The sequence below is a fragment of the Anser brachyrhynchus genome, assembly GCF_964034855.1.
Source record: "Anser brachyrhynchus genome assembly, chromosome: 4".
Taxonomy (NCBI): Eukaryota; Metazoa; Chordata; class Aves; order Anseriformes; family Anatidae; genus Anser; species Anser brachyrhynchus.
The window spans coordinates 32,194,842-32,339,020 of NC_137698.1; the positions used below are offsets into that span (position 1 = coordinate 32,194,842).

Sequence of the window (144,179 nt, forward strand, 5' to 3'; positions counted from 1 at the left end):
TATTCCACATCTGCTTATACATTCCTTTATTTGACTTTGAATGAAACCCATATTTACCATTCATGTGCTATAGGGAAGTACAGTCTCTCCACAGAGGAGTACAGATATGAGTTTTAGTGTAACTACCTTCAAAGAGCAATTAAGGAGATGATAGAATAGTACAATTGACTCTCAAATTTGATCCACTACATAAATGTTGCTTAATACTTCTCTGCAGAGTAGTTACTTTGATTTCTTCAGCAAAACATTTGTCAAATAAAAGTGAGTTTGTTTTTAATGGGTGTTAGCCCCTTACATTCTTCAGTGAACCTAAAGTTAATGTCCATATTATCAAGTAATGTGGGTCCAGAAGGAAGAAAGGGTGAAAGAGTTGTTGCTGGAAACCCAACTCTTATGCTAGAGAAATTTCAAGGGACTTTATTTTGATCTTATTACATTTTGGCCCTTTGGATTGAACTCTGATTGGTGGCTGAAGTGGGTTAGGTGCTCTTCTTGAGTATGCCTTCAGGTCCAGCCTCATAAGGGGAAGAAACCAAACCAAGACAAGTGGGAATAACCGGGAGCATATGCTCATTGACTGAAAATACTTGAATATGTACACCCATCTTGCAAGGGTGTTGTGGTTTAACCCGGCTGGCAGCTAAACACCACACAGCCGTTCGCTCACCCTCCCCTCTCCCTCTCTGGGATGGGGGAGAGAAACGGGAAAGTGAAGCCTGTGAGTTGAGATAAAGACAGTTTATTAAGACAGGAATATAATAATAACAATAATAATAATAGTGATAATGATAATAGTATTAATAATAATAATGTGTAAGAAACAAGTGATGCACAATGCAATTGCTCACCACCCGCTGACCGATGCCCAGCCTATCCCCGAGCAGCCGGCCCCCCACCCCGGCCAGCCACCCCTATATCTTGTTTAGCATGACGTCAGATGGTATGGAATACCCCTTTGGCCAGTTTGGGTCAGCTGTCCTGGGTCTGTCCCCTCCCAGCTCCTGCTGCACCCCCAGCCTGCTCGCTGGCAGGACAGAGCGAGAAGCCGAAAAGTCCTTGGCCTGGTGTAAACACTGCTCTGCAACAATTAAAACATCAGCATGTTATCAGCGCTCTTCTCATCCTAATCCAAAACATAGCACCCTACCAGCTACTATGAGGAAAAATTAACTCTGTCCTAACTGGAACCAGGACAAAGGGCAAGTAAAAGTACACCTGAATGAAGGAGGACTTGCTGAAAGCTGCTACTCATGTGGATCTCACTGCTGATCAAATCCATTAGGTACATACATGGACCAGATGTTTGCAAATCATTATAGAAATAGGAGATATTTTTTATAGACACTAATCTCCTTTTCTAGATACTCTTACATTATCAGGATAACAATATGCAGTTTCTAAATGCTTTACATCTTTCAGAAGCAAACAGAGGTTCTCCAAAAAATGCAGTACTACCAGAATTTCCCTGACTACAGTGACTTTAATTGTAGATTGAACCTTTAGCACCCATTGTGGCTTGTCTTTTTCTTGAGAAAACCCAGACATGAAAGAGGGTCAAGTAAAGGAAAGGAGTAGTAGCACAAACCCAATCTCACATCACCCACACCCTGTGCATCTCAAGGCATGCATGTGGGCCCTGCATCTGGTGCTTGATGGACCACCCAGGTTTACTCATAACTTCTGTGATTCTAATGAAAGTGCAAGGCATCTCTTTGCACATGCAGGAGCCAGACACCTTGTAAAATCTGCAACAAAATGCTTGATTATCAAGAATGTTTGATTGACCTATAAGTCTTGATTTTATTTTATTTTTTTAATGAACTTTGAAGGGCTGTGAACAAGAAGAGGGTAGGTAGGCCTCCATTCTGACATATGCGATAATTTTGGGCATTTCCTGCCCTCTGAATGCCTGAGGGTAGAAAAGGTTCTACCAGTTGTCGCTTCCTAAAATTTGTAACTTTATAAATAATATCTAATATATCTAACTCTAGCAAGCTAAAATTTAGAAGGAAAAGTAGAGTTTCATCTGTGAATAATCTACTACATTGACTGAGGAGTTCTTCTGGCACGTTGTGGGAAGGCTCTTTTATTTCTGCAGTATGGAGGGCCTGGTGAGGCCTTTCAAAGGGTAACAGCTAGGTGAGAGACCTGCAGTACCACCTCCAAGTAAACTGTCCTCACAGCCTTTGGGATGGAGGGGGTGGAATCTGGGACTCTCATTCCAGCCAGAAAGACTGCTGAAGGTGAGTGTACATAATTGCATCTTTCTCGGATAACTAGTGCCCCGCATGCTGTATAGGGGAACCAGAGGGCCTCATTTAGCTCCAGACACAAGGAGAAGAGCTAGGTGCCTAGGAGAGCTGCAAGCTAAAGCTAAAATAAACTTAGATATTTAAACATTAGGGTTAAATGCTCAACTTTTAAATAGTTTTTGGGAGTGGTAGTGGATTTCAGTATGTTCTGTGTTTTGTGAGCTGCCAGAAACCAGTCACAAGAGCAGACTGTTTGTAATTGGATCTTCTGTGTTTGTACACAATTAGTAAGTACATGGTGTGATGTTGTTTGTCTCTGGGATGCAAGAGAAGTTTGTTAGCATTTTTGTAAAGAGAGATGCAACAAAACTAATAAATGTTTACAGACAAACTTGCACCAGCTAAAATAAACTGCCTTAACATTACATGTTTCATTAAATAACTGCATCTGCTCTGTATACAAATTCCTAGTCAGGTATTTGTGGGAAACTGAAGGTTAACTGCAAAATTAATTCTCTTCACTTTTCCTTATAAACATGCTCTTGAGAAGTAAGAGCAAGCCATTATTGTGATCAGGTTGCCCTGTGAAAAAAATACTATTTCATCTAAGGAAAAATTGGGAGGTATTTTATCTTTGTAAACATATTCTGAAATGATCTCAAAAAAAAACAGTTCTTAGAGAACTTGAAAAATCGGTGGCTTTCAAAACAATGTGAATCATGCAGCAAATATTCATTTCCTTTAAAGTCCTAAGTTGTTCTGTTTCATTCAGTCTTTGTTCAGGCTATGGTCCTGGTCACCCTTAGAAGCCAGTTATGTTTGACTTGTTTTTTTATTAGTTGTGTTTTGTTGACACAGACATCAAACCTAATCTGATTTTGAGTTTAATTCCATGATGCCAATATTCTTCTTGCAAATAAACACCAAGTGGACAGGCATCAATAATTAAGCAAGTATGTGAACTATTTAGAAGTATGTCAATAGTGCTCGTTCAAAGTCTCTAAAAACCTAGGGGAGATCCGATTTATATGAACGCTGAGATGAAGAGTTATAAGAGCATCACCTAAGCTAATGAAGTTTGTTCCATGCAAATTATATAGTCATTGTATTTCAAATGTACAGCAACAAAGTCATATTGTTTCCGGTAGGGCCATAAGGCAGGGCCACAGCTACTTCACCATAGTCCCATATCCTGTTTCCAGTGGCATCTAGGTTATTCTTGGAATTGTTCACGTACTGTGTAAGTGCTTTGATGGTCCTGGTAGTAGTAACAGAAAATATATTACCAATAGAGTTTTAATCACTATTATAATGCTATTTTTCTGGCTAGATTCTTTAACAATGACAGCCCTAGCTTTGAAAGAGAAAAACATTTTAAAAATTGGGATACAGTTTGTGTATAAGAGCATACTGATAAAAATATGAACTAACAACAAATAAAAATTTCTTAGATCTAGCATGCCTATTAGTCTGATCTCTTACAATAATGTCCAAAGAAAATTTGGGAGTCAGTGCTAAAAATTAGATTGCAGGCAGACCATACAAAGGCAGTTCAAAGACAATTCCTTGTCTTTACTACTCCAAAGCTATTCCATTTTGTATTGTCAGTAGATCCATCTATGGAACAACCATAGAATCATACAGATGCTCACAGTGAAGAAAAAAAGTGGTAAAAACACAAGTTCAACTAAATATGTCAGCTCACCAAAACAAATATATTGTGATGCCTTTGTGTTCACGTAGAGTTCTTTTAGTCTTTCATAATTCAGAGCATTTGGAAACCCGTAAACAGACTTTTTTTTAACTCTATGCTTGTTTTCATGTCCATTATTCATGCAAAACAGTCTTGGGTTTCAAGGGTAATAGATATCTTCTGTGACAGTCTTAGACTTATTACTTTCCCTGTCACTACGACCCTCTCAGACTTCCCCCTCCTCACTGAACGAGATTTTTATGATTCATCAAAAGACAGCAGGTGGAACAGTATGCAACTTTCCTTCCCCCTTTAGTTTGCCCTCCCTTTTTTTTCTTTTTATTTTTTAATCTGAACTTTCCTACAGTTATACCAAACTTTCAGGACCTAGGAGTATTTTACTTTTTTCTCTGATACATACTTCATTTGTGTTTCAACCCCATATCGAAAGTGGCATTCTGTCATGGGGGAGCCATCTTTTTCTTCCGAGTTCTGTATGCCCTGCTTTCTGTGAAAAAGCATGCAGACTGGAAGGATGCCACAGTGCAGGTCAGCCTACTGCTTTTGCAGACAAATAATGGTAAAGGACCCCGGGATGCATGGTAGAGCTGACCTTCAGCCCAGTCTGGTCAATTGATTCGTCTCCTAATAGCAAGACGAAGCTTCCTAGTCTTGATGCATGTCATGCTATGCACCAACCACCCATCAGCGAAGCTGCAAAATTGCAAGGTTGTTTCTTTGTTAGGTCAGGCAAACTCCTATCTGGCTCCATTCCTTTACCTCCTCTGCTTCAAAATATACAGTCAATATATTTCATTTCTGTATGAAAGGCAGAGCAAAATGTCTGCATCCATTGCTGAAGCTAATAAACTATGGAAAGCAGCCACATAAATTTATACCTAACCAGTCTTGGGAGTTACACTACCTTTTGCTTGCCCTTTCAGTAAAGAAATCCCCCATAACATAGTTTCAATTTCCCACCCTTTTTGTACATCTCTAAACAGTTTCAGTGCAAGGGCCTAAAGCTGTTAAATTTCTTCTCATAATGTATTCCTTGTTCCCATTTCCTGCTTGTGCTTAGGAGTTTGACTCCAGCTAGAAGAGCAAGTGCCTTGTGCTGAAAACTCAGTTGCTTTATTCTGCTCAGAGGGATATCAGAGGGATATGCATAGCAGAAACCATGAAAAGTCTTGTTCCATTTCTTGCTCCAAAGGCTTAGTCCCTACTTTCACATTGCATGCAAGAGTACGATCACATAACAAAAAGCGTAGAAGGTTGCCTTAGATATAGCTGGGAAATTCTTCCCATTTACTTTTTAAAAGCAAACTGGTTTCATCATTTTAAAATGTTTCACTTGGTTTCAAGTTAAAAAGCAAAAAAAAAATTTAAAAGCTTTCTAACATAAAAAAGACTTTAACATCATTGTGTTGGAAGTGTCCGAGTACTTGGAGATTACCTTAATTATTATCCTTAATTATTATCTTGTTCATTTTATCAAAAATTCCCAAAGCACAGACGGAGTCTTAGCAGCATTACAGGATGTTTCTACTCATCTGCTTTTTAGAGGTTCCCTGTTTCTGTAGCCATTGCCTTAGGTGCTAACAGCTTCACCAGCTCTAGCTGCCAACAGCTCCAACATAAGTAGAATCCAGAGTTTGGAAATGTTCCCTGGAAAATGACAACAAGCTTTCATATTTTCTTAGTCCTGCATGGGAGCAAGATGTTACCTTGTCCTTGAGTAGGACCATGGTTCCTCAGCATTCAGGAGCTGCTGACTCACAGGGGCCAGAAGCTGCTCAGTCAGCCTGGCCCACAGTGCTTGAAGAACCTCATGGGGCATTTGGTTGTTTCTGTGGAAGGCAGCACCTCTCTCTGTGCTCCTGTGCTTGAGAGTGATCATTTTGCATTCAAAAATAGCACTGGCAGAATATTCAGTCTGAAAGGTGGTGTCTCCCTTTTAGATGTTTAAGATGTAGCAGGGGCTATATAACATGGGAAGAGAGAAGATGGCCAGAAACTTGTCTTGTTTTTTGCCCGTTATGAGCTTTCATAAACTCCCTTGGCTGCTCAAAAATTTCCAGGGTGATTTTTCTTGCCTTCAGTGAAAGCCTAGACTGATCTGAACCTGCAGGAGTGTGTAATTTCCAGTGAGATGCCCACAATACGCAAGGATAAAATCAGACTTTCAAAGGACAAGGGAATAGGTGCTTTTATTAAATGCACAAATGCCACCAACATCTTTGACATCTGACAGCACAGGTCAATCAGATCTAAGCCATATTGCCATTGACAGGATAAACCTAATATTTTTTATTTGTTGACAGCTTTTCTATTGCTAGAGCTCAAATATTTCTTCATTCTAAGGATATTTTTGGCCACAATACACTGTTTATAAATGCCTTTTCCTAGAATTTCTTCTCCAGTAGCCATGTGCTTTCAGAAATAAATTAAACTCAGTAGAATTGCAAAAAGCAAAAGAAACAGACCAAAGACACTTCAGTTCCTCAGTCTGCTGATTAGTTGTTCATGTTTATGCTTGATGATTATAAGCTACCTAGGCTACAAGGTCTGATTACTCTATTTCTGCTGCTGTACTGAAAACATTGGGCCAAACCTGGTACTATGCCAGTTTGTGTCAACAGAGAATTCACCCTAATATCCTTAAATGATTCTTTTAACAGTTTGACTTCTATTTAATCAACACAAAGAAAGAAAGCAGGACAGTTTAATAAATGCACAGAACACTAATATTATGAATAAAATAACTCAGCTTTCTATTAAAACTCATTTAATTGAGCTACAGCTGTTTACCAGATTTCTGCCAAAAAACATCAGGCAGACAACATCAGGATGCTTTACAGTAATAAAAGAATAGCAGCTTTAAGTAGTCAAGAAGTTTGATGCAGTGACTCCATGGGGATATTTACACAAATGAATTACAAGATTTTTTTCTATTTAAAAAATAATAATCAGAAACTGCAGACAATCTATTTCCTCCACTTGCAGATTCATTATTAAACCGAAGACCAATTTGGTCTCCATTTCTTAGCTATTACGTTGAACATTTAGGGCAGTGAGATAATTTTTTAAAGGAGTGGAAGGCAGCTGTGAACAATAAAAATCTATGCTCATATTTATAATGCAGCATCCTCCCATGGATGTGTCCTGAACTTGCATCTTAATGTAGTCAGGAATAAAGTGACATTGCTGACAGCTCTGCTTCAGAACCAGACTTCTACAGCAGGGTAATGTAGAAAAGTACCTGACCAGATTTCCATGTATATTGCAGGAGTGAGGAGAACACCATGCTTGGCTCTGTGTTCACAATCAGAAGTTGTAGAAATTATGGTGGATGTATGTCATTGAGAAGGTTTTGATAAGACAAAAAATATTAGCTCTGATAAGAGCTTATCCTCAAAAACCCATAACAAGCAATCAATAGGTCATCCTGACATTGTACACCCCAGTTAAGGATAATAAACTGTTTCATAATATTGCATGGAGGGTCTGCTTCTGCTCTTGACTATTTTATATCAACAGAGGTGACTTTTAATCTCTCTTCAGCCTATATGATGGAAGCCATAATTACTGCTGCAATGTCAGGGGTTATTCCCTAATCTCCATTCAAACAGGAATTTCTCCTAGTCTTTTCCTTTAGGATTTCTTTTTAGCCATCAGTTTCTAATTTTAATTTCTAACTGGTTGAGCAACCAAATGATTTAAAGGGTGTAAATATTTCTTCTTATTTTTCTGTGATATTTGAACATTTATCTGTTATCTAACTATAAAGTGTGATATTAGATTACTTTTGTCGAAACTGTCATTGGCTGTGCCATACATCTGCTTCTTGTAATTTGTGCTCTTTCTAAATTGTATATTGCAGGTTCAACAAAGAGTATGCTTTGTCTGGCAGAAGCATCCCATTAAAGTAGTAATAGTTATCTAGATTAAACTTGCACAGGAAGGTTCATTAAAAATAATTTAAAAAGCAACACTCAAAACCCAAGAAACACTGCCATAGAAACAATGTCACTGCCTAGCACATGTTAATATTAAAAGGGCTGACAAATTAGAGATTAATTTTTTCCCATTTTAAAATAATTTAAAAATATAGATTTAAAAAGTAATGGGCTCATTCTGTTCTTTTACACAAAACATAATGCATTCTCTTTTACTAGTAAACCTGTTAGAGATAAGAGCCTCTAGGTTTTCAAATAAAAATTAAATGACTCTCATGAGCTTTGATTCTCAGTTTTCCAGTTCTACTAATTGGAGTGTGACCAGAATTTAGCTCTTGCATTTCAATCGTGTTTATAACCCAATAATTTCTTTCATATATCCAAATTTCTAGTGTTAAGAACAGCTATTATTCCTTTTTTATTAGTTACCCTGGTACATGCTAGCAGAGACACCAACTGTGCAACCTTTACTTGCTGATTCAAAGCAATAGTAACTAGTGAGCTTTATGATCAGGGATTCATTTTTCTGACTAAACTCTGTCCTCATTACTACTTTTTCTATTTTCAGAAAACTTTTCACTCAGTTTGAACTGAGTAAACTCATTATACAGTGTGTCTGATGGGGAAAGACTGTCATGTGTCTACCCACAGTATGGATGTGTATAGAACGTTATTTTAGCAGATGAGGGAATTTTACCTTTCCTACATAAATACAAGGACAGAGGAGGGATATCACATTTCTCTGCTATTTCAGCTGTTTAAATGCAGACCGAAAAGAAAAAAAGGAAAAAAAAAAAAAAAAAGGTATACACCAATATAAGTAGTATAATTCTGTAGCACTGGTTGGTTAGCTGGAAGAAGGAGTAGGCAGAATGATTGATAGTTGACCTGATTTTTTCTTGTCATTTGGCAGCATGGAATTTGGGAGTGGAATAACTGTAAATTCTTACACCATAATTTTGAAGAGATTCTTCAGGTGTACTCCTATTAGCCACACTTGCCTGACTTGCACATGATCAGTATGTTGGAGAATCTCAGATGAAATTCACTCTTCCTTTTACTATGGAAAAATGTCCACAGGGAAAAATTTCCACAGGGAAAAATGTGGGATTATCTTCCAGCTGTGTAAAATTTTTATAAGTGGAAACATGAAAAGATCTTTAAACTTCTTGTACCTGTTGTTTTCTGAAGTCTTTACAGAATACCCTAATTCAAGAATTGAGGACTATTGGAGAAATGAGAGGAAGGTGGGATCCTACAGAGATGTCTTCATCAACTCTGTTTGGATTGTAGCCCCTCTGCGTCTGCAATAGTAGGAAAGCTAGTTTTTTATAAACTCTCATCCCTAGTGAATCCTTTTCTTCCAGCAATCTACTTGGTATTTCTGTGATGAGGTCAAGAGACTGTGAATAGCGTGGCACATAATCTTTAGATGCTTAGAGAAAAGCTTTCACTGTCATATCAGGCATAAGCAGTACTATCTCAAGGCTGTGCCAGTAATTAGCTGATGTCAGAAAATGGACAAAGGCTAAAGTAGAACTACTTTTTAAAAAGGCATGAAAACAGAAAATATTTTTTCCCAGACCACTTAAGGGTCTCTGCTCCAGTACTGTTCTGTTGTTTCTGCCTGCTGATACAGCCATTGATGAAATAGCTATATTTCTTCACCTATTCCTGAAAGAAAGGCTATTTCTCATATATGCAGGATTCAAGTTTAGCTACAGTGACTTGCAGAATTTAACTGAGATTCTGTGCTGTTTTGCTTTGGTTTACTCCTTTTAAAACAAAGAGAGAGAAAAACCTAGCAATTTATAGTTAGTTCAGTCAATGACAGAACAATATGCGAGCAAACCTTATAAGCACTTTCTCCCTTTGCTGCCCCTGTGTGATAGCTGTCTAGCTCAGCTGTAAGCAATTGTCCTCAATACACTGCCCCAACTGATGTGACAAACTTCACCTTTTGGTCATTCGCAGCAGTGACTTTTCACAGGATCTGTTTACTTATGTTGAGTATGGAACTGGTATATGGAACTAGGATTTCTGGGGCTGTTCCCTAGATGAGCACACCAAATGGGAGGCTCATGAAATTATCCGAACCTTCCCACCCAAACTACCACAATAGGGAAAATTACACCTCTGATAGGATGCTAAAGACTATACTTTTGGATGGTATTAATGTAGCATTGTAATAACTGTCTCATGAGAACTCAAACAGAATATTAAACAGACAGGAGAATAAGAAACATGTTCAAGAGAAAACCTTCCATTAGAGCAAATAAACTTGCCTATAACAGAGGCAAATATATTTATATTGCCAAGTGTCATATTTGGTCACATAATGAGAGTGGTCATTTTGGGAATCACTCAGTTTTTAACATATTTCTTTGATAACCTCCCTGTGAGAAAAAAGGCGTGTTTCTATCACATTATTGTGGAGAAGGAACTGGGGCATAAAGAAAATGTGACTTGTTCAATATCACACTTAGTGTCTGTCATTCAGGACACTTGAAGTCACTGTCTATGATATGATTCAGTACTGAGGTAAAAAGGAAGCTAGCAACATTATTACTTAAAATTTTCCATTGTTTTAAAATAAAATTTCTGTTGGTTTCTGGATTTTGTATTTTTTTAATGTGAGGCCACAGGGATTAGGAAGCTTCATAGACTTGCATTATTTTTTCTTGCTGAAAATATGCAACTGAATAAGAATTTGTTTCAATTAACTATTAAATATCTGAATCTTTTTTCTTAAAGTTATTGCTATCAAGATTATATGTCTCTGCCATTTGCATATGATGACAAAAGGGAGCTTTTTTCTTAGTTTTTCTGATGGTAATAAAGAAGAAAAAAGCAAATTCTGCTTGAGGTCTGTGTACTAATTTTCAAACCATAGGAAAGAAAAGCAGCAGTAGAAAGTGGTTTCAGGATTCCTTAAAAAACAATAGCCATGTGTATTCACAAACCTCTGCTCCAAATAAGGTATGACATATTTATTACTGTGTGATTTGTTCTTTTACAATGCTTCAGAACACTTAAAAGTTGCAGGACATATTGATGGATGTTTTACTCTGAGATGCTGTCTTGAAAAGTAGCAGCTGCAAAGATCACACTGGCTTTTTTCACTGAATGGGAGTGAAGGGACAGATGAACTATTTTGGTTAGACAGGATTTATTGATGTGCCAAAGGGCCACTTCAAATTCTGTGCTCTCATTTTTATTTGTGCTTTAAAATACAGACATATCTTCTGTGTGTTTCTAAAGCAGCAAGGAGAAGTTGGAAAAGCAAATCAGTTTTTGCTTATTTGAAAGCCAAGAAAAATCTGAGTTGTCAAAACTCTATGAAGAGTAGAAGCCAAATTCTGGCCTCTGGTTAGAGCACAGTACTCCTGCTCACATAAATGGATAGATCCAAACATATGGGTTATCTGGGTCTTGATGTAACTAACTGAAAAATCAGCATCTGCATGTGAATCTTCATCATTTTTATTTGAAACCAACAAAAACCAACAAATCTCTGACCACTGAAACAGTGTCTTATGTGAAATGCGGGTGCGTGCTTTCAGCTTTAGAGGACTAGAGTAAAGTGGAATGTAAAAATGTTTTAGATATTGCTTGTGCTCTCTGAGGTCTGTCTCCCTTTCATTTTAGTTTCTTCGTCCTTTGTTGTTCTCAGAACGTAGACCTGGTTTTGACATATTACTCTTCCTGACATATGCATGCAAATAAGTATAGCCATACTTTAACTCCCTTACCTTACTGGCAAATGGGCTTTGGAAGAAAAATGAGTATTAGTTTATATCAAATAGAGATTTTTGAAGCTCTGGAATATGGGGTATTTTTGTGCATCTGAAAGAGCCAGGAACTGCAAATTATTCATTTCCATGGGACTCCTACTTCAGTCAAGATGTGAAGGTTAATACATTATGAAACTTTTCTCTTACTTTTCCAAACCTTATCTAAAGACTAAAATGATCATCAGTAACTCATTTTGTGTGGGTAGTACAGGCAGTGAATTTTAAGTCAAATATAAACTCCTACATAAAATGTTATTAGGAAGATTAAATACAGAGTGACTTTCCAGGTACAAGCTAGATTAAGATGGAGAATGTAATGTTTCAGAACATGTATTTTGCTCTCATTTAAAGCAATGAGGCTACTCAAAGTCATAAAAATAGAAGTAACTTTATTTTCAGCTTCTCCAAAAAGATCATTTTCTCTCAAAACAAGCCCATCTTTTAACTGTATATAAGACTTTTGCACTTGTCTCATACTTGTCTTGCTCATCAGTTTCTCCTGAGGCTCCCTAATGACTTTACGACAGACTGTATTTTGAGTGAGGGCTGCTTGCTGCTCATTTCCCTGAAAGACTTGCCAACAATCATGGTTGATCCCACTGTATATACTGAATTGACGTGATTCTCATTCTCTTCTGCTACTCTTTGGTCTGCTTATGGGACAGTCATCCTGATGAATTTGTCTTGAAAGGAAAAGATAGCCAGGATTTTCTCACTGTTTTCCATGGACAGTTCTTTTTTGGCATGCATACAGAAATGACTGTGGCTTGCAGATGATACATGGTTTCATTATGCGTCCTGCAAAGGTAATACCGTTATAGCTGCTGAAAGTTTGAATATATACAGTCAACCAAAGTGATGCAAACTAGTTGATGATTAAGATATAAATAAGTATGTTATTTGTTAGTTTTATTGAATTTCTAATTGTCCCTCAAATATTTAATTTCAGATAGATAAGAATCTAATGATAGCATATATTTGCATGTTTTCTGAACAAATAAGGAAAACCATTAAGTGGAAGTTACACCTGAGTATTAAAAAAAGAAAAAAGCATTCCACAAACTTCTGCAGCAGGTGGAGAAGACAGGAAGGTTACATTCTGTTTTAAATTTGTCTCAATTATCTCTTAAGATAATTATGAAATATTATGGGGTTTGGCTTGCATATAGACTTTTGTCTGATTATTTAGTAGAAAATATTATAGCTTCATTGACTGCAGTCATTTCTAAAATAAAATTAGATACTTACTCTGATAATATTAGAGTTGTAAAGTCATTTTATCTAGGTAAAAATATGAGAGGGATGTGTTTATGCAGAATCGGACAAAATATCACCTATTTATATTATTGCATTAGTATAACGTTCATGTAATTTATGCAGATTTTAGAGGAACTATTTTTTTTACTTTTCCCAAAGCCTGATCCAGCTTAACTTCAATACAAGCATAAATCACAATTCACGGTGTCATTTTGTGGAACAAAAGTATTTAAAAATCCAGAATATATATATATTTACATGGCTATACAATCTGTTAACTAATTTCCATGATTGGAAATAAATAGACAAGCATGTGCAAAATTGCTTAGGGTAATTCAAGGACATTTTGAAGTAGAAATACAAATTCTTCTCTACCTTCTTACAATTAAATGTTCCTTGTAAGTTTGGGAATTTGAACCTCCCCAGAGAGGGTGCAGTAGACTAGCATGAGGTTAGGGCCCTTTCTGTAGTCCTATAATCTGCAACTGTTCATAGAAGCTCAGTACTTGTGCTTCAGGTGGAAGCCATTTGACTTTTCATTTCTAATGTCAGAAGTAGAATTCCAAGAAATGAGAGGAAAACTGCAGTGTCACTGAGAAGTTGGGTGGATTAATGGCTTTAGAATACTTTATTTTTCTTCAGAGTTAATTTTTGTTGGAGTGCATTCCTTGCTAATGCTGCATTATCATAAATGCGCTAGCCATTCTTTGTCCAGAAGTAGCTTTTCATTATGAACTTCTGTTATGATTATTTCCAATGTTCCATACTTTCTGTTCATGCTTTCTGTGGTCTATCCTGCTTTACTAGGATATTACCTACATGAATAATTACCCTATTTTACTGCTATTATCTTTGTCATGTTTGGGTGGAAAAACCCAAGGAGAGTGGAAGAAAAAGCCTGCTCCGCAGAAATGATAGCGCTATACTTGACTACAGTAGCATAATAAAGTGGTTCAGAGCAGCCTGCCAAAATCTCTCCGAAAATTCTGAATTCTGTTCTTAAGTCTACTTGGTCTGATCTGGCAGTAAATTTCAAAGAGACAAAAAACTTTTCTCCTTTCTCTTTCCAGAGATGTCCAGCCAACTGGAGACTCATTGTGCCCTCTGGGCTGCTCTCAGTTAGTCTAAACAATTTCTGTTAAGATTGCCTTGTTGGATTTTTTTTTGGTTGGTTGGTTTGTGTTTTTTTTTGTTTGAGATTCAAAAGTTTAACATGTTGGAGCTTCGAGTTTCATTTTGAATTTTAAAAATGGCATAAATTTGAGGTTGTCTGTAGCAGCTGCACAAAAGAAAACACAAATAGAAAAACTGCTTCACAAAATCATTATTTTTCAAGAAAGAGCTTTGATTCCTCCTCTACAGAGCATTTAAATTTTGCAGAAAACAGGATGATCGAAACATTTGCAGCATACCAAAAGCAATAAAACATCTGTAAATATCTTTTTCCTTAATATTGTAAGGGACCGAATGCTCATAAAAAGTACTTGCAAAGTATTGGGGTTAACTCTTCTTTTGTGGAGGGACAAAACCTGAACTGACAAAAAATGAGCAGGTAGAGCTTCAGTCCCGAGTTTATGCCAGATATGAACCTATTCTCTTGAGTGCATTCAACTGATTTTCATGTTGATTTCTTGGGTGGATACAATTACTTATGTTGATGAGCATTTGAACCTGGGAAACCTCATTTAGAAGCACAGATGGATGTTTATCATTGCTGTCTGCATCCACTGAATCAACTCTAATTGACAAGAGAAGCCTTATGCACCTTAACAAGGGTTTGTTGTTGCCAGGAAGAGTTCCCATTGCTTGATCCTAACAGGTTTAGGTGAAACTGTTGCTTGTGATAAAGATGCTGATTTTCACTGGAGCTGACATTGATCCCTCTTTGCTGGTAAATTCCCATGAACAAGAAGAATTGGGAGGTGCCTCCGAGCTAAGATTCTGTCACAGCTGTGGTGCTAGGAAGCAGCAATGAAACGGGGCATTGCTGCATGACCTGTGTGAATATGATGCTAACTTTGGACATTTTCCAGGATCTGTGGATTTGGGGATGCATATGCCGTATGTCTTGTTGAAACAGTGAACTGGATCAAAGCTTTGTACAGCTCCTTGGAGAACTTGGAAGAAACACAACAAAGAAATCTGCAAGGAATTTTCCCTTCCCTCTCTTCCTGTTTATGCTCTCTAGAAAAGAAGATTTGATCAAGCTATTTATTTTGGAGCCAAATATAGAACTGTATATTACCAAAATCATCAAAGAGGATTTCCTAAACAAATTTGGAAGTTTAATAGATCTTCATCTTAAAAAAAAAAAAAAAAAAAAGTTTGTGGATGACTAGCCTGAACCAAGGCATTTTTCAAAATTATAATCTTTTGAGATGTATCTAAGGGGCTTTACTCCTTGGCTTAGTGGGAGGATTTTGACAGAAAGCATGTAATTGTTTAGTGATTCTTGGTATGTCTTTTCTCCTTTTTTCAGATAGAACTATTTGTTTAGGTTTTCTCTCTCTTTTTCCTGAAGCCTGTGAACCATAAAGATGACAAACTCAATGGAAATTTGAAAGAGCATGAAACTTATATGAAAAGCTCAGAATGAGAAACATTGCCTGGAATAAATAGTAAGAGCATAGTAAAGCAAAACTGCTGGAAATTTCTGGAATACTCATCACCAGTGTATTGTTCTATCTATATACATTTAAAAAACATGTTTGTGTCCATATCAACTGTAAGTATATATGAAAAGTATATTTGATCTCATCATTTTCCCTCTTCTAAAAAAATATTTAGGGCTGTTTACCTGTAGTATTATTTTTACATCTTACCTAAGCTTCAGAAATGAAAGCAGTTAGTACTAAACGGAAGAAAAATAAATTAAAACTTCAAAGAAAATATAAAAATAAAAGGAAAAACATTGAATTAATAACTTTAAACTATACCTACATAACTATGACTGAGACATAGAACACCAAGATAATTTATAATGACCTTGCTTCTAATTCCAAAATAAAAAAATAGGTGTAGTTACTGCAAAATAATTTTAATGGAAATGAACATTGTCCAACAGTATTTTGTACAATATGACAGAATTGTGTTTGGCTGTAAGAACAATTTTTGCTTCAATCATTTGTTTGTGCGGATGTAACCCCATATAAGTGCTACTGTGCTATTTTCTCTAAATTGTCTTAGATTTAAAACCCAATTCTAGCACAATAATGACACATACAGAAACACTATAATCTATAAAATGCAATATCCTGCTTAAAAAGTGGAGATGGATTCCTTAGCTAATTCCCTTGAGCTGAAGCAATTTATTTATCAAAATATGCTCAGCAAATAAAAAGAATTGAAGAAGCCTGCAAGCACATTTCTTTAATCTCCTCAACACATATATCCTGGCTTGCAGTTAAGTGAAATTGTATGTAAACTGGAAGATTTAATCTCTGCATTTTCAGACAAGCAGTGGGATAGGAGAGAGATTCTGGAACAGAAGTTAACATTATTAAGCTTGCTTACAGAGGCCAAGATGTTCAGAGTAGTGGTTTCTGAAATCTTCCTGCCTCAGGGCCGCATGAAGGCAGAAAAAAAAAAGCTTCAATGCATGGCTGAGAAAATGAAGTAGGGGGGTCGGGTTTACTGGGAACTAGAAAAAATAAAAATAAAAAGAAAGAAAAAACTTCAGAAGCAAAGATATGCTGTACAAGAAGGGAATACAAACTTCATATAAACCAAAGTGGAAGCCAGCTGCTAATACTTAAGATCAAAAATGTTATGGGAAGCTTTTTTTAGAGAAAAAAATAAAGGGGAAGAAAAGCATCAAACATGAAAGAAACTACCGTTTGGGATGATGGACTCTCTTGGGATTAAATCAGAATTATTCTAGCTTTTAGTTATAGGGGTAGTCCAAAGCATGAAATTTTTGTAGGTATCATAGAGGCTATTTGAAGACAGAATATCGGAAGCTCTCATCAGATGCATGCTGTCTATCCTAAAAGAAAAAAAATAACATAGCTAAACTGGAGATAAAGGGAAGTTATTACGAGCAAGAAGGATGCCTTCATAAAGCTGAAGTCCTGTCCAGCTGAGATTATCTGAAAAAGCCACAAGTATTGGTAGGTTAAATGTGGGAAGTATGCTAAAGCAGATTTTGAGGAAAAAAACTTGCAAAGATGTAAAAAGCAATGATAAATTCTTTTTCAAACACATCAGGAGCAGAAAGCTTGCCAGAGAAGCTTTAGAGCCAACAGATAAGCAAAGCATTAAGGCATTTGCCATGGACAAACTTAAAGCAAAGTTTCCACACTCTTGTTGGACAAGGTATTTAGAGAATCTGTAGCAAACTGAAATGTCAATGGACTGGATTATAGGACAAAGTGACAGGATACTCAAACCACCAGGAGTGGCTGGCGTGTGCCCAAGCTCTGCAGGAGCATGAATGTGAAATGGCTGAACTTCTAGCCACAGTTGCTAACTTCTCACTTGAAGCCACCTCAGTATTAGATGGTGTTGGTAAGGGCAAGACAACTTTTTAGAAGAGGATCCAGTGGATGTCACAGAAGTACAGAAAAGGATCTAAGCTTTAATAAAGATTCAGTATGATGATCACAGCCACCCTGCTGGGAAAAGAGACAACTGTCATACCACTGTGCAGAGAAGAGCACATTACAAAAGCGTCAAAAGTTGCTCACCATCTTTTCTAAGGCTTGAATGAGGAGACATTGAATGAGAGAATCGGTAATTCTTGTGAGGCCATTCCCAAACTATGTACAGGTTCAGGTTAACCCTTTCCCTCAATCACGATGGCATAATATTCTTTTGGACTAAAGACCTATTATCATCCCTATCTCAGAAGACAAAGTGCAAGTGAAACAGATGAGAATTATGAATTCTTTAAAGACAAGTGCAGAAGGTGCAAGAACTGATAGCCTCATTTTCTCCCAGAGTAGCATTAAGGAAAGTGGATACCAAGGACACTGAGGATCCTGAGAAAATTAACAGTCAGAGATGAAACATGGTGTTTGAACCACAGTCTGGATTTTGGAAGTCTTGAAAATGGAGGACATAATAATAATTATTATTTTGCCCTAGTTTTTCCTCAATTAACTTACGTGTATATATATGTATGTATATACATATACATATGTATATTGCTTTATAATCTTTCTGTGTTGGGAAACCTTCATTTTGTTAGTGTTTGAATTAATTTCAGCTCACAATGCCTGAAATAACTAAGGGGTTGTTCTGAAGCCTTGCAGAACCATGTTTTTATAACAGCATTAGAGGTACACATTGCCTACACTAAGGTATTACTGTTTGACTGGGACTGGTGAGTAGTGCTGGGGAACTGCAAGGAAGGTGCAGGAGCTGAAGTTGATGAAGTCTCATGTCTCGTCTAATCTGCCTTTAGGAAGCGGTTCTAAGGGGGAACTGTCCCACCAGCCATACCCAGTTACCTCTCAGGGGAATAATTTGATTTACTCCAGAAGACAGCTTGGGAGCAAACTTGCATACTGATTGAAAAGTCCTCAGGTGAGAGCAAGAAGAAAGATCAGAAGTCAGGAGATATGATTTACAGGAAAAGATCGAAGTCATACTGTTTTAAATAAAAAGATTGCTTAGTGGGCACATAAGTTTTCAAATGAGTCTGTCATATAGAGGTAGGGAACACTTGTTATCCATGTCTTTGTAGGCCAAAAATAAATACACTTCTGTCTGCAAGCTGGTTAATAGCAGTAATATCTTTCTAAGGGCAAGGAAGCTCTAGAAGAGATTCCCTGGGGACCTGATAGAGCCACTACTGGAAGGCTTTCACAGAACTGACAGTCGTCTCAGCTGATGTTACATTAGGATATGAGGATGGTCTATGTTGCTTATTAAGGCATAATCTAACCTTATATCAATCCATTCTGTTGCTTTTTTCCTCTCCTTAAAGTAAGGGAAGAAAAATAATTTCTCCCTTTACTTTGGCTATTTAGCACTATTCTTTCACGCATCCAATCCATTTATCTAAGTCAGTGCAGTACACTGTAACCCATTACTTCCCAGACCTGAAAAAGTAGGCATATGAACATTCTATAACGTAACTTTTATCCATGACAGAAAGATGCAATTTCTGCAATCTAAGCCATGCAGAAAGGCTGTACTAAGAAAGGGGTCCTCCAAACCAACTTAAATAATGAGGATGTATATATTAGTCAAACGAGCATTTTGACTAGCTAACTGTGGTATTATTATTACACAATGATTTGGGCACGCTCTGATTAAATGGTCCGAGCCCAAAGTGAAGTGCAATATATCAATAAAACTTTGGATTACATTTTATCTGTCTTCTTACCCCAGGTCTTCTACCTTTGCACCAAGCAGTCTCAGAGCTTTCAGGAGACTTGCACCATGAAAGTGCTCTAAAACACCTACAGCTCTGAAGCTCCAGAACACCACAAATATGCCCTAAAGCAAAGAGCACGTGCTTTAATGCACTAAGTCTAATGTAGTTTCAGAAAGCAAGTAACATAAGAAGAACATTTTGAACAAAGCATTTAAACTGTTGGCCTGAGATTTTTATTTATTTTTAATGCCAGAAATGGTTCTTAATTTAGGCCCCTAAACAAGATGCAAAATACTTTACTTTCAAATAACCTCGATTTGACAGACAGCTGAAGACATCCCTAGGATCTGTGGGTGCTGGGTAGTGAAGCCAGACCAGACAATTCTAAACTAGGTGTCTAAATATGGATTTAGCTGCCCCTCTTGAGGCACCCAAATTTAAAAACAATTGGCTGCAATCCCTGCTGAAGCAGCTCACACCATTCTCTACATGGTCTGTGTGCCGTGGTTCTAGTAGCAATTGTTTAAATTGGAAAGAGTTTAGTTTTCATTTTGCTGTAGAGAAAACTGGCCAGTCCCAATTATGGAAACAAATCCTCAGCATAAAACTTTAAAAAAAAAAACAACACAGAAATTCTCCCGGGGAAGTCAGAGGCAGGGCAAAACTAGCTTTTTCAAAAGAGCTGACAGTTGTTTACATTTTAATGTGTAGGAATCCAGCAAGTCTGCAAGTTTATTTTTAGTAGTTGTAAACTGAGTTATTTAACTCCTTTTTCTCTGACTGGAGCTGAGACATAAAAATGATTAATACAATGACAAACTGGTGCCTGGCCTCACGCTAGAGTTTGGATGGTGATAGATACTGTGTTAATCAGAAGGCAGTAGAATTCTTTCACATCATATTTCTTGTAATGCCTCATCCAAATATTTGCAATCTGACAGCTTCTGTGCTTAGAATAGTTCTGGTTGCCACAAAAAAATACAGGGTTGCTATCTCTGTGCAGGATGATTCTGCTTTCCTCCATGTGTAGCAAAACTGGCAAGGACTATTTTGTTACCAGGGTCCTGGGTTCATCTCTGTTAGCAGAAGAGACACCAATTGCTCCGTCAGGGGCTGTGAGTGAGCTAGCACAAGCCAAAAGCCATCTAAAAGTCACTGCAACAGGAAACACAAGGGGCTTCCTCCACTGAATGCCACCAGTGGTACAGGACTTTGGCTTCCCCACAGTGCTGGGGAAGGCACCTGAGGCAGTGTGAGCTGCTCCCTGCCAGCAGAGACTAGTTTGACACTGCTGCTCCCTGTGCTTGGCAGAGAAGGGATTTTGCTGGACCAAATTCATTCCATTTTGTAAATCCAAAGGTTCCTATAAGATGACAGACTTGTAAAGTTGGAGTAAAATTGGATATGCTTTAGTTATAAGATATATATAATATAATTCAGTCACTGGAGCTCAGTTTGGAGATTACATTTTCTGAAAAAAAAAGGGCTGCTTTTTCCAAAAAGCACTGTTAGGTACTGCACCCAGCGAACAGCCAGGGTGTCAAACAGCAGACAAGAATGTTGGACTAGGCTTACAGCAACCAACGTTTCTAAATGATGCACATTATTTAATCTTGTAGTCTGTTTCCACATGTGTCTCCAAAGACATGCAATTTAATTAGCTAGCCTCCAAGGGGGTTGGAAAAATACTTATAAAATGTTTGCAGATGCTCTTGATCTGGGAGGCAAAACAGAAGGGCAAAGCAGTATTTGCATGGGTTTTGAAGAGAATTACAAGCAGCCTTTTTGTTTGGTTTTAAACTGAAAGCCAAATAACATTACAAAGTATTGAGCTATTCTGGCAGAAAACACAGAAAAATATCTAGTATGTTTGGTGAGTAAAACCTTTACTGACACTGTCTCCTTACAAGTCTTGTACTGTTCTCATTGTTATAATTAAATCTGTTTGAAGTTTGTCAGAAAGAAATGCATTTGAAACCATACGTGGATTATGATAAAGCCTCTGGAGTATCACTGGCTCTGTACAGATAATCATGTAAGGATTCTGGGTTGAATTTTGCATGACCTACCTCATACAGCCTATTAAAGGCAAGGACAACAATTTGGACAGATTTGGCATTGCAGTCATTTTCTTATCTTACTAACACGAATTCTTCACTGGTGAGACATGTACATGTGAAGCTATTCCTGAATTACTTCTCTGTGAGAGAGGTTAATATTAAAAGGCTAATGTTCTCTGTGTATTTCTTTCTAAAACACCTGCATGCTGAGTGACATAAGAGTAGGAAAACTGTCTTTAAGGATCAAATATTAAGCCACCATATCATGTGCAATTTAGACAAGGAAATACAGAGTACTTTGCAGAGACGTTCTTTGTCTTTGAGCTTAATAGTGAAATAAGAAAGAGGTGAAGAAAGCTCAGTTAAGCTTCTCATTAGAAGTTGTGTTTTTTTCTTTCTCTGTTTAATCAAATAAACTCCAACACCTGACTTGCTTAGAGCTGCCAACAGTTATGAGGTGAATATTTCAACATAGTTGGACTATGCTAGATATAAGATATTAAAGCCTAAAGATACACTAACAGATGGAATCTATGAAATTTTATTTAGGTTCAATCTGGTGATGAAAAAATGACAGTGCCAGCTCTCAAATATGAAGCTGGAGTTATCAGTAGAAAAATGCGAATAAGGCTGGCAATTGTCCTACTAGGCTGTACGTGAAGGTCAGAGAGAATCAGCTGTACCAATGAAAATCAAATATGGACCTCGGTCTTTCTTGTAACTCCCATAATCCTGAGTATTGTTGCTCTTCTAGGGTAAGAGCTTTGCTGTGTAAGGCACTACATAGACACGTAAGTAGACAGTTACTGCCCTGAAGAGCTCAGCTGTTTGACCAGATTAAATACATCTTGCATTCTCTTTGATGTGACCTTTCTTCCTTCCGTCATTCTACATGCTTGTGTAATGTACCATCCTGGGGACGAGTCTCTGTGATATTTTTATTTTGAATCAATGTTTAAGTGAAATTTTGCCTTTTGGGTCTTAGGAAAGGATGACTTTCTTAACCAATACATAATGCATAATTTTTTCATGACTCTGCAGCAATAGTGTCACGTTGGCAGAGATACAAAGCTTTTTTTTTTTCTCATTTTTTAAATTATTTTTCTTAATTTAAATATGTGGATAAAAATCAAGGTTCTCCTGAAACAGAAAAAATACCGTTCACTCTCTGCTATGTCTCCTAGTGATAAAGTAAGAGTAAAAGGAATTTGGCAGGAGAACTGGTTTGTTTGCTATTCCAATCTTGCTGCTTTACTAAAAGGGCAGCTGGCATCTTTCAGATGGCATAGTGCTGATAAGTGTCACTTGTCTGCAAGAAGGTGAAACATTTAATTTTAAACATCTCAATTGAAAGCACTTTAAACTTAACTGAATCTCTTATGTGAATACTTTCAAAACAAAGGGGCCACTAGGGAGATGGCTGTGGAAAACACAATTACTCTTACACCAATCTCTCCTGCTTGCTTTTATGTAGTGAGAATTGCATTGTGCCCTTCAGCATATACATATGCTGTCAGCAGCTATGTGTAAAAATGGGGCCTTAAGTTGTAAGCAAGATCTTGGTGTTAGGATTTGTGTTCATTGCTTCATTTCTCTTGCCCACCAGGATCATACACCATCTCTAGTATGATTAACAGGAGGGTTTGCATAGCCTTGTGGTAGATGTGTTGTAAGAACATGCACAGCATTAACTGGTAGCTAGAGATGGGGAGCAGAGTAGGAATACTGATTCAGTAGAATTATGTTGCATGTACATCACGGCATAACTGGGACCCAAGGGATGAATTAAATACTGGAATATACACCCTGAGATCTGTCTCCTGAAGTTTAAGTACCAGTGAAATCAGAAAGAACCGATTTCTTATACCAAGAGCCCAGTTTAACTCCTATCTAATTTCATATTCTGAAGATACACTATATTAAGAATGTAAGCATTTTTAGCGTTAAATGTTATCAAAGATTTTAAGAGATTAAAATAACTCGACTAGAGGCTGTGAAATGAAGTTCTGAGCAGCATAAGTTACTGTTGACTATTGCTAACCTTTGAGAAATCTGAAAAGGCACAACCTTTTTTGCACATTCTTCTGTCTTCATGTACCAACTAAGGTTTTGTCTGAGTGTTAGCCCACAAAGTCTCTGTTAAGTGAATATTTGAATGAAATTTAATTGTTTAAAATAGTATTGTGGAAACTTCTCAATCTGCTGAAAGATTATAAAACACAGTTCTACCCACCCCACCCACCCTACCATTTCAATCTAATTCCAGCCTGCCTATACCTTGAGGGTTGTCTTATACCCTGAGGATTGTCTTCCTCTGGAGAACATAAACTTCAGGGTACACGTCAACAGGACAATAAAAAAGAAAAGAAAAAAAAAAGCATTAAGTAAGCATTAAATATGCTTGCTCATGACAGTTTCTCCACAAAGAAATGCACTGCCCTGAAGCATGATCCAGGAACTTGAAGCACAGTAGCTATACTCTCTGTCTCAGTAAAGCTAAACAGCCTTTGCTTAGTTGCATGTAGCAGTTCTGCTCTCACTGTCAGGGCTGGTACCAGGGTCTCAGGGCCATTCTCCGTTATAAGATGAGACACATATACATGAGGCCTTCCACCAGAGATCAAGTCTTTGACTTTAACTTCAAAATTACTAACAATGACATTGCAAACTCTAGCACTGTGTAAAAATGTTGGAATTCATGGGTAAATTTATAAGTAGGGAGTATTACTCCCAGACTTAAAAAATAATAATCACTCATTTATTCACAAACTACTCCTCAGTTTACTAAATGCAAATAACTAGCTACTGAAATGCCCAGTGCTGTGCACAAATTAAATTGCCAGTCTATATGCGCTAATACACGAATGATTGCAATCAGTAGCTGTCTGCTGCAACAGACACTCTAGACAAAATACATAGGAATTCTCCTAAAGAGATGTTAATGTGGCTATTGCATTTATCTTCCAAAAGATCTTAAGTAATGATTCTCCTTTTCTTGAAGTATTTCTTGTATTAACCTTGAATATCTGCTAGAAGCAGAAAATACAGATATCTACTGTCTATCAAGCCTACCACTTGCATGCAGATCAGCCTCTGAGATTATTAAGGCGCCTTCTAGTCTTAAAGTTGATTTTTCAGGAGTCTGTCTGGCTGAGCTTAAAATTAAATCTTTTCCTTATTCAAGTGCTTGTAACATACATGAAAAAATGGAACAAATGAAATGGAAATTCTGCTAGGTGTGCATGGTAATAATTAGCTGTTCTCTGGGTATCCTCATTGAGCAGTACAGTCCTCAACCACAGCCATCCACTATGAATGTGAAACCAGAAAAGCCTTTTTAGGAAGCTTAAAACAGGGTAGTATCAATAGAAATAAGTGGATGGTGAAATATCCACACTCTGCATATTATTGGGCAATGACCTTTCACACAGTTCTGTCCTACCATAGAGCATACATCTCCTTCAATACAGGACTTCTTCCCTTGAGCACATCATCCTGACAGCCTGGTGGTTGAGGTGAGCATCAGTGGGCCTTTCTGCAGCCCAAAGATGAGCACTCCCTGGTTATCTTCTGATGGTAATCATCAGTCAGGTCAAGCCATTTCTGTGCTACAGCTGCTGATTTATACTCAAATCCATGATACAGTTCATTTTATTGCTGTATTGCTGTACCTCTTTTGCTTAAGCAAAGCCTCTGTGTTAACATCTCTGCATAGCATCTTTGCAGCCTCAGTGAGGAAATGCCAGTAGCACACTGAGTCCTTAAGCAAAATCCATGTTGTGGTGCTTGCCTCTTTTCCACCCTTCTTCTTCCTCCCTCCCTCCTACCCTTCTCTCCCTCTTGCTCAGCTTGATGCTTGATTCCCCAAACAATATGGTGGCTTTGTATGCTTTTGCTAAGTCCCTAAAGTGCCACTGGTGAGTTCAAAAGCATGTTCCAATTTATTTTCTCTGTCTTTACTTATTCTTGACCATCAAGAGTATTTAGAAAAGCATGCCATGCCCTTTTCCATATCAATTATCTTAAATTATCTGAAAGCCCCATTATATCAAGTTTTACCCTGGTTCGTGTTCTGAGATTCCCAGATGGTGTTAAACATCCAGATTCTATTCTTTTTTAGTGGATGTTTAAGAAACTCCAGTGGAGACAATAATATTATCTATGGTGGAGACAAATAAGGTCTCTATGGTGGAGATGATATGGGAAAGCTGATGTTGAAGGTGATTATGTCCTCTTCCTCCAGAACATCAACAAAAGTGTTTCCTGAGAAACCATGACTGCTGTCTTACATGTTGAAAACTCATATGTTGAAGCTGATAATATCAAAACTGAGCTACTGTAAGATCTTCTTCCTTAACTGTACATCTTCTTAACCCTCATTAATAGCTAATGCATGACATTCCTGAATATAGAAAAATTGTAACAATGCTTTTAAAGCCAGAATGAAAATCTTTCAGAAGAAGTTTTCTTGAGATTGCAGCAGATAATTACAGATGTTAGACTGTTGCTACCATCATGGGTTCCCCCAGAAATGCTGTAAATCAGCACAGCCTCATTGATTGGAGAGGAAACAGACTGCTGTTAAGTCATCTGCTTTTTTTGCCAAATAACTTTAGAAATCAGGAGATAAGAAGAGAATATGCAAAATAAAGAAACTTCTCCTGCAAGGTATTGATTAACCCCTTTATGTCCCTCATATTCCCTATTGACTTCAGCCCCTATCAATGACAGGACAAAGTCAATGGGCACTCTTCACAAAAGGCAGAGTTTTAGTATCACAAAATTTAAGCCAGGTTCCTATTGAAGTCCTTCAGGTTTTAGCTTGTTTTATGGCATCATAGCAAGGAAATATCTCTCATGTAAACATCAATATAGATATAAAAAATCCTCGTGGATTTCAGTTTACACTTTAAAATCTCTCCCATTTTGTAATTATGGCGCTACTTGGGGGCTTTCTTTGGGGAAGAAACAAGAGAAAAGGACTGTTGTTCTCATTCCCAGGAGTGATCAGAGCACCACTTCCCCTCGTCGGTGTGGCAGGGGGATGGCTTTTGGTTGAGGAAGGCCAAGTCTGATTTCCCTCTTGGATATACAAACTTTGTTTTTTGAATGGCTCAAAACCGAGCTATCAGAGCACCAGCTCCCATCTAGGGCTTGGGTTTAATGACTTTGCCACACTCTTTGGCCCAGAAGGTCTGGGAGCGTGGGACAAGTTCAAGACCTGAAATTGAACCCCTTCTGGGAAAGTGCATTGTGCTAACTGAGGGAGACTCCTGGGACAATTCACTTTAAATAGCATTTGTTTCTAAGTGCGATAGTTCATGTGAAAATGCATGCAGCACTAGCTCTTACAAATGTTTCACCTCAGTTTATACTCTGTATAAAGAACATTCTCAAGCAGTTGCTGGATTTGCAGGATGTGGACAGGAAGGATAAGGAAGGAGCAAAAGTTCAGCTGTTATAATATGTAGGTAGCAAAGCTCAATTTTCATTGTCTCCCAGTGCTGCCTCTCTCATTCAGTGCTGCATAGGGGAATACATGGGAGAAAGCAAGGCTGCAGCTTCCCAGAACACCGCAACTGAAGCTTGCCAGACACATGGTGACCATCAGAAGGTTGTAATGATTAGTCTGGCTGTATAAATAAACATGGCTGAATTGTTTGATCTGTGTGACTCTGCTGCATGGAACATCCCTAGGTCAGTGCTGCATGGAAAATAAAGAGCAAGAGATTGAAATGAAAACTCTCACATATTGCAAAAGATAGGTCTATTTGACTATACAAGGCAGAAAGAGTACAAAGAGCATCTCCTCAAAGGGTTAAGCTGAATCGGAGAGTTGCACTTTATGTGCTATGCTGGGCTGTTATGCAGCGTTCACGGTGAGGATAACAGAGTAAATGCTAAGGTCAGTCCTTGTGGAGCTCTGTGAGGGAGACCTGCCTCTTGCATTGTTCTCAGCAGTGAGTGTGACAACAGAGGAGGTGAGCAGGAGAGTCACTGGGAATTAAATACATTGGTTGGTCTTCTTTCTCTTCTCTCATTTTTTTTTCCCCACAGCTTGAACTTATTTTGCAAGTGAGTCTCGCTCAGCTGAAGTGTGTTCACAGCCATTCTATCCTCTTTCAGGAGTGTTGCTCATTTAGGGATAGCATCCCTCAGACCTGTAAGCCCTTGTGTCTTGGTATCAAGTATCTGTTCCTGCAGCATGCAAATGTGCAACAAAGACAGAAGCAGCCTTGTACCTTTTTGGAAGAGACACTGAAATCCTGAACCTTGAACAATGTTCTGTTCTCTATAACTATCATTTTAATGAAGGACAGTCCCAGTGCAGGCTTTGTTTTGCTCTCGTAATTTATGGTCAATGGGCACATTCAAAACTGCTCCAAGGATTACAGTGAGGCTACCCAAGGGACTCCACAGAAACTGATTTGTGTGCTGAAAGCAGTAAAGCAAGAGTAGTCTGGGGCTGAGTTTACTTGTGATGGTGCAGATCCATAGTGACACAGTCCTGCTCCTTCCAGGACAGAAGCCAGTATCACAGAATGCATTAGATTACTGAAAGCTACTTTGGATTAGGACAAAGAGACTGCCCAAGCAGAACAACAGACAATACTGTTCCTGGAATGTGTGCTAACTGGCATGAACCATGCTGAAAAGTCTCTGTGTAGTACCACATTTTATTACAGAGATGCACTTTTTGTGCTATATAAATGAACCAACTTGTTCAGAGCTAAGCTTGTGTACTTACAAGACATTCCATTGCAAATCTGGCATATGCCCTGCATCACCCTTTCAGACTACCTGGTAGTATATTTGAGGCCGTTATTCTGTAGAAGCTTATAGAAGGAGACCATAGTTTCTCCTGTTCTGGAGGATGAAGATTTCAAACCTGCATCTCCTTTCATTTCCCTATCATATGAGGTAGCCTCAGCAATAGGCAGCATGGAGACAGACGTATTTCAACAAAGGAAACCATAGCAACAATATCTACAGTAAGACTAGAAATATTTCTTTAATGAAAGATATGAAATAATATTCTGAATATTTACTGCAAGTTGCTCAATGTCAGGTTCAAGCCATCTCCCCTCTGGCTTACTGTTTTTTATAGCAAAATAGTGGAAACATCGCTGCCCCATTTAAAATCTTCCTTCTGGAAGAAGACTGCATCTTGTATGGCTGCAAACATATTGCTGGATTTATTTTGAATGCAATGAGAAAGCCTTCACTGCACAGACCTTGTTTTATGACTAGCTATTTAGGATATCTTCTTGCTAGCTCTATGGTATAATTTTCTGTGTAGATCTTCATGACATAAGGTAGTGTCTAAACAGATGCCTGGAAAGGGTACAAGAAAGACAAATACCAAGTCCTGATAACCCAGAAAGGGTGGTGCGCTATACCAGCTCCAAAGTTTCCTGTGATGATGGCTCCCAAGTCTCATTTAGGGAAAGTGCATGAGATCTACATGACACACTGCATTTTCTTTTATACACCTGTCGTGTGGCACAACATAACAGTACAATTCGTTGAGGTTGTCAGTGGGATTTCCTGTCCTGTGTGGGACAGACTTTCCTTTTGCTATGCCACACACATCCACGAAGTTCATACAGTATGTCTAATGCAGCTGCAGAATGCTGGCCATGGTGGTGAAAAAGGAAGGGTATTGAGGCAGTCTCCTGATATGAGGTAATCTCCTGATACTGGAATATTATGAGACTGGTGCTCTAGTTTGAGACTCCCAACACTGACAGAAGTTGAAAAATAGGCTGTTAATTTTGCTAGTTAATCTCAGTGGTTTCAACATCATTCTGCACAAATAATCCATGTGGCACAGCTTCTTGTTTGTGTTACATTACGTGTAATTTTTGCCCATTATGTGCATGGGCTTATTGTAAAACCAATAAATTGTCAACAGCAACTTCTCTGAGAAAGTTAAAGATTGTTTATTTCGTTTTTTAAAAATTCCCCTTTTAGTATTGCACTATGTTGTATATTGTTTTTGCCATCATGCACACACATTACTAATGTTGTGATCAATAATTAACAAGGCTCTTTGTTGTTCATTAACCAGCCCTTTCAAGTTCCCAGATAAATAGAAACAAAGACATTTTCGGGCTGTTTCATTCCAGGCACCTTTTGTGTGTGTGTTCTTATGGTAACACGTATATGGACAGATTGATAAAGGCCAAAATTTCATATGAAAGCACTTATTAGTCCACTGCTTTGAACTGTACCATTACAGGAAAACCTTACCTTCAACTTTTCCACACTTCTAGGATTAAAGTTAACACAGTCTTTGTTTTTTGCCATAGCATCCTTTCTAATTTGCTGCAGTCACCAGAAGCCAATGCTACCTATATGATCATGACAGCCCTAAACTATACTTACGCTTTGCACTGTTCAAAAGCAAACATGAATACATTACTAATCAACAGTTGCAAAGCAGCAGTAAAAGTGTTTGTATCTGCAGAAATAAAACTGTAAGCCAGTTGTTTGCTTTAGGTTTTCATATAGCATATCTTTTATGAAATTTACCTGTATAAAGATTTAGAACTGTATAAAATAATGAGCACAAAATCAACATGTTTGCCTGGGGAAATCTGCCTTATCAAATGTTACTTAACACAGATGGTACTGACTCACTTAACTCTGATGGTCAGTTCCTTAAATGAAGGAAACAGCACAAGCATAGTAAGAATGATATAGCTGTTAATAAAGTTAGCAACTTCACATATAAACTTTAAATCCTCTTAGATAACTAAAATGCCAGTGAACTCTGGTCCTCAGGCTAGATGTAGCAATAAGATTTAACAGACTCTAAGCATGCAAAATGTTTTATATAATCTGCAAATTTTAAAAATGATTGATAGGTTTTGAGGAGAGACACACCATTCCTGAAGTCTAAACTTTTTTTCCAGCAATTACCACTGGGAAGGGATGACTAATTACAGTACTCAGTATGCTGTACAATATACGTAGCAGGCAAATAAACTTTAGAGTTTTGATTTAGGTGTTCTCCATTTAGTAGAAGTAGCTAATCTATTTTTGGATAGAGACCTATGTGCCTGAAGGCTGTAGGCTGATGAAAGTCTTCATACTGTGCTTAGTAGAATCAAAACATTTTCTGATGCTGCTGTAAGTCAAAGTCAAAGCTTTTGAATTCAATACAATATGTACAATTACTCAAAGTGCAATTACATTATTATTATTAAAATTGCCATCACTTTAGTTCAGCACTTCAAATAGTTGGCATGCAAAACAGTGTATGGATGTTCTCATAACCCAAAAGATATGTAACTTTCAGCAGTGGCTGAACATGGCAAGACTACAGAGATTTCTATTGCCTTCATATTTTCCTCCTCTTAAGCCATCACCTCTTTCTCAAGAATATTGATCATATGAAAAATAGTTTTAGAAGTCTGTTCTATACTCATAATTAATTTTGTCCTTATCTCAAATTGAATTACAGTGTGCAGTATTAAAAAAAAAAATCATAAAATCATAGAATGGTTTGGGTTGGAAGGGACCTTAAAGACCATTTGGTTCCAACCCCTCCTGCCATGGGCAGGGACACCTCCCACCAGACCAGGTTGCTCAAAGCCCCATCCAGCCTGGCCTTGAACACCTCCAGGGATGGAGCATCCACAGCTTCTCTGGGCAACCTGTGCCAGTGCCTCACCACCCTCATAGTAGAGGACTTCTTCTGAATATCTGATCTAAATCTACCCTCTTTTAGATTAAGGCCATTACGCCTTGTTCTATCACTACAGTCCCTGACCAAGAGTCCCTCCCCAGCCTTCCTGTAGGCCCCCGTTAGGCACTGGAAGGCTGCAATAAGGTTTCCTCAGAGCCTTCTCTTCTCCAGGTTGAACAACCCAAATTCCCTCAGCCTGTCTTCATAGGAGAGGTACTCCAGCCCTCTGATCATCCTTGCAACTCTTCTCTGGAGTCATTCTTATTTTGGAGAATATTATATATTATATATTAAATTAAAATATTATACTATTTTTTTTCTTTTTTTTTTTTCCCTCTCATTACTTGAATCAGTAATTCAATGTTTATGCTAACTGGCAATACATTAAGTTCAATTCCTCATCTCCAGTCTGTTATACCTATGGCAGTACTTGGTAAGTGACTTCCCTGTGTTTATTTTAACACGTGAGTTTTCTCATCCCTGAGTGAGCAAGAAGCCCGGTGGGTGCTTGTCTTCTGGCTGAGGCCAACCCTCCCACAAAGAGCCCTTTCAATGCATACTGATCCTGGGTCTTCAGATGGTATTCAAAAGCACTTTTTTTTTTTTTTTTTTTTCAGCAGCAACCTTAGGAAGGCTTCAAAACCTACAGTGAACAGGCCAATGGTTTTGAAGTGTGTCATAGCCTGAAACCTGTAGTTATTTTTATAATTTTGTTCTGGTGGCCTTCTGCATTTTCAGATTTAAAACCACCTTCAGATACTAAAAATAAATAAATCTGAATAAACAGTTTCTGAGATGTCTTGGAGAAAATATGGTGAGATAAACTCATTTTAGAAGGTGTAGGATGAGAAAGGATGGGAAAAGAACCTGAAATGCCATTGTGAGTTCTATGCTTCAACTGCAAATGAGAACAGCTTACAATAGATATCGCTGCTTCAGAAACGAGCTTTATACTGACAGCAGCAAATGATGCTTAACATGCTAGGCTATAAAGACTAAAGAACATTTGTCTTCTTCTGTAAGGACCATTTATCTGCTTGTGTTTTTGCAGATGAACTGGTTGTCTTTTATCATTCATTTGCTCTCCTGCACTACCTACCTGCAAATTCCATTTATGTTTCTGAATGCTGAGAAGAATGTGCAATTACCTACCAAATTGAGTGTTTCATAAAACAGCTTCAAGTTCTGTGCACTGATAATTATTTAAACTCCATCTGTAAGAACTTTTTGGTGATTTCCTAGGAATGTCTTTGGTTTTCACTACTTGCTAAATCTTTCTATTTACTTTATTGAAAAAAAAAAAAAAGTATGTTGATAATGAGTTTAAGATTCAAGTGTATTCTTTTAAAAGATGCCTACTGAATTCTGCCTGTTACAGTTCAGACAGTACAGAATTCAAAGCCACTCCAGTATAATCTATAAATCATACTCTTTTCATTGGTTTGTTGATATTTCCAACAACTGCTGCAGTTAAGTGATGAGTGATAGATGAAGCATTCTCCACATGATCTGGTCCTGTAGTGTTGCACAGTGTTGCAGTGTGATGTGAAATGGCTTCTAAGGTCTACCACAGGGGCATCAGTGACTGCTGCCTGGATGGCACCTGCTCTGTAGAAGTGCTCAAGATGAAGAAGTAAGGGTAACACTTCTAAGTATGGGCGGAAATTTCCACCACAACAAAATAAAAAATAATAACGGAACGGATGCTGTAAAGTCCTATAAGCACATCTGAAATCCCACTTTTTGTGTGCGTGCAGAGACAATGAGGTACAGACTCAATTAAAATGGTTATCTCTGGTCCTAGTACTGAAAACAGTGCAAGGAAGTGTTACTGCAGCAGGATGTCCCTATTCACAATGCTCAGGAAAAAAAAATTACATTAAAGGCAGAATCTGCAGAATTCTCAGAGCACCAATGAAAAGCTTAGAGAAGATGTAGCAATTATTGCAGTTGTTGTTGGAGCAAGGGAGTATATCCCAGGGATATTTACGTATTAACAAAGGAAAAGCAAGTCTCTTACTCTTTTGAAGAATTCTTGCAGTTGCATTTTTCTTGTTGTTTTCTATCCAGCCTTCCTATGCATAAATGTGACATCAGTTTTCCCTTCTCTTTTGTGGGTTTTCAACTTCATTAAAAGTCTGGAATTTTAATCATAATCAACAGAGAATGAATTCATCAAGTTATAATTTTTCTTCTTTCCTTCCCAACTCCCCAGAAAGATATTCAGCAGCACAAGAAATTCATTATTGAAAGCTTTTTTGCCTCTGAAATATTTACTCTAGAGAAGAGTGAGAAAGAGCATATTTTCCTACAAAGAATTTAGTTTGTATAAAGAATGACTTCCGAGTTTTCCTCCTTTCTGTTTTGTCTCCCTTTGTTAGGCATACTCTGTTATATTTCAAAGAATATTTATGCTGTGGTGTTAAAAATCTGTGGCACTCTTTGAAAATGTACAAACCATGCTTAGTGGTTTTCCTGGCTGTAACAATATAAAATAAACATCATTTCCTTCAGCAGAAAAATACAACTTCATAGCAGACACCCAAATCAGAGGGTTGGATAAACTTCCAAATTCTCCCAGAACTCAGAAGAGATTGTTAGTTACGTTTTCACTGAAGTATCTTTTCTTATAAACCATTCCAACAGACATCATGTATTCAAGAAAATATTGGACCCAAGCACATCTCTTTTCAAGTCAATCTTACTGTGATCAAAAAAAGTGGGAATAGGCCTCTTTCAAGTTATGGTTTCAAGACTCAGCAGCTGTAAAATTATTTATGAGAAGGTGAGAATATGGAAACTGGGAGCCTGTACAATCCATACCTTGAATTTGTCATGTGGCTTGGTCCTGCAGCACTAGGCCCTGGGTCCCCTGACCCTGCATGTGCTGCTCCTCGTGTTCTAGGGCATAATTCTAACTTTTTGTAGTTTTTGTTTTATTTTATTTTTTTTCACTTCCATGTTTGTAATATGACTGCTCAGTCCATCACACTAATATTTTTCTATCATGAAACTGAGTGCGTGTATATATATACATATATAGATATATATTAGGAGGACATATAAAGGTACAAAACCTTCTGTGGTGGTGTTCGGTGGATTTGTTTTGGTTTCAAGAAAGCTAGCTGGTTTATTAATAAAAATAATAATAACAATAAAAACATTGTAATATTTATGTAGTGTGGAAGAGCCAAGAACAGGGCTCATAGTGAAGTCGGTAGCTAAGCTGCTTGACCATCTATATATATACGTTATGCATGCTTGATTCCCCCCCAATCATTCTTGTAGTCATTTCCAGCAATAGGGATATAAGCCTCAGTCTTTACTGATGGTATGTGCAGATAGTTCTATCAACTAGCAGAGCTCTGTTGATAAGCCTGCCTAAGGTTTAAATACATTTTACAAGTCTCAGCTACTCCCCCCGCCCCCATCCCCCCCCCTTTTTTTTTTTAAAAAAAAAAGGAGGATGTTTTCAGTAGTTATGTTTCTGACTATGGGAAAAGAAGTAAGAAGAAATATTTTTTTGCCTCAGAATATTGATAATGCATTTTTTTGTCCTTTAAGTTATTCACTGTCCATATGTTTTTAGAGCACAGTGTGTTTGGACAGCCTACAAATTTCACAAGGATCATTTTGTTATTAATCATAAATTCCTGTCACTTCATATTACACATGCACTCTTAATCCACTTATAAAAGCTACCAGATTTTTTCCTTTAGTCAGTTGTTTCTTTGGCACAGCTTTCCTATTATGGTGAACAATCAGCATTTGAACTATAAGTTAAAGTTTAGATTGACCTGGCTCCATTGGGTAATTCTTTCCTTTATTCATACGAAGCTCTTTTTTTTTTTTTTTTTTCCAGGGCATTATTATTGGTTTTTCAATTTCAGTATAGTTTAAAGAGTGTTTGCATTGGATACATTTAAATCCTCTAAGTTGAAAACTTTCAAAAGGTGTTTGGCTTCTGGCGTACTTGTGTGGACTAGTAAGTGGGTGACATGCTCAAATTATCTTAGATATCTGGGTCAGCTGTTCTCAAGGATTTACTTACATTAGGATGTAATTGTAATGTACTGTAGTACATTTCCAAATGTTTTTAGTAACTGTGCTAGCTGTAGTGTAAATAGCTCTCTGGGACTTGTCTACTGGGTTAGTCAGAGTTGCTAATGTGCAAAATGAATGTCTTTGCGAAACAGTATGCATCAGACTATGATTTTTGCACATCTGTGGCTTGACCCTGAGTATCTGTGCATCTTATGCTTCTCCCTCGCATTCTAGTGGACATCATGCTCTGCCATTAGCAGAAGCCATGGAATACTGTTCTAATGCTTTAGAAACACTTTGTGGTTGTCCTATCTATTTCTGTCCATGGGATGTAATCCTTCCCAGTAATTCAAAAGAATTGGCAGTTCACAAGTGTCTTGGGTGGCAGTTCATACGTATATATGCCTGTGTGTGTGTGTGTGTGAAGATTTGGATTCTGCAAAGTGCTAGGAAAATAAATAGAGAAATTAAAACTTGCTTTATTAAGCTATGCTGATGAGACAAAACCCACTTTGGCTGTGTATCCCAACTCACTCTCTATTCCTAACCCAAATCTTTGCTATTTGAATGATACAGAAGTAAAGACATCAGAGGACTGGTGGAGGAAGTTATCCTATGTGTTATCCTATGTTATTTAACAAAGAACGAATAGTTTCTGCTTCTCCTCCTCAACTTTTCCATAAGTCTCTAATAGAAAACAGCAGTGGGGTTTCTGAGCCTTTGCTTTTCCTTGACTCTCGCATGTTATTTTTGAGATAATTCAGACTGAGTCAGTTACCCTGTTGTAAAGCCTGAGAAACTGCACTGACTGCACTAACTGTGCTTGGGCGGGTGTAACTGTAGAAGGAGAATTTGGCAGCATGGCTGAGAACAGGAACCAGCAAATAGGACTGCATATAACTTGGGTAACAGGGAAAAAGGAGAGACGTGCAAACCCACTCCAGCCTGATGCTTTGACCACTAGTTCATCCCCTTGAACTAGAGTTTTAATACTATATATAGCAAAACAAAGCAAATGCAAGCTGACAAGCCCATTGGCACCTTGATACCATGGTACAACTAATTTCTGTTCAGCTGGAGAATTGTCCCTACCCCTGCCTGTAAAGTTCATATCTTAGCTGTAGTATTATTAACCACTCTTTCCTCAAATAGATGATATTTCTGAGCATGCTATTTCCACTCCTAATCAGCCAACACTGGAGTGTGTGAATCTGGGAATTTGCCACTGGCAGTGGTGATTGCCTGCATTCAAAGAGATCCTGAGGAGTAATGCCAGGTTCTTTTCCCTATCATTTTGTCATCTCCAAAGAATTGGTGGCATTCAACTTTCCTCTTTCTACATTCTTCCCACTAAGTCTCCAACCAGCATTGTTGTATTACTGATCACCACATCCAGACCTCTGTTTATCCCAGGGTTCTGGGAGATTTTTAGTATAAACTTGGATCTGTTCCCATGTGAGCAGTGCAATGATTCTCAGTGACGCAGGTAAAGAACACACTATTATTTGTACCAAATAATTGATTTCTGGAGAGTGAATCGGATCCTCTTATAAGCCTCTATAAATAAAAAGTTTTGCTCTTCCCCACCCCAGCCCCAGAAACTAAAAACATTGCACATTACCATTAGTTTGTAGGAAAAAAAAAAAAAAGATAGAGAAAACATTTTAAAAGATAGGGAAACGCATTTTTTACCCTAAAGTAAAAAACTGAAATAACTCTCTTTAACATAATAAGATTTTAGAAATCTCCTTGCAAAAGATTACAAAATCACTCTAAATTAAGTGCATTATTCATCCTGATGTCTTCACTATTCTTTCTGTGGCTATAGAGCCTGCAAGAAAAAGGACCAAATATGAAGCACAGCGTGTCTGGAAAAAGAAGCTTTAAAATAGCACTTGGCATTTTCCAGTTTATTGCACTGAATGTTAATACACATTGGGAATTCATAAACACAGAGAAATGATTTAGATTTCCCTTCCCTTATAACAAACACAGCAGGACAGAGAAGTGCAAAACCTGATATTATGGTGTTTACAGCTGGGATCCAATTATGTGAATACTATTTTAATCTCAGCTAGTGTCTTGCTTATACACTAGATTGTACCTTATTCAGCCTACTAGGAAAGGTTGAGTGAAGAACATACAGGACAGCTTTAGTTTAGCAAATTCAGTTACTAGTATGCACGGCCGCGTGCACGGAAGTTACTTAAAGGAGTTAAATCCATGGACCCACAAGCTGGCATGTGACTGCCCAGTGTGTTCCTGTTTCTGTCGTGCCCCCTAGCCCAGTTCTGGTCAATGCCAATTAGTGCTCTTCCTGGGAATAGCCTGGGGGCAGCAAAGGCCAGCAAAGGCTCCCAGTTGGTGCTGTAGTCCTGGTCTCTCTATTTTGGGAAATGAAGAGAGCATGGCTGCAAGGACATGAGCTATGCTCTGACACTCACCCCCAGGGCCCACAAGCAGGCACGGCTTGTTCTAGTTACTCATATAGGCATAGCCCACTTAAATCGTACCGTTTTAGCTACATGAGCAATTCCACGGGGCTTCTGGTGGGCTCCCTTCAAATCCAGCTCCCTTCAGATCCCTCACATGCTGTAGCCCCCTGCTCTGGTATCTGGATTACAGCTCGCTCAACTCCAGCAAGATGTGTCCTGTGGCCCATACAGTCACAGCACAGCCCGTAGCTGCAGGCAGTGAAATAACCACCCACTGGTGAGGCTGCTGGCTATGTTAGGAGCTGTATTCTGAGGGGATTAAAGGGGGAAAGGTGCTAAAGCACACTCTGCCTTTCTTTTGAACTGGCATCCTCATTTTCAATAGAAAGGAGGTGTGATTGATGTACTCTCTCTATATTCGACAGTGCTAATCTCCACGTTGCCTCGCTCTGCCAAAGCTGCCATGGTGCCATCACCTTGGTGGCACTTGTCAGTGAAATGCAAAAGCTCTCTTAAGAGAAAATTCAATATATGTGCACACACACACACATGAATTCATCGATAACTCCTTAGTCATTTTGGTTCCCTTTCTGCTCCAGGGTTAGATAAGTAACACTCCCTTTTTTCAGTTTTATTTATGCTTTTTAAATGTCACCCAAAAAAATGTTGAAGCTGTTTATTTGTCATGAAATTATTTGCCTATCAGCTTCCTTGTCTTTTGGTTTGGTCTAGAATTTTGGAAAAGAAAAAAAAAAAAGAAAAAAAAAGAAAAAAAAGATTTTTTTGACTAACTAAAAATTGTACATTTGCCTAATGGAAAAAAAAAATCCATCTGAATGCAGTGAGATTATTTCATGTGATTCTAGCTAAATTAAAGAACCTGAAAGACATCTCTGGCAGATGGGATGCAAAGTTAGAACACAAAGGGAAGCCAACCCTCATTCAAAGCAAAAATATTCTCTGTTATCCCTCTGGCAGGTTACATGCTATCTAGTCATGTGAGTGAAATTCCTAAGTGATAGAGTTACCCCACTTCCATTTCACAGACTGACCAGCACAGAAATACCTTTTTAGCCTCGCTTCAATTACGTATCTTCAACCAAGGCTTCACGGCAATGCAAAGTACTTGCACAAATTTTGTTATATATCTCTAACATTTTTGCTGTCCATGGCAGAATATTATGAAAATGCTGATTACATCCATGGGACATTATGCAGTGCCATCCAAAAGGATCCAGTCCTGGAAGCTCTGGACATCATCAGCCAGGGGTCTGAGCTAACCAGCTATGCTCCGATGCAAGAGCTGGAGCAAAAAGCCCCCCTAATGTGACTGTGCTGGTTCCCAGCCTAAGCAGTTCTGCATGATGCTGCCAGGCACAACACAGACACATCCCTAGCATAAATCTTTTTACATCATTTTTTCCTATTCTTTTTAATGGCATATGACTTTAGAATGACGGAGACTCACTAGTCCATTTTTTGCTAGCAGTATAATTTTTGTGTATGATTTTCAAACTCCTCATGCACCAAATTGTGTTCCTGTCTAAGGCAGGGCTTTGAAAGCACCAGACTATTGTCAGGTGTCCTCAAAATTATTCTTTTTTTTTTTTTATTGTGGCTGTCACCATTGTCTCCTATTTATTTTCTGTACAAAAGACTAATTACTAATTGAGTTTTCATGTAGCTTCTACTGCAAGCCTATTCTTTCATTTCCATAAAAATTTCAGAAAGTAAATCTTGATTCATCTCCATCACCATATACTTTATTCTCATAGTCCTTTCTCTCTCCTCTCCCACTGTACAAGTAAAGAGATTACTTTTATTTTTTTACCGATGTCTGCAGCATTCAATCTGTGCCTTTAACTTAGAGATTTTTTTTTAGCATTCAGAATCAAAATTACAACTGGTAAAAAAAAGCCTGGTGGTAGTAATAGTAGTAGTAGTAGTAGTAATAATAATAATAATAATAATAATAATAATAATAATAATAATGTTTGACTCAATATAGAATTATATGTAAAGACACTTCTACATGTAATCCAACAATTTCTTCATCTTTACTGTTACATATATTGTCTGTTAGTTTTCACTTTAGCTGGTAAATTGGCAAACATTCTGGACATTACTGAGAAAGCAAATGTTTTTATGTTCCATGACATTGTTCTATAAATTTTCTTTAATATAGATTTTGAGCCTTTTTAGAATAGAGAGCCTTCTTGTAACCTTGTGAGCAGACCAACAGCCATTACACACACTCACACGTAACAGTATGAAACTGTGTATCTCAGAAGAGATAATTAAATAATAGGATTTCAGCACTGGACACTGTTGTGGCAAGTAGGGGTTCCAAACTGTAAACAACCTCATCCCTGTATGTGCTTGTTTAGCAACTAGATGGACTCTGCTTCCATAATATTCTTGTGATCGCTGCATTCATTGTGCTCATTTATACATTCAAAAATCAAATAGCTACCGAAGCTACTAAGCTTATCAAAACATTTACTGCAGTTACGTTTATGCATGTTTGAGATGTCTGCCAAAAAGAAGCACATCAGATGCAGTGCGTAAATGTATTTGTTTAGAGCCAGCTGTTAAGCCTAACCAGTGTGGGCAATTCAACAGTGTCCTTTAAAACTGGCTGAGAGTTGCAGCCATAGAAAGCAGGAGCCAGTCATTCAGTTGAATCTATTAGCTGGGCTTTGGGTACCAAAACGGGTACAGAAAAAAAGAAGGTTCCAACAAGAGCCCTTGGGAAGGAGGGAGGAAGGGAGGGGTGAAGAAATGCTTCATTTGTCTTTGACATCTTGCCCAGGATAGGGCTCTTGCCCCAGACCTTGCTTTGACCATAATGCCACTTGAGAGAGAACTCGCAGGAATGATTGCCCAACCTTCCCTCTCTTTGTTCGTGCCCTATGTCTGGAAACTTTAGCTGGAGATGAAGTCTGAACTCCATTAAACATTTACAATATTTTAAAACTCAGTATACATATGATAGCACTAAATTCATATCATATTAGACAGACCTTAACACAGATTGCTATTATTACATAAAATTGCTATTATTATATAGAAATATATTGCAAATGGATTTTTAAATCAACTGAATACTGCTCTGACAACTGTGAAATGATTAACTATGTAAAACAAGATGAGGATAATGGTAATCTTATAAAGGTATCGTTCCATACACTTGCAGCGATTAAGAAAGCTTTCATAAAAGTCTTCTCGCTCTCTTTTATGGGCCTGAATCTTATTTCTCTTGTACAGGGATAAGTGTAGAATTGTAACACTGTACATGTGGAGCAAATGAAATTGGGAGGATTTCACCATACTGTTCTACTGGCCACAGCCCTGAAGAACTTGAATTTACTACACTACCACAAGCACACAGGGAAACTCATCTGCATTGACTCTTGCAGTTTTGATTAATTTTTATTATTGCAATAGTGGTAAAAAGAAAAAAAAAAACAATAAAAATTAATGTTTTAAAGAATAAACAAGAAAAATAATGAATAACTGTCTTCAATAGATTAAGGCTTTAAGTAAAGTCTTATCCTTTTTAAGTATAATACAAACTTGTACAGAAAAATTCTATGTCAACCTTACTTAACTCAGTAAAACTCAGTAACATAATTTTCTGAGTTTTCTGTCCCTTTGTATTTCCATTTTTCATTGCCATTTTAGTTTCCATTTGAGTTTTCTTTCTCCAAGCACTTTGGCAACATCTTTAAAAGAGCATTTCAGTACTTAAAGAGTAAAAAATGGATAAATCAGTCTAATGGGATATAGCAAGCTACAAACTTTGGAATTCCACACTCAATTTAATTTCCACCTTTTTTTTTTTTTTTTTTTCAGGTACAACTTCATAATTTCTAAAGAAATGTGTTTTTGTAGATTACAGTTTTTTTAGATACTTTGAAAGTTTCCTCTCTTTGCATTCTAAATCAAAAAGGCTTTTTAAATTAATTTCAGTGATGACTTTTAATCATCTCTGTTAAAAATTGTCTTGAACGTGACAAGAAAATAGAAAAGATTATAAGGGCTGAAATTTTCCACCACCTTTTGCCAGCATTTAACAGTCTGCATCACTAGTAGCCTACAGATTATATATAGCACTTTTTATCTTCAGGGAAAGAGCTCAAAATGGTTAATTTGTAGATATTTCTTTTCTTTTCTTTTCTTTTCTTTTCGGGTTTTGCATACTTTTCTGACACCTGATTGTTCTGTGGTATATTAAAATGTAAGTCCCTCCTTTTTGGCTTTTCTATAATTTAAATAATTACCTGAATAAAGCATGTGAATTATGGCTTTCACATTTCCCAGTTCAATCATGCTAATTTATCTTCTGGCAGAGAGTTTCAAACAAAATTACTGTCTCGTTCTGAGATGTGATGTTAATAAAAGATATTAATTACTTCTTAGAAGGCATATTTCTTTAACCAGTTTGCAAATTTATAAAGGGATTTGCAAGAAAAGAACATGCTCTGCTTTAGTTCTCCCTCCTCTGACATACACACGATTTCTCTCACCCAGACTCATCCAAAAACGCCTTTTAATCTCACTCTCAATGAAAACTTTTCCATCTATTTCTTCTTTATCCTCACTCACCAGTGGTTCCTTCACTTTCTTTAATGTCATTTAGCATACATTTTCTTTGAAAATCCATCCTCGTAGCTTTGAAATTGCATATGAAGATCTCTGGAGTCTAATCAAACCAAATAGACTATATTCTGCAGACTATATTCTACACTTTCTGAACATCAAGGATATCCTTTCTTGTTAAGTTTCATACACTTTGCGTGTAAACCTTGCAATTTTAACTAAAATTTTAATAGAAAAGGGCATGTAATTAAAAAGTACTGAGTAAAAGTGCCGAATGCCTATCAAAGGTTTTATAAAGCATGAATTTTCACCATTTAACAAGCAGATCTCTTCAGATTTAGGTATCTGTTTGCAGGTATGTGTCTGTGAAAGCATGTCTAGATCGGTTTTTCAGTGCCAAATATAAACACAAAGTACTTGTTTAAGAACTTCGCAAACTTGTTTCTGCTTTTCTAATGGGTGGTTGGGAGGAGAAAAGTTGTGATTTTTTTAGGTCTATTCATTTTCATATTACAATATTTTCTGCATGTAACTTGGAATCTTAACCTAAAAGTATCCTTTCACATCTAAAGAGCGTTTGTTTCTGATATGGAACAGAACTTTTGAAACTTGTGGATAGGAAATGTATTTTCATTACAGGTTTAAAAGGTTCTATTTTCATCAGTAATAGTCGAGTGAGAGAAAAGGCACATTAAGGTTCCTGGGTTTGGGTGGAGTTTTTTCACTCTCACAAGGGATTTGGGGGGTGTAGGTCTATTTATACATACGACGGGTAGGAGCATTCTTTGCAATAGCCAGAACTATTAAGTCCTTCATCTTCATCTAAGGGATAAAGATAAATATTCTGTTCACTTCTACCACTTGGAAAAAAAATAAAAAGCATACTCTTTCAATGCAATATCAATGTACTATTCTAAATAAATATTTCATAATGGAGACAAAGAATCTGCTTTAAATTGATAGTGAGATAATTTGCTGTGGAAGAGATGAGGCTAACAATTTTTTAACCTCTTCATTCAGTGGAACAGAGACAGTAGAATATTCTGGCTGCAGATTCTGCAGCAATGAAAGAGAATTTATCACAGAGTGGTTCTCTCACTGTAAACAACAATGATAGAAGGAAACTAATTGACCTTTTCAAATAGCATCTCTGACCCAGAGATGCAAAGCAAGCAGCAAAGAGACAAAAACATCGTGTTTTCAAATGATGCTGGAGCAAGTTGGAAAAAAAATATGCAAAAAATAAAGGACCAGACATAAAAACATAAAGATCTTTCACTCCATTGTTACCCAACATAAAAACATGATCTCTTGTCCTTTTGTTTGTTTGCACACCATTTGCTGATCTCTTCTCTCTGGTGACCAGCAACAGGACCCGAGGGAACAGCATGGAGCTGGGACAGGGGAGGGTCAGGCTGGGTGTTAGGAAAAGGTTCTGCACCAAGAAGATGGTCGGGCACTGGGACAGGGTCCGAGCCTGCTGGTTCAAGAAGTATTTGGACAACGCTCTCAGACACAAGATGTGATGGGGGGGGGGGAGGGGGCGTGGTCTTTTCAGGACCCAGGAATTGGACTCGATGATCCTTGTGGGTCCCTTCCAACTTGCATATTCTATGGTTCTGTGATTTATTCTCTGCATCTGGCTTATTCATTCTCATTCCAAGCAAAGCAAGAACTGGACTATACAGAAACTCAGACTAACACATCGTTCGTATCTGTGTTAGTTTTAAACTTTCTTTGAATTCTAGTACTGTTCTTCAAGCCACCTGGTGCTGTCTGAAAGCAGCAAATGATGATGTGTTTCCTTCACTACCTTTGTTCTTTCAGAATGCTTTCATTGCATTCTGTACTTGGTTTGAGTATGAATTCAAAGTGCAAGTAGTAATGGTGGTAGTATTCTATCAGCTTTGTGTATTAATTTTAGACATTACTTGAACTTCCCATGGAGTGAGAACTGCCTTCTCCTGGGTGTGCCATTTGCACAGTGATAAATGGGCACATTCTTGCAATGGAGCTCGACGCAGCTGCCAGCAGCCTTACTTCTGCAACAGGGAACACTGTGACAGTGTGTGTGTTAGCATGTCCAGTCTGTCAAGCTCCTCTGCATTTATTAGCTTCAACTCAGAACTACAATCACATGCTCTCATGTGGTCATATAGGTTTCCTAATTTTTATTTATTTATTTTTGGGATGGAGGCAGAACAAAATGTGTCTGATTAGGGCGTGGGGAATGTTCACTTCCGCCTGGTAGCAATAAACCGTTTAGACAAACTTTGTCTACTACGTTCTAAGCTCTCTCCCTTCTTGGCCCTTATTCTACAAAATTCTTTAATATAATGAACTATTTGTCTGAAAGACAAAAATTGATACTAATTGGTGCTTGCTAGCCTACAAAATCACTTTTCTCTTGTATTTCTGTACTACAGCATAAACTGGTCACTATTCAGTGATCTTCTTAAAACAAGCCTTGTGTCTTTGCATTTTAAACAGAGACAGTCTCCATTTTGCTTTATTTTTAGTTTCTTAAAACAGTGATTATTCTCTTGACTTTCGCTCTGGAGAATAGTTCTCATTTATTTGTTGTCCTCAACTTTGTGTTTTCCTCAGAACTAGGAAGTTGAAGATCTGAAATTCATACTGGGCCTGATCCTGCACTGAATAGTGGTAAAACCAGAGTTAAGAAGAATGGGAAAAAGTCATGTTATCATACTTAATCCTGAGAGCAATACCACCAAGGCAAATGGAAGGGCACAGTTCTCCAGTGTAAGTGTAGCTTGTTAACTTTCATTTTAATTTACATTCTTCAAGTTAATTGTAATTTTAATTCCTTTATACTTTATGAATTCTTGTTAAAGATTCACTTATAAAAGAGTGCCGTGCATGTTTAATTAATAAATTGGGGAAAAGTTTTATGCATGTATCTGTGTACAAGAAAACAGACTCAGTCACTGTGAGGAAGTCAGAAGCAGACTTCACTGTTAACATCTTGGCAGAAACTTAAGATTTTATGAAGCTCAGTTCAAATATTTATTTCAGAGGACATACTACAAATGCTCAATTTATATAATACATGAGAAATAATTTTCAAAAGGCTGATATTTTGCTCAATTTTTTTTTTTTTTAAAAAAAAGAAACCTCAGAAATGTGTAAAAGAACCTTCAACATGAGAAATATATGAGAACTATCTAGTGAAAGAACATCAGCCTTTAATTGATCCAAGCACCACATAGCAGGGCAATGTACAAAGCATGCATTTAGCAGCCTTAGGTAGGTTCTGGGAAGAAATGGAGACAACACCATACACACTTATAAAAGCAGTATTTTAAAGTAAGCAATGACTTCTAGGGATGAGTGCATTGTGTGTCAGATGTGTCAGTGGTGAAAATACAAGTCTGCAGGATGAACACAAGATTGCATAGCCTATAAAATGAAATGATAAACAAAAAAGACAGCTCCAAGCTGAAAGTAACCAACATATTTCAGTGTTAGATCTATTTTTAATTTTCCTTCTGCCCACAGTTTGTAAATATGCTAAAAGATAGTGCAGAGGAATGGAAAAAAAATTCCAACACCCTTAGACCAGCAGTAGTGATCTAATTAAAAAAGATTCTGAATGGTCTTCCAGCCCAAGAACAGGCTGGGAAAACTACTAACTGTGTCTCAATCTCTAACTCACAAGGGTCTCCAGCAGGGCTGAGATAAAAATTTTGAGGTTTATTTAGGCCTTTTGGAACTCTGTTTTTTTGTTTTTGTTTGTTTGTTTGTTTTGATTTTTTTTTTAAGCTTTTTCCTCATGGAAGTTTTCTCTTTTTGTTCATCCAGAAACACGTGGTATTGGGTTTTTGACATTTTTGCTTTTCTTTCCCATTTCTGAGTCTGGAACCTCCACATACTGTTAAAAATGTTTTTCATTCCTAACTTGCATTCAGAATATTGTTCTAGATTTCCCATGAAGGCAGCTTTCTATCCTGCAGTGAAAATTCTAAATGATAAGCAATGTGAATAACTCATGAATGCACCATCCTGCTTTCTTGCTGACAGAACTTTTAGCTTTACCATGCAAGTTAAACAGCCCAAAATTCAGCCATTTATTCCATGTGCTTAGGAACACCTTAGGTGCTAAGGACCAAATCAAGAAAAGCCTCTCCCTGATCCTAGGTACATTATGTAAATACAGATTAGCTTCATTATAGCTAGTATAAGAGAGACACAAGGACAGTTTTTTCATATACTCATTTCCATTTCCATTGTCGGTCCCCAAGATGAAATGTTATAACTCTGAAATGAGCCTGTCACTTATATAATTTGAAACCTACTTACTATAGAGCTTGCAAGCATACTACTCCTACACACATGCACTCCTAGTCAAATTAACCTTCAAGTCAATGAATATTTAATTTCAAAATTATTTTCAGCTTCTTATCTCTCCACAGTAAGTGTGCACTGGATAATAATATAGCTGATGTGGTGCTAAAGTCTCTGAGGTACAAGAGAGGAAGTAAAAAGGGCTATAGACCTACTAACTGCGTACCCGATGGTCTGTCCTGCATGCAGAAAACCCAAGTCCAGATATAAAAAGTGGTAAAAAACAGACAGAAGGACAGAGAAACACAAGAAGACATAAAAAACATTCTTTCCCACCTTGACAGGAGCACTACAAACAGGCTAGTAAGGAAATTAAAGCACTGGAGGCCACTATGGTACAACACCATTATAAACAAATCAATAGCATAAAATGTCACATATATCTTTTTTCCAGCATTTTCAATAACAAAACACTGACCTTTATAAAGAGGTACAGAGCTGTGAGAAATAATCTGATTCATTTTGTTTAATGCTATAAGCCTAAAAGCATCAAAGAGAAAAGTCTAGCCAAGAGACATTACTTACATTTTAAATAAGCTAAAGGCTTTCCTTAGCAAATAATGTTCACAGTTTGGAAGAGTATCACAGACTTTTACAATCTACAACAGGCAGTTCAAATTTTCTGTAGTATGGCTACTCTAGAAAATGCACACACACACACACACACACACACACACACAAAATGTGTAAAAATTACTGTTTCAGCAGCATCAAAGCATTTTATGATAATTATTGGTCTGATTAAAATTTCACTTGGACACTCTCACATCCAGGTTCAAATTTTGACCAGAGTATGTGTCCATCCTTTGACTAACCAAGAATGTTCCTACAAACTTTAAATTGTTTCTTTGTGTCAGGCAAAAGAGTGGCTTGAGACTGTCTTATTTCTCAGCTGATTGGCCTACCCATCTCTTGGTTACACTGAGTTGGGTATCTCCCCTCTCACTCCATGACCTCCATAATGGAGAACCCTCCACAATTTCATAACTTCAGAATTTTTCCATGACATAATTGTTATTTTCTAAGCAAACCCATTGCTACTATAAGTCATGGGCTTGAATACCACAAGTAAACTGCTAGCATAGTTTCACCAAAGTTTCACCAATGTTTTTGCTACTTTGATGCAAAAATAATTAACAGACACTGAAAACACAGGTACTATAGCAGGCAACAATAGAATGTCCCTGCATTGTTGGGATTAGTGGTGTCCAATATTAATTTCCCTACTGACAGGCTTTGTATTTTTCTAAAACACTATGAACCACAGCAGGCAAGTGAAGGAGAAAAAAAGTAGTAGCTCTTATTTTCCATCTGATTTCAGTGGTTGAGTTACATACTCATGTATCTCTTTAAATAAAAGTATATCCAGCAAATAGCTGGTGTATTTAAAAGATTTCTAAAAGGATTTAGAGAACTAATTTTAATCAGGAATATTGCAGCTCAATTTTGGGTTTGTTTTTATGTCTGCTTGGGGAGGAGATTTACTTATGCTATCCTTTGGAATCTATTATTCATGTATTAGCTGTTCATGTCATGAACAGAATATCAGAGAAGAGCTGATCCTGGTTTCAAAGATGATATACAAAGCTAGATATCCATCTGTGCAGAAATCTGATTGTTGGGATTTATAGTCATGGTACCTTTCTTTGCTAAATATTCTCTGTGAGGCTATAATTCCATATGTTGTTGCACAGGACAGCAAGAGAAAACCTTTAAAGTACAGAGTGACTTGAAACAACTGTGAAAAATAACATCAATTTTAGCAAAAGCAGCAGCTGAAAAAAAAAAACAGACTATTCTTTTGTGCAGTATTTCTAGGTTTGCAGAAAAAAATAGAGGAAATGTGACAAAAAAAAAGACTACAGTTTGCTTTCTGTTGTAATGTTCTGATTTTTTTTTTTTATTATTCAAAGATGTACACTTCCTACCCACCAGGCAACAGTATATGCTGAAGAGGATATTATCTGTTGCTATAATTTACATAAAACACAAATGTTCTCAGTTTCAGTTCATCTTTTAGCTAGCCTGCAGAGCCATGTACTTTATGGGTATTGACTAGGAAGACCGAAGCCTGTCAAAGGCAGTGGCTTCTGAATTTCGGTAGAACTGTCTCTTGTTCCAGTCAGGAAAACCAATTCCCAGTGACACTCTGAAAGAGATACAGTAAGAAAGTCAGGCCTAATATTATCATATGTGTTTCATTTAGTGGGAAAATGGAAAGTCATCATTTTACATGAAATTCCCTAATCAGCCATGCTGATTATCTTTTTATGTATTTTTTTAAGCAGAATTTCAGTTCTACTTGCCAAAGGAGATGGGTTGCTGATTAAATTTGTTTGATCACACACCAACAGACTGATGACCTCCCACTGCCTGCGGTAACTGCTCCCTCAATTTTTCAAATGTGTGTCTTTACTATTTTGACTTCATCTGTAGCCTTGTTTAATAAAAATGAAGTAATTTGTCTGGTATGTATTTGTATCACTGTGATACCAGCCCTCTGTTTTCATAAATTGATTTTCAGTGTGTCATTTCCACGTTACCATGTTGTACATTCCAAAGTTACCCCAAAAGAATTGTGATGGGATGCTTATCCTAATATAGAGCTGAAGCTGCGTTCCTAACTCAAAACTGCTTTTCAGTATATATCCAGTGGAACAACTTTCTTTGAAAACAGCAACACAGCAATGTATTTGGCTGGTACTTTCCTAACGCTACACACAACATCTGTCCGAAAGAAAAACGGCAGAAAGAATGCATGTCAGAATAATTAACAATACATGTTGCAATTCATTAGGATCAACACATGAATGTTGCTGCTGGCAACACAAGTGACATGCACGTCAGCTAGTGGCAAAGACGTGTCACTGCCCCTATCCACAGGAGAGGGTACATGAGATCTCCAGTGATCACAAAATACTATCTCAGTACAAATTTAGTACTCATCTTGATTAAAAGGTTTTCCACCTTAATCTTACCTAATCAGACAAAAAGACTTGGTGCCATGTGTATTGTACAGTATCTGTGACTCATGGTAAACTGTTGCTTAATGGAAAGAATGCAGACTACGGTTCTTCTCACACAGAAAGGACGAAATTATGTTTATAACTACATTGATTCTTGAAAAACAGCAAGGTTCACAATAAACTGCACAATGAAATATTGTACATTTTTATCAAATGTAATAGAAGTCGTATGAACATATGACAACTTTTTAATAAATGACCAGAGCGTTACTGAAGTCAAACAAAAACTATCCCTTTCTTGAGGAGGCAAATGAGGAGGAATAAAAAGGTCGAGGTAACTTCCTCCAAAATATCAAAATATTATGTGCAAGAAGCCATGATTATAGCTTGTATAGCTTAATTATAGCTGACTTGTATGCACTGTTCTCAGGATTGTATGAAAAGTCAAGTCAACATCTAACTGGCTATTCAGCCTCACAGCAATCATGACTGCATGGTTACAAGAGAGACATTACATTTTGGCACACAAATATTAGCCTGGGTTTCTTTCTGCAGAGGGCTGAGGTCATGCTTACATCAGAAAGTTCTGCTGGCAGTACTTTCGTGTGATTGCAGCTTGTTCGCACTGCTTTGGAAGGACAGATACGTACTTGCTGAACTGCCTTTGCTAGTGCCAAGTGTCCTCCCCTTGAAAATCTGTTTTGGCAAAATATATGGTATGCACACTTTCTATTGACCCCTAAAACTTTTCTCAGCACAGTTTCTTGGGAACACCTTGAAGTGCATTGTGAGATATCATCAAGGAGCTCAGGTTTGAAATCTCTTAATTAATTTTCTTCCAGCCCACAATGTTTCTCCCATGCTTTGACATTCACATTACTGTTTTAGATTCTTCATAATGCCTTTTCATCTCCCTGTTCAATCACTCAATCAGAAATGGGGCCCCAGAGAGATAAGTAGCATAATAGAGTCTGCTTACAGACAAAAACTCCCCACAGAGTCTCTACTGCCAGAGGTAGCCCATGGAGCTGCCATTGACACCAGGTGAACTGACTGATGATAGTAGTGCATGAAAAAGTCTGGGTGTCCTAGACATTTGCTGACCAACTGTGCACAACAAAAAGGAAGGAAGAAAGCACTGAAAAGTATGCCACATTATACCATGGTACAAATCCAGGAAAATCACCAGTGGCACCCAAATTCATGAAGCTTGAAAAGTCCTCCGGCACTGAGACACTGTAGAGATTGTTCCCTTGCTAGCCCATGGCCTAGATGCTGATTCACTAGGGACAAGAAGGGCCAGAGATCTTACAGGGGTTATAATCCCTCCTTTAGCCCTGGTACATGGGCTCAGAGTGCTCCAGCATAGCAAAATATGCTCTCAGATGTATGGATGCACAGCCTTCCTCTTTTTTCATATCCAAAATTTTTCTCTACCTGGCCAAGATTATTACCCAAAGGTTAATGAGTTTGGGGCTGGATAGCCCAGCATAGAAAGAGATTGCCAGTCAGGTATGCTGGAACTGTGGCAACAAACAGGAACAGGCAGATTTGAAATAATGGGACATTTTGGAAGGCACAAAAAGTGTGGTGCATAATCCAGTCTGATTCGCAACATCATGCCTTTGAGTACATAGGAACATAGCAACAGCTACACTGCCGCAGACAAGAGGTCTAACTAGCCTCATACTTTTTCTCTGACAGTGACCAGCAACAGAATCTGAGAGAAAAGAGCAGACTGGGCATCTGGTAGCCCCTCTCCAGAATATCCTCCCACCCTCAGGACTTCCCAGGTCTTAAGCTTTTATATTGTATTTCATATGTTTTGATTCATCCCTTTTCCAGTAATTTCTCCAGTTGCTTTTTGAAACCCTCTAAAATTTTAGTATCCACAACAACCTGTGGTAAGATGTTCAACAACTTTTTTTGAGAAGTTGCCTATGGAACTACATTACTGAGTTTGCTTTGAACAGGTAATTAATTTCATTTGATGTTCATTATATTTTATACTGAAGGAGACAACAAAACGTTGCTCACTATTACTCAGTTTCTTGTCTGCTTGGGACTTCATAGTCTTCTACCATAGCAGCCGCATTTGTGCAATGCAAATGCTTCATGAACAGTGTTCAGTAGGTGGAGAAGGCGTATGATGCTGTAGCCTTAAAAATCTTTTCCAACAAAACCAATAGGAATACAACTCCAGGATATGCATTTTTGCATGATTTTTGCATTTAAAGAGACAGTGCTTATCTTAGATGGCCATCTGTTTCCTTGGTTAATTAAACTATACCATGAGTAGCAGTAGAGAACAATTTGCCTTTTTACTGAACAGGGACAACAAAGCTGTTGAATGTGTACCAAACAGACTGAAAAATCCTGATAGCAACTCATGGCTAGCCTAAGATGTAATGAGTAAGTATTCTTGTTATTGCTACTGTGCGCTATATTTTCTTTATTTGAGGATCAAGAATTAGCTGGATGGAGGAACGAAGTTTAAGGGCTGCTGATTTTGAATAACCTGGCACAATCAGAAGAGCTAAACAAGGCTGTAAAGTTCCCTTTAACAGTCAGTCAGAACTGCACAGCATGCTGCCTTTGTGTAGTTGTTTGCATAGTTGGCTTTAATTTGATTTTTCATAACATGTAAATGCCTTTTATGAAAATGGTAGAGGGACTGTTAGAACCTGGAAATATGTATAAATATGATTTTCATACTCATTATCTAGATCATGATTTGAAAACAAAGTTATATCAAATCATGATAGGCAATGTGAAAACAGACATACACTTTACAGTTTATAAACTTGGACTGTAATACTTTATTTGCTTAAACTTAGCTACACTAAGATGGGTGTGAAGTTTCTTCTGGCACATCCAATTTTGTTTCCCCACAGGCCTTCCAGCAATTTTTCTCATCCATGGAAGTCCTGCTATACACTTCCTAGACCTCCTGCAATTTTTCTCATCCATGTAAGTCCTGCTATACACTTCCTAGACCTCCTGCAATTTTCATCATTCTTCTAATATATCTTTTTTTGTACTTTCAGCTTTTCTTAAAAAAGCACTTATGCACATTGAATAAAATGTCAAGTGTGGGAGAAAAAAATGCAAAACACTTTGGTGAAAATTTGGAATAGGTCAAATTTCTAGAATTTTTTAGAGCTGTTTCCACAGGTCAAGCCACAATAAACCTGAAGGAACTCCTGAGAGCCTTTTTGAGAGGTGTTTGTGGCAGGAAAGAGGACTCCTGGGGTCACTGTAAAAATACTGGCACCAGGCTATTAAAACAGATTTAGATGGATATGACCACTGACTGGTGCTTATGGTTACACTTTTCATGACCTGAGTGTAACATGAAAGTATTCTTACCATGGATCCTGGGCAGCATTGCCCAGCCCAGATACATGTTTTGAAGTCATCCTGGTTTTCTGAAGGGTTCATGTCCCCTTTCCTCTCTCAGATGATCTAATCATTTCCAGTCAGAAAGACTGTCTTCTCTCCCTAGTGCCATCCAAACATGTCTGAAAGTGTTTTGGTAGCCAGAATGGTTAGTTTTGGAGGGAAGCATAAGATTATCTTTTGTCCTTCATCCAACTGTGCAACTGAAAATGTTGTTTCTTGTCTTTGCTGGCTGAAGAATTATCTTGCTTGTGAAGGTCATTCTATTTTGAAGACAGGAAGCTGGTTTAACCAGCAAAAACCTTAGCCAAAAAACTTTTCTGTGCAATCAAAGCCTGAGACATTGTTACAAAAAAAAAAAAAATCATTGCAGAAAGTCACAATCCTAAAGTACAAACACAAAATGTGTTTATTTGCCATGCTGCAGATTATGACTGATCCTCTAATGCTGTTCTTTGTATTAGGAAGACATTTTGTGACATAAAAACCTGAATATTTCAAGTATTTCTTTATTTTATTTTTGCAAAAGCTAGATATAGTAGAAAAACAATCACGTCAACAGTGGTCTCCCATGGTTTAGAAACAGTGCAATAAATACTGGAAATAGTTAGCACATCAACATTTTTATTTGTTTTACATGATAGTGCCCACAATAAAATGTGTCAGTTTGGGAATGTTGTTCAGAAAAACACTTGAGGGAGGAATCCTGCCAATGATAGCTGTATCAACAAACAGCAACAATAACACATAAGTTTTTACATAATTAGGATAATTGGCTTTGTTTCTTAAAACAGTTTGGACTATTCTGATTGATTAATTGACATTCATGTTCCCTTAAATTACACAGCCCTTGTTATTCTGAATGTACCAGTCTTTACCAAATATGTGTCTGCCACAACCTCACTGAAGTATATGCTGAACCGAGCCTTTGATAATCTCACAGTACTATTCTATTCTGTTTATGCCCTCCTATAGCTTCTCCATTCCATTTCCTGATGTAACAACACAATGCTTGTGCCTCCTTCTAATGCAGTCATCCACTGCTTGGCCTTCTGCTCCTATTTTCTTCTTGCTTGCTGGTGCAGTGATTCACCACCTGGCCTTATCTTGATTTACAAGTGTGTTAGATAGCCCACAGTCAGGGAGATGAGGCAGTGAAAAGCACTGTCCAGGGAAATTAAATAAACTTGGAGTTTGTCCATCTTTACAAAACAGTGCAAACTTTCTTCATCTCTATCACTCCAAAGAGCATTTATGGCAATGGCTCCTACTTCTATTTGCCCTCCTAGCTCTCTTTGGAAAACCTGTAAAAATAAACATAAGCAAAATCATAAAGTTAATAAACTTACCAGAAAAAGAAGGATACCACCTGACTTTAAGCAGAAATGGATACTCCAGGAAAGAAGAAAAACACATTAAGCTCATTGGGAACTTTGCATTTAAGAAGGGATTTTTCAAAAGAGGTGCCCCCACACCATGGAATTACAAAATCCTAAGAGAAAGGCAGAGAGAGGGGTACATACATGAGATTTTAAAGCAGAACCAAGATACCTGGCAGACAGAAGAAAACATTTCAAAGCTTTCTGTGAATATTTTGGGCCAGATCCTCTATGAGTGCAAGTCGGTCTTATTCCCCTGAATTTAGTGGAACTATATTATTTACAACAGCTTAGTGTGAGCCCATCTGGCCCTTTTGCTGTAATTGAATAGCTAAGAAAAGAATGAGGGGGCTGTTTGCTGGTAAAATTAAATATGAGCCATATTCTCTAGGAAAAGTCATATGAGACAATACACGTCATTTCCCTGTGTGGCAATGCATCCAACCTTTCCCTGGCCAGCAAGTGGCACACCAGTCTGCAAAGGTGCTTCTACCAGCGTATGATGTTGCACTGAGATTTTACCACCGGACAAGGAAAGGCTAATTAGTATCCTTTCAAACCTTCTGGCATACACACACACACAAAACAGTTTTGACAAATCATTGTACAATCTACTTTTGAATCAAATCAGCTCTAGGCTTTTCTAACAGAGCTCTGACTTCAAAAGTAGCTGCACTCTATTTTCATTCTTACCACTTATGCTTTATCTTTTCATTCGTGTTAAGTATCATGCTATGACAACAAGGTACCAGCAGAGCTTGTTTTTATTTCCTTTCAAAATTTATATTTGGAACTTTGTTAAGAAGAGGGACTTGGTTTTACTTGCTAGCTTTGTAATTTGGACTGACAATGGGGAACTTTATGATCCTTAGTATTCACATGGGTATCTTCTGTTATGCATCAGTACATTAAAAGATAGAAACGCACCATTAAAACGTAGTCATTTGGAGTTCTTCCCTCTTCTCCTTATACAAAATACTACCTGTATGTATGCTCCCCCCTCCTCCCACAGCGAGATAAAGAAGCTTAATCTTCTTCTGGGCTCTGCATGAATTTCTTTTATCTCCTTAGCTCTGTTCCATGTAATGAAAGCGACATCACAGTGTAGCTTTTTGCCTCTTTCCACATTACTTTCAAATTTATTAATGTAGTTTAGAATGTTTAGAAGGATTTTAATTTTTATTTGGTAATTTTAGTTTGCATACATCATTTTTATCTTTTTCTTGGTTTATATATTTTTAGATCAGTGATCTTTTGGATGTATGATTCATGCTGATTTAATTTTTTCCAACTGGTACATTTTTACTTAAGCTGATACAAATACAGTGAAACTGATAGTTTTGCAATGAAACCAGCCATTACACACCTGTGATCTCATTTTTTTTTTTTTTACTGGAAATAAATAGATTTTCTTCCCTATTTTTCCCAACATGTCTCCAATAGCCTTTTGGCATTAAAAAACATAAAACAAAAAACAATACAAATAAATGGCCCAAGCACCTATATGCTTCCTGTCACAAACCAGGAGCTATTCCAAATCAGATAACGCTATTTAATTTATTGTGGAACTATTAAAAGTCAAGCACACTTTTTATTTATTGAAGCAAGTAACTAAGTAGACTTAATGTTTTTTACATCCAATGGGCTGCAGAAATAGCTACATACATCCATCAGCTCTGCAAAAATGGTTCTGTGATTCCGCGGGCTGTAATCTATACACATGTGGGTTTTAGACCCACTCTCAAGGTTATTAACAAACACGTCCATCAGCAGGTGAGAATCCAACAATGAAATGTAGCATGCTATTTGTCCACTGAGGAACAGAATTGAGCTTTTAATGAGTTTCATTCACAAAGGCTATATGTGTAGCATGGGAGCAAACACCACTTCCATGCTTGCACATGCCCTTGCTGCATTATTTTGTCAGGAGAGAAAAAAGACACCCTCTTCAACCCTAGTCCCCTCCCCAAAATTCTTCTTTTCCCCTACAAAACCCACAGAGATACATAGTCTCACTCACAGTTTGAGAGTTTGATTCACTCTTAGCTTTGGTGGAAGGGACAGGCTTAACTTCCACATTACTTCTATATTCAGAAAGACTCCTGTCTACTTTTTTGTAACTGATATTTATATATCTAACTCCTCTCTTACATTTTCTGCGTAAGAGAGAATTGTAAACAGTAGCCTGAAAAACAGAGAAAGAGCGAAAGATTAGAAAGACAGGAAGGAAGGAAAGAAGGAAGGAAGGAAGGAGGGAAGGAAGGAAGGAAGGAAGGAAGGAAGGAAGGAAGGAAGGAAGGAAGGGAGGGAGGGAGGGAGGGAGGGAGGGAGGGAGGGAGGGAGGAAGGAAGGAAGGGAGGGAGGGAGGGAGGAAGGAAGGGAGGGAGGAAGGAAGGGAGGAAGGAAGGAAGGAAGGGAGGGAGGGAGGAAGGAAGGAAGGAAGGAAGGGAGGGAGGGAGGGAGGGAGGGAGGAAGGAAGGAAGGAAGGAAGGGAGGGAGGGAGGGAGGGAGGAAGGAAGGAAGGAAGGGAGGGAGGAAGGAAGGGAGGAAGGAAGGGAGGAAGGAAGGGAGGGAGGGAGGAAGGAAGGGAGGAAGGAAGAGACAACATCACAGAATCATAGAACGGCTTGGGCTGGAAGGGACCTCAAAGATCATCTAGTTCCAACCCCCGTACCACGGACAGGGACACCACCCACTAGATCAGGTTGCCTTGAACCTGGCCTTGAACACCTCTGGGGATGGGGCATCCACAGCTTCTCTGGGCAACCTGTGCCAGTGCCTCACCACTCTCTGAGTGAAGAATTTCCTCCTAACCTCTAACCTAAATCTCTTACAAATCCCCTTCAAGTACTGAAAGGTTGCATCGATCTTCACAATCATGTTATGTGTGAAATAGTGAAATGTTAGGAGTGAAAAACAGACAAGAGGGGTTTTAAACTTTGTCCCTGATTGCCTTCATAGTGTAATCTACAGCAAGTAGCAAAAACCATAAGAAAGCCATGGTACCAGTCAAAAAAAAAAAAAAAAAAAGCGACCACAGAGATACTGTTGATATAAACAGATCTTGGAAACTGGCAGTTGAATGGGCTTTAAACATTTCTGTTTGCAATTATATTAACAGTATTCTATCTACTGGCTTTTTTTTTTAATGTTCTCCCAAAGATTACAGTGTCCTTAATTGTTTTGAGTTTCTCATAAACTTGTTGGCTGAAGAAGCTGACGTACTTAGAATTGTCCACTACTTATTCTGTGATCCATAAACGCAGTAAGAAGATTACAGTAACAACACCCATTGCAGTTATGACATAAATTGTGTGTCTTTTTGGAGGACAACGGTATTAAATAGTTTTATTATAAAGAGTTCCAGATGTTGAGTTTATGGGGCAGTGTCTAAATGCACAAGGAAATGTTGATCTTATTTTCTGTGAAATGGCATTGGAAATGCTTAAAAGAGCTGGTTATATAAATCGAAAAGTAATCAAGACACACTCTGTTAATATAATCAAAGAGATTAATTGGCCATTATTTCAGAAGATGCCATTATTTGTTGTTGGTGAGATATTTCTAAAAATGTTACATACTCAGATTTTATATCTATATTATCAGGGTAATGTTAATTCTGGAAGTATGGAGTTACCTGTAGTTACCTAACTTCCACCATCAGCAATAGTACCAGAGCAAATATAAATGCATTCTTCTGTGGAGCAGAATCTGTCCCTTCTTATATGACTGACCACTCATATGCTATAAATAGCAAGCAACTGATATGACTAGTTTGCTAGCCATCTACAGTCTGATTTTTTCTGAAAAAGTTATTCAACAAATACTTATGAATGTTGAATACACACATAGAAAATAGGAATCATTTGCATATATTTATATATGAAAAAGAACCACAGTTTCAAAAAGCTGTTGGGCCAGATTCCATAGTCATTCTTGCTTATGCCAGTGTTCATTTCTTCCACAATTTTTCTGCTCACATCAATGGGATCACCTTCAAAGTGAACGGATAGCAGAAACAGCCTTACTTTTTAGTGGCATTAGTGGAGAGTTAGTGGAGAAAAAGGAGACATCTTTTGTTGTAGAAATAATAATTGTTTCTGGCTCCAACTTTGATCTCACACTATGCTGCATTGCAAAAAGCCTCAAGGTGATCAATGTCATCATATTCATGCAACATCGAAACAGGTAGCATAATCCAATAATTTAGAGTAGAAAGGACCTCAGTAGGTCATAGTCCAAACTCCTGCCAGCACTCTTTTCCTCCCAGCTGTCCCTCTGAGGTTGGATGATAACTCACAGGACAGGTACAGTCCAGCTGGTAAGCTTTCCTTCCTGGAGCGGCTGGAAGACAGGAAGGGATTTCTCAGGCTGTCCTGAGGACAGCAGAGCAACACATTACTGCTTAATAGTGTTGGACTCAATGATCCTTGTGGGTCCCTTCCAACTCGGGATATTCTATGATTAATTGCAAGTTGATCAATAGCAGTCCGGATGACTGTGTTGATAAGGAATAGCATTTAGCTCTTAGAAAAGAATTTGGGACCAGATGACAAGTTGTTCATATGAAGTTACAAAGGTTGTTTCAGCAGTATGAATGAAAACAAAGCTTAGTAGTATGTCTTTAAATATTTTGTGTTCAGGGTACACAAAATAGCTGTTTACCACATGCCAAAAATATATATATGCTAAGGGTGGAAGTGTTTTCAAAGCATAAAAATAAAATATCAGCATTTTTCACTGCCATGATTTAGTGATTTGCTTCCAATCAGGGATTAGAAATGCTCGGTAAGTATCTCACAGCCATTAGAGCTTCACCTCCTTGCATTCCATGTGAAATGGTTTAGATGCTATTATTCTTGGATTAAAGCAAAATAAACTAGGATAGATCACAACTGAGGAAGAGAAATATGCAATTTCCTGTATCTGCAGTATGTAGAAGAATTTATATCTTGAAAGAGAAAAAAAATCTGTTTCCCATATTCATATGTAATTTTACACTGCAGCTCTGTTCATGGTCACATTAATATAACATTTCTTCACAAGAAAAGTTTCAAAGAGGTTCAAAAAAAGTGTTTTGTTTTGTTTTGTTTTTTTCTCCTGAGTTTTCAGCCCTGTCAGGCATTTCTGTCTTCTGTTTGCAACCAGTTTGCTGGAGAGATGTTGAAATCCAGCTATGCATTGTTAAAATTGCAATAGTTAAATTACTTTCTGAGGTAGCAGAAAATTAATGGGAGATGTGCCTGAATCACCTTGCTTTCAATAAAAATTTTAAGGACTAAGCTTCTCTTTGCTTTCTGTGGGTGGTCAGCAAGAAGTGTGACTGCTTTCCTAAACCTTGCATTGTGGGTTTTTCCACTCCTCGTACCCAGCATGTATTTCTGAGAATGGCATTCTGGAGAGAAATACAACTTATAAATATACTGCACGGTGATTACCTTGTGTGGCAAGAAAGTTGATTACCAAAAATATTTACCTTTAAAATTTGAGGAGGGCTTTTTGTGGATGTTTCACTAATGAAAGAGCTCTAAAGAGTGTCAAGGGATTTGATTTGAAAAAAAAATGTTACAAACTTATCACGAATTTGGAAAGGCAACAGCATCTAGTCAAATGTCTCTGATTAATTCTACTATGGCATGACCTCTTCAAGCTCTCTCTGAAGTTCAGTTCCCAGATGAAAAGCAAAGCCTCATGACAAACTCTTCATAAGAAAAAAATCTTGGGAAGGATATGGCTGGCTGAAAGACCTAAAACCCTGCATGGAACAACAAAGCAACAGTGGAAAAAGTTGTTTGTAAAGGCAAATTCTCCATCCTTAGGGTCACGTGAGCTCAGTAATACACTCTGACATCCTGCGTTGTAGGAGCAGATGCCCAAACTTGCTAAAAGCCACTAAAACAGCATGTTTCCGGAGTTTACTGATTAGTACAAAGGTCCTATTATTTAATGCAGATGCAGTTCCTGTGCATCAGCTGCACCTTGTCTTCCAGAAGGAATGCAGTTCTGATCCACAGTCCCTATTTAAAACAGAAAACATCGAAGCAATTAGGAACTGAATAAACACGGTTTTTCTGTGGACCACAGCCAATTAGTACCGTGATAGTCAGCAGAGAGGATGTACCTGTCAGTACCTTCCTTTATTATAAGCTATTTGGAAAACTGATGAAAAGATCCTTCAGTTATGTTTTTAGTTCCAAAACCTTTGCTAAATATCAGAAAAAAATCAGAACACTGTTCAGTGCTTACAGGTTATTCCAGTAACTGGGATCTCTGTTTTCTAGGGACAACTTTGGAAATACACTGTTAGCATAGTTAATAAAAATAGGAATGTTTGGTTGGACCCTGCATATGTTTTTATAGCAGTTTTATGACACTTAGTGGTCCCTTTCATGTGCAGGACTGAGGTTCTACAATTTGATTCCTTTCTTAATCTGGATTATCATCCAGATTCATACCTAGAGACCTACAGGGAAAAAAAAAAAAAAAGAAAAAAAAGAAAAAGGTATTATACTTTATTCAAACACTTCATCCCAGATCCTGGAAGAATGTTTACATAGGCAGTTGCCACAAAAATTACGGATAGAAGAATACACACAACTTAAACTTGATTCTCCTCAGCATATGACAGTGTTTATGTCTGCCAAAATGTTGACCCTTAGAAGTGTGTGTATTCCATCTGCCCTCCTTAATATACTGTGTGTATTCATCATGGCCTCAATATGACTTTAGACACTGCAGACATCACAAGAGCCTTTCGCACATCATTATATCTTTTCTCACTCCATTAAAAGAAATAAGAAAGAATCCAGATATCTGAAACCTAGATTCTAAGTATAAGTTTCTACCCTTCAAAAATATATTCTAACATTGCAAATCTTTTCAAGTAAGTGAGAGTTACAAAGTAATAAAGAGCATGGAAGAAAAAAATGAAATTTAAAGGGATTTATGTACTACATCCAAGTTCGACACACTTGGATGATTCCCTGTGGACCATGTTATGTTTTTTGTCCCATGTGAAAGCAAGCCAAAGCTAATTATAGAACATAGCACTAAGCAAGGAAATAAATCAAACTTTGCACTTCTAAATTTTCACATCTGCAAATTAACATCTATAGGTCTGTTAGCATAGCCTCTTGTTTCATAAAGAAACTGTACCAAATGGAAGTACAGTTGCTTAACTTAGGATAATGAGATGTAATCCAGAAGGAATATACACTTCACAAGAATTCATAGCCGTGGGCTAAATCTCCACATGTAGAAGTCAGTGGTAAAACTCTTACAAACTTCAAGGAGAGCATTTGTTCAGTACATAATGCTATGTGAAATCCCACTCACTGCATCTGTGTAAAACCTGTCAATATGGCATATAATTTCGGCACTGGATATATGAACTCAAATACAGAGACTAATACATATTATTATATCATGTATATTATATGTATAGTATAATGTTCATTCAGTAATCTGTACACATTAACATCACAGATAGAAATAATATATAAATATATGCATGATTATGTGTGTGTGTGTGTGTATGTAAGAGAGAAAAACAAAGACAGAGAAAAAGGCATGCAAACAGACTTCCAAACAGAACTTTCCCAGAAGATAACACTAAAGTTTCCATGTGATTGAAACTATGAGAAAAGCCTGTATTCCCACTGCACACCCAAGAACTGAGAAATGGTGCAGTCACCTACTTATGCCCAAGCCACGTTGATTAGCAGACTATTTAAACATTCAAACTGATGGATTAATTTAAGCAGTCACATTGGCCACCATCTTGCATGTTTAATCCACTTGGAAAAAATAGTGTAATTTTTTTTTTCCTGTTTGCCAGCAGCAAGCATTTTCAGGCAGAAATGGAAATCCACCCTAACATCCAAAACCATCCAGATCTCTGTGGAGACTAAATACTTTATTGTGAGATATAAATTTAAATTTTTTCAATTTTTTTAATGCAGGACTTTATGCTCACTTTGCTTTATGCAGGACTATAATGCTCACTTTCCCTATTTTAAAAGGAAGGTAGAATTTACTTGCTGTTGTAACAACAAACAATAAACTGGTTGTTTGTAAATATCATTCACCAATGACTTTGAACTCATGAAATTCTACATAATGTTCTACATTACACCACTGTTATTACAGGGAAGGAAAGACACCACATGAAAATGAAATTGGGGTCGGTTACTTTTCTTCTTGTCAGTTTGAAGAACTGGAGCTCACCTATAATCCTAATTCTTCCTACTTTGTTCTTTAGCTTTATTTCTGCCTTCTTGGATATTATCTCTGAGGAGTAAGTAGAGTGGTATAGTACCGTTGAGGAATAATTCTCATTACAAGACATTGCAGAATTACTCCAGCTTTTTTCAAACTAATGCAGTTAGCTCCAAGCCAAAAAAAATACAAAACAATCACCCCATCCCACTGGCCCTACTCTCAATCATACTCAGGAGCTTTACTCCACCGATTTAAATGTGAATCTAAAAAATTTTCTGGAGCTGGATTTTTTTCTACATGTTGCATTTGACTGCTACACAGGATAAATTTCTCTAGCCAGCTTAGCTTCCAACATAGCAGAGGTCAGCTGCTAAATACATATGCAGTTATCAACAGGATTTATACAATGCATAGAGAAGTCTCTGCAGTCCTGATTTCATCAGTCTTTTTACCCGTATTAGGTAAGATTAAAGCTAGCTAAGACAGCAGAGGAGGCACTGAATTGTGTAACTGTGCCATTTGACTGTGGAGCACCTGTCTGAGCTCACTTAGCAGCTTTGCTGTGCTACATCCAAACCTGGCTAAAGCCCCTCATTACACCGTACTAAACCACAGATAAAAGACTGGAACTTGATACCTGATGATTATGTCCTCACTGAGATTAATACAGTGGTAAAGAATTAAAAAAATCCTCAGTACCCAAGCTCTACCCCTTTACAGATCATTATAGTCTTGCTGCTAAAACCAGTAGTGCAGAATTAGGCCACCACCGAATGCTTTATATATCTCAAATGCATGGATTAACATATATTAAAACCACTGCCTTTTATTGCATTGAATTCAGTTTGTTTAAGCACGTATAATGGACATAATATTGCTGGAGATTTTTCCTGTTTTGAATGAGCTGGGTGTTGACTGGATTATGAGGAAAAAGAGGAAAAAAACAGGACTTTCCTAAGAGCCTTCTTCCAGTGGCTGGCCACACAAATTAGAAAAAGAAGTCAGAAGGAAAAAGCTTGTTTTTGATAGGTCCCCACTGATTTCCAAGGGTCCCTTGGTGATTTTGGAGAGAAAATGAGACATGAAAAGTAAGCAGATAGTATTAGAGGAAATCCCATTAGACCTGTAATAGGTACTCTGGTGCAGTAAGCCAACAGCATCTGTCAGTGCTGCCGCTGCTCAAAAGACAGTGTGAAGTGAGTTGTGTTTCTTACTGGCAGTGCCTGAGTTGCACAGCATTTCCCCAGATGATCTGGTGGTACAGCTGGCATGTTTCATTTGAATTATGGGGTAAATAACTGTATTTGAACAAAATCAGCAGTAGAAAACCCAAAGAGAAAGAGGCAACAATCTTGTCTAGGAAAAGCACTGCACAATCCATTTAGCAACTCAATGCAGTGCAAATGGGTCTCTCACATCATTAGCAAAAAGATTTTTTTTATGAAACATTGCATAAAAAGATCAGCATGCGATTACTACCTCGTCTTGATCTGCTTACCATTATTCTTCTTCTACAGGAAAAATAATGTTTTGATACAAGCCAAAATGCAGTTCCCAGCTGTATTTTGTCATTAAATGGATTTCACAGTTCACAGCTCTACTATCAGGGATAGATTCTCAGCAGCTGGGTAAATAATTTCTGTTTCATTGATGCTGCCTGTTAATATTGCATCTGAAGCTTGTCAAGGTTATAGAGCTATAAAGCTTCAGAAAATATCATTGGTGTGAAGTGCAGTTGCCATCCTATGGATAATTCATAGGCAAAAAATGAAAAGGATCATGCTGGTTCTTTTCTTGAAGTATCCCAGGGTCTATTGTCAACACAGAGAGCCCAACGATTAAGTAAATAGGTGGGCAGTCAGTCAGTTAGATAGATGCTGTAGCATGAATGTGTGTGTGTATGTATGGGCTTACTGACAGGTAGCAAGTAGTTTTTAAACCACTTGTTTTAAGGAGTAAATTTTATCCTCAGGAAAATGTAGCTTCAGCATCAGCCACTGTCACTTTAAAAGCACAAGCACGGAAACCAAGATATTAAAAATGGTGAATAAGCTCACATTACAAATGGTCTTCCAGATACAGCATTCAGTTTTAGAATATCATTTTAAAGTAATAATCTTTATCTGTAATGCTTCAGTGTGCTGGATTTGTACCCAGAAACATTTCCACGTACCTCAGACATATAGAACAGATCTTCTTGGCATACCTATTCCTGACTCCTGTTCAGCTTTCTCCTCTGACTTAGCAGGCTGCAGAGCCCTAGCATGGAGACCCAACCAGTCTTACAGCAGCTTTTGATAATCCCCCCAAGTGATGGCTAACCAATTTGGAAAATAAATAGGAAATGGAAAGAAAGCTCACTTGAAGGACAGATTAGTACTGAGGACGTCTGCTGTTAAACTGAAGCTGACTAATCTCAGCAGCTGCAAAATTTCAAATCGGTTACAGGGACTATAAAATAACTCACCAGACGGAAGGAAGGAAACATGGAGAACAAGAAAAGATGAACTGTTAAGCTTCTTTTGCAAATACAGGGTTTAATTTAATGTTCCAGATTACTGACTTGGATTGTTTGTTTCCAAGTGCTAGGGATAATCAACGCTTTCCTTTAACAAGTCTGAATGAAATGTTCTTTCCATAACCCTTGTAGAAATGACATAAAAGTACACAACAATATTAATGATAGGGGAAGTCGATATAATTCTTAATCTGCAAGAGAAATATCATAAAGTATCATGGTCTTCATAGGAACTACACAAAATCTGAAGCTTGTATTTTGCAGGTCTCTCTGGTGTCACCATTGCAGAGCTCAGCCTGCAGTCCCTGAGGCTAACATCGTGCATGTGTTGGCTGGCCTAGAAAAGGGAAAGGGTATGTGAGAGCCCTCCCTTCAAATGGCTCTCCTCTAAAGGTGCAACTGAGGACAGTGCACCTGCAGCTAAGGAAGCCAGGGGTCCAATCTACAAGATGTTCCATGATCGACCCATTTATGTGCTAAATAGAAAATAGGAAATGTCCAACAAGACACTACAGTTGTCTGTAGTATTTCTTCAGGAGAGGGGCTGAAGTAGCTTTCTCTACTACATTTTCATAAATACATATGTTGTCTGTAGTATATGCAGAAAAAATGTCTTTCAACAGCTCCTTTACTAAACAAACAAACAAACAAAACAAACAAACAAAACCACACACACACAAAAGGAGGCTGTTTGCAAGTGCTTCAATCTTCTATCAAGCAGTGAAACACACCACTGAAGCTCTGCAGATCCTTCTGCTTCTTGTACAGCACTGCCTCTGGTAGGTACAAGCCATCACCTACAATGTCTGAATTTTCTTCCCTGATTAGGGGCCTAACTGAGTGAAAAAACAAGATGATAGAAACCTGTCAAAATTGCAACGCCATAAAATTTTTGCATTCCTTTGGGTCGCTAGTGTAGCTCCTGAATCTTATCTCTACATACATAAAATGGGAATAATAATCCCTTCTCTCAGCAATCTAGCAGGGAGAATCAGTAACTCCCTTTAAAACTAAGAAGTCCTCAGACACTGCACCAATGAGGTTCATATAAGTATACTGAAAGACAAACCAAGGTGTTCCAAAGATAAAAAGTTATTCCCCTATATTGGTTACAAATTTAAAAAGCATAAGCAAGGTAATACAGTCATTGTGCTCCTAATGGGCCTTAGCTTTCCTACACTTCCTCAAGTATATTAATCACACAACTTTACTTGCCCAAACTACTTGCACTGTGAAGCTCTGTCGTCATTAGGGAATGGTAGCAAAGTCAGACCTGGCAGCATTATTTTCCTTTAAATCTTCCTGCCCTAGTGAACCATAACAGCACTGCAAACTAAAAGGCATCAAGTGAGGACTATAGACATAAAGAGCAGGAGCAGACATTATTATTGTCAGTGAGAATTAGTCGGTCGATCCTTCTGACCACAAAGCAATTAAATTTGGCCTTTTACTGCATCTATTGTCTCTGATTAATTTTAATGATGTCAGACTTCTCGTCCCTTGGGGCTGCAAGGCTGCGGAACATTGTCCAAGTCTTTAACCCAAGGTCCTGTGTACCCATCTCTGGTGACCCTGCGGGTGGAAACAGCTGGAGTCCTGACACTTCTCAAATGTGCAGGTGATAATCTGACAAACCTTCTTCCTCTCACTGTGGAATGTGCCATAACATTAAAGGCCCGAGTTGCTGCTCAGCACTTAACAGCTGTTGGATTTTCTTGTCAGCATTAATACAGCATTAGACATCGAGATGCTTCAGGAGTGAGAGATGTTTAGTGAAACTACAAGCCTGTGAGGTTCCTATCAAAGGTGTTTATTTAACCAGAGCTCACATCTGCAAGGCTTTAAAAGGAGAATTTATCTAGATACAAAAGATACCAGTAGCTTGAGTCATTTGCACACAAAATGACTCCACTTGACGTGAAAAGGTTTGCATGTTCTGACTCCCCTTACAGGAAGTCTGATCTGCTGTCAGTAACACATACGAGCTTTGTCTGTTTGAAAAGTTCACTGTCTGTTAGCATGACCAAGCCCAACAAGAAGACAGCAAGACAGCTGTGTCTCATTTCTCTGTGTTCCGTTTGTGTTTCCTTAAAATCACATCAAGTACTATTAAAAAAAAAAAAAAAAAAAAGCTTAAAATAACTTTAAAAGAGAAAGGACACTTTTTGTTTTATTTTGTTTGTGTTTTTTTTTTCTCTTGATGTCTGCCTCCATCTGCTGCTTCTAAGTCTAATGCTCAGGACTAAATTAACCACTCAAAAAAACTTGTGCCTCTACATACTGCTATATAAATTCATTTGTCCTGAATTTATTTGCTTTAACCACCTTTCTTTTGCCCCAGTTTTGAAGACATCTATGCTTACTCCTATATATATCAAATTTATCAAATTCAGGTTTGAAGATAATATGCCTGAGACCAATAATCTACCAAGTGAAGCTGGCATACCTCCTTATCCTGACAGAATTTTCTTTAACTACTTGCAAATCAGGATCAAGATATAAAAGTGAGAGCATGAATTTGATGACAAAGTGGATTTCCTACCTGATTTCCATAGCAGCGCATTTTACAGATATTACTACGTTCAATGCATTAAGAATGCATTACAAACTTTAGCTGTTCTCTTCTGGAAACATAGTAGGAAACCATTGAATACAGTTCCAGTAAAATAATAAATGATGAAGAAAAGGTCAAGCTAAATTTTAAGCTGATGTTTCAGTCTGATAGCTCTTCTTTCTCATGGTCCCAGATGTGATGAAAACCATAGTATTTTGTAATCTATTGGAATACAACTCTTTTCATTTATGTTGTGGGGGACCAAGCTGCTGTGCTAATAAGTAAAGAATGACAGTTTCTTTTAAGAAAAATAATAATAATAAAAAAGAATAAATGTATATTTTTACCATGAAATAAGGTTTTACCATAAAAATTTACCATAAAAAGTCAATATTTATTTTCCATTACATAATTAAAGACTATATCATTGTACAAATTCAAAAGGAAGGTTGGGGACATTAAGATTGTCACTTATGGTATTTCCTGACTTGTATCAGCTTAGCTCTTCAAACTGAGCATTAGTTTAAGCAGTTGAAAGCAAGGAAGAAAGGAAGGAAGGAAGGAAGGAAGGAAGGAAGGAAGGAAGGAAGGAAGGAAGGAAGGAAGGAAGGAAGGAAGGAAGGAAGGAAGGAAGGAAGGAAGGAAGGAAGGAAGGAAGGAAGGAAGGAATCAGACAGCTATGGAATATACCTGAGTCTGTCTTCCCAGAAGTGTCTGAGAGGTACAAAAAAGTGTTTTTATAAGAACAGCCCAAGTCCTTCCACTCTGGCAGAAGTAACTGTGCAATAATCCAGGGATACTTGTAAAAGACTGCCAGTATGAGTTAAGTTAATTAAGGTGAGTTGTCAAATACTTTCCAGTTAGATTGGTAATGTCATGTTTTGAATAGACTGTTCCCTGAGAAAGAATGACATTTACTCAAAATAATACTGATGAAGAGAACAAAAGGCTGAAGTGCCGTTGCACATTCCTCTGCTCTGCTGACTGCTTTTGCAGTTACTCCAGAACTGTTTTAAGCTGTTTTGGGCAACTTTGGGCCTCAGAGTGGCTGTGATAGCATGTGCTGCAAACTTGCCTATGAAATTATGCAGCTTTTTCTGAGCTCAAACTATGCAGAATGTTTTCCCAACCCAGTGACTCTGCTCTCATCTTCTGAGGTAGCAAAGGTCAAACCCAGCTCTGCTATGTCAATGCTTGGTGACTTGCAGATCTTCTTCTCCAGCAGACCTAGCCTAAAGGCATAAGATAAGGTTGGTTATACTTCTGGTTTTACTTTCAGACAACCAGAAAAAGGATGGTGTATTTTGGCCAGACAGACATAGCTCTTCAAAATATGGCATACAGCAATAGATGTGCATATGAGCTAACCATCTGAAAAATTCACCATACCCAAATGCTTTCTGTACATAAAGTTCTTTTTTTTTTTCAGACTAGAATTACATTGTATTGTGATGCTTGCCACTGTAACATTTTTTGATTGTTTGTCTTAAAATGGTTATTTTTCAACCTTCTGGACAGCGCAGAGACTAACATATATTTGGGCAACAGAATTAAATGCTACTTCTACATTTATTTTAGTGAAATTAATATAATTGCAGGGATTATTTAGAGTGTTTTTCTCAGTGCTCCATGTACATGTGTGAGAGAAAGAGCAACTTCACCTTCAAGTGTGCATTTCTTTGTCAAATTTATATTTATTTATTCAGCAATTATTAAATAAAAAAAAAAAAGACTGATAATTTTCAGCCCATAAAATCTTATGATTTTTGTTTTCAATAAGCCTTCAGTAGGTGTCAATGGGCTTTTTGCCCGAGATAAGACTGTAAGATGTAAGATGCAGACCTGATGTTCGTGTGTTCTGACAAAAACATCTTCATGCATTTTGAGTTCTTTATTGCTGACAGCATTGATCTTTGTTTTCACATCCTACCAACTCCATGCATTTAATATTTAATAATACTGTTGATATTAGGCTCCATTGTCTCACTTATATAAATAACATAATTAAACCAAATCTTCCTTCTATATAGAGTGTGCAAGGCTGGAAAAATGATCTAAATGAATGCAATGCCTTTCTAAAAATCCCATACACATCAACAGTAAAGTAAAAGAAACTAGAATAAAGTGGGCATGTCAAAAATAAACCTTTTTTTTTAATCTTAAAACATTTTTCTGCCACCTTCTGGAGTCTAATAAAATCACCATCTCAGATGTTTGTAATATTACATAATTCAGCCTTCAACACCAACTGCTAACATTATTACAGAGAAAGAATATATACATTTCTTCTTTATTACTTTTACATTCTAAACATGTCCAATTTCAACTTCCATGGAGAGATAGCACAGCACAGACTCAAATTTAAGAAGAAAAAAATATTGCGCATCAAGTATAACTCTCAATGAAATACATGAATAGTCAGTCAGCAGACCAAGCATTAGCTGGTCATAAAGAAATAAAAATAAACTGCTGCTCACAGATGGTACACAAATTCAAATAATGATCCACAATTATTTGCTAGTTTAAAGCTAAGGTTGCTCTTTAGAATGTGGGGCCTCTTTCCCCTCAATGTGTTGTGGCCTTTGCATATCTGCACTGCTTTTAAAATGTAATTCTCAAAAATAAACAGGAGGTAAAAGAAGTCCTAAAGCTTTAGTCTGCCCTACATATTCTCTCATGGTTTCTGTCAGAGATATTTTCCTCTGTACAACATTGGAAAGTGCAGTGCATTTTGGGGAAGATTAATATATGCAAATATAATACAAGTGCACAGAGCATGTCAAAAGTCCTTTATTATTGCTAAGACAACTGAAACACTGGAAAGACAAAAACTCCGCTTATTTTAGAAAGGCAGATAACACAACCCATTTAAACTGAAGGAAGAATATTCCATATCCGTATGTGGTCCTGAAGCTGGCAATTTTCTTTTGATGCATGAGATCAATATTCCCAGAGCATCCTGGCGTTTGATTGCCTGCATCCCTGAATTGCTCATACAGATTACAGACGACGGTCGGCTCAGCAGGACATGTGCTGCTTGGCAAAGCACCTGGTCAGCTGCAGGTTGCTATTTGTTGGTGTGTTGCACAAGCACCTTTTGGGAAATAAGAATCAGAGTATCGGGAGACGTGAGCACCAGGTAATTTACTTTGATGTCACTATTGTTCCTTCATCTCTAGGGTTTCATTCAAACTAATGCATGGGTTCTATGATTTTATTTTTTTCAGAAAGCGCTACAGTGAGTTTGTTCCTTACAGAAAGAGCTGTCCACTTGAATCCATGCTGGAAAATTTTGGACAGCCACCTGCCTCTGAGAATGGGGTGGATGAAAATGTGTCCCTCCAGTCTTACTGCGGTGGCATGAACCGAGTGGAGTACATGTATCCACCTCATAGTAACAGGTATGTGGGTTACACGTAGGGTATAGGCATGGGTTCTCAAACCCTAATATATTCTGCAAAGCACAGATGAAGTCAGTTTTCAGCCCAAATTTTGATGCATAGATGTATCCACTGCTGTGCCCTATCTCCAGCCTAAGTAGTTATGGAAAACTGATGTTTAAATACCTGGGTACTGAAGCATCTGACCTTGTACACGGATACATACACGCTGAGGGAAAGGCAGCACGAAACTGGGAAACGTTTCTCTTTTTTTAACTGCAGGGACACCATGCGGGGTGGCCAGCACTAGAGAAACTCCTTCAGGAAAAGCATTAAGGGTCTTTTTACAGTATTTTATTCTTGTGGTACAGAAGTGAGAGTACGATGATGGGGAAAATAAAAATCCCAAGCAGAAGGGCACCAGCAAATGAAGGCAGGGCCTCGGGCAAGAAGGAGGGCGCTCGGCGGTGTAAACAACCTCCGGGGCCTGCCGCCCTCCTCAGCCGGAGCCCGCGGCCTGCAGCGGGGCGGCGGCCCCGCGGTCCCACCCGGGCACCCCGCCCGCCCTTTGTCCGCTCGTGGTTGCGCGGCGGCGTCGCCAAGCGACGGGCAATACGGGCGGCGGGGCCGGCCGTGCGGGAGCAGCCGGCCGTGCGGGGCGGCCGAAGGCAGCCCGCGGCCCGGGCCCGCAGCCAGGCGGGACGCCGCAAGGCGCAGGGGCGGCAGGCGGCCGCCATGCCGGGACAAGGCGGCGGCAGGCGGGCGGGGGCGCGGAGAGGCGCGGCGCAGGTGAGCGGCAGGCCCCGGGAGCAGGTCGGGTCTGCAGAAGAAGGCGGCTATTTGGGCATCGGGGGGTACCGCAAAGCTCGGGATCGGCTCCTTCTTCTGCTGCCGTCTCCTCTGATTTCCCCTCCCCCAAGCCACAGTTAGGGTTTTAGGCAAGTCGGGGGGGGGTCTCTCCGCGCCTCCGTTCCCCTGCCGCGGAGGGGTGGCCATAGCACTGCCCCGTCTTGCCGAGGGGTTTTGCAGGTGAAATTCGCGAGTGAAAATAGGAGATGTAGTTCATGTACAAAGGCTGCCCTCAGCTGGCCACATTGTTAAAAATACCTCCACGTATCGAGCACTTAAAAATGGGGAGAATGAGGATGGAGTGAAAACAGTGTTTTACTTACCCTTCTTGGGAATTTAAAGTTAAATGGGGTAATCTCTGTTGCACAGTTTTACTTATGCATGTGTTGGAGGAGGGGATTAGTGCTGAATTTGAAGAAGTGAAACTTCTGTATGAAAGTTATTTGCAATACCATTTCAGGGTGAGCTACAAGAAGCAATTTCTGCTAATGCAGCAAGGGAACAAACAGCTGTTTACTCAGATGACTTTGAGAGTGAAGAAGTTGCCATATTAAACGGTAAGACAGAATTAAAAAATTTTGCCTGCGTCTTTTCTGTTCTTAACTCATTAGTAGATCACAAGGAATCTTTGTGAGTCAATATGCATGAATGTTCCAAGATTCATGTCGTGTCAACTTCTAAATCACTTAGTCCTCCCCTACAAAATTAGGAGCTGTGTTCCCAGCAAAATTAGGGGTGTTGCCGACATGCTACACTAGACACAGTATGTGCTGTTTCTTATAGCTGTGAAACACCTAAGCCAAGTTTTTAGATCTGCACCTGGATGAGACAGTGCACACTACCGTGAATAAAAGTTGACATGGTCAGAGAGAAAGCCATAATGCTGCTTTATTGTTTTACCAGACAGGACAATCAGAGATGCAAGATGCGCTGCAGAGCATGCTTGCCTGGCAGTGTAGGCAAGCCAGCAACAGGTTTGGTCTGGCAATTTTTCCAGGGCCGGGATGCATTTGATATTTGGTAATGTTTATGTTTAGATTAATTAGGCTGACCTAGTGACTGATGTGGTGAATTCCTGATATGGTGCTGCATATTAAGAGAAATATGAATCTTAAATATTGTAATCTGTTTCTAAAAGGACTACCTATGTGTAATACTTGTGTTTTCATTCACATCTGAAGCATCTTTTAAAAGTTGGTGGGATGCTTTGATTTCCCTGTGGAGACAAGCTTTATAAAGAAGCTCCTCGTGGATTAAATATTGTACTCAACTATCATGGCATTTTTTGTCATCTGTCTTGAGTATTTGAATCTGAAGTAAAGTAAATTAGTAATAACAGTCTACAGAAAGATAAACATTTTTAAAAAAGTGTGAACCTTAACTTTGGAGCGGAAAGTATATTCATTTAAGTATCTTCTAGTTGATTTCAGATGGGACTGAAGTACAGAGAAAAGAAGTGGATGATGGGGTCTAGTAACTGCACATGTATAGCTTTATTGTGTTGACTTGCTTCTGCTTCTTACAACATTGGAGATGCCGTTTTTTGGAAGGGATTTAAATTGCGTGACAGATAAGAATTAACCATTGAAGATTTGAAGTATTTTCTTCAGATTGGGCCCACAAAAACAGATGACAGGAAAGGATATAGAAGAAGGATCCAGTTTGGTGGTTTGGGGAGATCAGAGGTGCAGAAAGGGAACTGCTTAGAGATTTAAGTCGGAAGAGAGTTATATGAAAAACACATTTAAATCATAGAAGATATAGTTTCTGTGTCCTGTATTTTTCCATTTGTCTCAAAAGCTGCTAATATACGGTTTTCAGGTATTGTGGAGGAATGTCGTAAAAGCAGTTCAGATGCTGACAGCACTAAGAAATCTGTTGCTTTTGAGAGTCCTCTCTCAGATGACGGTACATCACAAAAAGCAGCTGACTTAGAAAATGAAGGTGCTGATGACTTGACTTTATCCTTTCATGAAAGGAAGCTTCAGCAAAAAACACTTTCAGAAAGTGAAAACATACAAGATGACAGAATAAATGAAGTGTGCTGTTTGGAAAGTAAAAATGAAGACAATGACAGAAAAAATAATGAAGAGCATTCAGCTGCTGAATTACAATGTCCTATGAGTGAGATTGACCACTGCAATGATTTGCCTATGCCTGAACTAAAGAAAGAAAGAAAGGCTGTTACGCTGGATCAAAAGGAAAAGAAGCCAATACCAAAGCCAAGGGTGCACAAAACAAGAAATACGTCAGCATCAGGTGAAAAGAAAGTACTTGAATATTGTTGCTGTTGCTTGCTTAGCCATATTATATTATTTTAAATGTGTTGTTGTTAGGGTTATTTTCTGTGTTAAGTATATTTTCAGTTGTTTTGACTTTTGATGTATTTATTTAATGTTCTTCTAATAATACATGTTTTGATAACCTGCTTGGATGGGAATCTGAACCACTGTGGGTCAAGTATCAAGAGGTTCCTATCTGTCTTTTCCTTTCAGGAGCTGGAAACCAACTGTTTGGGTGCTTAAAGTTTACTTTTCCATCAGTACATCTGCATGGAAGGTGTGGGAGGGCTAAAGCTTCGTCTCCTCCATGTATGCATAACACAGAGAGCCATATTTACACAATGTCCACGGCATCCACCCATCCATTAATGGAAAGGTCATTAAACAGGCCTTCCCTCTCCACGGTCAATGAAGTTAGAACACAGTGTTCGCAAATACAGTGTTGAAGTCATGATGCTGAGACTTCATGCTGCTGTTGTGTAATAGAATGTCAGAATGAGCCATAACCAAAATGTTATGGATGGTAGACTTCTTATCATCACAAAGCTAGGACTTAAAATGTTCTTTGCTTTGTAGATACTGAGCTACTTTGGATGCATATTCAAAAAAAAAGTTTAGTGACATAAAGAGGACTTCAGTGTTTCATTATAAGAGCTAATTTATTTTATAACATGCAAAGCGAAACTTAGAATTCTGCTAGTTGGCTGTATGTACTTTTAAAAATTTTAAAAGTTGAAAGACTTCATGTTTTTTACCTACTTGCCAGTATGGGAAGAATTTTTCCTGTGCTCTGTTTCCATTATTAGTTTTTTGGTTTTATTTCAAGAGGAATTTATGGCTGGTCATTACCTGTGATGGAAGATGACAACTTTGAAATTGGTAAAGCATAATTAGTGGTATCTGCTACTTTTTTTCTTTCCACATGATGGCACCGAAGTGCCAGATACTTGAATGTGCAGCTAGGCACTCTAGATGTTTTTCTTTCATGGCCAGAAAGCCTGTGTAGTTTTTACATGGGCAGAAAAAACATTGGAGAAAAAACATTTTCCTCATGTAAATGCTAGTACATTGTCTTCAACAGTCAACTGTTGTGAACTTACTCATATTAGATAAATAGATCCCTAGCCAACAGAGGAGTCCACCAACCAAAGACTTACCAGCTTTGTCTGCTCGTTTGATGTTAGTGTGCACTGACGGTTTTTGCATGCCATAAGTCACTTGTAAGAATATTGTTGTGACCTCTCAGCTCTCTGAACTTCACAGTAACTGTACAATTAGGCTTTACACTGCTGAATGTGCTGAATGGCCATGGTGATTCTCTCATTTCCTGTGATGTATATGAACAAGGACTTAATAGGTAATACTTCCATGTCAGTCTGCAGAATTAGATATGTATTTCCATGTGTCTCAACATACATCAAGCAAAAGGCAGGTAGAAAGCTGTTGATCTTGTCAGTGGCAGGGTAGGGGGGAGAAAATGCGAGGAAAATTGGAGGAAATTTAGGAGCCAAAGGATAGAAATCTCTGAGAAACCATTGCAAAGTAGATCTGCTGCTCAGTGACTGACTTAGGAAAGGATCGGAGACATCACTGAAGAAGGTGGATGTATACTGTGGGCCCTCCTCTGACCACATTTCTCATGATGTCTTCTTCTACCCAGGGTTTTTCTGCTCTGCACCATATGGAGAGAAGCAGTCTTCCCTTCATATCTTCTCTAGTAGATAAACAGAGTTAAGCAGAATAACAAAAAGTTTCTTACAACAGTGCTGTTAGATACATGCTCTCTTTTATGTTTATGAAAACTTTTAAATTGTCTCTGACTGCAGATAAGTTCTTGCATGTAGTTTCAATATATACATAGAGAGAATGATAAATGGAAAAAATAAGTTTCTAGATTGTCTGTCTACGAAATTGTTAGAAGCTTTATAACTTCCATTAAACTTTCTGAAATGTCAGTAATTCCTTATATAGCTGCTTGTATTTAGTCCCGTGTTAAGACAGATGTACTATTTAAATAACTTGTTTAACTGAAAATAGTTGAATCTAACTTGACAAAATAGTGTTCCAGACTAAAATGTCTTTAATTAGACATAACCTAAACTATAATACTCATTTTCATCTGAGAATATCAGCATTCCTTCATTAGGTGGCTGTTACAAAGCATCACCTCAACCAAGAAGTGTCTGGAGAAAAAGCGGCCCCATGAAAGACAGTGAGTTTAGTAGGTCAGAAGAAAAAATAACTCGTAGAAGTGGATTGTCTTCGTTTTCAGCACCATCATCCCTAACTTCTCTGAATACCAGAGCCTCATCTGAGAAAAAAGTGCTTGCCGAAAGCCGTGGTCCTGAAGTAAGACCGAGAATGAAGAGTATATGTGTTTATTTTTTACCATTTACATTGGAAACTTTAAAAAGTAACTTACTAGCTGTCAAAATTTTTTGTAGGAAATATAGGAGTGGGGGAAAATACAATTTCCAATAGCATTCTAGAAATGCTATTGAGGGGCATATAAGAGAATATTACTCATTTTCTTTCTAACTAGAAACAGGATTTTGTTATGTTTTGCAGCTGTTCAGAAATGGGTTCATGGGTTTTATTTCTCTGAATGTGAGACAGTAATTATACTTGGAGAGTTCTGAAGAAACATTTTGTCAGTGTATTATAAACTCAAGTTAAATAGTTCTGATTTGTTATGAATTGCTCACTTGTTTATTTGCCACTTTCTGATCTAAGGGTCCATGGCTAGAAAGTATTTCACCACCATTTACCATTAATTTTACGTCCCACAATGAAAGATCTGGAGACTCCAATTTACTGATGTGTGGAGAAACACCACTTTCACAAGGTAGAACTTAGATATGTACAGCCATATAAATGTCATAATTTACACCTTGGTAACATCTAAGGTTCCAGTTCAAGTCTTCTTAAAATCAATGGTTTTCTTAATTTCCTCCTTTACATTCTCTTAGTATCTTTCTCTTGCCCTCATGTCTCCTTGTATTCTGCTTCTAAGAAAGGCCCAGCCTCATTCTTGCCATTATGTCTAAGTGCAGTATCAACCCAAGTAGTTAGAAATTGGGTCCTGGAAATGTCCTAGGATTGGAGAGGAACAGATCGAAGTCTGAGAAGTGAATTTGCACTTTTGACTTGAGTCAAGTGTCGGCATCATTGCCTAAGCATCCTTGAGACTTAAAACAAGTCATTTTAATTTCATTTCCTCTTTGCCATCAACGTGACCAGGATGAGCCTTTCTCTTCTTCAGGCTGGTATTGTTTTTCAATTTTGGGGGCATTTCTTAGTCTCCTTTGTTAGACAAAAAATCTGTGTTACAAAAAATGAATGGACCCAAGTTGAAAAGCACTGGAATGGGCTGTTAAACACCTTTCATATTGGTTAAGGTTATCATGCTTGGGAGTACTTTGTAAGACTCCAGCGGGTAGGTAACATAGCCTGTTGGATGCAGTGAGGGAAATGCTGTTGGCATGGCCTATGTTATGTCTGTGCACTGGGCTGCAGCCTAATGAGATCAAAGTTAGGACTTGGCTTGAAGCACTGAGTATAGGAAGGTGAACAGAAGTTGAAAAATCAGGCACAGCATACTGGGTAGTGAATAGCAAATATACTTAGATCTGAAGTTCAACAAGGCCAAGTGCCGGGTCCTGCACCTGGGGCGCAACAACCCCAAGCAGAGCTACAGGCTGGGAGATGAGTGGCTGGAAAGCTGCCTGGCCGAGAAGGACCTGGGAGTATTGGTTGATAGTCGGCTGAATATGAGCCAGCAGTGTGCCCAGGTGGCCAAGAAGGCCAACAGCATCCTGGCCTGTATAAGAAGCAGTGTGGCCAGCAGGTCTAGGGAAGTGATTGTGCCCCTGTACTCGGCTCTGGTGAGGCCGCACCTCGAGTACTGTGTTCAGTTTTGGGCCCCTCGCTACGGGAAGGACATGGACGTGCTCGAGCGAGTCCAGAGAAGGGCAACCAAGCTGGTGAGGGGTCTGGAGAACAAGTCTTACGAGGAGCGGCTGAGGGAGCTGGGCTTGTTCAGCCTGGAGAAGAGGAGGCTCAGGGGCGACCTTATCGCTCTCTACAGTTACCTTAAAGGAGGCTGTAAAGAGGTGGGGGTTGGTCTGTTCTCCCACGTGCCTGGTGACAGGACGAGGGGGAATGGGCGAAAGTTGCGACAGGGGAGTTTTAGGTTGGATGTTAGGAAGTACTTCCTTACCGAAAGGGTTATTAAGCATTGGAATGGGCTGCCCAGGGAGGTGGTGGAGTCACCATCCCTGGAGGTCTTTAAAAGACGTTTAGATGTAGAGCTTAGCGATATGGTTTAGTGGAGTACTTAGTGTTAGGTCGGAGGTTGGACTCGATGATCTTGAGGTCTCTTCCAACCTAGAAATCTGTGATACTGTGATACTGTGATACTGTGTTTAATTTTAGTTCTTTTTTGTTTTGCTGGTACATTGAGCATTGTTACTAGAACAATATTTAAGGAGAAATTTGTATGGGGAAAAGGATATGAGCATCAGTGTACTGGAATGTGTAGATTCTCCATGAGGAGGGACAGCATAAATGGAGAAGAATGATAAGGTGCTGGTGTCAAGTGGTGGAAAAGGGACTGGAAAATAAGTGTTTCAATTTGATGCTAAAGTGTGCAAGTGTAAAGATTCCAAGCAGACCAATAAAATTTGTATAGCTAGAACTATTAAGGAGGAAACTACAACAATGCTTATGGGTTTTACGTGGCTTTTTTCATTACAGTTAATAGTCTGTATCTGTTTTGCAAACAGAGCTAAACTGACTTATACATGAAATTCAGTGATGAAGCTCATGCTACAAAATAGTCAGAAATCTAAAGTAAATCAGCTGTCTACAGTGTCCTGCACACCAACTGCTGCAACTTAACTACACTTGTATAGTTTCTGATGTCTACAGCTTGTATACGGTTGTTATACTAGCTTAGTAATAAGCTTAAAGTGAAAAATGAAAGGTTACATATCAACAGAAGATAGAAAATGGTTCATACGAATTCAGAATTTTCTTTGTCACCTGGAACCTACCTTCATCACTGTGATTAAATTTCTTACATTGTCAGCGTCAGTAGTTCTTTCTTCAGTTAACTTGGAGTTACTGTCATCCAAAACTTACTTCTTTTCATCAGAAGACTGTAACTTAGAATTTATCATAGATATTCCTGGTTTGTATCTTAATTATTTGAAAAGTTTAGATCTCTGTTAATGTCTGTTCAGATCTGATAAAAACGTTTTTAAGTATTATTGAAAAAGTGCTTCCTAACTGGCAATTTCACCATTTAGGCATGCATTTAAATTGATGTGACATTTTGCTTAAATCCTCACCACTGAGGTGAGAAATAATCTTTCCATTATTTCCTTGTGCATCCCACACTCCCATAAAACAACACACAGATTCTTTTTTTCTTTATGCAGATTGTCATACAGACTTTAGTAGTAGTGTAGACTTCTCTAGATGTGAAGAGTTCCTGCTGTGATCGGAATGGCTCTTGCTTTTGGTTTCTGCTCTATAGCCAAGTTCACGTGGAGAGGCAGCTGGGAAGTTTTGCTGTTATCATGCTCTTATACTTGTTAAAACTTTGGTTGTATATAGTAAACACATTATCCTATGTGAAATTCAGTAATATGTTTCATAAACAAATGTTTTTAGTACAGAAATAACAATAATGAGAAACCATGAAACTCTTGTTAACATATTGTCTAAGCGAATGTGTCCTCTTAATCTTTTTACTCCTGTTAGATGAGAGGAAGGATACCAGCCACAGTGTGATAGAAGCAATGATCACAACAGCGTATGAGAAAACAAAGAAATCAGAGAAGTCAACAGATGACAGTTCAGATAAAACGGAGAACTTTGTGCAAGGGCAAATAGTAACTGATACAGTACAGGAAGCGTCAGTAGATGGTCAGTCTGAACATGTGGAATCGAAGAATACTTCAGAGGACTTTGTCCAGGTATTTTTATATGTGTTTTTACTGTTGTTCAGAACAATGAGCAGTGCAATGAAAAGTTTTGTAAAGAAATTTGCAGTTAGTACCTTAAATGTGTAAAACTCTGCTTGTAAAAGTTTTAGACACGAGGCTCTTACAAATTATGGATAGTTTTAAGGAAGATGTAGGGAATACCTTTCACAGAAATAGTTTTAAACAGACAAAGGTAGTAAAATGTGTGTTTTCAAATCTTAATTAATTATCCTTATGGAAGTTAAAATGCCAAATCTCTATTTTGAGGATTGAAAAGTTGAAATGAGCAGTGTATGTTGGCAGAGGATGGAATCCATGGTGTGACTTGATTAACAAATAAGACACAAAGTACTTTATGCCTTATCATGAGAAAGAAAATATGTAGGTATATGTAACTGTTAAAGCTAAATATTAAAAACAATTTAAATAATGTTGATATAACAGGGGAGCCCACTGTCCCTTTAGGTTCTTTTTATTCCTTTTTATCTCTAAACTATCGACTGTATTTCAACATAATACAAAGAAACATTTCTAGATGCCATTCCAAACATTTCAAAAGGTGGTGTGTTTTTTTAACTTTCTTACAGTACTGTACTGTACCCTTTCTGTATTTGAGTGGCTTTCATGTGTATATATGTTTAACATCCTTGTTAAATTTTAAAATCTGTGTCATCCTGATCTAGTTCTGTTATCTGAGAGAGTGCAATTTTTGTTTTCTCTTGCATTTCTTAGAAACAAAGTGAAACAAAGGCGACAGTTCTACAAAAATCAAAACCTTCATCTTGCAGGTGAGAGAACAATGCTGTCTATCATAGTCTACAGAGCATAAGATGTACGTAGGTGCCCTGACAATGCCACTTTGCTCTCATTTTCTGTCAGCATTTTCTTCACTGCTGACAACTTCTCACCATCTGTGGAGGATACCTTAGGAGATGAGACGTTATTATAATCCTTGCTCAGTATCTCCTCTGTCAGATTAGACTCCAAGTCTTTTGTCAATTTCTATAATGAGTGTGTGCTCATGTGTCCACCAGTGAATCCAATTTGTGTTATCTTAACAGGTTTTAAGCTTTTTTATGGATGAAAGCATAAGGAGCTTGTAAATGTTCTTGGGCTGAATATGTTGAATAATGGCTTGTTTTCTCAGTAATAAACCTGCCCAAAGAAAACGTGCTTTTTCCTCCTTTCCTATCTCCACACAAGTACATGTACAAACCGAATCACATTAAGTTCTGGTATCAAGAGAAATGAAAGGAACACTGCTTGCTAGCAGCTACAGTAAATGAAAGGATGATTAATATGTTTGTGTCTTTACAGGTCTCTGTCTTCTGCACACTTAAAGAAAAAAGGAAAAGCTGTTCCATCAGCTACAGCTGTTTCACCTCAATACTTGGGAACATTGAAGGTGTTGGAGAATAAACACTTGCAGAAGAACAGTAGAGAATTTGACAAAGCAGATAGTTTACGAGCAGCTGTTTTCCAGGTAGATCTTAAACAGACAACAAAATAAAACAAAATCTCCTATGCGTATAAAGGTCTTATAGGAGCCAACAACACTTATTTTCATGAAATCAATATTGTTATGTATATTATTTTCATATGCTTACAGATTCAATAATCCTTTTATTCCAGTGGCCATACCTTTTCATCAAATTACAGACTTAAAAGCTAGATGAGAGGGACATACTTTGTTTTGTAATTTTATTTTTGTGTCAGACTATTCTCAGACATATATTTTCCTTTATTTTTATTTTTTCCTTAACAAAAGTAAGTGTTTAGTTTAAAATTTCTTTTTCTGGTATCTTCTATTCAGTTGGCATTTAGGAAAAGTAAAAACAAGTCTAGTATTCTCTCTGGAAGGATAACCTGTGTGGATTCCGTATAGAATTTCATCACAATTCGTATGTGGGTTCCAACAGATTTTTGTTACTAACCTGTGTGATGAAAAATACACATTCCTTTTGTTAACAGATGTTGTTCATATTGGTATATGTTTGTAATACTATTTATGGTTCTAACCCAAAATTTAGAGCCTGAAATCCATACTTATAGTCTGCATAGTTTTAAAGGTAGAATAGGTTACATTTAGGACACTCGTTTTTTTAAGCAGCATACCAAATATATAATTAAACCTTGAAAATTTAGGCCAGATTCTGCAAATGACTCATAACACATAACAGTGCCTGGAGTCTCACTCTTCCCAGTTGGACTTTGTTCTCTTTAGTTACAAGTATTTGCAAGAGACAATAAATTTAAACAATATTCCTGTATCCCAAGTAATAAGAATATTCCATATTTCTTTTTCTTCTTCTTTTTTTTTTTAATGCTTATGTCTTGTTGATGTTTTTAAGAGATTTTATTAAAGATCTTTAAGGCTTTTCACGTTTGTAGCTATCATTGTAGAACCTTAGACTTTTCTTAACATAAAAGAAATCACACAAAAAAATATCTGTTGTGAAGGTCCTTAAAGTAGTTTAATTTGAACCGTGTCTTACTTTTCCACATGGGATAATTATTAAAGTAGCACATGGAAGAACTGAGAGTGATTCTGGTTGTCATTATATTGGTGCTGCTCTAATAATATTCATCTGTTTTAACCGAACATCTTTAGTTACAGCTTAAAAACACTTTAAAAGTGTAAAAGTCTTCTAATATTGTTACAGAATTGGCTGGAAAAGAAAAGGGCTTTACTACTGGAATTAAAGAGAAATGAAAAGAAAAAAGCTGAAAATCTGAGGATCAATACTGAAGAGGTTTGTTTACACTCTTGTTTAAGGAGAATTTGACAAACTATCATTCTCTGAAGTATGTTTACCTGTGCTTTGTGTCTAATTACATCACTCTGCTACTGTAAGGCCTCCGGCTTTCTCTAATTGGAAGCAGTAAGTGACATGTCCTGATTGTTATGGTTGTGCTAAAGGGTGTGTGGCTAATGCTTCCCTACACATTTGCACCAGGGATGTTAAAAGTGTTCTTAAATTAATTAGATTAATTTTCAGGTTTGTTTACAATGATCTTGGGATACTCAACCTTTCACACGTTAAATTTCATCATATCTTCTGGTGGAAAATGAGTTTGCTCCCTATCTCAAGAGATTCTTATCTACATTTTACATATACAGTTGCTAGATTGGGTTTTTAAGTATTTAATATGTTTCCCTTTTAAGTATTTAATATGTATTTCATGTTCTTCTACACATTTTGCAAAAGTCATTTGTATAATTTGAGTGAGTTAAGTTAAAAATGAGCATAGAAAAGTCTATATAGTTCAAATTTGAGTATTACTTGGAATGTTTTCTACATATCCATTTCCATTTCTTTATTGCTGAATCTAATCCTACATTTGAGAACGAGTTTAAAGTATACTTTTTCAATTATAGATATATATTTTATATTTAAGCGTATTTAAATGTAGAATGTTATTTTCAATCTAGAAAGAAGGTGTTAAAAGAAAGGAAGCAATTGCAGCTTTTGAAGCCTGGAAAGCAATGAAAGCAAAAGAAGCAAAGAAGTTAAGTGAAAAAAAGAAGCTCGAGGAACTTAAGAAAAAGAAAGCAGAAGAACAGAATGCGGAGAAAATGGAAGCAGCACAGAAGGTAATGTGAAATATGTATATAAAGGTGGTTCAGATATAGTTCAGGAAATTGCTGAGAATAATTTTGGTTAATCCAGCAAGAGATGGAATGAACTGGATTCTAAAATCTGAACGCAGTTAATCTTTGAAGAAAACATGGTGAGATTCAGTTCTGTTGGAAATATTTAATGTTTACATTTGTACACAGACAAGCATTTCTCTGTGTTTGGAGTCTATTAGCTGAATACAAAATAAACTCCATGTAAATGCATAGGCAAAGAACTATTGTGTACTGGGGAAAATAACATGCTTTTTAGATATAATGATATCCCCTTCTGAGCAATGCAACAAACAAATATTCCAAAATTTGAACATGAAGAAATACCAAAAATATTAATCTAGTGTAAGTGAGGAGAGCACTGACAAAAAGATGAGGGGGAAGATTTCTAATGAACCTGTGATTTTCTTTAGGCATTTGAAAAATGGAAAGAAAGAAAAACAGAATACTTAAGAGAGCAAAGCAGAAAGGAAAAACAGTCTGAAAGAATCAGGAAGAAGAAAGAAGAGGAATTGGTTGAAGAAAAGAAGAAAGACAACATATCAGCAGTTGAAAAATGGTACTGCATTTGATTTTTGGCATATCAGTTTCCAGAACCTTTGCTTATAAATGCAGTAGGTCTTCTGTGAGTGCTTGATGTGCTTGTGATTGGGAAACAATGGCTTGCTTGGGATCAGGCTTTTCAGTCTCAGTGAGCAAGCACAATCCCAGTGAGAACACATTCTACAGTTTCTTTTGTTTTAGTAACTTAAATAATTTCTTCCCCAAAAGACTAGGCCCAGGCAGAGGTACTACAACTGAGAAGTAAGATTCACCGAGTAGTATAATGTCTTGCGTGACTAGTCTCATGCTTCATTAGTAAGCAATAGGAAGGAAGGTAAATCCTTCTTAAAGAATGTAGGTGTATTCAAAAGCAAATGAGATGTGTTTGCTGAAGGAATTTTTTGTTAGTTTTACAAGCCAAGAGTTTTCAGAGACTGAGTGCAATTTATTGTATTACCTGCAGAACTTTTAAATCTAATTTTTATATGATACCAGATAAGGGGGAAAGTAGTACAGAGAAAATGATGCCATAGTAGGTAGAATAATAGTTTCATTTATACCTTGGTGTTAAATTACATGAAGACGGACATCAAAAGATTTATAAATATATATGTATATTCTTGATCTGTTACTAAATGCATAATATATCTCTTTGGACTCAGTTTAGTTAATCAGTCACAGATACAGCATTTAGACTGTTACACAGTGATCTCCTGTTCTTCTTTCTCACTATACAGGAATGAAAAAAAGAAAGAATATATAAAACAAAAGAAGGCAGAAAAAATCCTAGAGAGAAGAAAGCAAGAAATACAACAGACAAAGAAGGATGAGAAAGATAAAAAGGCTATTGAAGAATATGAAAGATGGCTGGTAATTTTTTTTTTTTCACTATGTAAAAAAAATTAATGTAGTAATGAGGGTGAATACTTTCATATGGTAATGTAATATTCTTGCTGTTTCATGCTGTTACAAGAGAGGCCAGATGATGGTAGTATTACATAGCTAGTCCTCAGACACTCTTGAACAAAACGATAAAGTATGGTGTGCTTGATCTTTAGCTTACATGGAAAATGTATTCTTCCTACCTACATGACTTACGAGTTTTGAATTTCATAATCTTTTCTTCTATTCCATGTCAGGGGAAGCCGTCTCTGAATTGCCAGCTCACCACAGCACAAAACCAGCAAAACCTAGCAGCACTGCCAGCTGCAGCAGTGTAGGCATTTGCCTTCAAGGCAACATTTAGAGTGAGGAATTCTTAAATTGATAAAAGCAGTTACACTGAGGTTTGAGATTATTTTGATTGACTAGAAAGGCAAAATTCTAATGCTGCCAATTATATTTTCCCTACAACAGCATGTTTTATTCCTAGTTGTTAAGCAGTAAACTAATCTGGTAGTCTAGTCCCAACAATAAGGCAATATTTTTTTTCCTTGCAATAGAAAGGCAAACTAGAGGAGAGATTGCTAATATTTTTAGCATATATTTTCTTAAATATGTGTGACTTGCTAGTTAAAGAAAAATCTGCATTTTCCATCCTCAGCCTATGACACGTTCATTCATCATGTTGACTTCCAAAGTTTTCTTAGTTTGAGAGCATTTCTTCCATTGTCTCTCTTCCATGTGATTTCTGGCATACAGCCGGTACATAAGGGCTCTGTTGCCATTGATAAGAAGAGGATCCTGCAACTCAGCTGGCTTGAGATCCTTACGCATGCTCATTTAAACCATCGGTAGACTATAAAAAAAGTCTTTTCCAGAGTTTCAAGTAGATTTTCTGCTTTTTTCTCTGGTGATAGATGAGATTGTTCTCTTTGCTTTGCAGCTAACACACCTTTACTTCAAATAGCATATCAGCAATGACTCTGTTCCTCATGTTCTTTGGCTGGAATAATATAATCACTTTGTATAGTAACAGAGAAAATATACACCTTCAATGAACTGCAGAGAGAAACACTTGTAAAGCTGTCAATTTATTACCAAGAGAATGCAGATGATATTTGCGTACAGATAGATAAACTGTTGTCAAATCTAGGAAGGCAGGATTTTGAAAGTCTTAAATGTATTCTTTAAAATAAGGGGATTTTTGTTTGAAGGGAAATAAGAGTAATATAGTGGGAAGTATTCTATTATCTTTTTTCATTAGCAGTTGAGCAGAAATAAATGTGTGAATTCATCCTCATTTCCTCATTTCCTGAACCAAGCGTTGATCATAATGCATGGGTAAAGCAGAAATTTTAAAACCTCCTTGTAAGTTCTATAAGAAACATTCTGCTGTTATGTTAATGGAAATTCTGTTATATATACTTTTAGAGGACATTGTGTCGATCTTTGATAACACAGTTTAATACAGAAGATTACTTTTTAAGGCATGAAAATGAATGCCCTGAAAAAGGCTATTAATGTGTAAAATACTAACATAAAAAGGATAATCTTGAGCTGAGATACTTTAGTATTGCTGAGAAAGGTTAAGCTTCTGATTTTTTAAAAATTTTATTTCTTTCATAATATTTGCCTCTTGCTACTCATTAAGTACTCTTCAAGCCAATCTAGATGTAATTCTTGATTAAATGACTGCTTTTACTTAGTACTTTTTACTTTTACTACCAGTGTCTGACATTTGTCACTGACATGCACCTAGTCTGAGAAGTGGAACATAGAGGAGAATCACGTAGAAAGTTTATTATGATGGATTAGTTTGGTTTACATTATTTTTTAGATGTTAATCTTTAACTGTTTTTCTGTAAGAACCTAGAAAAAAAGTGAGTATCCTAGATGTGTTATGTTCTCCATTGTACTTGGTTAACCTAGTTGAATTGTTGAGAAGTGGTGCTGCTCTGTGCATTCTTTCAGATTTACAGTTCTTGAAAATCAATACAGTAAGGTTATGATTCCTAGAAGAAGGTTGAAATATTACCTTGAGATTGAGTATGCTCAACACCTATTTCTGGCATTCTAACGCTGTTAAAAAGCATCAGGAAGTGATATTGTACTGGATTAGTCTCATGGAATTGTTGGTTTTCTTGGTTACAAACAGCTGATGTGAGTTTTTCATTTCATGTGGTTTAATAAGATCTATCTGAAAATACTTTCTATATTGGAATCTTAATCTCCTGGTATTGCAATATGTTTGAAATACGACTGTTAATATTATTCCTCTAAAATGTTGTAAGTCTTCTGTACTATCTAAAATTCAGTTATTATGTGACAGTCACACTGCTAACAAATCTGATCTTCCCAGAATTTTGTAAGTGAAAAATGTATTCCTTTTACCAGGCTATTGAGTAAGAAATTTTAAACAGAGAAATCAAGCCAATCAAGTTGATCTGCTGTATGACAAACTGTAGTTCTAGTTTTCATCTTGCAATATTTCTTTTACTCATCTCTCATTAGTGCAAATAACCTCCTATTTATTGTATTAGGGAAGATTTATATCACTTATTATGTCTTGTGAAGATGTGAACTGTGGCCAGGATGAGAACATAAAAAGCATGGTGTGTGTTGAAGGCAGGGAAGAAGTCAGCAAGGCTTCCTGTCAAATTTATCTTTAAAAAAAACAGCTAACTTAACCCAAGACACTCTGCTTTGCATCAGGATTCATTCATGAACATGGGATCTTCAAATCCAAGTATATAAAATAGAGATGCGATTTAAAAAATCCAAAGCAACTTTAAGTCCCTTCCTGGGTGAGTGTATGCTTTACCTTTGGTTTGGCATTTTCTTACATGAATCGGTTGTGCAACATGTATTCAGTAAAGAGTGCTTTATAAACATGAAATATGCACACTTTTAAGACATGATTTCTCACGTAATTGCCACTACTGCTACAATAAGTCTTATTTTTAATGAATTTCCAATTACTTGTTGTAATGTCTCTTTGAATGTCAAATACAGATCCAGATTCTAAGATTGGTAGAATAAGATTAAGTGTTTGTAAAAGTACATACTCAGGATATGTACAAATACACCAAACAGGAGTCTGAATCATCCATGTTCCATTATAGAGAATATTCTTCCAAAGCTCACGTGTACTGCTAGCACATATCTTTTCATCTTCTTTCTTGAGAAATATCACTGATAATGCAGATTCCTTTCTGTTTAGGGCACTAACCAGTTTCCTTTAAGAATGTCTGAAACATATCTTGAACTTGTTCTAGACAGAAGAGTCAGAATCTTATGGTGCTACTTAAGCCCAGTTTGTCTCAATTATCCCTTATAATCCAGGAAGATAGAGTTTGTACAGAGAGATAATATTATTTAGTAGACTGACAGTTCTGTATCGCTTGTTTTAGTAAAGGGCATTAGTTCTCCATGCAAACCTTGCCTTGCTAATAATCAGCTTTACTAGTAACAACATGAAATCATTGTGTGTTGATTTAGCCAGACCAGATAGATAGATATTCCTTACTGAATTGTGTCTTTATGTTAACAAAGATATTCAGGTCTTTGTTTAAAAACATACTGATAGGGCTGATGTTTTAGAGTATGTTGTACTCTTACATTTTTGTACATATCACAGTTGTAGCTAGCATTAGTAAGTTTGAATAGTGTATACGTATAAAACAAGGAAAAATTCCTCTCAAGTTCCCTCTTTTACAATAACTCATCTACCACCATTTGCTAGTCTCTTCCTTTAGTTGCAGTAACCTCACTATTTCTCTTCTTAGTTATGAATAACAGAAAGATTCTGCCAGGATCATGGGATCTTGCAGTGTCCCTCAAAGGGATCGGATCATGGATTATCTAAGAGTGCCACTTATAGCTATCTTCAAGGAGCAGTACTTCCACAGCAATGTAGTTCACATGTGAAAATATTAAACTTTTATGGTGCTTCAAAATACCGGCTGATAGGTTGCAACAGAGGGAAGAACCAAGGTTAGATGGATTTGGCAAATTGATTATGATTTCAAGCCTGCGTATCCACAGTGCATCTTTATTACCAATGGCGTGTATGCCATCTGCTGTTCCTAGGCGTGCACTGTTCGTGTGCTAGAAAGCCAGCAGCTCAAGGACCTTTTTATCCACCTATCTAATGGGACACTGTAAGTGATGCTCTGATCCGTAATGTCAACCTTCATTCCACCAAGAGGGAAATATTCCTTAAGCCAGTAAGTGGTGTGCTCATGCATGCACCACAAACCTACAAGTGTGATAAAAGGAAAATTTGCACCTGTAAAGAACTCTCCAGTATACTAAATTGCTAAGGTAGATGCACTCTTAGATTTTTGATCTCCACAACAATGATATGGCAGCCATCTTTACAAAGAAGAACACTTATTTTATGTACGAACAGAATGAATGTTCTGTATGAACAGAACAATATAAGACATTAACTAATGATATTCAAGAGACCTATTATTCAGAAACTAATTAGCAATTATTTACTATTATTTTTAATCAAGCACAAAAATATCATTGCAAGTATTGCTTATCCTTCATCATCCTAACTCACCACTGCTGTTTGAAACAATAGAAAATATCATTAGAACCTTACAGTGTTTATAAAATAGATGGAGGTTTGTTTATAATTGTTTACTTCCCAGCTTAGCTCATTTGTGTGATTTAATAAGTACAGAAAGTTACACAGATGCATCAAAATTAATGTAACAAGGGACATATTTAGCATTGTGTAAGTATCCTTTTAAAAGAAATATTAAGATGAGACTAATTACATGCAAGACAAATACAATACCTAATCCACTAGGCCTTCTGTTGCATTTTTTGTTTAGCTAGTGCACAAAGCCAGCTCATCCTTGAGACTGTCACCTTAATTGTAAGCAACATCAAGTGTGCAGCCTCTGTGTTGCATTGTGCAATGTGCATGACTGAATCCCTAAACGGGATGTGCTAAGCTCCGAAAGGCAAATCTCTATTGTGTGTTAACTTCTCATTTTATCCAAGAAAGGTGTAGCAATAATTCTGACTTTTCCATTGGTAGAGTTCTTTTTTTGACACATTTTTTTTTTTCTTAGAAAAAGACAGAGAGGAGAGAGCAGCTTGAGAGGCAGCAAAAGAAGCTCCAGGCAGCCTATGGGGATGAAGTGCATTCTCCCTGGAGTCCACCTGGTAAAGTCATGTATTCAAGGAATTACTGAGCGGTCTATTGCGTTCTACGAGAAAAGATCGTTTGCAAACTTCTGACAGTGAATAGTCATTTATTTCAATAACAGCTGCTTTTCACTGAATCTGTAATAGAAGTTGCATCCTTTCTTTTTAGTTAGTACGATCTCTGGAGATTGGTTGTCCTTTTCCAGTTCTTTAGCAAATGCACTAATTTTTGTAATTCTGCATTTAACTTAGTCTTGCTAAATACTATGTTACTTCATTCGTTTTTTGTTGAAGTCTCTATTCAGGCTATGTGAGACTGGACCCTGGTCTTTTTTTTCACACAGTAAGTAGCAGTTTATTTAGCAGAATGGTTATATTTAAGTTATTAGGCCGTATTCAGCATGAGTAATGACCGTAATTGCTCAAAATGAGTGGTCAGTTGCAACTATGCACATTCAGAATCAGGGAAAAAAAAGAAGGAAAGACGTGTTTGCCTTCAGAAATGTTTTAGAGACAATCTATTTATAAACCATTAAAAGATGATGAACAGGTGACAATTCAATAAAAGGGAAAGTACAAGCAAGGGAGCTAAACTGTATGTGCAGGATGAAAGGACAGTAATGCTAGATGATGTGTTTGAAATGCTTCTCTCCCTTTATCTGCAAGACCAGTTTCGAATGGGTAATGGAGAGGCAAAAGCAGCTCTTTTTCTTATGTGGTAGGTAAGAGTGTATTTGTGAAGAAAGTACATGATCAAGAATGCTCCTGCCATGAGGAAGATGGGACTGGGGAGTTAAGCGTGGAAGAACTGTGGGGTGAAGGCAGGAGGAGGATGGGGAAGGAGATGTTAGCTGTCTTGTGGTAGAGCAAAGACATAAAGCTAAGCAGTATGGTGGGGAGATGTTGTTTTCATGCGTTAAGAGATGAGCTGCAGAGAACACATTTAACCCTTTGATTATGTTACACTGTGAAATACAAAAATAACTTTTAAATTAAAAGTACATCATGCAGAAACAGCCTTTCATGGGGCCAAACCCAGTTAGCTATGGGATGGTAGAAAAGAATTAAACTGGAACTGGTGAAATGTAAAATGATCCAGGGCTGAGACTGTAGCTGTTAATTCTGTTTCAGGTATTCATATACACTCCATCTATTTCCTGTTTCCTGCAGGAAACAGCTATTTTAGAAGCATGTTTTGTAGTTCACACAAAATCTTACATAAAAACTGCAAGGGCAGAACAGTGGTACTCTTCTGAGGCAATCTTAGGCACTGAAAATGACTTTTCTGGAGCTTAATTAAAAGACTTCTGTTGTTGTTTTTCCGTGATCAAATAAATCCCTCCCAAACACATTTTCATCATTGCTAATAAGCCAGTTGCTGTAGTAAGTTATTAAAACTACTTTTTTTTTTTTTTTTGGTTCCCATGGCTATTTGCCTCACTATTTTGGAATCAATGGGAAGACTACAGATCTTTAGAGATCTTCACATCTCTTATTTGCCTACTGTCTAAACTCAGGCTGTTACTTATGTGTTTTCTTACTTTAATTTTAATAATCATGCCAGATTTGTTTCTGAAGTGAGTATTCAAAAAAAGAAAACCAACGAAAAACCCTAGTTCATAAATTATAGATGTATTTTCTCAAATGAAGATCTTGCACTTCTTTAGACTGACAGCCTCCTTGGGAAGTAAAAGGAGCATTTGGGAAGTAAACTTGCACTTTTACACTCTTATTCTGTTTATAAATTACTGAGATACTCATTAATTCTGTATTTCATTCAATGCTGGGGCATCTTCTCAGAAGAGAAAAAACACAAGACTGTCAAACAGAGGAACTTCTTCAGTTCCTGACATTGCTTGCTTGTTTGTTATGTTTTAGTGAGAGCCACTGATGATTTAAACACATTTGTTTTGGCCATAACTATTCTATTGCCATAATGCTTTGTAGGTGAAATTTATTGTTGGTGTATATGTAAACGTGAAATTCAGAAGGATATCTCCTTTCCTTATAGTTGAATATGGTTCTGTTCATTATTGTTAGTATGCACTCTTGTTTTGTGAATGCATAATTCAGAGCTTTGTCAAGTTTGACAGAAGTAGAAAGATAAATATGTTAGTCGGTGGTGGAGTAGTTATCATCATTAACCTAATTTCTGTCAGTAAATAAGGGTAAAGGAAGGCTTATAAGATGCACAGTTTTCTGTTGCAAATCATCTATTCACTGTGTAAAGAAGTATTTGCTAATCCTGAGAACAATTATGAGGTTTCGCTAATAGTTGTGCTGGATTTGTGTACAGCCAAATCATCTGATAGATCATATTTGATCCATTGTGAGGAGTGGTTGCAGATTTGATATGGCTTCTTCTAGATTAGGGTGTATCTTTACCCCAGAATCAGGTTTGAGTACATTAACTCATATTTTACACTACACATCTTGACTTCCAGTTTCCTTGCCAGCACCTAATTCATGGTAGCCCTGCCGTGGTTTGCAATTTTTTAGTGGGTCTCTGCTGGTCCTACCTCTTGCTTCCAGGTCTGTTTCTTCCCCAAAAGGTAATTGTACTTGGCCTGGCTTTTATAATTTTGTTTGTTTCTAACCATTTTCTGCTGGCATGCTCACCCAGAAATGTTGTGGCTGGAACAGTTTTGTTCTACTAAAGAGTTTGTAGTGGAGCAAGGAAACTTTATGATACCCATCCTTTGATTATATGCAGTCTGCAGGTAATCCAGCAAATCCAGACTTTTACCTGGCTTCAACTGCGCTTTACTAGAGATAATACAGACAAGTGAATAGAGAGGACTTTAATCAACTCTGGGCCTGGCTTTGTCTGGACTTCCTGCTACCTTGTGACAGGTCAGGCATTTTTTCTAGCAGTAGTGGTATGACAATGACTGTGTTAGTATCCAGAGAGAAAGCAAAAGTTCACTGCCCACAGAAACATTGAAGAAGTTGTGAACATGCACAGCCAGAGCAGCTTCAGTGGACAATCTAAGAGGCAGGGTAAAATTACATATACCAGCAGGAGATGTAACAGAATTACAGCACAGCCAGAACACAACAGAACTGCCAGCTCAAATTAGCCCACCCAAATTTTTAGGGGTGGGGTGGGGTGGGGAGAGGAACGAATTCAGGCATTTAGGCTGGAGCAGTGATATGCATTGTCTGCTAGGCTTTTAGCACTAGGAGCCCTGAGTTCAGGTTTAGTCAAGAAACCGTAGCACTGTAATTTCATGGGAAAATTAAATGTATAGGAGACAGGAAATTTTGCTGTGCAGCTGTCATCAGGAGAGACTGAGACAAAGCATGCAGCCTGTGTGAAACTTGGCATGCTGAATCATCTAGATCTTTATTTTTGCAGTGTCCAGCTAGGGCAAGCAAGGCAAGTCCCCGTGCTGACAGGCTTGCAGTTGAGTGAGGGATGCAAATAAAAAGATTGTTAGAGGTAGTGGCAGAGCTGGAAAAAGGTATATCACATGCCTATTGCTAAGCTGAATGCTGCACCGTTACTCACTTCGAGCTTTTAGATGATTGGATAGAAAATTTTTGACAGAAGATACAAGTGGGAAGATGTTGGTGACATCCTGCAAAGGAGTGATATACCAAAAACTCACATAAATTCACAGCTTTTCAGTGAGAAAAAAATGCTGAAGATCTGTAGACACACATGGAAAAAAAAAAGATGGTACAACTCTGTGTTTGACTTTTATAATAAAATTTTGCGAGCTTTGTCTAATCTTGCATTATAAAACTTTGGACATGTTAATGCATGATGTAGAAAAAAATGGAGCTGAGATGTACATGTGTGTACAGTAACTTATAAAAATGTATATTTATTTATAAGTCCTGTTATGTTTACAGAGGGGAAATATTTATTAATAAAGTATATTTTAGTATGATGGAATCAATGTTTGCATGTGATCTGTGGATATAAAATCTTATTTAAAGCTTTTATGCATGTAAATGAACTAAACACTATCTCTAAGCACAACATATTCTTTCATGATTGTTAATATGACAGTCTGGGAATTATATCCCACTCAAGTTATAGCTTCTGACACTACAGCCCTCTCCTTTGGTTCACGGATGCTCACTTCTGCTTGCTGCCACACCAATATAAATAGACACTGAAGGAATGCAAGGGGTTCCAAGTACTGACATGGAAGACAGTCTCTCATTTTTTCCAAAGTATTTTATTCAGGCATTAAGTTGTTGCATTGGTACACTAAAGGGGACAGGTTGATGGTCTAATTAAGCAAATTCAAAAATTTTATGCTCTACATCAAGACCTCCAAAAACAGAAGCACTTATCCACCGGGAGCTGTCCAGGCAAAATGTCGACAGGTAACAAAATGCCTTACCCCTCTTTCTCAGAAACTGTTTCTGCAGGGGGAAATTTAGATACAGCAACTAAACAAGGAGATAGGATAAACAATTTTCTGTTCAATTTCCTTGTTCTGGGTAAGAAAGACTGTGCATGGGTCTCTGGTACTTTTTTTTTGTTTCATATTCATAGAATATAAGGCCTTTAGATCATCTTACCTGGTCTGTGTACCCAGGACTGCTACATCTCACTCAGTTGTTTGTGTGTTGAACTGAGTCACCTGAGTATGACTAAGACACTGTCTACCTTTTCCACTGCTATATTGAAAAGTAGCTCCACGTCCCCTAATATGCCTGGTTTTCAAAGGACAACTCTTGCTTTGTGTGGCAGTGCAAACTTCATAATGCTGCCCAGGGCAGTCTCCTGTGAGATCCTGTCAAACAGCTCCCTGAACAAGCCATCATCTGCTCTCCTGAAGACCAAGGCTGTGGTTCTGCTGTTTGTCTTGTTCCCTTCTTGCAGGACTGAGAGCTTCCCAGTCTCAGTCATTGCAGCCAAGGTTCCAGGAGCGTTCACAACCCAAACTACTTCGTTCCTGTCAACACGCAGAAGCTAAGCTCTAGTCAGAAGCATCTCGCAGGTCACCAGCACTATCAAATGCTACTTATAGTTTTTCCACCTCCAGGTTTCTACGGAACTGTTGGTTTTAAAGAACAATTTCTCAAATACCAGTAAGATATCTTGGTTAGACTTTAATGGCTAATCAGTAATAGCAAAACTGACCTCATTGTTTCAGTCTGGGGCGTGGAGATGTTTGTTCATATTATCAGACTGTATCCAGACAGTTAAGCTGTGTTTTCAACATAACCCATAATTTTAGCACCTTCGCTCATAAAAGATGAAAAGCCCTTAGTATTGCAAAGCATTTTCCTTTTCTACTACTTCTTTTATGAATAGACTTTAATGCTTTTATTTCTGGCTAAGTTCTGGCTGAAACAGTGGAAAGGTTTTTCATTAATTCTTCATTTAAAGAACAAGTGAGAACTTCCATTATAGGTTAATCATTTTTCATGCAGAGAAATGTAAAATGAGTATATATTCATTTTCATGAATATAAACTGAGATGCCCAGCCCTTGATGATAAAAAATGATACAAGGCTAACATTATTTTCAAGCATCATTACCTCCCAACAAGTGAAATAGGATGTTCTGCTGTTTAACTGTATCAGTGCCCAGGGGTAGCATATAACAATAATACCCCGGTTGATTTTATATTTCCCTTGGCACATTTTAACTGTGTGGATGACACTGGCGACCCTTCCCCATATACCGCTTTACAACAAAAGAATTATAGAAAAACAACGGGGAAAAAAATCTGGAGGAAAAATATTCAAACTATCCTCAGTCTATTTCACTTTCTTGAATAAACATCTGGAAGAACTTTGGAGAATAAATCATATTTTGGATTTTAAAATAAAATTATCTACCCAGAATACCTACAAGCTTCTTAGTGCTTCTAATACTGAGTTGCGCAGAGAACGTGCAGAGGTGATGTAGCACCCAGTCTACCAGACTATGGCCATGAAACCTGCGGGTGGGCAGGATGATTGCTCCCATCCTGAAGAGCTGCTGGGAGGCCTGGGCATTGCAGGTTCTGCTCCCTGACACATGCAGGATGGCATCCACTCTTCCCTCCCTATGCCACAAATATCTTTTCACTGACAGCTGTAGGCAAAATGTAAGCAGCAGTTATCTCAGCCCATGACTAACCCCTGCAGATAGCTTTTTAAACTTCCCAGGTTTGCCTTGTGTCTAAGTAAAGCCTTGTTGATACGATTTTTATTGCTTGAATCATCTACCACTGAAGGAGAATGTCATCCTTGATTGAGACGGGAGCAGGAGAGACTTCAATTGCAAAAGGTCAGGGAGCTAAATGAAAACATTCAGGCTTTTATTTAAACATATTTTTGGCTGTCACGGTCAAAGAGACGATACCGGTGAGAACGTGAAAGCAATCAGTACTGTCATTATTAAATTTACCATTTGCAGGAACATTAGTGGTTATGAACATGGTGCTGGGTACTGCACAAGCAGAAGGGAAAGAGGACTTGCCACAGAATTGTAGGGGCAGGAAGGGACCTCTGGACTTGCCACAGAACACTCCTTCTTCCAGGAAGCAGGTAGGAGAGATTTAGACAAAAGCTCCAGCAGAAAGAGGATGGTCTTGGGCAGGCAGCAGCAGTTTCGGACCAGCAGCCATGGTACAGTGGCATCCACAGCTCCTGGCAGTCTGATTTTACACTTCACCAGTTACTGCCCTTGCTTGCTATCTCACCTTCAGCAGCCAGAGGCAAGCTGCTCACTTTTTTCCTTGACTTTTCTGCTGACTATGTTGTCAAGCATCCTTTGTCGTCGTCTTCTTTTTTTTTTTTTCCCTAATGTAACATATTTCCTGTCTTTCCTGCTAAAGACACTGAATAATTCTGTCCATTCTTGCTGCCCTACAGCATCTCCAAAAGAGATCGATCTACTCAAAAAATGACTCTGCCTTCAGAACTGGCACACAATGTAAAGTATCATTATAGTATTAAACCCTAACATCAGCTTGATACTTATTTTTCCCTTAAACAGATGGTAGTGCATCAAGCTGTTAACTTTCACGGCAGCAAAGATGGCATTCTGCTTAAAGTTTCTATTCCTCATGTGAATCAATAAAATGTGGGAAGAATGCATTAGAGAAATGCTCTTTGCAAATGGCTATATATTTGTAACCTATCCAGAGCAGGGGCACACGATAATGACACCTGATTTTCAAGGGCAAGCTATCTTTTTTGGCTTACCAAGTATTACTTGAAAGAGAGGTTATGTGCAAATGGTGCCAGGGCAATTATGGGTGATAGCATCAGGAGTAACCGCTCAAGGCAATGTACCAACTGCACTCTCGGTGTTTCACAAAGCCTACTTAGTGATTTGCAAGTTAAATGTCCTTTAAACTACGCTCTTTATGATTCACTTTCACCTTTTCATATGCAGATACTTGTGGTAAATAATCACACTGGATAAGGCATTCATAAGAGAATGAGCAGGGGTAATTTAACCGTGTGTGTGCAATGTGGGGCCATGCCACCACGCTGCGATGGCATCCCAAGCTTGGGCACTGTCTCTCCACTGATGGGGTAAAAAAAGAGCAAGGACAAGACAGGCCAGAGGGGTTTTGTATGGGTTTCGTGCTTCATTGTAGGCTAACTGCATCTTTCCCAAGCTTCCAAGGTTTGGGAAAATCCCTCTGAACAAGCTTCTGCCCACAGGAACAGGATTTACTGTGGGCAGGACCTATTATAGTCATGGCTGGCAAGGCTCTGTTTGCATCACTTTAAATATTTGTTTTTTAAAAAGGGGATATTTTTTTGCCACAATAAAACACTTCAATATCTGAGTCTTACTCATCTTTAGCAGAGCATGCAGCCAAGAATTAGCACACGTATCTTCATTGCTCTTGTATGAGGCCGAGATTGCCCCTGAATGGTTCTAAGAATACTTAAGGGAAAAAACAAGGATTGTTGTTATGGCCGTACTTGAAATCTCAGCACCTCAAGGGCAAATCCATCCTGCCTTATAAATACTGAGCTCCAGTTCTGTAAAGCAAAGATTTTCAGGTGTTAATTGCCTGAACTTCCCAGAGATTTCACTTATATTCATGTCCAGCCATACCAGAATAAAACTTGGTATTCATGTACACTTGGTATTCATGTACAGCACGACACATGCACAAGGTAATAATTAAAGAGATCCTCCCAGGTAAGAATTATTATCCCTCATGTTAGACAAATGTGGTTTCTCAACCAAATCAGAGCTCAGAAAACACATCTTCTTAATTCCTGGACCTGCATTGGCTCCTGCCAGCATTGCTGGTTTTCTTACAGAGTTTTCATTGTGCAAAAATCATCACCAAGGCTTCAGCTCCTGCCAGCTTCACTTACTGCACCCCCACCACGCAGTCTATGGTTAGTGAGGAGAACAGGAACTTGTTTTTCAGATATTTATACCATCATGTGGTGAAGAGCTGTGGAGATGCTGGACAGAGCTCAGCAGCCACCCCAGCGTGACCTGAAAAATGCTCCAAGCCCCAAATTCTAGAAATGTCATCAGTGCCCAACATGACACATCTCTAGGAGAAAATCCAGTGCCTGAACACTGGCACTTAGTGCAGCATGGATTCGTGAGGACAGACGAGGGACACCAGCAGCATCCCACTGTTGTGCCTCATGAGATCAGATGATGTGAGTTCCGATGGAAAACGAGTGCTGGAGCCAAACCTTAAGCAGGGCAAGTAGAGAAAACCCAAAGCTGTTCATTTCAGTGGGCTGTTACGGCTGTGGCTGGCTAGGCAGATAAATATTGAGGCTTGAGGGGAAGGTTAAGCAGAAAGCAGGTGAATATAACCTGAGGAGACTGCCAAACCAGCCAGCTATGTGCTTGAGTGAAATACGTATTTCAGCGTGCTGAGGACCCAGGTAGCACACGCAGTAGAAACTGTGGGCCACCTGCTCTCCCAGTTCGTGCTGCTGGATTTCCTGCTTTGCTCCACCTGCCTCCAGCCCACTGCATCTCCCTGCTCCCACCCCACGGCACGGCCCCCGCTGCTCTCACCTCTCTGAGGGAGGCTGCTGCACTTTGTGCCATCAGTGCGCCAGCTCCCAAACCGCACGCACCCTGCCTGCTGGAAAGCCGTAAAAGCATCTTATATATTTTTATGTCTACCCCCTGCTGCTCTGAAAAGCCAGCCACACGCAGCCACCGATGCGGCAGCACTGCAGGGATGGAGCAAACGAGACAGGAGTAGGGAGAGGAGGAGACCTCCTGGCGGGCAGCCCCAGCAGCTCCGGCTCCATGGGGTCTGCTGCAAGCACAGCAGCTTTCTGGTGGAAACTGTTGCTTTTGTTCAATTACCACTTATCCTCCCTTTCATCAGAAAGCTTCAAGTGATTCTTGTGGCCACTGACCCCAACAAAACAGTGTTTTTGTCTGGCTTCAAACTTTCTGCGTGCAACTGGAAAAAAAAAAAAAAAAAGCAGGAACAAGAACAACAACAACAAAACACTGTGCTTTATTTCATTCCTGATGTGGTCTTCAGACTTTCACTCTCTCCTGAGAGCCAGACCCCTTGTAAATCCAATCATGGTAAATATTTTGCTTGTATTGAGCGTGGTACGTTACACAAAATCTTGTGTGACCAGGGGCCAGGCTGGCTGGGCAGCTGGGGTCATGGATGGGCTCTCCCAGGTGCCTGCTCCGACAAGGCTAAGTGCTACGGCCCAGCACCGCTGCACCGACAAGCAATGGAGCTAGCACTTTGGGCAGTCCAGCAAACCTAAATCCCCCTTTCAATTATGGATGGGGAATGTCTGTTTTGACCGAAACTGTCAAAATAGCTTAGTTTACTTCTTCCAAGTGGGAAAGCTTTGGAAATGTGTATTTCTGACTTATTTTTTATTTCCACACAACCTGAACTGAATGCTGCCAGATACCCTTCACGGGAAGCTCAGTTTTAGTGGATGATCACTTTTCCAGCTGACAAGGGAGGCTGCATGAAACGGTGGGAACGTTGGGCCATGGGGATCCATTTGCCACTGTCCCCAGGGAGGGAATCCCAGGAACCTGATGAAATATTCATGGGTGATGTTCAGGGAACACGGATGAAGCCAGTGCTGCATACTGGGAATGAGAAATGGAGAGCAATAGGAGAGGCTACAGAGGAGTGGGGTGGGTAACACCAATGGAGAGGACTGAGTAGAGGCTGCAAGTCCTTTCTGTTCATTCCCGTATAATTTCTTTTCTGCTGGACACTTCAGGCAGCATTAGGGCTGTCAATTTGACTGTGTAGCTAGCAGCAGCCCTGCATTTCTGTATGGGTCTCCCTGATGGGAAATGCATGTTCATATATGATTTCAGAAAGACAATGAGTCTAAGGGCTCCTGTGATGTTCCCCCTGCATGCACATTACTCAGCCAGTGCAGTTCCCATGTGATTTCAAAAAGAAACCAGATAAACAGGATGGGGACAGCTCGGAAGTGCTGGAAGAAAATAAGGTGAAGTAAATCTTACGGTGAGCCTTGCTGAGGGGGCGCTTGCCATGAAAACACAGAAGCTAAAAAGAAAAACAACAAAGCAACAAAGGATGCTTTAATTAAATGAAAGTATAGAAATAGAAAGAGAGAAGCTGAATTCTGTACCTAAACAAAAACGTGAAGAAAGCATTAAGATAAAAATGTTGTTATAATTGAAAAGCTGGATGAAAGAAAATAGATTAAACACAGCTAAGCAAAGACTGGTTGGAATTGTCCACACAACAACAGAAAGCCTCAGGGAAGACTCGGTATGCCAACACTTGCTGGAGAAGCTACGTATATTGGCCCTGAATGGTTATGCCGTGTCTCCAAAATTGGTATTATTGTAAGGTTACTTCTGCTAATCATAAAATCTTACATAACCTGTTTTTCGGTTTCTTTGTTTTTGTTTTGGTGATGGTTTATTTGTTTGGATTTTTTTTTTTTTTTGCTAGACTTGGTACAGCTATTGTGAGTACATCAGGCAATCGTGATTTGATTTTGATCTTTAAATGTTTTCAAAAGTGTGATTCTTTGAATGTGTAACAGCAAGCACAGAGTATCTGTAGTGAAATAGTCTCATAGAAAATGCTGTTATAACTGCTAAAAGCAAGCTTTAAAATTCCAGCTAGTACTTGGAACTATTAAATTACAGCACAGCACCCTGGAAACTGCACTGCCACTTGAAAGTAGATTCTCACTTGCTGAAGTGTTGTTTAATAGAAAGTTTTAAAACCAGAAGGCTTAGGAAACCATCAGAGCCCGGGGAACTTGCGTGCATTGATGTCAAGTATTTGGTGAAACATGAGACAGTGTTCTCTTTTGAAGTTGCTTTTTACTTCAAGGGGTAACTTACAAGGAAGGGGCATCCTGATATGAGGAAATGAACAGCGTCAGGTCTCTGCTAGACATGTGTTCTGGGTCTCAGCTTCACAATGCACCTGGCTACTGAGGAGTGTGTTACGAGATGTTAAGAAAAGGATGTTGTTTTTCCTCCTTGCAGTCTACCAATGAAGTTGAGTAGAATGACAGTCTTTATTTATTTATTTGTTTGTTTATTTATTTATTTATTTATTTATTGGGGGATCACCTCTCCCTTCAGGGGCCAAAATATCCAAATGAACCTGTTAATGTTGGCTACCATTTAATCTTATACAATAGTGGTTTGTATTTGGATGAATACATTTGAATCAATGTATCTGAATCTATAATAATGAGCCAGTCTCTAAGTCTGTGTCAGCGTCCCAGCTGCTATGCCAGTCCTCCTGGAAACATTACCTTCTTCAGCTCCTTGTCCAGCAGCCTGTTAGTAGTATCTGAATGGTGTAGGATGGCATGCAACTCTTCATTCCCTGCAAGTGATGCACATCTAACCCAAACACTTCTGCCTTCATTTGAACAAGTGCTAAGAAGACTAAGAATGGGTCCAGTTATGCAACCAGCCACACACTGATCTTTAAATGTTCGGTCATGTCAGTCATAATTGTATGGGCAATTTTCTCTGTGCAGTTTCTATGTCTGGTGTTTCCACATGAAAATCTATTGGTACAGGAGCAACAGCAGACATGATGCCTTGTTACAGGTGGAAAACAGCAAGACTTAATATGCCTTAGCATGTCCGTTTCTGACATTAAAGATTTCAATGTAGGTGATATTTTTCAGTTAGGCTGATGAAACAAATCATTTGCCAGTTTCTGCTAGTGTCTTCAAGTCACCTAAATTCAAGTGTTTCTTCTCAGCTTTGTCATCATCATCACTGCCTGTCACCCTACAGCCTTCAGCTCAGCACAATTACAAGCTGGTCACTGGTCCTATTTTTTGGCATAAAATAACAAATATGGAAGTGAATATGGCCATGCAACAACTTTTTAATACTTGCATTATGTATGTTAAAGCAGCAGAAAACCAAATGAATACAAATAACAACTGTCAACACGGCACAGATGGCTAAGTGATGCCACTGTCAAAAGGCACAAGGATACATTTCCAACACCTTCCTACTTGCTTTGCTTATTGTCCTGTTTAAATTAAAGGGACTGGTAACATGTAAGTGAATTACTAAAGAAATTTTGAGTCTGGAGGAATTGGAGGCAATGAATATACAAAGTCGTAGCAGAGCCACATAGCAGGGCACCTGACTCAGCTCTTTCAAATAGCAAGACTATGTTCCTCTGTTCTAATTAATCTCTAGAAAGATGCTTACCAATAGTACCAAAGCTATAAAAATAGCCATTTTTTAAGAGCTGTTTCAGGAAAATATAGGCATCAGGAGCAAACTTCAGACAGCTAGGTTCCAAAAGGTGTTCCGCTTTTTTTTTTCCCCTAATAAAATATTAAACAGTTACAACATCCTTCTGAATTTTTTGTTATCATTCCCTAGGAGAGAAAAACAAACATAAATGGTACTGTTAAAACAAACACCAAATACTGGAACACATGCAGCCACAAAAGCACAACTCCTGCACATGTCAAAGTGCAACCACATGGATGCTTTGGTAAGCTTGACCAGTGACTGTATATGTGAGGTCTGATGCTGTTTGGATGCTTTATCCTGGTTCTTAGTTGTAGTTCATGAAGTAACAATGCTACTTTATCCCACTTAGTGTCACATAAACTTCAAGACATACATGTCTGTAAATATTTCCAGATAAGGTAATCAGTAGTTTTCACCTGGATCACCTAACAGGAAAAAAAAAGAAAAAAAAAACCTCAAGAATCCAGCAGTCTGGACTGCCCAGGTGCATCCAGGTGTCTTATTCATTTGTGTGATCATCCCTTTATGAAGCTCCTCCCAGCACATTCACGTTACAGCAACTGTAGCAAAAATAGAAAAGGGATAGTTGATGAATTTTTTGACAGTGAAGACAGTGAAGATCTGCCCAAATATTTCTATGCAGTGTAACCAAATAATTGAATTCTTCGTTCAATTTAATGGTTAAATGATCCAGAACAAGATTTTTGTCCAAACACGTCTCTTCCCCTCAATTCACTTTTAGGGAGGCTTGGATATGACCGACTGTCTGGAAGATATTTATAAACCAGCAGGTCCATGCTTGGTTTGCCTGTTGTCAGCAGATGAAGAGCAAAAGTTCTTCCTTTGTAGCTCATGCTCTATTTGGTTCTAATCAGTAAAATAAACAAGATAAAAGAGGGGGGAGTGCAGTCATAAGTTTTATGGAAATATGTTTTGACTAACGTTGTTTCAAACTGCAGTAGTAGAAATACTAATGAGCTTGAATCGAGGGGAGTGAATAAAAATGTGAAGGAAATGGGGATACTCTTTTTACAGGGCAACCATACTTTGAATTTTCTACCCTTGAAAATAGCATCTACATTATTAGGGCTGTTTGAAGAGGGGAAGAAAAAGGCAGAATCTCAGATGCTGGAGCCTAGCTTGTTAAGCATCTTTCATTCAACAGCAAATGCCTATCTTTACCACAAAGCTGTCTTTCTAATTGCTATAGGGAGTGTAAAGCTGCTCAGGATCCTCAGACTGATTGATGGTAATGGTGAGCCTGTGCTTACTGCAGGGAAAATTTCCTAATTTTTTTGCCTTGCTATTCCTTACTAGGCAATGTCTGGAGCTGGAGAGACTCTTCAATCCTGTTTTAAATCAGCAGGGAATTGGGCTCTTTACATTTACCTGAGGATTAGAGCTCATTGCTCTTAGGGTCAGGTCATTTGAAAACCTGGCACCTGCAGATATGTACTCAGAAGTGCTGATCAGCACTGACAAGCCAGCCATGGAGCGGCTGCATCTGAAAACTTCCACAGACTTTACATTAGGGCCCTATGGCAGAGCATTATGGAAGCTATGCAGATATTCAGACCGTACTCACAGCAGCTAATGCTGTAGTTTCTTATCAATTTCCTGCTTCAATTTTTGGAGGGCTTGCTATCTCAGACCTGAGTTGTGCAAAGTTATTTTAGCAGAGACTGTGCATTGCAAATAATTTATACTCTGATTTACAGCCAAGAAATTTTGCCCATATATGCTGCTGTCTGTTCAAAGACAGATTTTTACTGAGAGCAGTGCGATGTCTGCAGGTGAGACCAGGGCAGAGACTTGCCTTGTGTCACTGCTAATTCTTCACAACTTTGTCACCATTTACATTGTGCAGTGTGACAGTGACTTCAGTGACAAACCTCAGTTGCTTCTGCCCTGGTTCTGCTACGCCTGTTTCATTTTTTCATCCTTGTCATTGTTTCTCTTCAGGAGTATTATTGTCAGCAGTTCATATCTTCTGTTTTTTTTGTTTGTTTGTTTGTTTGTTTTTTTCTTTTCCTTTCTCCAGTATCTGCCTTTGAAATGGTGGATATCTGAACAGTTAATGCTTACACTAATGCTTTCCTTAGGCTTCAGAACACATATATATATATTTTATTTTTTTTTTATGAGCAAGGAAGATTTCAACCCCCAGTCATTTTTCAAGCGATATGTAGGAAATTAAAGGAATAATAAGGTAAAACTGAGCTAATTCTGGAATTTTGTCTTTACAAAGACTTGCATTTGCACTAGTCTGTGTTCAGCTGCCCATATTTCCTGGGGAGGTGGGAAGATTTGAAACATCTGCTCCAAGCCAAGGAGTCTTTGTCTGGAGCTGCTTTTCAGGACACAACGTCTCTGAAGTTGGCTGCTGAGCAGACTGCAGTCATTTTTAATGCATCTTTCATTACAAAGAGAGCCACAATAAATGAATCATGACGTTAAAATCAATGCCACCAGTTACACGAAGGAAGCCTTTGGGCAAAACTTGCCCAGTGTTAAACTGTAGTAAAATCTAATTTTCTGCTGCAAATAGTGCCAGAGTGGGGGAAAGCCATAGTGCTTATCTTTCCTTCCTTTCCTCTTTTGCCAGGTGGCCCCCAGCCCCTCTGCAGATGGGTGGGAACTGCACATGCTGCCCCTCATCTGCCTTTCTTGGAGGGACTTGATGTCATGTGTCATTGCACCCCATGCCACACGACTATTATAGTTTGGGGCTTCCATGATGCTCCCTGACGTGCCCTGTAAGAACATGCCTTGCCATCATGTATGATGCACATGGAGGAGGCAAGGGAAAGTGGTTTAACTCATCTTTGTCATTCTTCAGGAAATATCTCTAGACTTCTAAATAGAATAAGTCTGAATTTCCTATAGTAAAATGATGAAAATTAGATTCCCTTCATGTTCAGGGTAATACTATGATACCTCATGGATGTTCAAAACCTAATGGAGCTTAGCCTTCTTTCTCATTTTGGGAAGGGGAGGGAGAATTTTTGTACATTGCAATAAAATGTAGCAGTACAAAAGCAATCAAATTCTGAATGCCAGGATAAATAAACAATTATTCTTATTCACAGTCCTAGGATGATTGTGTAAAATTATGTTCAATAGCAGATTCAATATGAAAGAATATAATAGTTAAGAAATCATTTAAAGGAAAACTGGATCTTTCTGTGGAAAAAAAGCTCTTCAGAAAAATAATGAAATCTGATGCGAGTTTTTGAAAATCACTCTGTGTCCTTTTACTGTACGTAAAACTGAGAGAGAAGCAATTTCTAAGCCTCTGATGAATGATCCCTTCCGACCTTACAAAATGCTTCTCTTCTGAATAAACACTTGAAACTACAGGTCGTTTGTGAGAGTTAGGATATACTGGCCTAGGTGCACTCATCAGTAATTAAATGATCTCTGCAAACTGATTTGCCATGCATCTGACTTGTGTGTGGGAGTAAGTGGCTCAGTGCACTGATAATGAGACTAAATTTTTATTTTGAATTCCAACAAAGTTTTGAAACACACTAAATTCAACCAGATACTCAAGGACTTTAAATGAATTCCAGACAGAAACCAGGTCTTACCCTGGTACGTGTCCTAACTACTAAGCTTCATATTGTTCTGTTATTCTGTCTTAAACTTTCTTTCTAGTTAATGTATTTCAGCTCTTTTGGGTAGTTAAATGCTGTGCTAATGGCAGGCAGCTTCAGAAGAACCTCACAGATCTGACTGCGAGGAAAAAAAGGTAAACAAGGCAGAAAGTTTTCAATGCAGATTACTCAGTTAAAGCAAAGTAATGTCTCTAAAGAGAAAAATAAATAAATCTGTGAATATGAACTCAAAACTGGCAGTTGCAACTCCAGAAGGTGATGCTGAAGTTGGACAGTTCTCTGAAGTCATAGGCAGGACATGCCCTCTCCCAGCACTAATACAACAGTGGTGAGTGTTGGGAAGTGTGAAGGTAGCAGGCTGAATACTGGCCAGGGTTATATGCTTTCCCTAATAGCACCTCATACTGATAGTCGAGAGAGAGATTCTTGGTATTCTAGCAAGGCTGCAAGATCTATATTTCCTATAACCTGTTTGAATCCTAAACAGAGCTTAAATCTCTTACATAAAAATGAGTGGCAGCACCATCATCAATGCATTTTTTTTTAAACACATACCTTCAAGAGAAGATTCTGGCCTAAACACCTTTCTTGGGTCCTAAATACCATGTAACTACTTTAGTGCCTCATATTTAAGTGTTGCAGTGGTCATAATATTGGAAACCCTTGCTGTTTGCTTGCCTCCCGGAAATGACCCTGAAGTTAGCTGATGAAGGTAAAAATAAGACTACTTCAGCAATCCTAGTAGAGCAACATGGTTCCTAGGTTTACAGGAAGATAAACACGTATCTTTGTGTACAAATCTGTGAATACCTCATATCATTTCCAAGAAATGTCTACTCCCATTTATCCAGGTATGTACAGAGATCATGATATAGATTAGGTATTTAGCCAAAACTCCCATCCTGGGTAGAGTTTTATCTAAGGAAGATCTCGTCAGCTATCTGGACTACTAAAATCTTCTTTTCCCTTGCCTCTTTTTGCCCTCTGCTTGGCCCGGATTTTCATGATGTGACCACTTTTGACTTTAACTCTCCTTCCTGAAACACTGCCTAAATAAAATGGTTCTAGGAAATGCTGTGATTTTGGCATAAGTAGACACAGCCGTGTTCTTTCAAAATGGCAAACTGAGCTTGCTCATGTCTTGATACTTAACTGCTTGTAAACAAGTAATTACCTGAATGCAAGGAAAACATTCTCCTTCGGCTGGTAGTTTGGCACTGAACCATCATGCCTTTATTTGTTTACACCAATTCTTTATACTTGTCTAACACTTTTATTTCATTTAAACACAAAATTAACACCATCCTTCCAAAATGCAGAAGAATAACATGTGGGAGGCTTTACTAGCTGTTGATAACAGTCTGTGAAGGTAAGCATATGTTCTGTGATAAGAGTGCAGTTGGACTGCCTGGTTGCTTAAGTAAGTTTTGAGGGATTACCATACAATATTTAAACAAGACCTAGGAACTATCATGGTAGAGTGAATCCAATGTCCTGTATCCTGTTTGCAATAGCAGCTAGTACATGATGTGTCAGAGAAAGGTATAATCTAATAAGAATCTATTATGCCAGCTAAATTGGAACATAATGTTCCCTCCAAATTATTTGCTTGATTTATAATAGCAGCAAGACTTACTGAAGAATGGAGAGAGATCTCAAAAAGTTTGTAGATACCGAGGAGAAGATTTAGGATTAACTAAAACACAAGTCTTCAGCTGACAGATGCAGCTTGTTCTCTTTTTTAAAAAAAGCTAATCAGAAACTGTTTAGAAAACTAGAAATTGCACTTTCATCACACGTCCTGCTTTTCTAGCAATATTCAGATCTGTGTTGCTGTAATATCCAACATCTGTAGCAAATTGAATCCTTAAGATTTATTACTGCTTTCTGAGTTTTAACGTGTGGAGTGTTTCCATTCCTTGAAAAGTTATTTTGGTGGTATCATATCACACAGCTGTGTGATCATAGGGGGTATGAAATTAAATAGAATGCATTTGTTAACTTCTCCAACAGAGATTTTAAAGCTTTGGATGGAGCAGATAACATAATGTTCTCTTTTCATATATGGAAATAACATTTAAAATTCCAATTTTACATTCATTACTAGAGATATACAGTGACTGCTTATCCATCAAATGGAGCTTCAGACAAATTGTCAGATGTTTGGAACAGTCCAGATTCTTTGTTCAACACTCAACTAGAGTTAGGCAAATAAGGCAGATTTGATATACACTTATGTCGCATTTCCATGCTACACAAGGTAGTAATAAAAATGCAAAATAGTATGACAGGATCTGTGAAATCTGTAAATAAGGTTGAACTTCGTGTAAAGTCAGACATTTCATTGTTTTTGAGACCAGTTTCTTCATGGTAGAGGGTGACAACAAGATGTTTGTAGTAAGTATTAAAGGGAAGGTGATTTCTTGATTTCTTTTCTGTGGAATTAGACTGCAGTGTTCTGTAGTTTGGACTTGGTACTTCAAAAGACTAGCTATTGAAATAGGAAGGTCGGAATGGTCATTGAAAACTAATTTTTGTTACCTGTAAAATTGCTCTGGTGTGTATGTGATAGAATCTTCTGCTGCAGCATCTCTCCTAGCTAAATTCCTATATCTATCTTCTGCAAGCATTTTCATACATTAAAAAAGAAAATGCAGGTAAATCGTTTGTTGACAACATTAATAAATACAAAAATGGTGAAACTGACCACTAGGAAGACAACAGTAAAATCAATCTAAAATGACATTTGGAGCATAGTTTACTTGCTTACTTACTACTTTCTTACTGCAGAAATTTGTCTGCCTCAGAGGAAGGTGAAATACATAATTATTTTTTTTTAATTCAGATCTGCTCTTTCATCTGCTTATTCACCACTTACATTGGCACAATACTGAATTGTTTGAGAAGCTATTTGTCAGCTGTCATGAAGAAGAATGCAATGTGACAGGTAGGTATCACCCATAAGATCTACTGTTTTGTAGTTCAGCCTTGCCTGAGACTCGCTGTGCCTCGTGGTGTGCAGTCCCTTGCTCCTTTCCTACAATGAGTCACTGTTTCCTTAATCACAAATCTACCCTGAAATGTTCAGCTGGACCTGGCTGTCTTGGCCTGGAGCCATGCACTCTGCTCCTGACTGAGGGAGTCCAGTGCAGAGGTGGCTGGTGCTGGTGTGGCAGGGCCTCCTTGTGCTTGGTGTTGTGTCTCACCTGCTCGTCAGGGAGTAAGCATGGCTGCAACAGACGAAATTGCTGTCATGTCCTCCCCCTCTGCATTGTGAGAGAGCTATTGGAGGGAAGGTAATGAAGGCCAAAAAATGGGAGATGTTCCTACTGGCTTTCAAGAGCTAGGGCATACATGTCATTTGTGCCTAGTAGGAAATCTGCCCTTAAACTGTTAATTGCAATCAGGTCTGAAAGTCTGCCCAGTTCATGCATTACTGCACAGCCTACCAAATAACCGGGCCAGGGTACTCAAACTGCCTTTGTAGAAACATTATCAACAGAATGATGCCAGTAAGAGCATTTGCCCATGATTTTGTCTTGCTAGCTTAGAGGTTTCATTTCTGCTCTGAATTTTTCCTCTTGTGATGTCTCATGCTTCTGATGATCCTATCCTAGCACATAATGAGACCAGCAGCCTTCTGAGAATAAATACTGACAAACTAACAGCAGCAATAGTTATAGCTTTAACTAACCATACACTCTAATTATTAAGTTCCCAAACTTTGCAATTTATCAAAAGACTGATTAAGGCATTATGCGGGGCTATATGCAGAAAGTTTAGAAGATAATTATCAGGGATGCCATATTGAAATGTAGCCCTCCATTCTCAGCTTGAAAAAAAATGCTGAGATATTCATGAATGTGCATGTACATGTATTCCTATGTGTGATTACTCTATATCTAGCTTGTTCATGCTTCACAGCTTGAAAGGAATGTGTGCAGTGAAACAAACATATAACTCTTTAGTTTCAGATAATTCTAACAGATGACAGTGATTCTTTAAAAATAATAATAATAATTATCAAATCTTGTAAGCACTGAAGACATTGAGGGCACTATATCTATTGTCCCAAACCAGACCAGAACACTTTACTGTACAGATTTTATCTGTTTATTCCACATCAATAAGTATCAAGTTTAACAGAGATAGGAACATTAATGAGACTAGAACAAGGAGCAACACTTATCAGAAAGAAGTTATTCAAAATATCTTCTAGATTAGTTCTTAGATTATTCATGATATGTATCTAATGTAATGTATGCACCACAAGAGGTTGCAAATCTCTTTAATCGAAGATAGCAAAACATTGCATTAAAAGGCGCAAAAGGGTAAAGTTGAGATTTTTTATATCAAAAGAGTAGGTTAAAGGTGTTTTACACCAGATATTCTCGGTTTTGTTGGACCTGACAAAATTTAAGCTTGAAGCAACAGACAAATTACTTTAGCAATCATAACTGCTAGTGGTGATCCTGGAGTGTAGTAAGCTGTTTTTTAAACTCTCCCAAACACTGAGCTTATCTTGGAGAAGACAACAAAAAAAGAGCAGTCAAAGAATTATACAGCTGTCATTTTCACAGATCCTGGAAAAATAGCAGAATATACTCAAATGATCAATTTGTAGGCACTTAGAAAATGATCAAGAGATGAGTAACAATTAGCATGAATGTACTAGTAACAAGGCATGTCAATTTGATCTACTTTTCTTCCCTGACAGTGTGAATAGGGGAGAAGCAGTAGGAGTCAAATAATTTGACTTTTACAGATTTTTATGCTCCCTCACTATGTCTAACAACTATAAAAATATGCAGTAGGTGAGGCTATTAGGAAATGCAGAACTGGTAAGAAAAATTCAGTCTAGAACAGAAAATCAGTGCTTCAAAGTCAAACCAGAAGACTATATCAAACAGTATTCTTCAAGGATCTTGCTAGAATCTACATTCGTTCAAAAAAATATCAAATGCATTCAGTATTTTCATCAGTGATTTGGATGAGGGAATAATGTTTTACCTATGTAGATTGTATTAATCTAAAAGGCTGTAAACACACTGGAGGACAACATCATGTTCTCAAACGGTTGAGGAATGATCTAAAAATTCACTTGAGATGAATGCCAGGATCAGAGGGATGGAGGGACAAGACTGTCTGGACTGCTGGCAAGGATTTAAGCATTGCAGAGGACTGCAACCTAAATGACTTAGTGCCATGCAGTTGGAGGGGGACACATCAGAGTGGATCTGAGAGTATTGAAAGAGGAGTCTCTTTCTTCCTCAGCACTGCATTCTGCAGGTCAGGAAGGATATAAGTCAAATGTCAGAGTATGAAGTGGCGAGCCCAGTCAGGGATCAGAACGCATCCTACGAGGACAGGCTGGGACAAAAGGGTAACTTTAAATTTAATGATGAGAAAACTGTGGAGACCTAAGTCTTCAATTACACTGAAGGGTGCAATGAAGAGAATTAAATTCCTCTCCCTGTGCTGCAGGTAGGGCAAGTAGTAATGGACTTAAATGACAGCAAGCAGACTTAGGCAAGTCATTAGCAAAAATTAAGGAAAGGTGGCTTAGCACTGATATTGGTTGGGCACTAAAGAGATTATGGCATCCTGGGGGGGCTGGTTTAAAGGCAGGTTCTAGAAATATTAGGAATGACTGTTCTCCCTCTGGGCCAGGAGATAGGCTAGCTGATAGCATGATGTCCATTTCTGCTCTCACAATTTCTGTTCCTATGAGGCTTTTTCTGCGGTAAAATGGTGTAAGAATGTTATCTAGTGATGTGGGTAACTTGTGTACTTGTTCTACTAATTTGTTCCTTAGGATGCTGATAAAAGCAAAATAAACCAGAAGCAAATTGAAAAAGCTGGACCTAAATGCAGGTGAAAAGTTGCTGGAGCCAATGACCAAAAGGAAGGCAATGTTGGGAGTACACATCAGTTCAGCGCCTTGTTGCAGGCAAAAGCTGCTTGAAGGCTTAAACAGCTATGCATGAATCACTTTGAATATTTAAGCAACATTTATTTTTTCCAAAATATGCACATATTGTATCAAGATCAAATACTTTGCTTAAGGTGATCTGTGTTGCTCAGTCCTCACTAATACTAAATCTGTATGCTCTAGCTCTGTAGAAAAAGTAGGTCATTCTGCAAAACTGAAGAAATCCCTTTAGATTACTAAATACCTTCTCATCCACAGGTGCCAGATTTCCTGCACTCTTCCCCTTTGGCCGATGTTGATTGCAGTGAAATAATGAATTCCTTTTTTAGTAATAAATAGACAGTTGTTCAAAAACATTGCAAAGCGCTATTTTGTAGAGAGATGGTCAAGTAGATGGTGACTTGCTAACATTGCCATTGCAGTTACAATTGCCTTTAATTTGGGGAGTGCCGTGTGATCGCCTTTAATGTGAACTGAAAAACTCTCTAAGATATGCAATAAAGACGTGCTTCAGACAGCCCAAATCTGCAGGAAGATTTCTCATGAGTGAAAGGTGACTCCAGTGATATAGGTAAGCAGTCATACATTCCAGTGGCATGACAAATATTTATTTGGTAACTGACCTATATAGAATATTGTTAATAAAGTGAATAAGTAGAATATTAGGAATATTATTTCTAAATCTAAACTAAATTAATAAATTTCACAAACTGCTAAAATTTCCCTTTTCTTTAAGATAAGATGAAGATAAAGAAATGTATCTTTGCTCACATTTATGTGAATACACATTACTTTGAAGTCTTTCGGATGTATAAATTTGTTCAGTGTACTCTTGAATTTTTACCCATCCACACAATCATTTAATGTGAATTTGGATTAAGTAAAAACCGTAACTGTAAAGACCAAGGCAAAGTGAAATGTAAGAAAGCAAAACAATCATCTTAGCATGAGATTTTCATACATGAATGAATACAACAAAATTGCCAGCTGTCCCTTTTCCAGTAATCTGAAGTTCAATTGATCTCATGTAATCTCAGAGTAACAACTAGTTTAAAGGGCATACACAGTAAAGTATGTGCAGCTACTTTAACCTTTAGATTTGTTGCTGACTCTCTGTGTATTAACATGTTTATGTGGGCACTAACAAAGGTCTGCCTGATCCTGCTCCTTGAATGTGATCTCTTCCTGGTGTAAGGATTAGGCTTTGATAATTAACAGAAGAATTTTTTTACTTCCCAATACAGGTATATCTATATAGGCTAATGAGTTGTCCTATGCCCCCTCTCTATAGTGCCAGTATTAATAACATACATAGTTGCAATCACTACTGCTACTGCTGAAACTTTTGGAAGGGGAAGCATTCTGGTTGTGCTATCTTTCTCCTGTCCTCTTCTGCCATGTTTTACAAGAGCAAGGAGCAGTTTCAAAAGCAAAACTTTTTTTTTTTTCTTTTTTTTTCTCTTTGGGAAATGTGACAATTAATGTTACAAGTGTGAACATAAGTAGGTGGAAAAAGTGCATGAATGTAAAAGTGAGGCAGAGTGGAAGATACCTGAAATTTATGTAAGACAGTGATTGAACCCTTTTGAATGTTAGAGAACATTTTGATCAAAATATAGTTACATTAGAGAAATCACATATACCCATTTTTGTATTTTCTTGAAAAACAGGCTAAAGGCTGAGAAGTCCATGTACCTTATTCTCCATGGTGATACATTCTAGAAATACTTCTAGCATTCATTAGATTTTAATTAAAAGCTCAATAAATGTTTTCTGCTTGTCTCTTGGTATTAAAGGTAATGATTCCAAATCGGTATTTTTTTTCCTTTATATGGTTCTAAACCTTAATATATTTATTAAGATGGAAAGAGTCCAAACACTTTATTTCAGATAAATCTACTCACATATATTGATAATTGTCCTGTCAGTGTTGACAGTTAATGAGATTTCTACTAGATGAGCAAGTGTGGGCTGCACTGTTACAGTGAAAAAGCTTGTGTCTGCAAACAACAGTTATTTGGCCTTTTTTACTCCCACAGGTGCTGGACATCTTTCCTAGTATATTGCCAAGCAACAAAGTGGCATAATGTATATTTCAGGGGAAATTAATATGGAATGGGTCCAAGTTTTCAGCTGAATTATCTGTGAATTAAATTTAGGTTGGATGGGCGGGCTACAGCATTTCATTACCAGAAAGCTACTTTTTAAATCTGGAGGTAAAAATAGAGCAAAACAAAATGGTTTAGAAACATAGCAGACATGAACAGAGTATAGAACTTCAGGTCTGGAGTCAGAGCACCCTGCTTCATGGCAACTGCGTGCAGACGAGACGAGTTGGAAATGAAGCAGAGTGAAATGGTCTGGAAGCATTTTGGGTCACCCACAGGGCAGTGGGGCAGCCTGAGAGAAGCGACTGGTCACAGTGTAGTGAGGTAAAGTTATTTATTTATTTATTTGTTTGTTTTCAAGTTCAGTTTTCTTTTTATTGGCAGCTGGTTGGTTGCACACATTTGTCCCAGAGCAATTACAAGCGAGTTTTTGGCTTGAGGACCCCTCTTCAGCCTTGGTTTTGAGGAGTAAGGCTGCCCAAAGGAGAGCTGGTGGAGAACAGTCATTGAGCTTTAATTTCACATACGCAGTAATTTTCAGGAGTTCCTGTAGTTCAGCACCCAACACTAGGGTGAGAACCAATTACTGTGAGTACAGGTTACTTGCTGTCATGATTTTATAAGTGGCTGGGCGGTCAGAAAGAGAGCAGGATTTATATACAGCGCCTAAGCTGTACTGACTGAAGCTTTATCATAATGATTGAGTATCTGTACAACCTCATCATTTTCTGCATGAGGAATTTGACTGTACAGAAACTGGTGTCAAGTGCACTAGGTAAACAAGCTGAAAAAAGAAACGCTTTCTCTAATCAGTTATCCTTTCAGTCATCTTGGATTTCATTTGTAACAATAACAGATAAAACACTTACAGACGGTCTTATATCATGCCTTAAATAATGCAAAACCTGTGTCAAGCACAGGCTAGGTCAAATTTGTTTATCACCATATTTATAATACTTGAACTGGTATGTATTTCATACCCATTATGAGGTCAAATAGTGAACAATCACAATATTTCAGAAGTGTCTAATCTGTACTTAGCTTCAATTGTTCTCTTCCTAATAGGTGAGATAGCAGGAAACTGTTTTTGTAGAAATGATGGGAGATAGCAAAGAATTGTACTTGATCCTCAGTCAGATGCTATTTGCTTTTAATCCTTCCCCAAAATGTCTTTTACTGAGACTAAATTTGTACACTGCAGCAATACTGAGACTTTTTTCTGTTTGGTACCCTACATGTGCATAGTCAAGCTGCTTTGTGCTCTACTTCTGTCTGGATAGACACACGCACTGCACAAAAATAGGTCCAATGCTGCTGCTAGAGCTCTGTCAGTGCAATCTGCTTTGTGCTTTCAGGTAGAGACCATGCCATGGTGGCGTCAGGAATAACTTTATCACTAGAACATGAAGATATTTATTATAAGCTAACCAATTATAGTCTGTTTGAGAATGTGTTTGCTAAGGTTTAATGAGTATATGCAATATATACATATATATAATGTATTGTAATACATTAATTGAAGCAGTGTATAGTTGATAACTCCTGATAATCACCCATGTAAGGGTAAGCCATGAAAGGCCACCATGTAAGCTAGTTCTTCCTAGGCTTCCTGTTGCTGCCCCTGTCTAATTTGACATGTATATGAATTGCAGCTGGACAAACTATGCTTTGCCTTCTATTTGATGGCACAGCTCCACAAAGAGGACCTGGGCCGTGATCTAGAATGATATCCTTGGGTACACACAAAGTAAAAAATTATGAACACTGAATTGCCTGCAGTACTCCCTGTGTGTGTCTTGATACAGTGGAAAAAAAAATGCTGTGTAGGGGAAGTAGGTAATTCTATATAAAGAAGGACAGAGGCTTAAAGAATTGTTAGGATAAAAAGAACGTAACTCTGGGGACCTCTGAGAGGCTGAAGAGTTTAAGCAGTCAAACAGCAATGCTCAACGGGCAGTAGCACTCATTAGTGTTTGATCGACGTATCTTGATGAAGGACTGCACAGCGGAGTCATACTTCACTGGTATATCCAAGGACTGATAGTGACTTTGTCATGACTGCATGGAGAAAATACAGTGAGTTTATCTATTGGTGAGGGTTCTAGTCACCAGGCTATAGAGAAATGTTTAAAATGTTCAGTTTATCAGCGTGGAAGGTTTTGTGATGGTAAATAGTCCAGCTTCTCCAGCTGGAAAGAGAACACAGGCTTGTCAGTACGCTCAGCCACGTTCTGTGCGCAAGAGGAGGGCACCTGAAATCCCATCCACCTGTTCACAATTTTATCAGTTGTTCTGATAAAATACTATCTCTTCCTACAAATTTTTTCTTGCTCTGTTGATACCAGATTACTTTTCTGCACTGTCAATGATCTTTGATAGATAGCTTTAGGAATCATTTGGAAATGTTAAAATATGATTCCTCACCTGTCTAACATTGCCTTCTCTAGAGTTATATACATCATCTCCATCACAAAATTGCTCCACCTTTAGAGAAACATAATGTGTAGTTGGCAGTATGTTAACTACCGTGAAATAAATATTCTGCTGAAAATCATACATGGAAATGCAATATTAGTAACAGTTACTGAATCAGCTAAATAAAATCAATATATCAGCTAACAGGAGAATTTTATTAATAGTTTCTGTCAAAAATATGAGACTTCAACTACTTCCATTATCCTCACAATCTCCATCTTGAGACTTCAGCTTACTGTTCATAAAAAATTGTTCCCAAAATAAATTTAATACCTCATTTGTGGTCTAAGGAAAAAATTTGGTCAGCATGGTGAGTTGTTCTGCTTTGTCAGCAGTTCAAAAGATGTAAGTTTTTGACTTGGCATGAATTTATTTATTTTTTTAATAATTCTTTTTTTGCACAGGTCACCAAATAAAAAAATAAAATTAATCAGTGTGCTCAGACCTAGTTAGTACTATGAACCAGACAGAAAAGCTGTTTCTAGGAAGTGACTGCAAGAAGAATCAATCAGCCTAATTTTTATGTAGCTGTAAAAAAAAAAAAAATGCTGCAGCAGGTGGTCAATAGAAATTTCTATTCCAAAAATGTTGGGTGAAGCTTTCAATTTAAAAAGGTTAAGAGATTTCTTTAGACAGCCAACTTTAATTTACCATGTGTAAAACAGTGGCTTATCAATTATACCATAAAAATAATGAAGACAAAGCATATATCACCTGTCCCATGTGAAGAAATGTGTAGTTTTTATTTAGTCATTTATGTTATTGCCTACGTTGCTTTGGTTTGTCTCTAGATAAAAATAAAGTTATTGGTGTCTTGGGATTTTTGGACCTGTAAAGTCCTGTGTGGTTTGAATTAATCTGTATTGCTCAGAAATTTCAGTTTTAGATAATGTGTGCTTAATATTTTTATTAGGCATCCATAGGTAGGAATGCAAATGATTCTGTTTTCCCTAAATGTCTTTTTCCACCTTAGGAAACGTGGAGATGTAGCAGGTGTTATGAAAACTAGTGCATGTACACCCATACACATCTTTTGATTAATATGAACTTCTACTAAGTGTTAACAGCTGTCTCTGATATCTTGTTCTGCCCAAGGGTGCCGGCTGGTTGAAACATAAATTAGATGCTTTAGATCGTAATGGCTTTTACTTTAGCCTTTAGCTCAGCGAGTCAAAGAAATAAATCCGAAAATATTACAGTCAGAGAAAGGGAGATCACTGAAGTGATTCTGTAAAGTAGAAATGAAATACAGTTTCAGTTACGCAGAGATTCTTAATGGCATCAACAGGCTCACTGGCGTGCTTACAGATCTCAGATATGCACTGTGGCAGAACATGTGCTATAAATACCTTTCAAGAAAACATGAAGACAAAGGTCATGCTATGTAGCAAACACTTAAAATCCAAAGCATTGCAGCTCAATTGCAGTCAGAGCCACAGTTTTCACACTGTTTGCTCTCACATATGTTTCCGTTCTTAAAATGTGGAGGAAACTAACATTTCACCGTCTTGTTAACGATTTGCAGTAGAAGAAAAACCCATTCCTCCATTCCACCACTTTGAAATACACAAGTGGCGTGATGGCACATCAGTGCCCAGGGATGTGCATCGAACACAGGTAGGACAGTGGGAGATCCTTGCTCCAGAGGGTATGAAGCCATTCCTCCTACTGACACCAGTGAGGAGGGGGTGAGGGGTCAGGGATGCATCCTGTGCATCACCAGCACCTTGCGGCTGGTGACTGCAAGGCCTCCAGTAGCAACAGGGATCAGGGAGGGGGGAATGTGCCTTTGTGTGCATTTGTTCCCTGAGCACTCTGCTTGGATCCCCCTCTGGCATTTACGTGATATTTTTTCACATTTGAAGATACATTGTTTTTAAAAGTGGTTTGGTTGAAAATGCATATTTACACAAGGAGACTTTTTTTAGTGATGCAAGAACATTTGTGTCTCATCTGGGGCTTGGCACAGTATCTTGTGAAAAGAAGCTGTTCCAGTTTGTTGTTTCCAACTGATATTTGGTTGTATTGAAGTGCTTCTCTTATTCTGGAAAGGTTTTCATGTATTTCTGAGCATGGCTTAAAAAAAAAAAAAAAAAAAAAAAAAGGACTAGTGCGTTCTGTTCTCTGATTTTCTCGGAGAAATATATCTGAGAAAATTACAGATTTTTGGACGATGAGGGGATATGTAGGACACTGAAAGTGAGATGAAAATTAAGTGCTTCTGATTTCTGAAATAGAACATGAAACTGAAAATTTGCATCCCTCTATAGCACTTCAGATGTAGCTGTAACTTTTACTGAATAGCACTTACTGAATCTATGAAACCTGCAGGTTTTTCAGGGCATGGAAACACTGTAGCTCTCAGCATGTCAGCTAACCTAATGCTAGAAATAACAACCTCACACCAATAACAAACCTCTTCTAAACTAGTCTTATTGCTGAGTTGTTCCTGATAATGAGCTTCATATAAGTTCCTTTGAATGAAGGAGCTGGAAGTTGCAGTAACTGCTTAACTTCTGCAAATCATATGATGTATGATGTTCCGAAATCCTATATGTGGAAATTTAAATGTTCCTTTTCAGAGTTTCTAAATCAATATAAAAATCTAACAGCATAAACTTGTTTTCAGTAACCTGCTCCTTGCTCACAACCTTCCAAATTAAAGATGCGAACAGCCTGTGGAATTACAAATACCTTCATATGCAATTAAAGACTGTGTTTCTACTCATGTGCTCTGTTCCCTGCTGTTACCTCTGTTCACTCTGTTATGAACTATTTTCCGACTGGGAAGTGAACGTCAATTCACCTTTCGTTTGGTGTAGCAGAAAGCTAATGAATGTTATCAACCTCTGTTGTACACAGCCATGGAGTCTGGGAAGCGTAGCTCCCTATCTTCTGGCTACTCCTCAGGAAATGAAAGAATCTTCCCTGACTGTTTAAAGTGAGTTGCTGCAAGGTATGCTGCTAGCATTTAAAATGTGCAACTTAAAAATCTGTTCCCTATTTATGCTAAAACTGTACCTCTGAGGAATATTATTCACTTCATGCTGTCATCCTTCATTTTTCTGAACTACGTACGTTTAATTCAACTCCAAGTTAACCAAATTTTTCCTCTTTCAAAATGTTTTTAAAACTGTTCAAGAGCAAAAAGAGAATGAAAGAAGAATGAACAATTGCCTTGTAATGATTTATATTACACTAAAATCCCTTAATACATAGTACGTATAAGGGTTTTTTTAAACCCCTCATGCAATTTCTTCATATAAATTAAAGTTCATTCTTGAAAGTACTTGATGCTGTTTGTGAGTCATGGACCCAGAGTACAAGAAGTATTCAATTTCAAGCAAATAGAATTCTAGACTTAGGGTTTATGGGCAAATTAGCCATTTTCTTAAGAAAAGTACCTACTATGATACTTAAAAACAGGAAGAACACACACAAAAAAAATGCAGGTAAGGACAATTACTTGGAAGAGAAAATTCAGTGAGGCTGAAACTGTGTCTCAAAAGAAGTCATGTAACCAATGCATCTGACTGGAATTGAGCCTGTTTAGTAGTCTGGTCATTTGTGTAGTGGGTAAGATCAGAAACGGATTCACACATAACTACCTATCTCAGCTGTGGTAGCACAAACCATCTTAGATGGAGAGTGACTTCCAGATGTTTTGCAAGCAAGTGAATACATTTTTTTGCTAATTTTCTGTAAAAGCTATCAATATGCCAGCTGAAATGCACTAACAAAAAAATGTCCTGTGCTAACCATTGATTCCCACTAAGTACCCTTCATTGACCATTACTGCTTAATAAAGGAGTCTTTTTCATCAAGAGGAAATGCTCAGTCACTGTTGTCTTAGAGATAAGGTGTCTGTTCTCAATAGCCAAGCTATTTGCAAACTGTAGTTCTGGCCTGGTACATTGCTTATAGCTGAAGTAGGAGGAAAATATACTTGGTGCCTTGAGAAATACTTTTTTCCTTTTTTTTTTCTTTCTCTCCCCCCTTCCCCCCCTCTTTCTCAAGTAGCACATGGTTTGGAATGACAGATGACTCAAACTTCTTATTATTTCTATGGGACCAAAGCCCAAACTAGTCTGCTTTCTTATATCATACTGTGCACTTGGTGACAGAAAATAAGCGGACAGATATGATACATCAGCTTCCTTTTCAGTACTTTCTGGTTATCCACACTAAGTATAGTGGAGGGAATGCTGAATGCAGACTGTTGTGGATGTAACAAATTATTCACTTGTCCACACAAGTGGACACAAATAAGGTTCTGCACAGCACCAGCAATATCCCTCTTCAACAAAAAGAAAGATACAGCTTGATTCTTTATCACCAACTTACTGCACAGCTGATGGTATGAGTTTTTTTTGCCTTCCTGGCTTCTTATACAGCTGTGTATTTATAGAAATTCTGGGATGAGTTTGTGTGGCCTGTTTTCTGTTAAACCTGATAACTGAATTGATTTTTTATGCACTTAATATTTGTGTCAGACTTAAAACCTGGAGCACTCCTAGTAAGGACTCAAAACTTGATGTTCGTTTGCACACTTTCCAGTTGAGTCAATTTCCATCTTCTCTGATTATGATAGTTATCAGATTGTGATCAACTGCATGAAGGAATCACAGGTATTGACCATGAAACCAGATAGTAATAAGTGAGCAATTTTTCTAGCAAAGCATTTTCCTCCTCTGCTGTGTGCTGTTGCATGCCTTCTCTTTGTCCGCTCTGGATCAGTATAACTAATCATGTCTAGACTAACGAGCAGGTACTGAAACTGCAATTTCAGTAGTCTCCCAGAAGAAACTGGAGAAAGACGTTGCTCTAGATACTGTACAAAAAATAGGCTCGTGTGCCCTGGCAAAACTTAACAGAAGGTATTTGTTGACCACTATTATGAGTACCACAAAAGGTTTTCTGTTCATGGTGTACGAGTGATCAACAAAGCTACAATGGTAACTTCGCTTAATCCTTCATCATATGCACAGGGGTTCCTTCAAAATCTGGCAAATTTTTGACTGATTTTACCTCATTATCAGTAATAAATGTCAGTAAAGCATATTCTGCATTATTTACCATAGTTGTCCTGGTTCAAAATTGAGAGCATAACAATGCTGCACTGCTTAACTGATACTGGAACATCAGTAGGAATCACTATAAATTTAGATTTGGACAAAAAGCAATACTGAAATAAGTAAATGGTTTACACTTCACTAGCAAAGAAATTAGCTCATAAAACTTTTCATTGTGTTAACATCTGCATGCATATGAGAAATAGCTATTCCTACAATCTGTTTACAAATCAAAAACCAAATGCTGTCACCCTGGAAGACATAATCACATTTGTTGCTGTTTGAAAAAAGAGTGAAGTAAAATTTTTTTTGGAAAAAAGAACTGTAAATTCTATGGTTTCCATGTTGAAATCTCACCAAATGTACAGATCTCCAACAAACAAAACTTCTTACAGTAGCAGGTGTTATGCTGATGGGCATTTTGTAAAGTAATAAAATTTAGATAGAATGCCATATAGAATGTAGAACTTGCACCACTTACTGACACAATTCTTATTTGAACTAAACATTGAAGAAATGCCTTGCAAATACTAGACATATTTTGTACACATCTCTGATGCTTCAGGCAATCTTCATCATTGGCAGCTGAATTATCTAGAATTTCTGAAAAGGCATATAATGTACATTATGGGGAGGGAGGTGAGAAACAGTCTATAAAGCCTTTTGCTCACTATTTAAGGTCTGCTTTGCAGTTCTCTTGACAGATGGATGTTAAGATAATGCTAATAACCTACTCTGGCATCTGATGATAAGAAGAGGGAGTTCGATTTAGTATACTGTATCAATAACTGCTGCTAAAATAACCTTTCCTAAGGTGTGTGCCACTCAGCTGAAGTCTGCTCTTCCCACACCACTGCGCATTACTGAATCTTGATATATGTGATGAGGATGACCTGAAAGCAAATAGCAGCATTGCAATATGATCCTTTTTGTGCCTCTGTTACCACACATGGCTAAGATCGTAGTGTTGTCTAAAGATTCCCGTGAGTAATCTGCATTTTTAACAGATTTACACAAAGAAATAAGAAGGCTAGCTTTTTAAAGCACAAGAGTGTCAATGACACCTGGTTCTTTCCTTAGTGGTCTTTTATGGAAAAACATCCTGGAAAGTTGGCAAAGCTGCTGAAGATTTGAATTACGGGCTGAGGTCATTCAAGGTCTCTTAATGGAAACAGATGCGATGTACCCTTAATTTGGATGTCAAGACTGAGGTCTCAAACATATAGCAGTTAATAAACTGTTGTCAGGAGGATCCATGAATGAATGGGACTTGCCAGTAGCAACCTTCGGGGAGTTATTTTACACCTGCTGCTAATCATTCATAGATGCGGAACAGACTTTAGAACAAGCCTGAGCAGGCGGATAAAGGACTTGATTTATTGACCTGTTTTTCCAGTCTTACTGAAGTGAATTATAAAGTCTTCAGTTATTAATCCCTGTAAATTAACTAGTATGGAAGCTGTTTGCATTTGGACTTTGAGATAGAGATGAAAGCATAAGAGCAGGTCTTTTACCTTTGAAGGGACCCTTATATTTTGTTGCCTGCATTAACTTAATGATTAATCTCTTGTTCAATTTCCTCTTTCAGTGGAGTCCAGGAAGACGACTTGCAATTTAGCAGTACTGATACATGTAGGTGATTTAGAGCATGAGGCTGCAATGCTAATAACTGTTTCTATAGAACAAATACTATAAATAAATTGATACAAAACAAATTCAGTCTTAGATCCTTCAGGAATTGTCAGATGTGTTATGGGCACTGTAATTCAGGGACTGTTGATTGTTCAGTGTGAAAATAATCAGAAGACAAAAAATCCTCAGGAGAATAACTTCAGAAAACATAAAAATCACATATGAAATTTAAAGCCAGTAGACTTCAGAGTTGCTTCTGTTCATCAAAGGCAAATTTCTTTAACTGTATGAAGGCAGTATGAATTCAAGCAGTGCATTTCCCTCAGTAGTTGGAGTCCTGCTAATTTAGGATAAGGCTTTAATGGTATATGTATGTTGCAAAGCAGTTATAAGGTATCAGTATCATATCTATTAATTTTCAGCCAGTTCAAGTGAAATAGTTTGAGTGGAAAATAAAATATATAGGGACAAACAAAGTCTGCTTTGATTACTAATTGACTGACATTGATTGACATTGATCCATGTCTTGAACACAAGTCTTTGTCAGCTATTTATAGGTTGCTCTCCTAAGCTTATGTTGTCAAGTGCATGAAGCAAACAATAATAAATAATAAATAACAAACAGCAAATAACAAATAATAATAAACATCATTTTCCCATTTCCTGCTGCAGTCATCTTAATGGTATCTTTTGCAGGTACATTTTGATGAGGTCCCTATATACTGTCAAAAAGCAGAGTCTGGACAGTACACTTTCACTCTGCTTGTCCTGTGTTGTCATCTCCTGTCTTAAATCTGAAAGAGAAAGCAACATAGATGGTCACACTACTTAACAGCTCCATCTTGTTCAAGTCATCACAGCCAGAGTTATCCAAGTCGTCCGTTCTCACGCTGCTTGTTGCAAACACCTGACTGAACAGCACGGTCAGCTGTTGGTGCCATCTTGTCCCAACAGCTTACCAGTAGATCTCCAGAAAATGGCTCATACCCTAGTGAAGAGCTGGGGAGAAAACATTCTTGGCCTGAAAGAAGAAATCAGTATTTATCCCTACAGCTTCTGTAATCTCAGACGTTGTCCTTTTATGTAACAGGGCACTAATCCAAGCTTTCCTTTTTTTCCTGGCTGCTGAGGCATTCCGCAAGATGAACTTGGATGGACTGGATGCCATTTAGCGCTGCCTCCTGCCCACCCTGAGGACCAGTGCTGTTCTCCTGCAGGCAGTCCTGGTCTGCTGCCCTTGGCCAGTGGTACCATTGCTGCTGACAGACCCACTGAAGCTACTGCCATGATGCTGCATCCTGGGATGAAAGATTTCCTATCCATCTGGAGCCTGCACTCCCAATGAGCATGCTGATGATGCTTGTTACTGCTTATCACCGTCTTAACATTTCAAATGGGACTCTCTTCTTTCAGTGACATTTATGCTTCCTTCTAAGGTGTTTTTGTGGCTTAGAGATACCCAGGTGGGTTACATTGGTGCCCCAAGTAACCTGTGCCAAAACAAGACAAAAGCATAAGGAGTGTAGTTGGTCTCGTGCCTAAAACAGCAGCTCCCAAGGCCAATTTTCCCTCCATGGGCTGGCAAGGGGCTGCTTCTCAGAACCAATTCTTCTTCATGTATTACACACACAGTTGCTGCCTTGCTTTGCTCACACCTGTCACTTGCTCTGTCTTTTCTTACATTTTCTCTGTTTTCACTAATTGCGACTAAGTTGTCTTCATTCACACACTTCCCGCATTTCTTATGGACTACAGGTTTTTCTTTCTTATGCTCTCCAGTCTCCTCTAACATCATTCACTGAGCATTCCTGTGTGTAGATCCAGGGTCTTGCTCATGACCAGTTTGTCATGAAAATACTGAACACCACTCTTTTACTGGTAACATTATGTGTCAATAGAGGAAATTTGTGAAGCTTATTTTTCATCAAAGATAGGACGTTACTCTTACCTTTCACCCCAATTATTGCATACTTCACTGCACAGTGATTTTTTCCAATGGTAATTAGATATTGGAAAGGAAAAATCTTCTTAGCCTTTCTGGGGAAGTGATCTAGTAACTTGTGCCTCTTCCTGGACAGTAAGACACTGAAGCAAGTTTTGCAAAAATATAGTAGACTAACTGTACCATCAGAGCATCTTCTACTGCAAGTGATAGGATTTGAGATGTACTGCAGCCTCACTTTGAGATAGAATACTTCCTTTTTCCAAGGAGGAAAAAAGTATTCCTAGAGCCTAATTCCACCCAGATGGGTTTTCTGAGCCACGTGGAACTGCTGAGTGTACGGAGTGCCTATTTCCATCAGAAGCTGAGTTCCTGCCAAAGCTGCTTTGAAAATGCTGTCTGTTTTGCCTGCCTATACTGAAGAAATGAATCTAAAAGACCTCCCTTTTCCCTGGAGGTGAGAACAGTCCAAAAAGAGTTTGTAAAAAAGTTGATCAAATTCCACTAATTACTACAGTAGTAAGAAGGTAAAGATGGCAACAAGGTAGTTCTGAGAGAGCTGCTCTTTATTTTTTAACGTTTTTGAGGTAGTCAAATGTATCCCAATTGCTTGTAGTGCTTTATGAAATGTTTGACTTTAGATGTATGATTTATTTCCAGTAAGCACTGAAAGGCATGGTATTCAAAAGAATGCATTTTTCTGACAGTTTTTTCATGATTTGTTATGTATGGAAATTAAATCTCCCCTCTGCTTGTGGGAGATCACTGATTTTTCAGTGAGGAAAATAAAAGTGGCTGTAGTTCTTCCAGGGTCTTTGTGAAAAAATTCTAATAACAATGGGGAAGAAAAATCTTGCAAAGGAATTTTGGTTAATGGTTTCACTTATGTGCTTCAATGAATACTTGCTTCTCTACCTGCTGGCATGAGACTTCCCACCCTGAAGTGTGAAAAGCAACTCTTCTGTATTACCATCACTTCATGGAAAATCCTTCAAAGGCCTATTCTGTAGTCTTTGACTTGTAACCTGCTGTGTTATTGAAATAGGCTTTAAGAAAGGGATAGAAATACATAAATATGTAAATAATCTGCCAGACCAAAGCTCTGGGCACAGTCACTGAGTGCAAATGTGGCTGGGACCACCACAACCCTCCTGTGGATACATTATTTATTTGGTTTTTAATGTGCACTCTGTTTGATTTCCCTGCCTCCAAGAGTCTTCAGGGTGATTTGACAAGTGTGCAGAGCTGTGAACACAGCTGGCTGAATTCCCATTTGACTTTCATTCCTCATTTAAGTAAGGAAATGACATGATATTTTGTTTCACCCAGCAACAGAAGGATTTCCCTGCCTTCAAGTAGATTTGCTATAGTCGGTGTTACTCGCGTGTAGAGATTAGATAAACAGCTGCATCAGCCTGCTTTGATCATTGATTGGTTCCAGGACAGATCGCTTCCCTCTTTGGGTAGAAGGTACCAGCAGACTGATGTTCATGTACTGAGCCACATTTGTCTCTTAATTAAAGTGTGCAGTTACTCCCATGCGTACCAGAGCATAAATATGCTCAGAGCATGTAGAGATAGGATTCGGAGACTTGCTCTTTCCTTTTGGGACAGTGTATATATTTTCTGCAGCACCAAGCACTATAACAGTAAGGCAAAATTAAAATTTAAGGATGACCTTTGAAAGTAACAGAACTCTGTGATGTACTCTGTACAAGTTAAGTTGATTCTTCAAAGCTTTTGAGAAATAATATGAAAATAAATAGTTAAAAATATGGCTGGATGAACAGTGCCTAGGCTTCCATCACACTTTTCTTCCCAAGAAAATTAAACATTTGCATCAGAACAAGATTTTATTATGGTTCTGAAGCACCTGCTGTTGCAAAAGAAAAAGAAAAAAGGTGGAGGGGAAAGGGGGGTATCTTTGCTGATTCAAGGCTGTACTCTTTGCTGTTCTTGCCTCCTACTGGAAAGAAAAATCTACAGAAATTATTTTCATCAATTTACTGAAAAGATAAGAGGTATATTCTTATGCTACTCATATCACCCCCTGAACAGTATCTGGCATGGAAAACCAGTCTCCTGGCTGTTACAGTTACATCTGTTGATTCTTCTGAGACCACTTTTGGGCTCCTTCTGTTCAGGAAGCTGCATCACAGCTAAACACAACTCCTCTCCATCTGCCTCCAACCCCTGCTGTACTAAAAACAAACTAAACCAGGAAGACTAATAGCAGTTCATATTAAGGACTGAAGTTTTTTGACCGAGTCTTCTGAGTCACTTTATTTTAATCCTGGAGTATGTGCTTATTTCAAAATGAATTGCATTTCAGTTGAAAAAATAAAAAAAAAATAAAAAAAAAAATTACTTGCAACTGTTTTTCAAGTATAAAGAAAGAGAACTGTGGAAGCTCAAGATTTGATCTTCTGAGTTACAGTACTTAAAGAGGTACAGGGGCCTTTTTTTTTTTTTCTTTCTACTCTGTACTTAGAAACCAAAGTAAATTGACCTCATTTTCTTTCCTTTACTGAATTTTCTTTTCAGAGAGCATTAGCAACTGCATGCTATGCTTTCATTTTTGTACAATTATAAATGTTTTCAAGCACTAGTAAAGTCTGTAATACTTAAAACCTTTCTTTTCACCCATTATCCTTCCCCTGTACTGTAACATGTCTACACACACATGCTGTTCTGAATTCTGAAAGACTTCAAACTGAATCATGACTTCAGATTCTTTTAATAAAGCAGACATTGTCATAACTTTGACATTGATCTGGCTTTAAGCCAAACACCAACATTTTTTTATTATTATTTTATTATCAAGATGTAAGAATAAATGGCCTTTCAGAATATTTATGCAGTAAAATCCATAAAATAGATAAATAGGCTTGGAGGAATTTTCATATTCTGTGCAGAAAAAGTTAAGCCTTCATTGTGTTCTTATAGCCCTGCATTTTAAAGGTTTAGATTTAAAAGTAATTAATCTCAGCAATTTACAATAACCATTTGGGATCTTAGAATTATTCTCTGTAATGTGTTTTTTTCTTCTTCTTCTTTTTCCACAAATAGCATCTGTTTAATAATTGCTGAGAGACAGCTTAAGGAATGAATGGAGCATAGACATTTCCTTTGATACATCATGCAATTTGTGATGAATTTTACTTATTGATTATTTTTGCTTTAAACTGGTTGGTAATGTTCTTAATGTATGGTATAAGGTATATGTGAAAAATAGGTTTATTTCTTCAGTGGGTGACCCCAGGAGAAGTCTACCTCCAGCACCAAATATTTGACTTACTGTGTCAATGTAATGGTCCTGTGGTGATAGCTTCCCTCCCACTGGCATCTGGCTCCCAAATGCTCTACCTGCCCCATTCCACATGGATCAGGGCTGGGAGCTATGAGAGCAGGCAGACCACTTTTTTCTCAGACACAGAAGGGCTTGGTTTTCATTTCACTGTTGACTAATGCCTTTTTCAACACATTTAGAGTTCACACTTTTGTCTGATAAAACATAATCCTCAGTGTTTCCCAACATTGTAAAAATCAAAGGATGTCAGCATTTCTGATACAATTGATAGAACATCTATTAAACACTGTAGTGGCAGGGTTTTTTTCATCATCTTCTGCAAATTTTGACTAAACTTTGAGTTTTCATTTCATATCGTTGTTCTTGTCTTGCATGCTCGACTACAAATATGTATATGTATATGGTTTGGGGGGCATTTTTTTCGCATAAGTTTTCTGAACTACTTTCAGATGTCTTTCAAGGTCACAGAATGTGAAAAAGCTTGAAAACAAATTTTTGGAAGCCACCAGGAACACAAAACCTATGCTTTTTCTAAATCTTTCATGCCTCACTCTCTTAACATTTTTGAAAAATTGCATTGTGTCTGCACTTCAGGATCCAGCTGCTCCTGGACTCTCTATTAAGGTCACTAAATAAGAAGCTATTACTTAGTACTGCCAAGAGCACTTCAAAGAGTGATATGTTTTGCTCCTTCAGCACTGCTCTGCTTCTCAGCAAATTTTAATGTGAGTTAATCTATTTATCTAGACCACGTTTACTACTATAAGGAAAATTAACAGTGAGGTTTTAATTTGACTGAATCTCCATATTACTAAGTTGAAATGGGAATTAATAGATACTAAAGGAGACTGCAGAAAAAAAAAAAAAAAGAAAGAAAAAAGAAAAGAAAAAAAAGGTACGCTAGCATCAGTAACCCACGCTCTAAACACGTGAAAACATACATGATTTTGAACACTTACTTAATCCTTCTCTAACTTGAATACACCCATCACTTTGTTCACTTGCATGCTTTCTGAGGAGCAGAGAAAGAGAAGGTTTAATACCCCCCACTATTGACATGCAATTAAACAAAACTACTCTTCAGCTTTAGATGTATGTTTTGAGTGTGCAGTTACTGCATGTGTCCCTAAAATGCATTTACAATATTTCCTCATCCAGTTTTGTACACCCCTCATCAGTTTCTGATGTGAAGAATGCTGAGATAACACCTAAGTCTCCAAGGAATTTAAACATTTAAGCATACGGTTTAATAAGACACATTTATAGCAAGCACAAAGCTAGTTAAGTTTAATCTTTTACATCAGAAATAATTCAAAATGCATGGGTCAAGCAAGGTTTCTATATTAATTCTAATTTCATGAAACAGCTTTTGGTAAGATTCACAAAGAATCACTTCAGATGAGCATATTTCTTGTGATAAAAGCAAGACAATAAAGTGACTGGACTAAAGACATGATTGTCTCAGTCAATAAGTAAAATGAAAGGAGACAGAACATCTGTGACCACAGAAGAATTCAGATAATAGAAAGTTGAGCACATTTTATTTTGGAAGACTTGTACTGAATCAAAAGAGTTGGATCTTACTCTGCCAGTTTTCCTTTCTGTGCTCATTCTGAACTCATTCGTAATGAAATATATATTGGACATTATTTTCTGAAGGCAAAATGTTTTTTTCTGCTGGCTGTTAGAAAAAATTATCTTGTACACAGCCAGAATATGCATCTTGCCGCAAGGACTATATTTTGAAAGACTGGCAATAGGAAAGTACTTCAGTTATAAAATATTTCACAACTGAAAATTTGAAGTTTAATTTTAGCTCCAAAAAGCCTATTTAGCAAAACAAGAGCTAGGTAAATACTGCTATTAAAGTTTAGTTTAGCACAGCATGCTTGCATAGTAACCTAATCAGTCAAAAGAGAAGATGATGGCATGTATGTAAGTATATTCTGGACATCATTATTAGGGTATTTCATATCATTATAAGGGGATTTTAAAAGTCTGCTTTTAATTTGAAGACATGATGTAGTGCTTATCAAACAACCACTTTCATTACAAATACTTGAATCAGTTACTGGTACATGGTGTCATATACTTAGTAGAAGATTCCAAGCCGCCAGTTGCAAATACAAAGTGAAACGTTGGATTTCATAGCCTTTAAGTGCCCTGGTATGTTATGTATTCCTTTATTCTTAGACTAATGCTGTGATCATTCAGCTGGGAATCTGATTCTTGGGTGTTTCAGTGTCACTCTCCTCTGCAATGTCTTCAGCCTTGGTTTTGATGGCAGAAATTACAGGCAGATTAAAGTCCCATCTCCTTTTGTATTCTGTGTGTGTGTCCTTCCCCACCAGCCTGCCCTGCGGCTTTTTGGTGTTCATGGCAGTGGCACCACACATTCCAGAGTTGTACAAAATCCCAAGCCTGACTCAAAGGTCAAGAGACTTTTTAAAGAAGTTCCATTTATGTTTTGCTACTGGGGCTGTGGTTTTAAGCTCTACAGGAGAAAGATGAAATGACCTTTTATTTTTAAAGGAAAGCAGAGTTTCTAGCATGCTGTTTAATACAAAGATCAGGGGGAGGGCAAGGATGGGGGGGTGTTAGGAAAAAAGCATGCCTAACTCTTGTGATAAAATCCCACGAGCAGCAACCCTGATTTTTAGCTCTCTGATCAGACCCCATGACTCAGTCTCTGCTGGAACTACTCCTGTTCAGCCTGTGTTGGAAACATGTTCTCATATTTAAAGTGTTCAGCCTAATTCTGACTTAAATATACAAGCCTAGTTCCCATCAGTTCCCCTTGCACAGCTGTTACTGAAGAGAAAACTTCAACCTTTTTAACTTAGCTCAATGCTATTTATACTCAGTCACAAACCCTAGAAATGACTCAGGAGAAAAGGCGGTTGTTCATATCTTACAATACTACCCTTATCCACTGTTTTTGGTTTGTTTGTTTGTTTTTGTTTTGTTTGTTTTTGTTTTGCTTGTTTTTGTTTTGCTTGTTTGGTTTGTTTGTTTGTTTGTTTTTGTTTTGTTTGTTTGTTTGTTTGTTTGTTTTCGTTTTCTTGCCAGGAGAGGGAACCATGCTCAAGAACCTTGAGCATGTTAGCTCTTCTGTTTGACTAACGCTCAGGAAAAAAAAAAAAAAGTTCCTTTTAGGTGTTTAACTGCTTAGTTAGACAATCTGCATTTGTACAAAAAGAAAAAGAAAATTTGTTAATGGTTACTTCCTACTCACTTAAACTCTATCTACTCTGGAGAATTTTTTGCTGCATTTTAACACAAACTTAGCTTCACAGTTCCATTTCCATCAATAATAAACAAAGCAAAGTTGAATTTTAAAAGTATCATAGACTTCAAAGCAACATGAAAATTAGTAAAAAATATGAAGTTTTATCAATTGAATTAAATCAATTAAAGTAATGAAGTGAATGTAGGGAATTATTTTATATTAAGGTAATATGATAACCTATTGAAACTAGACTGCTTTATCTTGCACCTATATTTAACCGGTAGCATAAAATAATTATGGACTAAATATGGAAGAAAATTGTGATCCACCTAATGATTTTTAAATGAAATTTACCTTTTAAAAAAAAAATGTATTTCTCACACACAGCTTCCCAGTTCTACCTACACTGCTTTTACTAAATCAACAAATGGGATACTCCTTAGAGGAGAGGATGTTCGAATTACACATGACAGGTTTTGTTTTATTACGGAGAGATAGAGATTTTTATATGTGTATATGCTCTGAAAAAGTGATGGTATATAATGTACCATCTGCTCATTTCTACCATTTCCATTCTTATCATCAGTAGAGGCCGAAGGTTTTACTTAAAGGTCTTTCCCTTGGATTGACTGTGCTGCCAGCAGAGCTCTCCTTCAGGTGCCATACTAAAGCTGTAGCAGCTCCTGCAGACTTTGGTGATTAAGGACAGACACGGTTCTTCTTCAACAATAAAAAGCCTTTTCTTAGTCTTTGTTCATTACCAAGCTGCATGAATATGGTAACTTTCACAACAGTCAGGTTCCTAATCCCCTGTTTTACTTGCAGTGAGTCATCTCTGGGGATGAGCTGTTGCCAGTATTTCTAGTTTGTCCTTTTCAAAATGTTCAGCTTGATTTTTATTTTTGATTTTTGGAAAAAAAAATAACATTTGGTGTGATCAAGAAAAAAAAATATTTCAGCTAGAGTTTTACAAAAAATTGACCTCGTTTTCTCATTTTCAGTCAGAGATGAAATCCTAGTAACTTTGAGGGATTGTATGGCCAAGGGATTTAGATAATTTAAGAGTTAGAAAAGTTTCTGCTTGAAATATAGGTAGCTGAAAAAAGGTAGAGAGTAGCAACCTGTGATCTCTCTTTCCCTTTAGCTCTCATTCGCAAAGATAATGGGTAGGCATAGACAATTCCCATTAGGGAAAAATTGTAGTAGCAATGAAGAGAGGAGTCTCCAATGAAAAGACGGAGTAATGTGCTGATAATTTGTATCAGTGCTAAATGCACCTCTATACTCCCAGATGCATAAAGCGGTGAATATTTCAAGGCTTATGAATCACTATTGTCATGAATTATGAATCACCGACTGATAAAAAACAAACACACAGAGGTGCCAAAAACAACCTATCAAAGCATACTAATAAAGGGGAAGGAAACCCACAAGACAAACATTTTAAGCCAATGTATGATTAACCTGAATGTTTATGGCTAATAAACCACCCCCTCAACTAATGTACTTCTAATTTGTATCATTTTTATCTGATTTACTATATGGTATTTGAGATAATTGTAGTCTAGCTTGCTAATTAAAGAAGAGTAGCAATTGGAGACCATGACATAGGTAACAATAATGTTTGAATTAGCTATAAAATATATTGTTAAATGATCTGAGTCTTTTTCACCATTAAAAAATATCACATCCAAACTAACAGTTGGTATTTCTCTTTCTGCAGTGCTGATCTGGACTGCAAAACTACATCGCTCTAAACAAAGTTCTCTGCAGTAGGGACAGAAAATGCTGGAGCTAAACAAATAATCTACCGTGAAGAACGTATTCCACAAACGAATAATTTTCTCACTATGGAACATGATAATCATGAATCTTACTAATTTAATCATTCTCTAGACTGGATTTTTGGGAAGGGAGGCATTGCAATTTTAACTGTACATGTCCACCGATGGCAAATTCTTTCCTGCAATTTCTCATCATTTAATATACTTGGATTAGTTATTGCTGCACAGATCAGTTCTGTAAATGCAAACTCTATGAGTACAAACATTCACCCTGAGAGAAAACCAAAATGAGCTTTGAAACAACTGGTACATAAACTAAGCAATTACATTTTTCATGAACATGCCACAATTAAAATTTAATTATTTGCGTGTTAGTTGAAAGTTAGCAGGAAAAAAAAAAGTTGCTAGTTTGAATTTTAATGTAAATGCATAATCACAGAACTTTGTGTTCATCCTTCTCTATAAAATAGTTTTAGTCAACATTATATCTTTACCTTGCTATCTATAACTCAGACCAGTGTCACAGTAACAGAGGCTGTTGAATATTTTACAAGTTTTCCTGTTTCTAGAAGTCACTGGTGAAGAGCTAGGGCATGTGCTGAAAATGCTGTGATCTTCCTGGACAGCAAGAATATTGCACATGATTCCATGCAGCCCCAGGGACCAGGGATGGGGATCAGCACCTTGGGAAAGGGGCGAAGGCTGGAGCTCTTGAGATGGGAGCTAGAGCCCTTGCGATTCTGTGTCATGGGCTGGAGAAGCAATATGTGAAGAAGCAAAAATGTACTTTTTCTTAGGAGTGTCACACCTGACAGTAAGCGTCCTGTCATTAGTTACAGAATGAGAAATGAAAAAATGACCAACTAGTAATGATCTCCAGCAAATTACCTGGGTTGTGGGTTAACTGTTGCATGTTATTTCCTCCCAGAAACTGGTACTTTGGCATGATATTTCACCAGGTTTTATTAGTGTGCCAGCTCACATCAGCCCCTGTTGGGGAGTCAATGACCTGTCTTTTCTTGCCTTGGTGTTACTTAGATGTACTGTAGAGGTGTCTTTTTGCTTTGCTTTCTGCTATACTGTGCTCTTATTCTCTTCTCTCTTTGTACTCTGGAAAATGTAGAATTAACTCTGTGCCGATATGCAAAATAACATTAATGCAACACTATTCTTAAAAATCACACCATGGACTTAAAAGGCAGGCAATCAGCTACAAACACCAAATTGCCCTGAATTGCAGTTTAAATTTAGTTTAAATGTCAGAAAAAAAATGAATTCTTTAAAGACTGTGGATAAGCTACAGCTTGGCCATTTGTCTCAGTGTGAGCATTATCCTGGAACAAGCCAGAAAACAGGCTGTAATTGGAGCCACTGTTCCTTCATTGATTACTTTCTCTGACTTCTAAGCATGTCCGGCAGAAAGGAGGGGAAGGAGAATAAATTCAATATGCTGCGTTTGTGCAAATCTTCAGGCTGTGCTGGCCTTTACTGGCTGCACTCCTTACAGACTGGTAGGATCCTGGTCCTCTCAGTCTGACTTCTCTGAACTGAGGGACCTCAGCAGCAGTGACTTCTTCCCTTTGCTTCTTCAAAAGGAGCAGGGATGTCAGAAAAATGTTTCATAAAGGCAAGGGAAGGGGATTGCTGCAGCTTCAAGGCTGGAATATGCCTGAGGTTAGTCCTGTGTGCCATCAAACATGGACTCGGCATCAGTTCATCCCCTCCCAGCACCACTCTGCATACCCTGGCCAAAACCACAAAGGGGTCCAGGCCAGCAGAAACTCTCGTTTCCTTCTTACCTGCCTACACATTGCAGGATATAGCTATGGGTAAGAAGGGTAAGAGAGGCTTTTGTCCACCGTGCAGCTCAGGGCGGTGATGATCTCACTTTGGGTAAATAAAGGACATAACTAAAGTCTTCCACGTGCGCAGGCTGATCGGCAGCTGGTGTCCCCACAGACAGCCTGCTGACAGGCTGACACACTTCAGCCTCGCTTTCTGTCTGAGTCCCCTCCGCTAGGAAAAGGAGGAGAGTGTTTGAAGGCTCCTTGTTGGTCTCGCAGATGGATGTGGGACTGACGTGGCAGTCTTTGATGTGGCCTCGTTTCTTAGGAGAGCTCACATCCCAGGCAGCAACAGAAGAAAGAAACAATGGTATTCCCAGGGCGCAGCATTTCTGACTTCTCTTCACATGCATGCAGAGAGTCTGACCTCAGATAGATACAAAAAAATGTTCACCCTGCAGTCCAAGCTGGAGCCGAACGCCACAGGCCTGCAGCTTCACTGGGAGAAGTTCTGGTGGAAAATGCAGGACTGGGACCAAAACAAAGGAGCGTGATTGTAGCAATAAGTACATAGGCTGAGAATTAGTCATGTGGTCTTTATGTTCACTGATAACATGCAGGTAGCAGCCACAACTATACCTTTTACCTGATGTAAATTTTACCTTTAAGCTGACTTAAATAAGCAGTACTTACTATCCTTATTAATAATAATGTTTCCATTGTCTCTCTATCAACAGCATATATTGTTTGCATTCTCTTTCCTGCCATTATGGTGGAGTTTTCTCTTTTAAAGTTATTTTCATATTTTTTTCCTGTTTCCTCTTCTTAAAACAGGTCAAAACTTTACTGGGATATAGTAGCTCTGCTGTTCCACCAAGAGCAGCTAGCCAGGTTTAGTTTGTTTGTTTGTGTTTGGTTTCTGTTTTTTTGTTTGTTTGTTTTGTGTTTGTTGTGTGGTGATTTTTTTTTTTCCCAATTAGTGATTTTCTGACGCTTACAGACATGAGAGAGAGAGAAAGAGATCAAATTAATTTTCATTTGTGAAATGAGCTGGCATTTGAACCCAGCTAATTGAAAATGTTTTTTCTTTGTTTAGTCTGCTCAAGAAATTTAACCAAAGTCCCTGTCTCTCACTACTGGCTTTACAGCTCAGCTCTTTGGGTACACAGAGCAGAGAGATGTAACTTCTTATTGTGGCAAACAGATGTAAGGAAATCAGAAGCTCTTCTGCATGCAATTCCCTAAATTCATTGCCCGTTCTATTTTACAAGGGCTTTGTAGCTCCGTAGGGCTGCTTAGTTTACCATAACTATTCGACATCCTGTAGGTGTATCTGCTACTGTCTGTTGTTACTCCACTCCTGGCTCATTTTCCTTCAACCTTGGCTTTATTTTCATACTCTAAACATCCTGTTGCCCACATGGTGTAATATCAGTAACACCATCAGTCACGCACAGGTTATCTAAACGTATAAAAAGTGAATAGCTATCCATCCTCAAGATGATGGACAAGGTCTGAGTTTTAAACCAAGAGGCAAAAACAAGGCATTGCTTAGCAATAAATTATTAGAAGAACCTCCTTTTGTGTAAAAGACTGTAAAATAGTGGAGGAAGTGTAGAGGGAGAGCAGATAGATCATTTGCTTTCTCTGGTTGACTGTCGCTCAGCTTTTCACCTTCCCCATCCTGTTACGACCTCTGCCTGCAGGACAGCTGCCCTTTGCTGGGGCACAGATCCTCCTCAGCTGTCCAGCCAAGGTCCTGAGGGCCACCACCACCTGGGGAAGGATGGTGGAGAGCATGAGCTCTATCCATCTCCTGAGACAATTCTGTTCAGTCCCATTATTTTCTTGCTTTCCATGATTCACAAGCCTTGCAAATCTATTTGAATCACCCTAGCATAAATATTTTGTTAAAACACTCATTTGTCTTTGTTTCTAGAGCCATCCTTTCCAGAGCTGCTTTCATTCCTCTCTGTTTCTGTCCTTGCTATTTCATCATGAATTTATTTCCAAACCTCTTTTCAAGGTATCCAGAGTTATCAACATCAGAAAGCGATTCTTTTTTCTGAAGAGCCTGGACAATTTTTATTTTAAATATTGAAAGTCTGAGACTGTTTTTCAGTGAAAAAAATGACTTTTTTTTTTAATGGAGGACAGGCACAGTTTATAGAGCTTTAATCAAAATCTCATTTTTTTCACTGAAAAAAGTCATGATGTAACATATTTGTCAAGTAAACATAAGCAGGAAGTGAGTGTTTTTTCCTTTGACAACATTGATTTAGTATTTCTAGCTTCTTGCAGTTCCTTACACTTTAAATTTACGCAATATGAAATTATTGCCAATTATGCTAATCTTTTTAATACACATTCTTAATGTTGATAATACTGTAATCTGTAAGACATTTAATTGTTTTCACATTTATCTTCCTCCAGGCTTGATAGGCAATGAATCCCTTTCCACACTTGCTTTACTTTTGCGCTTTCCCTTGTAAGGCATGTGGTCTTAAAACAATTTGACCTAGTTCTGCATGTATCTAATAGATGCAGTTCTGTAGCTAGCTCTCCTCTTCCATTTGCTTTACTCTCATCTGATTCTCAGAGGAAAATTGAAAGCCCCCAAATGCTTGTTTTTCAAAGAAAGGATAGGCACTTTTCCCAGTTATTTCACATTCCAGTAGTTGTAATTCTTTTCTGTGGTTTAAGCTATGTTGAAATAATGTTAAGAGACTACCATTACAAATTATTGGAACAATGGAAAACCAAAATTCCACAGAAAGCTAGCTTTAAATTTAAAGAAACCGTTTTAGATGTTTTTAAAGTTTTGCCACTTGTTTTTAAGAAATTAGAAAGCTTTCAGAAATCTTTATAAAGAAACATTTTTCACTTTCCTTAGAAGATTTCTTTGGCCAATGCCACTTTCTGCTCTGGCATTGTGAGCCTGGTTGTTTGCATTGTTCTCTCTCTCTCCTTCTGTGGAATAGAGACTGCAGTGTAATCCTATGGATGTGCCATCACAAACCATGCCCATGTCCTTCTGTTTCTCTGGAAATGTATTCACAGGTCTGTGCAAAAAAAAATCATATTTCACTCAATTCATAATTTGCCATTTTTACTGCTTATTTTTAAACAGTTCTTCCTAAAGGTTATATGCCTTTAATCCAGTTTCACTTATAGCTGTTGGTAACTTTGATATTTCAGTCTTTTCTTAACGTAATATTTTAGTTCTATGATCTGAGATTGAAAAATGCTGTTATCTCTGTTAATACTGCATGCTTTCAACATCACCATGGGGAACTGAGCAGCTCCTAGGACAGTATTTTGAAAATGTGTAGTCTCGTCTGTTAAATTGCTCATCTTGCAGAAACTTTAAATTAAAAATAAATGTAAACTAATACTATTTTGATTCTAAAGCTGCACCATTTAAATGATTCATTCTGCCCAACAGATAGGAAATTTTTCCTAACAGGAGCATATTTTTGTTTACTACTTTGGGGAAACAGTACCAGAATGTGGCAGGCAATAGACAGAGACATTTACCTTAGTACCAAAGTCTTTTTTACCATAAGCTGTATACATTTATTTTTCACTTTTATGAGGATACCTTATTGTACTTCTAGCTTTTGTCAAGCTCTGCAGAAAATGTATCTAATTTCTGTTTCAACTTCACAGTACTTCATAGTTCATTATGAATATAATATGCTGCCGGTGTCATTCCTGAGCAGCATTGTGTACAGAATCTGTAGAGTCTTTTGAGGAAATTGACTGTTTAGACACAGTGAATAAAGAGATTCAAGTGAAAATCACATGGGATTCATTCCAATTCTGATTTTTTCATCATCTAACTTGCTCAGGGCTTCGTTTTTTTTTCCTTATCTGTAGTCAGATATTTAATTATTTACTCCTGAAAATCCTAAAAAATGAAAAAGTCATTCTTCACATAGAATCAAGTGTATGTACATATTAAATAATTGGATAATAAAACAGATTAGAAGAGACCGTGGTTATAAGATGTGACAGCACTGTTTAATAACTCATTTTAAGAAATGTTTGGTTCTTTATCATCATTTGGTTACTATCACTGGCTGGTCACTTTAAGGGGTAGAAAATGCTAAGAAAAAAAATCCCTGGGAAGCCCTTCTTAGCCCTGCCTATTGTTTAATTAAAGTTGACTTTTCTTCTGTTTATTCCATTGGAAACTGAAAGTGTCTTTTCAGTTTTATGGAGAGGAATTTTGCAGGGCATTGGAAGAGAAGAGAAAAAACTCTAATGCAGTTTTTTCTCCTTACACACTGGACTGCAGTCTTGAGCAACTTCCATGCTAGAAGTGTTAAGGATCCTTAACACAAGCAATAAATCCTCCCAACACTAAGGAGAGAAGTCAGAAATTCAGACTCTGCCATTGGTAGGAACCATGACCATAATACCAATTTACTTCTCATACTAATTATGGTGTCAGTACACTTTTTTAAGCATTCAGGAAGAGGAAGCTCTCTTCTCTCATACAGTTCTCATGCCCTGGCCCTCTCTTCTTAAAACACATGCAGGACTGGAAGGTTTCACTGTTTTCCTACTCTGGATCGATGTATACTATAAAAGTAGGAGGGGGAGGACTGGGTTACAAAGTGAAAAGTGTTTTTGGTGTCCTTTTGAAAATGTCTGTGCTCTGTTCTTTAATCATAATGAATTGTAAAGTCAGTACTTAAAGAATTAGCAAATAGGAGAAATTTTATGTACAGGAGGGAGTGATGAAGACCCCTGCTGAACTACAAGGGCAGAGGTTACTTGTCCATATTGTGCCTAGTGGTCCTTGTTTGTATGTTTATGATGAAAAACAGATTTCTGGAAATAGACAGCCAGGTTTATAAAAACTGATGACTGAAGCAGTGAAAGCATTAGTTTTCTCATTAAATGCTAGTTACTGATAACACTTGACTGACCTATATACGTCTTAAACAAGAACAAGGTATTTCTAGAATGCCTAGGGAAATTAGCCATTGCTAAATATTCTTTAGATTTCAGAAATTATGTTAATCACTTTCTGCCTTCAAGTTTCACAATGTGGTTTGAGTTACGGCAGTCGTTACTTATGCCATTGGTCTCATGCAATGCAGTAAACTTATTGCCTGAACAAGTGCTTCAGGATCTAACCGTGTAGCAGTATATTAATAACCTGGCTTGCTAAACCTATGTGGTGCTAACCTATGTGGGTGAATAAAACCCAAAGAAGATGTGAAATACTGAATGAGCTTGTATAGAGCCCCTAGTGCGGGGCTAGCTCTTTACCTGTATTGCAGAGAAACCTTGAGTCAGCTCTAGGTGACTTAGCAGTCATGTTTAGAAGTTTTCTGTAAGCTATGAAAAGGTTCTGGGTGCATCTGCCTGTGTACCTAAAGTGCTGGAATAATCATGTCTATGCAGCATGATAGTCCAATTTATTTTTGAACAAATAGATGTGATTTGGGACAGGCAGAAACTTTGAAGACAAACCTTGAATAAACCTCATCATGCTTCAACCACCTGCTTCAAACCTACCATCCAACCACTAGAGGTAAGACTTCCAATGTTTGAGCAAGTGTGCACATATCCTAGGCCTATACTTCTGCACACAGAAGTCCTAATGAAGTACTCAGAGCAACCTGGGTTATGGGAAATGGCATTTCATTGGTGGTATACAAGAGGATGATTGGCAAGTGTTGTGCTGCCACTGCTCCTCCTGGTTCTGGGGGTGCAGAAGGCAAGTTCTGTTTCTATTGATGCCAGGCCAGCACCTTTGAAATGCAACATATTCATAGCACCAGTAATAAGTACAGGCAGCAGAGGAAAAATTATGAAACAGAAATATCTTCCTGTTACATTCTCATGTCTCAAATAATGAGATGCTTGATGCCTGCCTTTCACTGATAGCTGGCCTACTGATTGCTTTTATAAGAAATGATTTTCTGATGAAAAACCAAGCAGCAAAATGCTGAATGTATTACTATGTAATTTTATGCGTATAAAGATGAAAACAGCCTGCTCCTTGAATAATAACTAAATATTGATTTTCTAATGGTGTTTTATCTTCACCCAAAGCATCACTTGTTGATGGAGACAGTCCAGTCTCTGGTTTAAAGGTCATTTGCTGTAGTTTATGTAAACTGTACAAAATTTGTATGTCTACCTGTAAAACTGTTACATATTGGACTAGCTACATTGTTTCCTATGTGATATCCTAACAGATCCTTAAATAATTAGCAGTGAATACAGCTATGCTAAAGGTGACAGGGAGAGGAACTATGGAAATGTGGTTGAAAATGCGATACTCATAAGTCATACAAAAGACATACTTTATGATGTAATACTCATAAAGTCATTATAATGTTATGTTATATTAATACAATGATAATCTACAGACTAAATATAGTTTCTGGGTTCCACAACAAAGGATGGAGTGACTCCTTTGCCCATTTATTTTTCATATTTTCTGGAACTGCCAGCACAAACATGCAAAATAAAGATCTACACTCTCTGTTTGGTGTACATCAGGGTATCAAATTAGCATGCAGAAGGCTCAGGCTTGCAGAAGCTAGGGACCAGCTTCTGAGCCATGCCAGATGTGGGACGGTGGCCCAACCTGGTGCACCCTTTTGAAGGCCAACAAAAAGCTCTGCAGAAGCTCCCCAGAGAAGACTCTGGGGGAGTCATTGTAGAGGAATGGGCTGCAGCCCTGGCTCCTCATGCCTTACTCCATCTGGACCTTGGGGATGAGTCATAATGTCTTTATGCAAACCAGTCTCCCCCTACTTCTCTTACAGTACAGCTTTATGTAAGTAATTGATTGAGAACATTTTTTATCGATAGACACAAGGCAATGGTATTTCAGACTTTGTGGTTGAAGTTCCTGAGCTTTGTTGAGAGAGTCAGCAAAGAAAACTGACAACAATTAGCATGAAAAGAAAAAAAAAGGAGCATGTGTCTTTACTTCAACATGTAGTTATGTAGTTATGCCCTGAAATCCTCAGGCCAGAGAGTATTAAACGTTTGAATGGGTTTAAAATGCAAGACAAATTTGCTTAGACAGCTTTGTCTGTATTCAAATGTATTCAAATACATCTATTTTATAACAGTCTAGCATTTATTTAATATAGAGATATTACTTCTGTCCCTAACAGCCCAATTGGTGTAGCTCTCGAGGGAATGGAAAATAACTGGGGATGTGTCATTATATGCCTGCTCTGTCGCTGTTCTTCCCTTTTTACATTACTGACTCATCCCTTCTGTTCTTATGGGGTTAAACAGACCTTTGATCCAGCCTTGTCCAGGCATTCTGATGCTCTAAGAAAATGAACTCTTGTACACTGCAGGTAATTTCCTGAGCGACCTTTTACACACAAGCTGCAATCTCTGATATAGGTGAGCCAATCCATGAAGTAAGAGTTTGCTTTGTAAGCCTGCGTGAGTCTCAGGTTATGCATATAAATGGTACATTGAGTCCATGTTCAGTACTGAGAGAATTTCAGCTTCTAAGTCAGCTACAAGGGAAATGGAATAAACTGGTTCATAGGACACCAAGAAGTAAAGAATACTAAAATGGAGAGTCTAGATTCAGCTACCTCCTAAAACTAACTAACTAACTAACTAAATCTAATTTTTAACTCCCTTAGCAGTTTCAAACTGAAATTACAGATTTTTGTAGAACAGATTTTAAGAAGGGGCAGCACTCACTGTTCTTTGGCTTTTTATGACATGTGAAATTGCTTCCTTCCACTGCAAGTGAGAAAATGATGAAAGGAAAGCAAGTGCTCTTGTTAGCAGCTAATCTCAAATTAAAATCCTAAAATGTTGATTATTAATGAAAACCACCAAGAAATCTCTCCTATCCATATTACAATGCAAAAGTGTTATTGGAGATAGATGTTTCTCATGAGAACAAACAAGAATTGTTGTTTTCCCTCAGCCATTTTATTACTCCCATCAGTCGCCAGCTCAGTTAGCTCACTCTTCTTTCGTGTTAGAAGTAGCTCAAAGCTACTGAGGCTCGAAGACTACAAGAATCATTGTCTCCCTGTATCAGGCTCTAAATTATCACAAAAAGCCATCAAAAATTTTGTGCAAATTATATGAAATTATATCACAATACAGAAAATAACTCCCAGAACGGTGGTTTTCTTTTTACAGTAACTTTTGGGATGGGTTTCTTCCCAGTTTGTCAATAAATCTGGAGGCTGTTTTTTAACTGATGTCCACTTGATAGTGTAATGTCTCAATAAGAGAACGAACAAGTGTTGGCCTTCGAGGATGATGAATGCCAGGAAATGCACACATTGTGGAAATACCACCTGCACCATTAGTCTGAATCACTGTTATTCATATATCATATGTCTGTCTGCAAGAGCA

The 144,179-nt window shown here is 37.9% G+C and overlaps 1 protein-coding gene and 1 long non-coding RNA gene across 4 annotated transcripts; both read left to right on the forward strand.

Annotated features, from left to right (window-relative positions):
* Nucleotides 1–20,855: 20,855 nt before the first annotated feature.
* LOC308194758 lies at nucleotides 20,856–49,345 on the forward strand. 2 transcript variants are annotated; one of them, XR_013950839.1, is made up of 4 exons: nucleotides 20,856–21,150; nucleotides 22,092–22,128; nucleotides 44,720–44,875; nucleotides 48,763–49,345. It is a non-coding gene; the product is annotated as an uncharacterized lncRNA (long non-coding RNA). The 2 variants fall into 2 exon arrangements; XR_013950840.1 differs by lacking the exon at nucleotides 22,092–22,128.
* Nucleotides 49,346–70,269: 20,924 nt separating this feature from the next.
* MAP9 (microtubule associated protein 9) lies at nucleotides 70,270–94,137 on the forward strand. 2 transcript variants are annotated; one of them, XM_080590529.1, is made up of 13 exons: nucleotides 70,270–71,682; nucleotides 72,203–72,299; nucleotides 73,564–74,001; nucleotides 76,171–76,373; nucleotides 76,758–76,869; nucleotides 79,791–80,005; nucleotides 80,747–80,802; nucleotides 81,332–81,497; nucleotides 82,678–82,767; nucleotides 83,448–83,609; nucleotides 84,059–84,204; nucleotides 84,926–85,058; nucleotides 90,161–94,137. In XM_080590529.1, exons 1-13 carry the CDS (start codon nucleotides 71,278–71,280, stop codon nucleotides 90,281–90,283), a joined length of 2,346 nt encoding a protein of 781 aa, XP_080446655.1. In that variant the 5' UTR covers nucleotides 70,270–71,277; the 3' UTR covers nucleotides 90,284–94,137. The 2 variants fall into 2 exon arrangements, with proteins under 2 accessions (XP_080446655.1, XP_080446656.1); XM_080590530.1 differs by lacking the exons at nucleotides 76,171–76,373; nucleotides 76,758–76,869 and having other exon boundaries at nucleotides 70,284–71,682.
* Nucleotides 94,138–144,179: the final 50,042 nt, after the last annotated feature.

Excerpts from the sequence above, each read along its gene's own strand:
- MAP9 (XM_080590529.1), top strand. The coding sequence starts at position 71,278 with ATGATGGGGAAAATAAAAATCCCAAGCAGAAGGGCACCAGCAAATGAA. Across the intron at positions 71,683-72,202 it reads CGCGGAGAGGCGCGGCGCAG|GGTGAGCTACAAGAAGCAAT; the intron begins GTGAGCGGCAGG and ends ATACCATTTCAG. Across the intron at positions 81,498-82,677 it reads TACGAGCAGCTGTTTTCCAG|AATTGGCTGGAAAAGAAAAG; the intron begins GTAGATCTTAAA and ends ATATTGTTACAG.